At 39.9% G+C, this 144,179-nt stretch overlaps 3 protein-coding genes and 1 long non-coding RNA gene across 4 annotated transcripts in view; 1 reads left to right on the top strand and 3 right to left on the bottom strand.

The window, feature by feature from the left end:
• LOC102393117 (zinc finger protein 607) overlaps positions 1-13,529 on the bottom strand; it is a 22,230-nt gene extending 8,701 nt beyond the window's left edge. The window contains exons 1-4 of the mRNA XM_006068737.3: positions 12,833-13,529; positions 7,344-7,426; positions 3,596-3,722; positions 2,427-2,522 (exon numbers count right to left, since the gene is read on the bottom strand). Of these exons, the coding sequence (XP_006068799.3) occupies positions 2,427-2,522; positions 3,596-3,722; positions 7,344-7,352 (232 nt within the window). The 5' untranslated portion in view covers positions 7,353-7,426; positions 12,833-13,529. The remainder of the gene's footprint in view (positions 1-2,426; positions 2,523-3,595; positions 3,723-7,343; positions 7,427-12,832) is intronic.
• A 15,643-nt stretch (positions 13,530-29,172) lies between these two features.
• On the top strand, positions 29,173-136,827 carry LOC102399617 (zinc finger protein 850). Its single transcript, XM_025269894.2, is given in 12 exon segments — positions 29,173-29,314; positions 29,635-29,797; positions 35,196-35,276; positions 36,767-36,858; positions 38,685-38,811; positions 40,226-40,324; positions 53,249-54,566; positions 103,008-104,175; positions 123,939-124,582; positions 124,584-125,124; positions 125,126-127,763; positions 136,092-136,827. Coding segments are annotated over 8 exon segments (4,116 nt in total). The 5' UTR covers positions 29,173-29,314; positions 29,635-29,797; positions 35,196-35,276; positions 36,767-36,849; the 3' UTR covers positions 125,336-127,763; positions 136,092-136,827.
• On the bottom strand, positions 38,685-87,836 carry LOC102401561 (zinc finger protein 790). Its single transcript, XM_044931287.1, has 6 exons — positions 87,440-87,836; positions 87,227-87,352; positions 72,789-72,915; positions 72,451-72,537; positions 39,257-39,299; positions 38,685-38,958 (listed from the first exon to the last, which is right to left on the bottom strand). Exons 3-6 carry the CDS (start codon positions 72,907-72,909, stop codon positions 38,934-38,936), a joined length of 276 nt encoding a protein of 91 aa, XP_044787222.1. The 5' UTR covers positions 72,910-72,915; positions 87,227-87,352; positions 87,440-87,836; the 3' UTR covers positions 38,685-38,933.
• On the bottom strand, positions 89,745-111,573 carry LOC123330256. Its single transcript, XR_006546029.1, has 2 exons — positions 111,372-111,573; positions 89,745-89,905 (listed from the first exon to the last, which is right to left on the bottom strand). It is a non-coding gene; the product is annotated as an uncharacterized LOC123330256 (long non-coding RNA).
• Positions 136,828-144,179: the final 7,352 nt, after the last annotated feature.

Genomic DNA, 144,179 nt, shown 5'->3' with positions numbered 1-144,179 from the left:
ATGAAGACTCTCAAGAGTCCCTTGGACAGCAAAGAGAATTCTTAGATACACCAAAAGTCATGATTCATAAAGAATAAACAGGTAAACTCAATTTTGTGAAAGTTAAAAACTTCTGTTCTCTAAAACATACTGCTACAAGAATGAAAGGAAAAACCACAATAAAAAAGAGAATACTAAAAAAGACTATATTTTAATGTAGAATATGAAAAGTAACTTACAAATTCAACAAGAAAACAGAGAAAAGATTTTAAAAGATACTGCACCAAAGAAACAGTAAAGAAGATAATCAATATCATTAGCCATTACAGAGAATCAGATTTAAGCCACAACAAAATGCCACTATATACTTATTTGAAAGGCCAAAATTAAAAAGACTGATCATACCAATTGTTCATAAGATATGGAGGATCCACCCTTCTCTTAGAGCTGGTGGAGATGTGAAATGGTATAAAAACTCTATAAAAGTTTCTTACAAATTTAAATTTATAATCTTATTTATCTAAATTTAAAATCTTGGACTTCCTTGGTGATCCAGTGGTTAAGAATCCACCTGCCAATGCAGGGGACGCAGGTACGATCCCTGATCCAGGAAGATTCCACATGCCACCAGGCAACTAAGCCTGTGAGCCACAGCTACTGAAACCCACACCCTAGAGCCCATGCTCTGCGACAAGAGAAGCCGCTACAATGAGAAGCCACGCACTGCAACCAGAGAGTAGCCCCCACTTGCTGCAACTAGAGAAAGCCCTTGAGCCTCAACGAGGAACCAGCATGGCCAAAAATAAATGAATTTTAAGTCTTACACATTTAATCATACATGTCCCATATAATCTAGGCATTCAACTGATCAGTATTTAGCCTAAAGAAATGAAAGCATATGTCCATTCAAAAACTTGTAAACAAATATCTACAGCATCTTAATTTGTCATTGCTAAAACCCAAAAATGTCCATCAACAAATAATGAAGAAACAAACTGTGGTATAATCAAATACTGGTATAGTACTGAGCAATAAACAGTAAAATACAAATAACAACATGATGAACTTCAACGTAATTACGCTAACTAAAGGAAGATGAAAAACTTCACACTATCATGTTTATATAAAACTACAGAAAACGGAATCAACTCAATTGTGATCGAAAGTAGAAAGTAGATCAGTGCTTACCTAGGGAAGTTGGAAGGAGACAGAGGAGGAAGGATTACGAGGGGACACAAGAAATGTCAAGTTTTGAAAAAAAATTTTAATAGATAAAGCATTTGACAAAATTGAACACCCATTCATAGCAAAAACAAACAACAACAAAAAAGAAAGCAGCAAACTAGGAACAAAAGAAAACTACCTCAATTCAACAAAGGTCACAAATGAACAAATCTACCTCAAGATTCTCACTTTCTATGCCAACATGAAGAACACAATAGAGACCAGAAATAGACACACATACATATAACCCAATGGGGTGCCAAAGCAATCCAAAGGGTAAAGGAAATTCCTTTTTTAAAAAATGGTGCTAGAATAACTATCCATAGGAAAACCATTAGTCCTGAACCCTACTCACACTGTAATACAAAATTAACTCAAAATGAATACAGAACTAAATGTAAAAGCAAAACTTAAAAAAGGTCAAGAAAAAATAGGGACAAAACTTTGCCACCTTTGGGCAGACAAAGATTTCTTTTATAGTATACCCAAAAAAAAATTATAAAGGAGGAATTTGATAAATAGGAATATATAAAAATTTTAAAACTCCTTCTAAGATATTAATAAAATAGGTAAGACAAATTGTGGGGAAAATGTTTTTAATGTTCCAAAACAACTTCCTTCTGTTGCAAAATAAAGAACAGTTACCCCTCAAGTGTAAGAAAATAATGATTTCAAATGGGTAAAGATTTGAACAAATATTCCTAAAAATATGAATGATCAGTAAATGAAAGAAACTCAAGATGATTAGTCATTATGGAAATGTAAATTAAAACCACTAAGATACTACTACATACCAACTATAGTATCTAGAATTTAAGGGACTGACAAGATCAAGTGTTGAAAAGGATATGGAGTAAGTGGAATGGAGCAATGTAAACTTTCTAAGATTGTTAAACATGTAGTTACTGGGCTTCCCTGGTGGCTCAGTTGGTAAAGAATCCACCTGCAATGCAGGAGACTCAGGTTTGATTCCTGGGTCAGGAAGATCCCCTGGAGAAGGATATGGTAACCCACTCCAGTAATCTTGGCTCGGAAATGCCATGGACAGAGGATTCTGGTGAGCTACAGTTCACAGGGTCGCTAAGAGTTGGACATGACTGAAGCAACTTAGCACACATCACTGAGAAGGGAGCTTTCAACTAATGTTTCAGGGATATGTTTACCAAGTACATACCGCCTGGGCTACCACTTACACAAATGACTTCTGCCCGACTGGCTCTTACCTGTACACCAACTTCTTGTTTCTTCTCTCACAACTAGCCAGGGCTCTTTTCCTTGTTCCAGTAAGGTAATTACATTTGGCTTAGAAATGGAATGGCCTGTTTTAAAGAAAAAAGAATGCCACAGGATGGAGAAATAAATTGCGACTAGTCAAGATTAAAATTATAATTACGATTATAAAAGATCATAATGATATTGACTATTTTAGAGAAGAATGAGAGAATTAAAGAACAAGAGATCAGTTGGTAAGGTAAAGTTTTTGTTTTGCTGTGTTTAAAATTCAAACTCATATGTCTTCTAACTCTAGAGATCAAGCATAATGTGGTTAAAAAGATACTCTGAAGCCTGGAATCAATTCCTGCCTTTGGTATAACCTTGAACAAATCATTTAAACCCACTGCACCTCAGTATTTTCCTTTATAAAATGGGGATAATAGTACTGTTGGGGGAATTAAATCAGTTAATACTCAAGTTATTTTAATAAGTTAAATCACATAAGGTACCTAGAATAATGATTACTGCACAGTAATCAAAATGTTAACTATTAACTTTATTCTTATGCTCTAGTATCACTAGAGGACACAAGAAAAGACAGCTATAAGATATTCATTCCATTCTGAATGTAGTTTTCACCAATCACAACTTTCAACAACAAATCAGATGAAGACTTTTGTTTTAGGAAATGAACTGCATTTGGTACAATTTTAAATAAATTCCAATTATCCAACCCATTATCATACAAACTGTGGAGGCTCTGAGAGCAATTCAGGGCCCTGTGATAAGCTAATATCCCTAAAACTGTTTCAAATCATAAAATGAAGTATTAGAGCAATTTGGAACACAAATAAACAAAAAAACTTCAATCCTTTGACCATATTGTACAATATATGCCACAAATTTCTAATTTAGCTGCTTGGTCATTATGGAAGAGATGCAAATACAAAAACAGAACACATGGAGATATAAGTATGACTGAAGGATAGAGAAGATTAAGGTATTTAATGGTGCTGCCATTTCTAACCTGACAAAGCTCAGCCACTTTTTGGGGAAGAGGAAAAACAAATTTAGTTAGTTTCTTGAATGGCAGCCCTGCAAATCACGGTGGAAAAAATACATAGCCTATACAGCAGATTCTAAATTAACCTAAATTATTTGAGGCTGATGAACGTACCCAATGAGACCAAGTTACCATAGTTCTCCATCATCACATCCCGGTACAAAGTCTTCTGAACAGGGTCCAGGCATTCCCACTCCTGCTGAGAGAATCCTATGGCCACATCACTGAATGTCAATGATCCCTGAAACCATAAATACATGTGTCACTGAAGAAATTAAAGAAAATACATTGAAAGTAGAAGCAGAGGAATTGATGGACTTCTCTGCAAGAAAAGAGAAAATGAAAGCACATAGACTGGCAATCTAGAATGTGGAAGGAGACTGAAGCACAATGTATATGTATTTTTTAAGAAGCCTGCTGACACAGGTTGAATGTCTTCCATTCTCTGGATACTTCTAAATATCTGAACCATTTGGAAATGGACAAAATAAAAATGTTTCCCTCCTAAATTAAAAAACCTACACAAGAATAATGTTCAAATAGTATCTGCCTCAAAAATTCTCAATAAATATTTCAAATTTTTTGAAAACTGGGTAAAATTAAAGATTTCTTTCAAGCATTGTTGTTCAGTCACCCAGTCATGTCCAACTCTTTGTGATCCCAGGGACTGCAGCATGCCAGGCTTCTCTGTCCTTCACCATCTCCCAGAGTTTGCTCAAACTCCTGTCCATTGAGTCAGTGATGCCATCCAACCATCTCATCCTCTGTCACCCCCTTCTCCTTCTGCCTTCAGTCTTTCCCAGCATCAGGGTCTTTTCCAATGAGTCAGCTCTTCGCATCAGGTGGCCAAAGGATTGGAGCTTCAGCTTCAGCATCAGTCCTTTCAATGAATATTCAGGGTTGATTTCCTTTAGGATTGACTGGTTTGATCTCCTTGCAGTCCAAGGGACTCTCAAGAGTCTTCACCAGCACCACAGTTTGAAGGCTATCAATTCTTTGTCACTCAGCCTTTTTTATTGTCCAGCTCTCACATCCACACATGACTACCGGAAAAACCATAGCTTTGATTAGATGGATATTTGTCAGCAAAGTAATGTCCCTGCTTTTTAATATGCTGTGTAGGTTTGTCATTGCTTTTCTTCCAAAGAGCAAGTATCTTTTAATTTCATGACTGTTGTCACCGTCTACAGTGATTTTGCAGCCCACGAAAATAAACTCTGTCACTGCTTCCATTGTTCCTCCATCTATTTGCCATGAAGTGATGGCACTGGATGCCAAAATCTTTTTTTTTTTAATGCTGAGTTTTAAGCCAGCTTTTTCACTCTCCTCTTTCCCCTTCATCAAGAGGCTCTTTATTTCTTCTTCACTTTCTGGCATAAGGGTGGTGTCATCTGCATATCTGAAGTTACTGGTATTTCTCCTGGCAATCTTGATTCCCTCTTGTGCTTCACCTAGCCTGGCATTTCGCATGATGTACTCTGCATATAAGTTAAGTAAGCAGGGTGACAATATACAGTCTTGTCATACTCGTTTCCCAATTTTGAAGCAGTCCATTGTTCCATGTCTGGTTCTAACTGTTGTTGCTTCTTGACCTGCAAACAGGTTTTGCAGGAGGCAGGTAAGGTGGTCTGGTATTTCCATCTCTTTAAGAATTTTGCAGTTTATTGTGATTTATACAAAACCTTTAGTGTAGTCAATGAAGAAGACGTAGATGTTTTTCTAGATTCTCTAGCTTTTGCTATGATCCAATGGATGGCAATTTGATCTTTGGTTCCTCTGCATTTTCTAAATCCAGCCTGTATATCTGGAAGTTCTCAGTTCACTTATCATTGATGCCTAGCTTGGAGGATTTTGAGCATTACTTTGCTAGCATGTGAAACGAGTGCAATTTTGTGGTATTTTGAACATTCTTTGGCATTGCCCTTCTTTGGGATTGGAATGAAAACTGACCTTTTCCAGTCCTATGGCCACTGCTGAGTTTTCCAGATTTGCTGGCATATGGACTGCAGCTTTTTAACAGCATCATCTTTCAGTTGAAATAGCATTAAATACTTCATTATGTCAGATATTGCCATAAGCATTTTTGCTTTGTTCAATAAATCCATGTATTATTTTGGTATACGACATTGTATTTTATAAGTAAATCATATTTAATCATTTACACAATTAGATACACAAATTTGGAAAGTTTTCCACAATTCTAAGGTCCTGTTTTCACCAACTACATATAATGATATGCATTGTTGCTGTTATCTACCATTTCTCACTAAATGTTTTCCTTATTCTGAGTGTAGCAGGTAACTTTATTGATTACCAATAATATCCATTTCCTGGAATTTATGTCCTCATGTAATCCTCTCCCTTTGAATTGTGGGCTGAACCCAGTGAGAGAATTATTTCTGATAGAATAGAATAGAGAAAAGTGATGGAATGTCATGTTCAATGTTAGCTTATAAAAAACCATGATTTCCACACTGCTTATTCTCTCTTGCAGTCTCACTTGCTCACTCTGTGGAAGCCAGCTAAGCTGGCTTAGCTGGTTGTGAGCTACTCTAAGGAGAGGCCCACATAACAATAAACCAAGAACAGCTGCCAGTCAACAGCTACTGTGGAAGTGAGGCCCTCAATCCAACAGCCATGAGAACTGCATCAAGTCAACAACCACATCAGTGAGCCTGGATGCAGATCCACTCAAAAGTTGGGCTTTAAAATGACTGCAAACCTGACCAACACATTGATAACCCTATAAGAGACCCAGAGCAGAAGAGTCAAGCTAAGCCACATCCAAATATTTGACTGACTGAAACTGAGAGATAAATGTTTGCTGCTTTAAGATACAGAGTAATTAATTAAATTAATTAATTTCAGAGTAATTAATTATGCAGTAAAAGATAACTCATTTGACTTAAATGATACTGAAGAAGGCTGGTCAATTATACAGATATGACACAAACATAGCATGTCTCATTCAACAACAAAATAGCCTTAGTATTTACGTCTCATGGCTTTCCTAGCAAATCCATGACTGCCATCTTAAAAGCCCCAATCATAACCTAATCCACAGAAAGCAAGAATTTCATACCACATTAAGATTCAGGTCATTCAATGATAAATTCCACTGCATCTACCTGGAAATCTCACATCTGTGGAAAACATCAAAGTCTTACCATGGATAGTTAAATAGAACCACTATCTCTATCTCCTAAAGGAAATCAGTCCTGAATATTCATTGGAAGGAGTGATGCTGAAGCTGAAAGTCCAATACTTTGGCCACCTGATGTGAAGAACTGACTCATTTGAAAAGACCCTGAAGCTGGGAAAGATTGAAGGTAGGAGGAGAAGGGGCAACAGAGGATGAGATGGTTGGATGGCATCACTGACTCGATGGACATGAGTTTGAGCAGGATCCAGGAGTTGGTGATGATGATGGACAGGGAGGCCTGGTGTGCTGCAGTCCATGGAGTCGCAAAGAGTCGGACACGAGTGAGTGACTGAACTGAACTGTCTCTATCTTCAAACTACAAATCTGACCTGCACAGCATAAATCTTTACTTCAAAGAACTTTAAGCCCCATTATTCCATCACTGCCCTTAATTGAAAAATGAAAAATTAAAATATACTGAATAATCTGGGAAATAATTATATGAATGCTAGTTTCAAATGGGCCAAACAGAGACAGTGCTAAATAATCTGACCTCATATTTCTCTGGAACAATAGTTAGGAAACAGGTTATTTATTTATTTATTAGGAAACAGGTTATTTGAGCAAACTTTCTCTTAGGAAACTTCAGGAAAATTAATTAAAATGCTTACATGACCTAAAAAACGCACATATTTCAACAGAAGAGACATATTAACTTACATGGGCCATGGTTTTAGACCTGTAAGAGCTGATCAGTCCTCTGGGCTTCTCTATCAGAAAAGCCGAGTCCAGAAAACCCAGACCTGGGAGAAGAGAAAGACTTTCAGATGTGCTTTAGAGTTTCCACACTGGGCATCAGTTAATATCACCATTTATGCTCTTCTATTCCAGATTCCTAATCACTTCCCATTACACACAACTTGGGTAAGTTAGGATTCTGGACAAATGCACTCCTCACTCATTTCCCAGAGCCCTCAGCTGCAGAGTCATTTCTGCATTGAAATGCAGACCCAGATACTTCAGTAGAAAATTTTCTGACCAATGTACCATTGTGATCAGATTGATATGAACCTGAGATTGGGCAGCTGTGTCCTGCTCTAAACAGATCTTCCTCTTTCCATTGCGAACTTCAAGACAGAAAAGAGGCTATGTAATCCAAATTAAAACCTCTTTTTGTGGCCTTGAAAGTGGTTGCAGTTGATCAAAATATTAGAGATGGACAAGAAATGTTCAGCATTCTAAGTCCAGCAAAGCTTATTAGTTAAATATATGACAGACCAACAATATATTAGAATACAAAGTAGTCATTAAATGTTAAATTGGGAAGAATATTTAATGAAGTGGAAAGTGTTTCATTTACATCAATAGAAAAGTCAAGTTAACTAATATATTTCTATTTATAAAATATAGCAGCATATTAATCAATACAGAGAAAAGAATGACAGATAATCATAAAACAGAAGATAGAAATGTCTAGAAATTTGTATGTCTACATACTAAGAGCTCTTGTATTTTTGGTTGTTTTGCATTGTTTGTTTTTGTGGGGATGTCTTTAGAAATGAATCACTGTGTATTCAATTGTTTTTAGTCCATACATGAAACAATCAAATAAGACTACTGAAGACATAAAATATACCTTTGCCATGATCAGAATTTGACATGAGCAATCCCTATCTTTTTGCTTAGACCTTGTTTTTTTTAAAAGGTTACTTCATAATCATTGTAATAACTGACATAGGAATTTGAAAGATTTTTTTAACTTAAGGTGAAGACTTCCCAAAAGTTCTTTGTTCTTTAAATTCACATTATTTTACTAAATGGCTTTTGTTTCCTTTGGATCCTAGTATCTCATTTCATACTTTTTTCTCAGTTATGTTGGAATTTTGGCTACAAAAAACTTGGGAACAGTGCCTGAGTGATCTCTTTTGTAAACTGATGACAGTCTCAATGCATCTTTATTTCAGATCTTTTTGACAGAAGAATTTTTGTTTCTGAACTAGTCAGTTTTGTCATGATACCCTCCAGGAAGCTGCTGAATTATTTTACCTATAATTTTGCTATACGTCTCATACTAGAATGAAGTCTACAAGATATAAAGGTCATAGTACAAATATGCACTTGTATTGCCGTACAGATCCCATGCGCTCGGTATCACTTGTTTATATTCTTACTGCCACTACAGCCACCCAGATGTCTCCTTTAGGCAGCTCACTTAACTCTCACCAGTGGCCTTCATCACATACCACCTTATAATTATCCCTATTCAGATTTATTCAGATTGTTTTCTAATTTTTTAAAATTAATTTATTTATTTGTTTTTGGCGGTGCTGAGTCTTCGCTGTGGCACTGGCTTTTCTCTAGTTGCAGCAAGCAGGGGCTACTCTCTAGTTGCGGTGTGTGGGCTTCCATTGCAATGGCTTCTCCTGTTGTGGAGCATGGGCTCTAGGGTGCATGGACTTCAGTAGCTGTGGCTTGTGAAGCCCTAGAGCACAGGCTCAGCAGCTGTGGCACACGGGCTTAGTTGCTCCGAGGCATGTGGGAATCTTCCTGCACCAGGGATTGAACCCATGTCTCCTGCACTGCCAGGTGGATTCTTAACCACTGAATCACCAGGGAAGCCGTATTCCTATACAGATTTTAAATTCCTTCACAAATTATAAGTACTCTGAAGGAAGTAATTATGTCTTTTTAGTAACTGCATTACCTCAATTATTATACTTTCCAGGTCTGTCATATTTAAAACAATTAAAAGAAGTATGATTTTTTTTTACTACAAAATACCACTTTTCAAAAAATTTTAAAGGAAATAACTATATAAATTTACAAAGTATATACACAAGGATGTTCATCAGAGAATAATTTTTGATGGTCCAGAATTAAAAACATGAAAATCTCACTGCAAGCAAATACGTTAAATATATTATAGTCTGCTATATTGTGACATTTATGCCATGCTATTCTTAATAAGGATGATATTAAACCACATAACTGATGGAAAACAATATTAAAAGAATTGCTCAGTGAAGAAAGCATGCATAATTTAGGAGGTGGCATCCCACTGAAATTAAGAAAAACATTTCAATGCCGATTTTCTCATCAGCAAAGTAAGGATAAAAAAATCACATAAAACTATTTTGAAGACTAGGCAAAATAATCCATATACACACTAAACTGTACATCATGATGACTAATGTAAAATTTCTATCATTACTGAAGAAGAAAATCATTCCATATTCCTTAATCTTTCATTATAAAAAGTTAATTCTGATGCTTCCTGGTTTTATTAAAACTTGTGCTTCTTGAGTTTCCTCTTTCTTATAATTCTAATATTTAATAAAATTTTAGGAGTTACATATGAGAATATAGATTTCTGCTTTATAAAATCATTATTTTAAAAAAGAGAGATTATTAGACAAGAGAATAGATTTCTGCTTTATAAAATCATTATTTTAAAAAAGAGAGATTATTAGACAAGAAAAGAGAAACTATGCCCTTCCTCAGTCCCCAGCAGCTATAGAGAGTAAGAAAAACTTTTCAGAATCATAAACCAGTTCAAAGAATAGTATGATAAAATTGAGAATACAACTGGAGAATCAATTTTATTCTTCACATATTTACATAAATATTTATAAATATTATCTTTATTTTCTAGCATAACAACCATGTTTGTAAAAATTGCTTGTACTTGCAAGACACTTGGAAATTAGAGATTAGTGTTATTTTTTCAGAAAGTAAGCTCAAACTTCTAAGTTATTAACTCTGAAAAGATGTCTCCCTTAGTAATACAGTGCTCTGGTAATTGTTCCAAATAACATTTGTAATAAATAAAAGGCATAACTGTTTGTAATGCTTTTCACACAAGATTCTCTGCCCTTCCCTCTTCTCTTTACATATACAGGGTATAATGTTCATTATTGGATTAGATTAGATTTTTTTGAACTATGAGTTGGACTCTTTTGTCTCCTTTACTTGATCAATTTTATTCTGCCAAAACAAAGCCACACAAAAATGGAATTAAAAAAAATATATATATATACATCAAAATGTTAAAATGATTATCTCTAGGGAGATTATGGGTTATCCTTGCTTTCTTCTCAATAAATTCCTTAAGGAAATGAACACAGGCTTATTTTTTGGCAGTAAACCTGTATTAATTCCATTATCATAAATAAAATATAAAGATATTTCAAAGTATTAAAATATTTATAGACATGACTTTGGAAAGAGGCTATATTTTCCTTATTAAAAAGATTTGTTAATATCAGACCTACGATGAAAACCTCAACATGATTAAAATACCACTTAAGTATATTCACTTCCTGAATATCCTTTAGCTGTATTGCACTGATGATAATTAGAGACATTTCACCATAAACACTTTAACATCAACAGAAAGGGAAACTGCCTTCACAAATTAATGTGAACATGTATACCAAGTAGATAGAAAAGTTGGTACACAGAAAATGCTCAGTAAATATAGCTGAACACTTTCATTCTTCTCTGAAAAACCAATTAAACTATCATTTTGTCTACAATCCTTGCAAGTTTTTACAAAATTCTCTTTTTAAAATGAGCTGAGGCTTTCAAATTTTCTTGACTACTGTTTTATAACTACAGTATTTAAGATTGCTCAACATTAGATAATAGCCTTTTTTTTTCTTGTAATGACTAATTCTTATGAACAGGAATTTTATTATCTATATAATATTTTAACTCATGGATGTCCTGTGATTTTCTTAACCATTCCATTTGTATAATCATTAATTTTGTGAAAAATCATCTAAAAGTATAAAAATCTTTCATTGCAGATGAGTTACCCATGTCTAATCTTTTAAGGTTATGCACACCTTTGAAAAATGCATTTTTACAAATATATGCAGTAATTCTAGACAATTACAAAGACTCTGTGGTCCCTTGTAAGCCCCCAAACACAAAGGACCCCTGGATCAGAACACTCTGGAAAATTAGCTCCATCTAGCCCTTTGATCGGAGAAGGCAATGGCATCCCACTCCAGTACTCTTGCCTGTAAAATCCCATGGATGGAGGAGCCTGGTAGGCTGCAGTCCATGGGGTCGCGAAGAGTCGGACATGACTGAGCGACTTCACTTTCACTTTTCACTTTCATGCATTGGAGAAGGAAATGGCAACCCACTCCAGTGTTCTTGCCTGGAGAATCCCAGGGACGGGGGAGCCTGGTGGGCTGCCGTCTATGGGGTCGCACAGAGTCGGACACAACTGAAGCGACTTAGCAGCAGCAGCCCTTTTATATAGAAGCGCTCATCACATTAACTTCATATTTTTGTCATTGATTTATAGAAATCTGAAGGGTGAATGACACTACAATAAAGACAATGTTGAGTATTTATTGTGTTCCATCCTTCAAAGCTACTAAATTCGCCGTGATCTCATACATAAAACCAGAATTAAGTAGGACTGTGGAATCCGTATCAAAGCTCACAGCAGGTTTCTGCCATCGGAGCTCAAGAAATGCTTTCATACTCAAATGTATAAATGAGCCCCAGAGAACTTCCAGGAAGGGTAATCCGAGGAAGGATCGGGGTAGGAACCTGTCTCAGGAGTAATTCTCCCCCCCCCCCCCCCCCCACAATAACATCCTTTTGACAGCTGGACATTATTTAATTATTAATACAACTTTTGGCAGCCACATAGTGTGCTGGAGGCTATTTAAAGTTCTGGACGGCAGGAGGAGAAATGGAGGGATTTATAATTTAGGGTGGGCAGCGACCAGGACCGACTCTCAGGCCCCTTGCTACAAAGTGGCCTCTCTCAGAACCCTGGCCTCAGGGACAATTCTTGATTTTAAAATTCCGATCTCAGCAGCCGGTAGGTACTTTCTTGCTGGAAGGTGTCTTGCAGGACTCAAAAACAGATTTCCCAACAGCGTTCATATTCTTTGGGAGACATACATGTTTGAGAGAAGCCTGGAAGCAGCGGCGGGGACAAAGAGCTCTGGGTAATCCACGTTCACAGAAGGGACACTCACTCGGTGTCTCCGTCACACAAAACGAACGCACACCTCTCTCAGTCTCACAATCGCACTCACCCTAAAAGAGAGAGAAAACCAGCGCCCCGCAACCCCGCTGCTCAAGCGTCCACAGCCCCGAGGGGACGCGCGGACTCGCCCGGCGGCGTTCGGGCGGTCCACGCTTTCAGCGCCTCTCGCAACCCCACTCCCACCGCCACTCACCGTCCCTCGCGAGCTCTGGCTAAGTCTGCATAGTCGTCTCCGCGGCGACCCACGCTGGATTCCTCCTCAGACAGTGCCACTCACGCGCAGTTTGCAGCAAGAGATACGGAAAAAGAACCAGAGGCCAAAGCCACCGGGTCGTCTGTGGGAAGAGAGGCTCCACGTCTTAAAACTCCTAAAGCAAAGTAGCCGCTGGGTGGGGCCGGGAGGCTTCTGGGAGTGACCGCCGGACTGCGCCTGCGCAGCGCATACTTCTCAAAGACGAGGCGGGACGTGAGGTAGGGGGCGTGTCCAGCGGGTCCCTGGGGCGGGAGGAGGCGTATCCGAATGGGACCTGATCAGAGAACTGGGAGGAGTGGACTGAGGGATTCTTCTTTTCCCAGGCTTCAGGCCTGCTTGTGAGAGGTCTGCACAATTAAATCAGTAATATGACCCTGAGGGCCATGAGTGGAAGATCTGGAAGGTGGGTTCATAATCCAAACAAACTCTCCCTTCCCTACAAGGCTCATTCCACTCAAAATACCACAGATTCCTGTGATTTTTACAGCTGAAGCCTCTGAGGTTACAAAAGGTGTATAACATTATATTGCTGATTAGCAAAGCCGTGTTTCCAGGTGAGAAAAGCTGGATAAAGTGCGTGTGTGTGTGTTTGCTCAGTTGACTGACTCTTTGTGACTCCATGGACTTGTAGCCTGCCAGACTTCTCTGTCCATGGAATTCTCCAGGAAAGAATAATGGAGTGGGTTGCCATTTCCTCCTCCAGGGAATCTTCCTGACCCAGGGATAGAACTCGTGAATCTACTGCATTGGCCGGCAGATTCTTTACTACTGAGTCACCTGGGAAGCCCGGATAAAGTGAGACTTTGCTTTTAATATATAACATTTTCCCAGTAGAAAAAGGCAGAATGAATGTTGGTCCCTTTTTCTAGACTACTGATTGCAGGAGTTCTCTGAAAACTAGAACAAAAAGAAAAGCAATACATTATTTACATTTTACAATACTATGTCCACCTGAAATTGTTGTTACGGGGTTGTTTTCATCCCTCTCTACTCTATTATGAACTGATGGGCTTGACTGCATTTTAAAAGCCCACTAGTTAAGAAACATCTTTGTGGCGGATTCATTTTGATATTTGGCAAATCTAATACAGTTATGTTAAGTTTAAAAATAAAATAAAATTTAAAAAAAAATAAAAAAAAATAAAAAAAAAAAAACAAAAAAAAAACATCTTTTAATTCCTAATGCCTGGTCATGACATCTCATTGAAAAATATTTTGCTTCTCTATTGTTTGGACAGTGAAGATAAATCAGGCTCAGAATCTAAGAGGAAAATTCTTCTGGGCTATCAGAAGAATCAAAGTTGCATTCATATAAATTTAGATTAATGAGTAAGACTGGAAAGTGGGAAATGTAAAGTTCTCATCAAAGGATACCTATATGTCAGTTATCATCATTACAACATATTTTAAATATGCAAACCATGAATAGGTTAACATTTAAAAGGATATAAAGTTTAATTAAATATGATCAATCTCTTTTGCCATATATTTCAGACATACAGTGGCTAATATTAGCATGCACACCATTTTGATTTTAGTGTTTAACCTTACAGATTTTTTCTCTTCTCATAAAAATAATTTATCTTGACATCTTTGAAATATAGTTCATTTATAATATTAATTTCTGCTGTACAGCAAGTAATTCAGTTATACATAGATATAATTTTTCATATTCTTCTCCATTATGGTTTATCACAGGATATTGAATGTAGTTCCCTGTGATATACAATAGGACCTTGTTGTTTCAGATGTTATTTTAAAATAAAATATACAGATATTTACACATACACACATGAATACAAAATGTATATGTAATTTCAAATACTATGTGTGTTATATGCATATGAAAGTATATATTTTTCTTCACAAAAATGTGTTTCTGTATCAGTACACAGAAGTATTATCATTTTCAACAACTGCAAAGTAGGCCACAGTATGTGTAGCTGAATCCTTTTCTAAGAAATGAAACTCTACAAATAAATATTATAATTTTCCTACTTTTTCACATCAGTTCAGTTCAGTTCAGTCGCATCTGACTCTTTGCAACCCCATGAATCACAGCACACCAGGCCTCCCTGTGCATCACCAACTCCCAGAGTTCACTCAAATTCACGTCCATCGAGTCGGTGATGCCATCCAGCCATCTCATCCTCTGTCATCCCCTTCTCCTCCTGCCCCCAATCTTTCCCAGCATCAGGGTCTTTTCCAAAGAATCAACTCTTCGCATGAGGTGGCCAAAGTATTGGAGTTTCAGCTTTAGCATCAGTCCTTCCAAAGAACACCCAGGACCGATCTTTAGAATGGACTGGTTGATCTCCTTGCAGTCCAAGGGACTCTCAAGAGTCTTCTCCAACACCAAAGTTCAAAAGCATCAATTCTTTGGCGCTCAGCTTTCTTCACAGTCCAACTCTCACATCCATACATGACCACTGGAAAAACCATAGCCTCGACTAGACGGACCTTTGTTGGCAAAGTAATGTCTCTGCTTTTCAATATGCTATCTAGGTTGGTCATAACTTTCCTTCCAAGGAGTAAGCGTCTTTTAATTTCATGGCTGCAGTCACCATCTGCAGTGATTTTGGAGCCCCCCAAAAATAAAGTCTGACACTGTTTCCACTGTTTCCTCATCTATTTCCCATGAAGTGATGGGACCAGATGCCATGATCTTCGTTTTCTGAATGTTGAGCTTTAAGCCAACTTTTTCACTCTCCTCTTTCCCTTTCATCAAGAGGCTTTTGAGTTCCTCTTCACTTTCTGCCATAAGGGTGGTGTCATCTGCATATCTGAGGTTATTGATATTTCTGCCGGCAATCTTGATTCCAGCTTGTGCTTCTTCCAGCCCAGCGTTTCTCATGATGTACTCTGCATATAAGTTAAATAAGCAGGGTGACAATATACAGCCTTGACGCATACTCCTTTTCCTATTTGGAACCAATCTGTTGCTCCATGCCCAGTTCCAACTGTTGCACCCTGACCTGCATATAGGTTTTCTCAAGAGGCAGGTCAGGTAGTCTGGTATTCCCATCTCTTTCAGAATTTTCCACAGTTTATTGTGATCCACACAGTCAAAGGCTTTGGCATAGTCAAGAAAGCAGAAATAGGTGTTTTTCTGGAACTCTCTTGCTTTGTCGATGATCCAGTGGATGTTGACAATTTGATCTCTGGTTCCTCTGCCTTTTCTAAAGCCAGCTTGAACATCTGGAAGTTCACAGTTCCTGTACTGCTGAAGCCTGGCTTGGAGAATTTTGAGCATTACTTTACTAGCATGTGAGATGAGTGCAATTGTGCAGTAGTTTGAGCATTCTTTGGCATTTTCTTTCTTTGGGATTGGAATGGAAACTTACCTTTTCCAGTCATGTGGCCACTGCACAGTTTTCCAAATTTGCTGGCATATTGAGTGCAGCACTTTCACAGCATCATCTTTTAGGACTTGAAATAGCTCAACTGGAATTCCATCACCTCCACTAGCTTTGTTTGTAGTGATGCTTCCTAAGCCCCACTTGACTTCACATTCCAGGATGTCTGGCTCTAGGTGAGTGTGAGTGATCACACCATCGTGATTATCTGGGTCATGAAGATCTTTTTTCTACAGTTCTGTGTATTCTTGCCATCTCTTCTTAATATCTTCTGCTCCTGTTAGGTCCATACACTTTCTGTCCTTTATTGACCCCACTTTGTATGAAATGTCACCTTGAATCTCTAATTTTCTCGAAGAGATCACTAGTCTTTCTCATTCAATTGTTTTCCTCTATTTCTTTGCGCTGATCGCTGAAGAAGGCTTTCTTTTCTCTCCTTGCTACTGTTTGGAACTCTGCATTCAAATGGGTACATCTTTCCTTTTCTCCTTTGCTTTTCACTTCTCCTCTTTTCACAGCTATTTGTAAGGCCTCCTCAGACAGCCATTTTGCTTTTTTGCATTTCTTTTTCTTGGGGATGGTCTAGATCCCTGTCTCCCGTACAATGTCATGAACCTCCATCCATAGTTCATCAGGCACTCTGTCTATCAGATCTAGTCCCTTAAATCTATTTCTCATTTCCACTGTATAATCGTAAGGCATTTAATTTATGTCATACATAGCCTAGTGGTTTTCCCTACTTTATTCAATTTAAGTCTGAATTTGGCAATAAGGAGTTCATGATCCGAGCCACAGTGAGCTCCGTCTTGTATTTGCTGACTGTATACAGCTTCTCCATTATTGACTGCAAAGAATATAATCAATCTGATTTCGGTGTTGACCATCTGGTGATGTCCATGTGTAGAGTCTTCTCTTGTGTTGTTGGAAGAGGGTGTTTGCTATGATCAGTGTGTTCTCATTCTGCTTCATTCTGTACTCCAAGGCCAAATTTGCCTGTTACTCCAGGTGTTTCTTTACTTCCTATTTTTGCATGCCAGTCCCCTATAATGAAAAGGACATCTTTTTTTGGGTGTTAGTTCTAGAAGGTCTTGTAGGTCTTTATAGAACCATTCAACTTCAGCTTCTTCAGCATTATTGGTCAGGGCATAGACTTGGATTACAGTGATATTGAATGGTTTGCCTTGGAAATGAACAGAGATCATTCTGTTGCTTTTGAGATTGCATCCAAGTACTGCATTTCAGACTCTTTTGTTGACTATGATGGCTACTCCATTTCTTCTAAGGGATTCTTGCCCACAGTAGTAGATATAATGGTCATCTGAGTTAAATTCACCCATTCCAGTCTATTTTAGTTTGCTGATTCCTAAAATGTCTACCTTCACTCTTGCCATCTCTTGTTTGACCACTTCCAATTTGCCTTGATTCATGGACCTGACATTCCAGGTTCCTATGCAATATTGCTCTTTACAGCATCGGACCTTGTTTCCATCACCAGTCACATCCACAACTGGGTGTTGTTTTTGCTTTGGCTCCGTCTCTTCATTCTTTGTGGTTATTGCTCCACTGATCTCCAGTAACATATTGGGCACCTACCAACCTGGGGAGTTCATCTTTCAGTGTCCTATCTTTTGGCCTTTTCATAATGTTCATGGGGTTCTCAAGGCAAGAATATTGAAGTGGTTTGCAGTGTGGCTCAGATCATGAACTCCTTATTGCCAAATTCAGACTTAAATTGAAGAAACTGAGGGAAACCACTAGACCATTCAGGTATGACCTAAATCAAATGCCTTATGACTATACAGTGCAAGTGAGAAATAGATTTAAGGGACTAGATCTGATAGACGGAGTGCCTGATGAACTATGGACGGAGGCTCGTGACATTGTATGGGAGACAGGGATCAAGACCATCCCCAAGAAAAAGAAATGCAAAAAAGCAAAATGGCTGTCTGAGGAGGCCTTACAAATAGCTGTGAAAAGAAGAGAAGCGAAAAGCAAAGGAGAAAAGGAAAGATATACCCATTTGAATGCAGAGTTCCAAAGAATGGCAAGGAGAGAGAAGAAAGCCTTCCTCAGCGATCAGCGCAAAGAAATAGAGGAAAACAATTGAATGGGAAAGACTAGAGATCTCTTCGAGAAAATTAGAGACACCAAAGGACCATTTTATACAAAGATGGGGTCAATAAAGGACAGAAAGTGTATGGACCTAACAGGAGCAGAAGATATTAAGAAGAGATGGCAAGAATACACAGAAGAACTGTACAAAAAAGATCTTCATGACCCAGATAATCACGATGGTGTGATCACTCACACTCACCTAGAGCCAGACATCCTGGAATGTGAAGTCAAGTGGGCCTTAGGAAGCATCACTACAAACAAAGCTAGTGGAGGTGATGGAATTCCAGTTGAGCTATTTCAAGTCCTAAAAGATGATGCTGTGAAAGTGCTGCACTCAATATGCCAGCAAATTTGGAAAACTGTGCAGTGGCCACACGACTGGAAAAGGTCAGTTTTCATTCCAATCCCAAAGAAAGAAAATGCCAAAGAATGCTCAAACTACCGCACAATTGCACTCATCTCACATGCTAGTAAAGTAATGCTCAAAATTCTCCAAGCCAGGCTTCAGCAGTACAGGAACTGTGAACTTCCAGATGTTCAAGCTGGTTTTAGAAAAGGCAGAGGAACCAGAGATCAAATTGTCAACATCCACTGGATCATCGACAAAGCAAGAGAGTTCCAGAAAAACACCTATTTCTGCTTTCTTGACTATGCCAAAGCCTTTGACTGTGTGGATCACAATAAACTGTGGAAAATTCTGAAAGAGATGGGAATACCAGACTACCTGACCTGCCTCTTGAGAAAACCTATATGCAGGTCAGGGTGCAACAGTTGGAACTGGGCATGGAGCAACAGATTGGTTCCAAATAGGAAAAGGAGTATGCGTCAAGGCTGTATATTGTCACCCTGCTTATTTAACTTATATGCAGAGTACATCATGAGAAACGCTGGGCTGGAAGAAGCACAAGCTGGAATCAAGATTGCCGGCAGAAATATCAATAACCTCAGATATGCAGATGACACCACCCTTATGGCAGAAAGTGAAGAGGAACTCAAAAGCCTCTTGATGAAAGGGAAAGAGGAGAGTGAAAAAGTTGGCTTAAAGCTCAACATTCAGAAAACGAAGATCATGGCATCTGGTCCCATCACTTCATGGGAAATAGATGAGGAAACAGTGGAAACAGTGTCAGACTTTATTTTTGGGGGGCTCCAAAATCACTGCAGATGGTGACTGCAGCCATGAAATTAAAAGACGCTTACTCCTTGGAAGGAAAGTTATGACCAACCTAGATAGCATATTGAAAAGCAGAGACATTACTTTGCCAACAAAGGTCCGTCTAGTCAAGGCTATGGTTTTTCCAGTGGTCATGTATGGATGTGAGAGTTGGACTGTGAAGAAAGCTGAGCGCCAAAGAATTGATGCTTTTGAACTGTGGTGTTGGAGAAGACTCTTGAGAGTCCCTTGGACTGCAAGGAGATCCAACCAGTCCATCCTGAAGGAGATCAGTCCTGGGTGTTCATTGGTAGGACTGATTTTGAAGCTACATCTCCAATACTTTGGCCACCTGATGCAAAGAGGTGACTCTTGAAAAGACCCTGATGCTGGGAAAGATTGGGGGCAGGAGGAGAAGGGGACGACAGAGGATGAGATGGCTGGATGGCATCACCGACTCAATGGACATGGGTTTGGGTGGACTCCGGGTTTGGTGATGGACAGGGAGGACTGGCGTGCTGAAGTTCATGGGGTTGCAAAGAGTCGGACACGACTGAGCGACTGAACTGAACTGAACTGAGACAAGAACAAATCCATCTGGTAAACAAACTGAAGTTATTGAAGAAAGAAGAGAGATTTTATTACTTCATACCTTTGAACAACCTCTTGATAGCACTTACGGCTCTGACAGATCCCTAAAGGTATCCATTTTTTTCCTTCCAGTGCCAGAAGTGGGAAGGAAAACACTTGTAGATACTCTAATGTATATTAGTGTAATTCATTGAATAAACGTAAGTTTTAAAAAAATTTATTGCAGTATAACTGATGTAAAATATTTTATGTTACAGGTGTACAATACAGTGATTCATGAATTTTTAAGGTTATAATGCACTTATAAAATATTGGCTATATTCCCTATGTTGTATTAATACAATGTATCCTTGTAGCTTGTTTTATTCTTTTAAGATTTTTTTTAAGTTGACTGTGTTGGGTCTTAGTTTCCACGTTCAGGCTCAGTACTTACAGCACACAGGCTTCTCCTCTAGTGGCTCACAAGGCAGGAACTTTTAAAAAGTAGGGATCATGAGGGGAGAAAGAGGTTTGGATTTTCTTGGGAAAAGCAGGGTTCTTCCTGGAACTGTGGTCCCATCTTGTTTGTTTTTTTAAATTCCTTCCATATGGTCAGGTGTTTCCCGTCAGGCAAATGGAGTCCAATGAGCATAAAATGAGGCTCAGGTTCACTAGAGGCCAAGAGGATGATTTAAACTATTCCACTCTAATATTCATTTTTTGGTCTGGTTCTCTCCTTTTGAGGTTCGGTTCTGCCACTGAAGCCTGCACACTTGGCTTCCACTGGGGAAGGGCAGGGGTATGGTTCTGGGGCAACCACCTGGGGAACAGCAGGGAGGGTGAACCAGCCTTTCTTTCCTTTGGTTTCTGACCGCCCGGATTTCTAGGTCTGTGCTTGTTTACAGTTGGACGGGCCCTGGTGGCAAGATGCAGATAGATACTCTTCCTCCCCTCATGATTCCTGCCTTTAAAGTTCCTGCCTTGTGAGCCCCTAGAGGAGAAGCCTGCTGCTGCAACTGTTGAGCCTGCACACCACAACTAGCGATCCTGCATGCGGAAACTAAGACCCAACACAGTCAACTTAAAAGAAAAAGTCCACATTAAAAAAAAAAAATCTTTTAAAAAAAAAGCTGCAACTCTATATTGTATTAATACAGCACAGGGAATATAGCCAATATTTTATAATAAGTGAATTATAATCTTAAAAATTCATGAATCACTGTATTGTACACCTGTAATGTATAACATTTTACATCAATTATACTGTATCTGTGCCACCAAACCTGGTTCCTGGTTCGGGTTATGTGGAAATTATATCTAATGGGAGAGAGGGACAGAGTGGAAACATGGTAAGGCAGGTCGCGATGAAAGATCCCTGAGTCCCAGCTCCATGCAATGATCCTGTTAATCCTTTGCATTGAAAACACATATAAATCCGCTTTAATCTCTAACAGGGAAAATAGTCCTCAGAGTTTTCTGAAAGATTGTCTCTTGGGTTATAATCTTCAGGTTGGCTCAAGTACAATTCTCTATTTGTTTCTTAGACTTTTTTTGTTTTGTTTTGTTTCTTAGACTTTTAATTAAGTTTTCATTGACAAAATATACTGATCAGAAGAAATCAATAGAGAAAAAAGTGGAAATTAATGAAATAAGAAAATCGGTAGTGAAAAGAAAAAAATTGACATAAGAGAAAAACTTCTAGTACGAAAGCAAAATCTTATGATTTAGAAAGAGTAAGAGAGGCTTTCCCATAAACAGAGCCAGTGCATTTATTTTCCATTTTTCCTCTACAAAAAAAAAAAAAAGAGAGATTAAAGTGAGTATATTTAGTTGAGAAAGACAAAAAGTATTAATATGTGAGAAAAAGGTTGGCTCTAAAGTCTACCAGTTGAGAAGTTTTACCTCACAACCGGAGGCCAGAATTGCTACACATTTCAGGAAAGTATTCAATGCAAAAGGGAGAGAACAATTCAAAAAAATTTTTTAAAGTTTGATTTGGACATAGACGAAAATGGACAAGAAAACTTTAAACAAATCTAATTACTCTCTGAGAGATCAGAGATTATGCTGTCTCCATAAATAAGAATAGAAAGCAGTGAAGAAAGAGAAGTTAGACACAACTCATGAAAAATATTTGTATCAAATACAAATTCCAGGAAGAGAACAAAAAAACCTAGAGAAGACTATCAAATAACAAACATATAAGAAACATCTGCAGAACTAGATCCTACAAATTGAAAGTGCTCACCTCTACTCAGCATAAAAGTGTTTAAAAAATCCACAACATAAATCATGAAAATTTAATACATTGGAAATATAAAAAGCAGTAAGTATTAGGAGATGAGCAGGAAGGAGGCATAAGATAATATACAAAGGAACAGAAAATAATTGGCATTAGACTTGACAACAGGAGTGACCAGGAAACTTTGAAGTGATGTTTCCAAATTCTGAATACTGGCAAAGTGTGTAGAATAAAGCCATTTTCAAACATGAAAGACTCAAATATTCATCTCTAAAACATGCATATTTTTTCTCTTTTTCTCCTTTTGGCCACATGGCAACCAGGGATTGAAACCTGAGCCCTCAGAAGCACAGTCTTAACCACTGCAGCATGAGGAAATTCCTTCTTCCCTGGTGGCTCAGAGGTTAAAGCGTCTGCCTGCAATGCAGGAGATCTCGGTTCGATCCCTGGGTGGGGAAGATCCCCTGGAGAAGGAAATGACAACCCACTCCAGTATTCTTGCCTGGAGAATCCCATGGACAGAGGAGCCAGGTAGGCTACAGTCCATGGGGTCGCAAAGAGTCGGGCACGACTGAGCGACTTCACTTTCACTTTCTAACACATGTATCTTAAGGAAGCTGTTGGAAAAGGAACTTGAGCAAAAATGAAAAATTAGCAAAAATTAACTTAATTCTAGGAAACAGGAATCCAATTCAGGAAGACAATGAAAGTAAGTTTCACAGTAAGTACACAGTCTAGTTAGAGCCACAGAATGGAAACCTGAGAGATACCAACTGGATATTTGAACAACGTAAAAAAAGAAACCAATGGACACTTAATGCATGCTTTGGAACATCTCTAAAAACTAGCAACAGATACATAGAAAGCTAATTAAGTCCTTTTAAAAAGAAAAAAATATTTATTTGGCCACACCGGGTCTTAGTTTCAACATGTGGGATGTAGTTCTTTGTGCAGGGATCAAACCCAGGCCCCCTGCATTGGAAGCATGGAGTCTTTAGCCACTGGGCCACCAGGGAAGTCCCTAATTAAGTCCTTAATAGACAAAAATGTATCTAAAACTACACTTGGTTTTGAATTTTTAAAAATTTACATAATTATATTGACATAACCAATAACTGAGATTTAACCATATTTGAAGATGGTCAAAAAGAAACAAGAAGTTTTTTTTCTTTAAATGAAGTATTATTACACTGCACATTTTTATTGCTAATGTGAACAAGAAATATTGCTTGCCATTTCAGTAAACAACAAATACTGCCCATCATCAAACCATCTGCCATTGCAGTCATCCCTGAAAGTGAGCCCTTAGGAGAATTCGGGATGGAGAAAAATAGAATACTGGCCCTAGCAGTTAAAATGCATATCAAGGGAATAATTTCAATGCACCCAGACTCTTGCATCTTTCTATACATAGAAAAGCACTAAAATCATTAACTTGAGATGTCTGGTTTTTGTGATTTGCAGAAATATTTTGATGTTTGACTATAGGGTTTTTTTTTTTTTTCCCCAGCAAAAACTCTTATACATCCTGGCTCCTCCCTTACCTCTTTGGGACAATTCCTCAGAGGTATCTGAGAGGCAGTATCCTAGGCTATCAGTGTTGTTTAATCGCTCAGTCATGTCTGACTCTTTGTGACCCCATGGACTATAGCCCGCTAGGCTCCTCTTTCCATGGGATCGCCCAGATAAGAATACTGGAGTGGGTTGCCATTTCCTTCTCTAGGGGATCTTCCTGACCCAGGGATTGAACCTGGGTCTCTAGTGTCTCCTGTATTGACAGGTGGATTCTTTACCACTGAGCCACCAGAGAAGCCCCATCCTAGGCTATATTCCTCAATAATAAAATTCTCAACATTTTGGTTGTACATTTTTTTGGGGGGAGGGGCTTCCCTGATGGCTCTGTTGGTAAAGAATACGCCTGCAATGCAGGAGACCCTGGCTCAATTCCTGGATCAGGAAGATCCATTGGAGAAGGGATAGGCTACCCACTCCAGTATTCTTGGGCTTCCCTTGTGGCTCAGCTGGTAAAGAATCTGCCTGCAATGCAGGAGACCTGGGTTCAATACTTGGGTTAGGAAGATCCCCAGGAGAAGGGAAAGACTACTCACTCCAGTATTCTGGCCTGGAGAATTCCATGGACTATATCGTCCATGGAGTCGCAAAGAGGCACACACGACTGAGCAACTTTCACTTCACTTCATTTTTTTTAGTTGAAACTAAAAGATATTTTTAACTACTAAAATGAGACTGATCTTTTTGAAATGTTCAAAGAAACTTTTATTATCCAATGAAGACATTGAGTTTATCCAAGATTTCATCTAGAAGCAGGGGAAAAGACCCTCATCCATAGAGGAATACTATAAGTGTAATTATGGGAGAAAATAAAGTTCCTCTCTCTTTTGTTTTACAAAGTCCTATTAATTTCAACTTTCTGATTACACTGCCCACAAAAATAATGAATAAACAATCTATAATAGAAATCGAAAAGAATTTTGTGTGAGCCACACTGAAAACAATATCTTGGAAGACAGCTTCACAGATACCTTGGAGGAACTGCTCTAGAGAAGCATGGTTTTCAGCACAGTCTTGTATCTTGTCAGCACAAAGAACACCAAACAAGTCAGGGATACATTCCTTCAAGGCTCAACAAAACAAAACAGATGAGCATGTTCACAGTGAGTGAGTAAGGCCTTGGCACCAAGGAAGGGAGTCTTATCGAAGGAGCTGGTACATTAGCATCTCAAGAAGAGAGGCATTTAATCTTTATCTTTAAAATGGACATTCTTTACTTCTGGTCTTTGAACCTTTTCCCTTAATAACTGAAGCAGATGTGCAGTATTCATTTGATAGGCCACAGACAGCCTGTTTTAGTTAGCATAGAATTTGAGTTAAATCATGTACAAGCCAGAATGACTTCCCCATACCTCAATATGTGAAAATCTCTTTCAATATACTCCTACAATTCTGTCTCAGAAATAACGGTAACCTTGCCTCTCCCTTTCCCGTGTTGCTTGTGCCTGTAATTATTCATCCAACTAGTATAGCTCCACATTCCTGAAGGCACACACTTTAGACACTGATCATCAAAAACCTAACATCTAGTAACACAAAGACCCACAACACACTGCTCATAGAAAGCAAGAGCCAGAAGTGTGGGCTTATCAAAACCATCCCCCAAATATAATAGGGCTAGAAGAGAAGAAAAATCTTACCTCTAGCCATCTTAGGTTTACACACAGGTCTCTTTCACAAAAAAGATTAACAGGACAAAAACAATTTATTAACTTGTATGTACCTGTCATATGGGAAAACCTTAACAAGAGCAATTCAAAGTGTGGCTTAGAACTCCATATTATGTGGTATCTTCAACAAAGAACAACTTTATTGAGAAATGAGAGGATAAAGAAGAGCAGTCTTGAGCTTCCAAGGGTGGCAAACTGTGGGAGGAAACTAATGGAGTAAAATTTACTTGCACATTCCTCTGGTGCTGTCTATGGGCTAAGAGTCTAGAGTTGTCTCCTGTAAAGGAGAATTTATATCCTGCCTTTAGGCAGAAATGGGTGAGGGTGGAGAGAGTTTTTCCTGCATTTGATGGTTCTAAATTGCCCTCAACTCAAAACTGTTTTTATGTCAAAAAGGCATACGTTGGAGTGACATACTATGGTTTACCTTCAAGGCACAGTCTTCACAGATTCACACAATCTCAGGCACTTCACAAGGAAGTAGCTGTATGGGAGCAAATTTTGCCACCCAAAAGATGTCTCTTTGGCATGAGGGTTAATTTAGATTGATTATATTTAAGAAAAAGAAGACTCAGGAAGTTTTTCTTTTTACATCTACCTGCAGGAGGTGCAGAAGATGCAGGTTTGATCCCTGGGTCAGGAAGATCCCCTGGAGTAGGAAATGGCAACCCACTCCAGTATTCTTGCCTGAAAAATTCCATGAACAGAGAAGCCTGGCAGGCTACAGTTCATGGAGTTGCAAAGAGTTGGATGCCACTGAGTATGCACGCACGAGTTTAGATAAAGGGCTGTTTTCAGAATAGAGCAATCCAGAGATCTGCAAAGAACACGAGTTAAGTGAGGTGGGAAAACTCTTGGCAGGGCCTGGAGATGAGTCCACTACCTGTTCCATTGTCTCTGAGTAGCTCAGCAAACATTTGCTTACCAAAAGTTTGCTTTTCTATCTCTGGCTAAATTGCCTTCCTCCTCTTTGAATCCCCAAACCACAACTACCAACATCCTCTTTTGTCTTTAGCTATTTTGGTAAGTAACTCAGTTTTCCTAGATCTCTCCCAAGTATATACGTTATTAAAGTTTTGTCTGATTTTATTCTGCTAACCTGTCTCATGTCAACTTAATTCTTAGATTGTAAGCAGATAGGGTAGTGGGTCACCGGAGAAAGAGAACCAGGAATGCTTTTCCTGACATATATGCGTATATGTACTAAATTGCTTCAGTTGTGTCCAACTCTTTTTGACCCCATATAGACTGTAGCCCACCAGCCTCCTCTGTCCTTGGGGTTCTCCAGGAAAGAATTCAGAGAAGCCATTTTGGCCCAGCCTTTTTTTCGACTGTGTCAGGGCTTAGATGTGACACCTGGGATTTTGGCTGGGGCCTGCTTCTCTCTAGTTGTGGTATGGGAGCTCCAGTGTGCGTGCTCAGTAGTTGCTGCACATGGGTTTAGATGCTCTGTGGCATATGGGACATAAGTTCCCTGACCAGGGATGGAATTTATGTCCCCTGCATTGGAAGGTGGATTCTCAACCACTGGACCACCAGGGAAGTCCCGGCCTAAGCCATTTTGTGATTTCCTTGCCGTTAAACAGACTCAGTAACAAATGATCTTAAGGGAACAAAGGAACGTAGGAACAGAGAAGAGGCAGGCAAACAATAGTGCAGTTGATAAAACAAAGTCCTATTTCCTCTTCAAGGGATATACAGAGTAACGTATCTCTGAGTTCTACAGAAACTAAGGCCCCACCACCTGAGGTGAGGACAGAAAGATGATGTTGACTTTTTCAGACTTTAGTCAACTAAAGCTAGGATTCTAGAATTATCCCAGTTCAATGTTGAATTTTTCTCTGCTCAAGCCCCTTCATGAATATGCATGGACCCTTAACTCAAAACTTCCCCAATTTCTCTATTTGGGGAGACACTGCTTTGGGAAAGATCCCAGTGTTCTCCTTAAATGCTGCTTCTCCTTAAATGCTCCTTCTCCCAATCTTTGGCCTAGTTGTGTCTTTTGGTTCAACACCAAAAGAGGCAAACCCAGTTTTCAAGTAACAAGACCAGACAGAAGAACTTGGAAGCTTAAGAGGAAAATTCCCTCCTCTTCAACACTACCAGACACTCCTAAACCTGGTTTCACAGTGCAGCATAATAGCATGCAACCTGTTGTCAAATGCAAGCTCGTGCCCAACCCATAGTGAAGCCAAACAAATCAAGAGATTGGAATAGAGAATGGCTTACTGCAGGGTCAAGCAAGTAGCGGTTTCCCTGGTAGCTCAGCTGGTAAAGAATCTGCCTGCAATGCAGGAGACTCTGATTCAATCCCTGGGTCAGGAAGATCCCCTGGAGAAGGGAAAGGCTACCCACTCCAGTATTCTGGCCTAGAGAATTCCATAGACTGTATAGTCTCCATGGGGTTGCAGAGTTGGACATGACTGAGTGACTTCCACTTTTCAAGCAAGCAGAACAGGCCGCTGGTCCTCCAAAGCCCCAAACTCCCTAATGGTTTTCCAGGAGAAGTTTTTAAAGGCAAAATTTGGGGTGAAGGCTGTGGACTGTGTGACCTTCTTCTGATTGGTTAGTGGTGAGATTACAGGGTAGGGCTCCCGGACTTTTGTGCTCAGCCTCAAGTTGCCATCCTCCACCGGGTTGTGGGCCTTAGTTCCAGCAGAACTCAGATATATTGCTATGTATATTCCTCGAGGAAAAACTTTCACTGTTGCACTGTTTGTACTGATAACTGTTGCTTGATCCCTTCTCTTCTGTTTCTACATTTCCCCACTTTTTTTATTAGCACCTGTTTGAATCTGCCCTTTGGAACTTGGAGAAGATGCCGGAGGCTAAAACCAGACAGTTTTTGTATCAAGGAGGGCCGCAGGGGGTCCTGCTTGGTTTCCTTTCTCCCTGAGTCCATTTCACTCCAGCATCCACGGAGTGGCACACATCACATGAAACTTAATGCACGAAAACACAACTCCATCCACGATCACAAGGCAGGCACAGAGGGCACCACACCACTGTCAGTCCTTTGGCAAATGTCACAGAGACCACGCTTGGGGCACTGGATATAGCAATCAGGGTCACCCTTAAAAATCTAAAGATCTGGACACCCTAGACCAACGGGGAATCCTGGCTCCAATCTCTTCGTACCCCTCCTCCCCAGCCCTCAACGTGCGTGGCCCCAAGAGCATCGTCAGCTGCATTAAGAATTCCCGGTTGGAACACCTCCACCTCCACGAGGGACAGAGACAGAAGCTTCCAGGAGCTTGGGCGCTGGGCTCTCGCGCCAGGGGCGGAGCTCCGGGTCAGAGTTCTTTGCGGAGCCGAGAACCGAGTAAGAAAGGCTGGAATATACAGTTTCCCTGATTTGGGGACTACAATTCCAACAGGGGAGCAGGGGTGGATTCTGCTCGAGGGCACGAGTCACTTACAAGGTCACCTTTACAGGTGAGGAGTTGGCCTACGAGGGAACCCCGCTCTTCTTCCAAACCCCGCAGGCATCGTGCCCCAGCAGTCTTTCCGAGCGCTTCACGAGGAACCGGGGCACGGCCCCCCAACACCCACCCAACCCCCTTCGCGCCTGCGCAGTCGGGACCAAGAAGGCACTCTCCGGAATTCCGGCGCCGCGGTCCTGAGCGCTGGGCGGTCCCCCGAGTCTGGCGCAGCCCTAGGGCGGTAAGGCAGGCTCGGTGGTAGCCGCTGCTCTTCTGAAGAAAACAAGCGCGAGACGGGCCAGGTTCTGCGGACCAGATCGAGGTTGGATTTGGGGGCCTCAGGCCGGAGTGAGGGCTTTGCAGTTCTGAGACTGGGCGGCGCGGGGTTAAGCTCGTGCGGCAGTAACTGGGCGCCGCCCCGGCCTGTTCCCGGCGGTCCTGCCCGTCGCCTTCCTCGCCTCGACCACCGAGGCCTGGCAGTAGAGGAAAGGCCTGAGAGGGAAACGGGTGGTGGAACCTCTGAATGAAAGTCCCCTGCAAGGCGCGGTGGCCGCCCGAGCGTGGGTGGCTGTGGTGTCTGAATTACAGCCGAACCAGAGCCGCGGACCTTCTCCCGTCTTTATCTTTCCATTGTGTTTGCAGCTGGTGGGTAGCGACGGTCAAGGGGGCGTGGACGGTGGGTGTTGACCGCGTCCAGAAACGCCTGTGATGTAATCAACCCGGTTTGCTTTCCGAGCCCTGTCAGTCTCCAGAGGCCTGTGAAGTGAAGCGAATCGCTGCTGCGTCTCTAAAAGCCGCGTTCTTTGTGAGTTTCTGCTGCTTCTTTGTTTGCATGAAATGCACTTGATTTTTGTGACACGAGATTGTTAAAATTTCCTTCTCTTGAAATGTCCTGCGTAAGAATAATCTACTTACTGATTTGGACTTTAGGATTTACCTACGTCCTGGCAGGGGACCCAATTTATACATTCCCCTTTCTGTTGCCCACTTAATGCAGTTCTTCAGTTAGTTATGCTCAGACTCTGCAGGACCTCATGGACTGCAGCCTGCCAGGCTCCTCTGTCTTTGGAATTTTCCAGGCAAGAATAGTGAAGTGGGTTGCCATTTCCTACGCCAGGGGATCTTCCCGACCCAGGGATCGAACTCATGTCTCTTGCCTTAGCAGGCAGATTATTTACCACTGAGCCACCTTAGTTAACCATGTGCTATAAATCCAGTTGCTCTGTGAGGAGTTTATAATGATGGAAGTAGCCCTTTGGAAGTTACCGTTTATGTTTTCTTTTCAACTGTAATTTGTTAAGTAGTGTTGGGTTTCAGTTCAGTTCAGTCGCTCAGTCCTTTCCGACTCTTTGCAACCCCATGGACTGCAGGCCAGGCCTCCCTGTCCATCACCAACTTCCGGAGTTTACTCAAACTCATGTCCATTGAATCAGTGATGCCAACCAACCATCTCAGCCTCTGTCATCCCCTTCTCCTCCTGCCTTCAATCTTTCCCAGCATCAGGGTCTTTTCAAGTGAGTTAGCTTTTTGCATCAGTTCAGTTCAGTCTCTCAGTCGTGTCTGACTCTTTGCGACCCCATGAACCACAGCACTGCCAGGCCTCCCTGTCCATCACCAACTCCCAGAGTTCACCCAAACCCATGTCCATCCAGTCAGTGATGCCATCCTCTGTTGTCCCCTTCTCCTCCTGCCCTCAATCTTTCCCAGCATCAGGGTCTTTTCAAATGAGTCAGCTCTTCGCATCAGGTGGCCAAAGTATTGGAGTTTCAGCTTCAACATCAGTCCTTCCAATGAATATTCAGGACTGATCTCCTTTAGGATGGACTGGTTGGATCTCTTTGCAGTCCAAGGGACTCTCAAGAGTCTTCTCCAACACCACAGTTCAGAAGCATCAATTCTTTGGCACTCAGCTTTCTTTATAGTCCAACTCTCACATCCATACATGACCACTGGAAAAACCATAGCCTTGACTAGACGGACCTTTGTTGGCAAAGTAATGTCTCTCCTTTTTAATATGCTGTCTAGGTTGGTCATAACTTCTCTTCCAAGGAGTGTCTTTTAATTTCATGTCTATTAGATTGTGTTGGGTTTAGACAGCTCTAATTATTCCAGAGTAGGAGTGGGGACTTTTTTTCCCAAAGGGAATCCATGAGTGGAACTTTTTGGTACCAGCCTGATGTGGTTAGAGTTAGTTAGCATGAGTTTTATTTATTTTGGACAAATGAAAAATTGTTTAATGTATACAGCATAATGTTTTGATATATGTAAACATTATGGAACAGAATACCACACCGACTAATTAACCATTACCTCTCAAGATTAACTATTTTGTGTATGTGACAAGAGTACTTAAGATACACTCTTGGCAAACTTCCAGTATGTAATACACTATTATTAGCTATAGTAACCATGTTGTGCATTAGGTCTTCAGAGCTTATTATCTTATAACTGAAATTTTGTAGCATGAGTTTGTTTTAGGTATGTCTTGGGGAGATTCCCTGGGGAAGGGAATGGCTACCCACTGCAGTATTCTTGCCTGGAGAATTCCATGGACAGAGGAACCTGGCAGAATACAGTCGGTGGGTGGAAAAAAATCAGGACTGAGCGACTAACACTTTCACTTTTTTGGGATAGAGGAGGAGAGATGTATGCAGTGGTTAAGAATTTTGAACCTAGATTAAGAGGATTTTAATCCTGACCATCACTTAAATCTAAGTGAGTTTGGGCAGTCGAAAGAAAACTGTGTTGCAGTTTCTTCATATGTAAAATCGGAATTACAATAGTATATGCCTCACAGGGTTGTTTTGAAGGTTACCTGAATTAATATTGAAGGAGATCAGCCCTGGGATTTCTTTGGAAGGAATGATGCTAAAGCTGAAACTCCAGTACTTTGGCCACCTCATGCGAAAGGTTGACTCATTGGAAAAGACTCTTGATGCTGGGAGGGATTGGGGGCAAGAGGAGAAGGGGACAACAAAAGATGAGATGGCTGGATGGCATCACTGACTCGATGGACGTGAGTCTCAGTGAACTCCGGGAGTTGGTGATGGACAGGGAGGCCTGGCTTGCTGCGATTCATGGGGTCGCAAAGAGTTGGACACGACTGAGCGACTGATCTGATTTGATCTGATCTGAAATTAATATCTGTTGAAGCTCTTAAAACATTACCTAGCATAGTAGAATACTGCTTAATTATATTAGCGGTTACTGTTAGTGATGATTGTTAATCATTTTGTATCAACTTTCTTTATTTCCAAGAATAATGAAAATGTGAAGTTACTTACGATGAATGCAAGCAGAAAAATCAACAGCAAATGGACCAGAATAGGGATTCTTAACATGAAGTCTTTTTCTGTTTATGGGTTTTCAGGACAAGGAAAAAATCAAAGATATATATATATATAGTAAATATTTTTCAGTGGTTAATTTGGGAGGGGAATCTACTTACTTATAATTTCATGATATCAGAGTTGTATAAGACCCAACAAGATTGATTTTCACTGGTCTAGAATCAAAGTCTGGAATAAATAGGAACAATTTTGAGGATAATCTTAAAAAACTTGTGTCTAACAATGTGGAAATGTTAAGTAATTCACACTTCATCCATATGATGGAATGTTATGGGATAATAAACATTATAAAGTCATAAGAAAAAACCATATAATGTAATATTGGGAAGTATGTATTGTTCTGAATAAAAATTTTTAAGAAATTGTTGTTACCTATGTATCTTGAACACTAAGGTAAGGAATAATAAGATGTTTTGCAAAATTTAGTAATTGGTTATTCAGGAGGAGTCAACTCAAATGACTGAGCATTTGCTATGAAATAAGCATTTTTTTTCTGCCTGCTGTGCATACTATCTCTTGATTTTTGGAAATGTTGTGAATCAGCATTGTGATCCTTCACAGAAGGGTTTCTGGTTGTTAATGAAATACAGTATTCGAGAACTGGTAAGAATTATTTTTTCAGTGACATTGATTTCCCTGTTGTTACCACTTATGCAGGCCTATGTAATCACAGTTTTCTTAATGACTACCTGTCTACCCAAATCATTAAAAAATTATTTTTAATGGGAATAGCTTTTTAAACATTTCAGATAATGTACTTAATGCAAGCTTGTGAAATATTTAGTAACTAAGGAAACTTGAAGAAGAAAATAAAAATTATAGTCCTCAGCAGGGCTTCCCAGTGGTAAAGAATCCACCTGCAATTCAGGAGACTTGCAGGATACGCAGGTTCCATCCCTGGGTTGGGAAGATCCCCTGGAAGAGGAAATGGCAACCCACTCCTGTATTTTTGCCTGGAAAAAATCCCACAGACAGAGGAGCCTGGTACACTATAGTCAATAGGGTCACAAAGAATTGGACTTGACTAAGCATACACAGACATATTCCCAACATCCAGAAATAATCACTATTCATATTTAGAGCATATGTTCCCAAAAATATTTTTACAAGCATTTGTGGTTTTGTATATTTGTATACGTATTTGTATATGCTTATTCAGTTTTATTTCTGAATAAGATAACATTAATTGAAAATTTAAAGGAAAGCAAGACCTCTAATTCTTCGTTTAAGGTAGGAATTCAGGGGTCTTCCCTGGGGGCTCAGTGGTAAGGAGTCTGCCTGCCAGTGCAGGAGACATTGGTTCGATCCCTGATCCAGGAAAATCTCACATGCTGTGGGGCAACTTACCCCATATACAACTATTAAGCCTGTGCTCTAGAGCCGGGGAGCCACAACTACTGAGCCCATATGCCACAACTACTGAAGCCCGTGTTCCCTAGAGCCTGTGCTCTGCAACAAGAGAGTAGTCCCTGCTCATAGCAATGATGACCCAGCACAGCCAAAAATAAATAAATATGACCCAGCACAGCCAAAAATAAATAAATACAATTATAAAAAAAGAAACTCATTATTTAAAAAAAAAAAAGAGGAAAAAAATTAATAAAAAAGGAATTCAGTATTGTCATGGATTTTGTAACATTTTTATGGATTTTATATATATATTTTTTAAACTGGTTTTTTTTTTCTTTCAGTGTGTCTTGGATATTTTCCATTCCTTAAGTTTTTGAAAACTCAGCATTTAATGATTACTTTATTATTCTGTTTGTGGATGTTTTCTCAAGTGTTTAAGAAATAAGTTTTTGGGGAGTGATGTTCAAAACTGCCTGAACAATTCCTTCAGCAGGCTTTCTAGGTCCTATTACTTAACCAACGTTTCACTTCAAGGTCATGTGGGATTTCAGAGGTAGGAACGTTGAGGAATATAGCATTGACTTCTGCCAACTAGGGATACAAGTGATAACTCTGAAGTATTTGGCTTTATTTCTGAAGGATTGTTAGAGTATGAAGTGGACAGTTCTGTTATTTTATGCCAGATGCTTCATCCTCCTGATCCTTCATTTGAGTGAAAGTTTGAGAAATAAATTAATGATAATTACCTAGAAAATGAATCTTACAAAAAACAAAATCATTTTAAACTCAGAGAAGAAAGGCAAAATAATCTGATTATACTATATAGTTCAGTTGGTAATGGTATTTAAATGGTCATAATCATAGAAACTGGAGAAGGCAATGGCACCCCACTCCAGCACTCTTGCCTGGAAAATCCCATGGATGGAGGAGCCTGGTAGGCTGTAGTCCATAGGGTCGCGAAGAGTCGGACACGACTGAGCGACTTCCCTTTCACTTTTCACTTTCATGCATTGGAGAAGGAAATGGCAACCCACTCCAGTGTTCTTGCCTGGAGAATCCCAAGGACAGGGGAGCCTGGTGGGCTTCCGTCTCTGGGGTCGCACAGAGTCGGACACGACTGAAGCGACTTAGCAGCAGCAGCAGCAGCAGTCATAGAAACTGAATATCTGTGTACCCTTTAATAGAACAAAACTACACTGGGAAATAAGAGCATATTGGAAGGATAGGGAGATGCAATTATGCACACATGAAGTGGGAGATGGGTAGATAAAATATAGCTGAAGTAGTAATATTAGCATGTGATTTGAATATATGGTATTTATATAACAAACGAAATAGCTAAAAGAGGTGAAAATTGTTGCCTCTAGATTTGGAAGATAGGGGAAAGGGTAGCAGGGATGGAATTGTTGGGGCTTTTTGTGATATCCCTTGTAGAGCTGTTTTAAATTTATGTCCAGGTACAAGTGATACAAATTAAAGTTTTCTTTTCTTTTTTTTTTACAGATTAAAAATTTCTTGATTAAAAAATTGAGAGACTCCTGGGAAGAACAAAATAAAGATCACGTGGGATACAATCAAGGCGAGGTAACACAATAAAATCTTATTCCAAGTCCATTTTGACTTTTTTGGTCTCATTATAATCATTTTCCATGTATCATTTCATTCTTTTTACACCATAACACAAGTGTCCATTTCTCCAGTCTTAGTGATAAGTATTATCAGTTTTTAAAATCTGCTAATCCAGTTCCTTTAAATGCAACTCCTTAGTTACTACTGAGTTTTAACTAGTGGGTTATTTCATTATCCATACTCAGGTTTTACAAATTAACTTTTCCCCAGCCTGGGTACCAAGAGAGTAGGATCGGTAAATGAGATCATGTAGACAGTATTGATGATTCCTAATAGGAAGGTGGTGAACAGTGAGCTCTGAGGATTCTGGGAAAGATAGTTCAGCCTTGAAGAAGAGATCCCAGTATGCAAGTACAGTTTTGCCATTATAAAGACTGCTAGGCATGGTCTGTGCAAGTGGTTCTCAAATTGTGGCATTTGGACCAGCAGCATCAGTATCAACGTGGAAATGTTTTCAAAATGCAATTTCTCAAGCCCAACCCTAGCTCCAGTAAATGCCAAACTTGAGGAACGGGGCCCTGCAAACTGTATTTTAATAAGCCTTTCAGATGATTCTGATGCATACAAAGTTTGATTACTAAACCTGCCCATTATGATCACCCATTTTGATTCCCGAGTCACAACTCTCTCTGCTAATTGAATCAGAATGTTTGGGACATGGGAGGCATCAGTATATTTTAAAGGTCTGCTAATGGACTTCCATGGTGGTCCAGTGTGGCTAAGACTGTGGCCCCAATGTAGGGGCCCCGGGTTCAGTCCCTGATCAGGGAACTATAATAGAAGATCCCACATGCCACAACTCAGAGTTTGCATGCTGTAACTAAAGAATCCTGCATGCTTGCAATGAAGATCAAATATCCCAGATGCTACAGCTAAGACCTGGTGCAGTCAAATAAATAAAATGTTAAAAAAAAAATACACTAAGTTCTCTTAAAAAAAAAATATTTGCTGGTGATTCCAGTGTGTGGCATAGTTTGGAAAATTCTTCTCTATAATATTTTCTGTCTTCAGGGTTGGGTAGGCAAGCCAGATTCCTGAGTCTGAGAAGAATATTCTGGTTTAGATGGTGTAGCCACTTCTTAGCTGGGAAAACTGGGAATGAGGGGAGATGGATCTCTGCTCAGGACAGGTCTGGGTAGCCTATTCTTGAGTCCAGATCAGCCTCACTGAGGTGGAGGACTGCCCGGAATCTCTCCTGCCAAAACAGCTGGAAATGTCCTTCTCTTCTGGAGAATCTTCTCCATGTCTATCCTTGTGCAGTGATTTTCCTGTTGTTTTGGGGAGGGCATGTATTTGTCTAAATTAGCTCTTACCTTTCATAACTTGTCTGTGTGTTGGGTGGGGTGATGGAGGGGTGTTGCATGTAGGAATGGAGAAGTCATGTGAGTTTTTAAAAGTTGGGGGCTCTGGGATTTTGTTCTTATGGCTTCATACTCTTCCTCCAGTTTTTGGCTTCTGTCTGTGGACTCTGCTTCTTCAGTAAATGACCCTTGAGAAAAACTAACCATTTTCTTGCAACTCTGAAATCATGGCTCATGTAAGTTGGTATTTTTCTCTATTTGGAATGCTGTAATTTTTTTCAGGTTATGTGAACATTCTCATTAGTTGTCCTGAAACTTCCAAACAGATCCCCATCCAACAGCTTCTTCCTAGATGTTCCCATTCTAGTGAAGGATGGAGCCAGACAGCCTGGCCCTTCCTGTGTGCCCCTCTCTTGTCCATCCATGTCCATGTGTGAATTGACCAAATTATTCAGTCTCCTGTGTGTTCAGTCTTTGTCTAGAGCAGCAATAAAGCAGAAATGAAGTCCCTTGAGGGAGACAACTGATACGAGAAACTCAGGACTGGAGAACACTTTAGAGCTGCAGTATCCAATATTAAAAATATAAAATTAGTGCCTTCTTAGCACAGTAGGTCTCATGTCAGTCTCATAAAAAGTGTAGAATAATATGCAAGGCACATAATCTTAAACATTTTAGTGTCACATTTTAAAAAGTAAAAATGAAATGCACAAGTAATTTTAGTATTTTATTTAACCCAATATAGTAAAATATTATCATTTCAAAGTGTAACCAAAATAAGAATTATTGAGATATATTGCAATCTTTTTTTTTTTGTAAAGTCTTCACTATCTGGTGTGTATTTTATAGCACATCTAAATTTGTACTAGCTATAGTTCAAATGCTCAGTAACCACATGTGTCTAAGACAGCATGTTAGACATTTCAGCTTTAGAAATTTTGTATAACTTAAATTGTAAATATAACTTAGCATATTTAAAAGTATAGAAATATCTAAATGCAATCATTAAGGCCAACATATCTATAAAATGGACTATTTTGTAGTAAGTTTAAAATATTCAATAAAGGGTTTGTTATAATAAGGGAAAATGCTAATGATACATATAGTGATGAAATTGGATCTCTGTTTTAAAAAGTAGATTTTGCATAAAATTAAAGAATTTTTTCCAGACCCAATTTTATTTTCTCGATGTATACCCAGAAGTGGGATTACTGGATCATATGGTAGCTCTATTTTTAATTGTTTAAGGAACTTCTTTACTGTTCTCCATAGTGGCTGCACCAATTTACATTTCCACCAACAGTATAGGAAGATTCCCTTTTCTCCACACCCTCTCCACATTTATTACTTGTAGACTTTGAGTGATAACCATTGTCCCTGGTGTGAAGCAATACCTTGTGATTTTGATTTGCATTTCTCTGATAATCAGTGATGTTGAGCATCTTTTCATGTGTCTCCTGGCCATGTGAATGTCTTCTTTGGAAAATGTCTTTTTAGGTCTTCTGCTCATTTTTTTGAATTTTTTTTTTTGGTATTGAGTTGTATGAGTTCTTGGTATTTTTAGCATATTGACCCCTTGTTAGTCACATCATTTGCAAATATTTTCTCCCATTCAGTAGGCTGTCTTTTCATTTTGTTTTCTTTTGTGCCCATCAATAGAAGATTGATGGTTTCCTGTACTGTGCAAAAGCTTTCAAGTTTGATTAGGTCCCATTTGTTTATTTTTGCTTTTATTTCTTTTGCTGTGGAGACTGATCTAAGAAAATATTGCTATGATTTAGTGAAACTCTGATTAACTACCTGTGCATATCTGGAAGTAAAACTAGGTATACCACAGTATATAGGAAGCTTTGTCTATAGCAGTAGTAGGCAAAGTGCAGCTTGTGAGCCAGAGTCAACCCATGTCCTGTTTTTGCACAAGCTATGAGTTAATTACTTTCTGAAAGAATTACTTTAAAAAAGAAGGGAAAGGGAAGGATACGCAAATAGAGATAATATGTGGCTTATGGCCCTATACAGAAATAAGTAATTTTACAAATAAAGCATGGGTTTGTCATTTCAGGATTTGGTGATGTTCAGAGATGTGACTGTGGACTTTTCTCAGGAAGAGTGGGAATGCCTGAACTCAAATCAGAGGAATTTATACAGAGATGTGATTTTAGAGAATTATAGCAACTTGGTGTCACTGGGTAAGTTTCAGTTCAGTTCAGTAGCTTAGTCGTGTCCGACTCTTTGCGACCCCATGAATCGCAGCACGCCAGGCCTCCCTGTCCATCACCAACTCCTGGAGTTCACTCAAACTCACGTCCATCTAGTCGGTGATGCCATCCAGCCATCTGTGTCAAATAATGTAGAAATTCACATGACTGAATTTCAGGGCTGGCTGTCTAAAAACTAGTCAACTATCTGCTTTGTAGTTTGAGAATAGGTGTCTTCAGCTGTTAAACTATTAAATAGCACCGTTAGCTTCCCCCATAAATCATTGACCTTTACATTTTCCTTTGCCTTTTCTTTTATATAATTGCTTCTTTTTAATGACAGTTGGATATAAATTCTTAGACACTCAGAGCAAAACCATTTTCAAAGAAGTCTGTTTTCATATTGTTGTAGATGGTCTATTATCTATTAACTTACCTGCAGAGTGAGTAGGAAGACAGAGGTGTCTGGCTGTACATACCTATTGAAAAAGTTGACACAGTGTATATGATACTGGGTTAAATCAATAGTTTGTTGAAATTCAAGTGGACACATTCAATTTACTACAACAAACATATTATCTTTTTAATTGATTTAAACATTAACTTTTACGATTAATAGTTTAAAATATATGAACTTTGCATTTGACATTGGATGAATATATTGGCAAGAAACAAATTGTTTTCCTCCTAGCAAAATATTTAAATAAAAGCAAAAATAGTACCTAATGAACATGTATAGTGCTTAGTATGTACTAGGCACTCATCTAGGCACTTAAGTGACACCTCACAAAAATCTTATGGGTATACATTGCTGCCGCTAAGTTACTTCAGTTGTGTCCAACTCTGTGTGACTCCATAGACATCAGCCCACCAGGCTCCTCTGTCCCTGGGATTCTCCAGGCAAGAATACTGGAGTGGGTTGCCATTTCCTTCTCCAATGCATGCATGCATGCTAAGTTGCTTCAGTCATGTCCGACTCTGTGCGACCCTATGGACAGCAGCCCACTAGGTGCCTCTGTCCACAGGATTCTCTAGGCAATACTGGAGTGGGTTGCCATTTCCTTCTCCAGGGTATACATTATTATTTTATATATTTTAACATATTATTTAATATATTATTATTTACTTATGAGTATATATTATTACTTTTCCAACTGAAAAAACTGAGCCTGTAAGTGACTCAGGTGACAGAGGCAGGATTTGAAGCCAGTGCTCTCAATGATTACTTTTAGAGACAAAGCCTGTATCAGTTGGCAATTATAATAAGACAACATCCTACCTCTCTGTTCTTGTGATCCTCAAGTAACTCTAATATGAATGTTTTTCAGTCCAATTACTCTTCTTTGTTCTGAAGCCTTGGTCAATTTTATACTTTCTTTATTATGTTCTATTGTTTTTTTTCAAGGAGGATGTTCCATTTCTAAGCCAGATGTAATTACTCTGTTAGAGCAAGGGAAAGAACCCTGGATGGTTGTGAGGGATGAGAAAAGAAGATGGAGACTAGGTGAGTAAGTGCTTATCAGGGGAGGGTAAGCTGCTGTGGTACAGCATATCCCTGCAGGTTGGGAAGAAACACACTCCTTAGTTGTTGATTATGAAGGAGAGACCTGACACCTGAGAAGAAAACTTAGATCCCAGCATGGACAACCAAAGAAATTTCATCTCTACTTCCACTTATTTCTTCTTTTTACACTGTCCTGTTTCCTTCTCATTTCAATGGGGGAAAGCTTTCTTCCCCAGTGACCACCATTTTACTTGTATTTTGCATCTAATTTCTACTTAGATCATCTTTTGTATTTTGCCTCTTAGGTACATATATCTTCATTGCCTTCTTTTCATGGTGTTTACATGAAGTGATTAAATATTGTTAAGAAGGGTGAGGAAGTAAGAATATGGGGAATTATGATGGGTTAATTGGGTAATTTAGATAGGGTAATCAAGGAAGAGGAACCAGTTGGCAGAGGCTCTTTAACCTGTAAAAGATGGAATCATTTAAGCATCTATATACATAACTGAAATGTATTACAACCACATAAAATATACTTACTTAAGATTTATTTATTTATTTGTTTATTGGCTATGCTGGGTCTTTATTGCTGCATGCGGGTTTTCTTTAGTTGCAGTGAGTGGGAACTACTCTTCATTGCAGTGCATGGGCTTCTCATTGACCTGGCTTCTCTTGTTGCAGAGCACGGACTCTAAGCAAGCGGGCTTTAGTAGTTGTGGCTTATGGGCTCTAGAGCACAGGCTCAGTGATTGCGGCACACAGGCTTAGTTGCTCTGTGGCGTGTGGGATTTTCTGAAACCAGGGGTCAAACTCATGTCTCCTGGATTGGCAGGCAGATTCTTTACCCAGCTGAGCCACGGGGGAAGCCCATGTTTTTCTTAAAGTATTCAGTGAATAAATGAAGGATTGTAGACTTAGAATATTACCAGTTTGGAACCTCTAGTAAGCTATTGGATCTAGACACTGAACATCACTGCTGATAACATCACAGAAATAGAGACAGTCAGATTGTATTTCTTCAAATGAAAGAATACAGTATCACCTATGAAGTGGGCCTAAGTCTGATGGAGCTTCTGAATTAGCCAACCACTAATTTATTAGAGGAAGATAGAGGAACATGTTCTACTACATCTTGGGAATACAGTCAGAATATGAAAAATGCTACAGGGTCAAAGTGAAGAGGAACTAAAGAGCCTCTTGATGAAGGTAAAAGACGAGAGTGAAAAAACTGGCTTAAAACTCAATGTTTAAGAAAACTAAGATCCAATCCCATCATGTCACAGCAAATAGATGGGGAAACAATGGAAACAGTGACAGACTTTTATTTTCTTGAGCTCCAAAATCACTGATGATTGTAACTGCAGCCATGAAATTAAAAGATGCTTGCTCCTTGGAAGGAAAGCTATGACCAACTTAGACAGCATATTAGAAAATAGAGACATTACTTTGCCAACAAAGGTCTGTCTAGTCAAAGCTATTGTTTTTCCAGTAGTCATGGATGGATGTGAGAGTTGGACTATAAAGAAAGCTGAGGGCTGAAGAATTGATGCTTTTGAACTGTGGTGCTGGGGAAGACTATTGAGAGTCCCTTGGACAGCAGGGAGATCCAACCAGTCAATCCTAAAGGAAATCAACCCTGCATATTCATTGGAAGGGCTGATGCTGAAGCTCCAGTACTTTGACCACCTGAGGCGAAGACCCAGCTCATTGGAAAAGACCCTGATGCTGGGAAAGACTGGAGGCAGGAGGAGAAGGAAGCAGAAGAGCATGAGATGGTTGACATGAGTTTCAGCAAACTCCGGGAGATGGTGAAGGACAGGGAAGCCTGGTGTGCTATAGTTCATTGGGTCACAAAGAGTTGGACACAGTTTAGCAACTGAACAACAACAATGACAAAGAGTTACTGTTCATTTTTTCAGGTTTGGGTAATGGTATTACAATTATTTTTTAAATCCTTTTAGAGATAAATCCTGAAGTGATTACAAAATATATTATGGGACTTGCTTCAGACAATGTGAGGAGAGTGGATAAGGGTCTGCATAGGTCAGTATTGGGCTTGGTTGATGTTGTTGAGGCTGGTCCATAGATAACTTGTACATTTAATATTACTCTTCTACTTTTGTGTATGTTAGAAATACTCTGTAATAAAATTTTGGTTTCTTTTAAAGTTAGTGGGAGATAAAAGGAAAAGAAAGTGAGACAGTGGTGAAAATAAATGTATGTAACACTTAAGAGGAATTTTGCCATAAAAGCAGACACATGGGGTACAGGAAAAGTATCTTAAGATGTGAGGTATTAGGACCTGTGTAAAGGCTGAAGAGAATGATTTCAAAGAGGAAAACTGATGGCATCAAGAGAGAGGGTGATTTCTGTAAGCAGTGACTTTCAGCAAATGAGTAGAAGTAGGAGCCAATTTATGAAGGAAAACCAATGCATATGATAAGAATATGAACTTCAGTGGTTGGATAACATGGTAAAGGGGAGAATATCATTTTTCTTTCCATTGCTTCTGATTCTTTGATGAAATTAGCAATAAAATTAGCAGAATGTGAAAATTATTTGGAATTCAGTATGGATTATTTAGTATTTAATCAGTTTTGACTTTCAGAAGTACAGTTCTGTGGTTATAAGGTTTTAGCATTTACAGATCTCTGGATACATTAACCCTGGTGTTAATGTGACTAAAACTGCTTCTGTCACAAATATTATACATTCATATCATCTTGTATCAGCAAAGTTATTGAAGACATCATCTCAGGAAACAAATTAACTTTATGACCAGGTAATTAGCTCCTTATTTTCTTTTTAATTAAAGTTGTTATCCTGCCAATGGAAATAACATTTCTCCTTTTACATTGCTCTAAGATGGGCTAATATTTTGCTTTTGCATTAGCATCATTTACTAGAATAAAGCCCTTTGATTCAATAGACTACAAACTAGTATTTGGTTTATTTTGAGTACTTAAATATTTTGCATATGTCTTTTGATGTTTAGTTTGTCCTTTGTTTCAGTGCTGGGCCAATTTTTTCTAGATTAAATCACATGTATAGTGCATAGGCTATAATTTCCAGTTTCAATTTATTTAAAGTAGAACAAGAATCTAAAGATACTTGTAAAGCAATCTGTGTGCAGAGTCCTTCATGAATTTTTATGTTTCCCATCAATCTTTACTATTTTCTCACTGTCTACCCTGAAACAATGCAGTGTGCATCTATAGTCAGAACTAGCAAAGCACTGAACCTAGTTTTGATTGACTGAAATGGCTGTCTTTTAGTTTCTTGAAGGGGAAAGAACTGGCATAAACGAATTTGGGAAAAATAATGGCTGACTTTTTACAGAAGTTGTAAGATTACAGTTCAGTTGTTTATACAGTTGACCCTTGAACAACATGAGTTTAAACTGCATGGGTCCATTTATACATGGGTTAAACAAATAATAAATGTGTACTACAGTACTGTGGGCTTCCCAGGTGGTGCTAATGGTAAAGAGCCCACCTGCCAGTGTAGGTGTAAGAGATGTGGGTTTGATCCCTGGGTCAGAAAGATCCCCTGGAAGAGGGCATGGCAAACTACTCGAGTATTCTTGCCTGGAGAATCCAATAGACAGAAAAGCCTGGCAGGCTACAGTCCATAGGGACACAAAGAGTTGGACATGACTAAAGTGACTTAGCACACAGGCACAGTACTATATGATCTGAGGTTGGTTGAATCTGTGGATGGGGAACTGCAGGTATGGAGGGCCAACTGTAAAGTTATACACAGGTTTTCAGTAGAGGGGTGGTATTGGCCCCTGTTACCCCAATGTTCAAGGGTCAACTGTATTATAGTCTCCTAGATGTGAATATTCAGCATGCCGAAGTCTTAATGTGTCATGTCAGGCAGGGAAGCCATATAAATGTCTCAGTTATGACCCAGCAATCCCACTCTTAGACATATACCCTGAGGAAACTCACACTGAAAAAGACGCATGCACCCCAATGTTCATTGCAGCACTGTTTACAATAGCTAGAACATGGAAGCAAGCTAAATGTCCACTGACAGATGATTGGATAAAGCAGTCGTGGAACATATACACAATGGAAAATTACACTCAGCCATAAAAAGGCACATATTTGAGTCAGTTCTAATGAGGTGGATGAACCTAGAGCCTATTATACAGAGTGAAGTAAGTCAGAAAGAGAAAGATAAATATCATATACTAATGCACATATATAGAATCTAGACGGAGAAGGCAATGGCACCCCACTCCAGTACTCTTGCCTGGAAAATCCCATGGACGGAGGAGCCTGGAAGGCTGCAGTACAAGGGGGTCGCTGAGGGTCAGACACGACTGAGCGACTTCCCTTTCACTTTTCACTTTCATGCATTAGAGAAGGAAATGGCAACCCACTCCAGTGTTCTTGCCTGGAGAATCCCAGGGACGGGGGAGCCTGGTGGGCTGCCGTCTATGGGGTCGCACAGAGTCGGACACAACTGAAGTGACTTAGCATTAGCATTATAGAATCTAGAAAGATGGTACTGATGAATTTATTTGCAAGACAGCAATAGAGAAACAGACATAGAGAACAGACTTATGGACATGGGGAGAGGGGAGGAGAGGGTGAGATGTATGGAGAGAGTAACATGGAAACTTATATTACCATATGTAAAATAGGTAGCCAATGGGAATTTGCTGTGTGTCTCAGGGAACTCAAATAGGGGCTCTGTATCAACCTAGAGGGGTGGGATGGGGAGGGAGGTGGGAGGGAAGTTCAAGAGGGAGGGGACGTATATACACCTATGGGTGATTCATGTTGATGTTTGGTATAAAACAACAAAATTCTGTAGAGCAACTATTCTTCAATTTAAAAATAAATTAAGAAAAAGTCTCAGGTTCACTATATCCACACTGGGAATGTTTTGTTTCTTCTTTAAAACTTTCAAATTCTGTCAGATCAGATCAGTTGCTCAGTCGTGTCTGACTTTTTGCGAACCCATGAATTGCAGCACACCAGGCCTCCCTGTCCATCACCAACTCCTGGAGTTCACTGAGACTCACGTCCATCGAGTCAGTGATGCCATCCAGCCATCTCATCCTCTGTTGTCCCCTTCTCCTCCTGCCCCCAATGCGTCCCAGCATCAGAGTCTTTTCCAATGAGTCAACTCTTCGCATGAGGTGGCCAAAGTACTGGAGTTTCAGCTTTAGCATCATTCCCTCCAAAAAAATCCCAGGGCTGATCTCCTTCAGAATGGACTGGTTGGATCTCCTTGCAGTCCAAGGGACTCTCAAGAGTCTTCTCCAACACCCCAGTTCAAAAGCATCAATTCTTCGGCGCTCAGCCTTCTTCACAGTCCAACTCTCACATCCATACATGACCACTGGAAAAACCATAGCCTTGACTAGACGAACCTTTGTTGGCAAAGTAATGTCTCTGCTTTTGAACATGCTATCTAGGTTGGTCATAACTTTCCTTCCAAGGAGTAAGCATCTTTTAATTTCATGGCTGCAGTCACCATCTGCAGTGATTTTGGAGCCCAGAAAAATAAAGTCTGACACTGTTTCCACTGTTTCCCCATCTATTTCCCATAAAGTGATGGGACCGGATGCCATGATCTTCGTTTTCTGAATGTTGAGCCTTAAGCCAACTTTTTCACTCTCCTCTTTCACTTTCATCAAGAGGCTTTTGAGTTCCTCTTCACTTTCTGCCATAAGGGTGGCGTCATCTGCGTATCTGAGATTATTGATATTTCTCCTGGCAATCTTGATTTCAGTTTGTGTTTCTTCCAGTCCAGCGTTTCTCATGATGTACTCTGCATATAAGTTAAATAAGCAGGGTGACAATATACAGCCTTGACGAACTCCTTTGCCTATTTGGAACCAGTCTATTGTTCCATGTCCAGTTCTAACTGTTGCTTCCTGAACTGCATACAGATTTCTCAAGAGGCAGGTCAGGTGGTCTGGTATTCCCATCTCTTGAAGAATTTTCCACAGTTTATTGTGATCCACACAGTCAAAGACTTTGGCATAGTCAATAAAGCAGAAATAGATGCTTTTCTGGAACTCTCTTACTTTTTCCACAATCCAGCGGATGTTGGCAATTTGATCTCTGGTTCCTCTGACTTTTCTCAAACCAGCTTGAACATCAGGAAGTTCACGGTTCACATATTGCTGAAGCCCGGCTTGGAGAATTTTGAGCATTACTTTCCTAGCGTGTGAGATGAGTGCAATTGTGCGGTAGTTTGAGCATTCTTTGGCACTGCCTTTCTTTGGGATTGGAATGAAAACTGACCTTTTCCAGTCCTGTGGCCACTGCTGAGTTTTCCAAAGTTGCTGGCATATTGAGTGCAGCACTTTCGCAGCATCATCTTTCAGGATTTGGAATAGCTCAACTGGCATTCCATCACCTCCACTAGCTTTGTTTATAGTGATGCTTCCTAAGCCCCACTTAACTTCACATTCCAGGATGTCTGGCTCTAGGTCAGTGATCACACCATCATGATTATCTGGGTCATGAAGATCTTTTTTGTACAGTTCTTCTGTGTATTCTTGCCATCTCTTCTTAATATCTTCTGCTTCTGTTAGGTCCATACCATTTCTGTCCTTTATTGAGCTCATCTTTGCATGAAATGTTCCTTTGGTATCTCTAATTTTCTTGAAGAGATCTCTAGTCTTTCCTATTCTGTTGTTTTCCTCTATTTCTTTGCATTGATCGATGAAGAAGTGCCGGGGTCCAGCCCCGGCTGATCCAGGGTATTCGAAGCGGGGACGGCGTCGGCGAGGGTAAGGATACAATAGCTTCGATTAGATATTAATTAAAGATATAAAGAGTAATAGAATGAGGATAGCTCAGTAGGAAAATTCAGTGGAGAAAAGAGGCGGAGTAGCTTGGTTTACGCGGGAGACCAATAAAACTTCAAGACAAGAAGTTTGCACCACTTACGTAGGCCACAGGCGTCCTTCCGTTCTCCCGAAGGAGAGGAGACACTGAGGCCTCCCTGGTCGGATCTTAGAAGCCCAGGCATAATTAGCAAGCATGGTGGGTTCCGCGCTCCAGGTGGAGACTCAGCCAGAAGTTGAAAGAGAGAGCGACATGGGGAGACCAAGTTTCAGTGAACAAGGCCCACACTTTATTTTCCAAAGTAGTTTTTATACCTTAAGGTATGCATAGAGGATAATGGGGGAAGGGGTGGAGTCATGCAGGGACAGCAGTTCCTGGTTCTAATCTAAGCCAGGCTTTCAAACTTATCATATGCAAAAGTTCAGGTGATTGACATCATCTTCTGGCCTGGAGGCCTGTTAACATTTTAAGAAACTTATTTTTCTCTAAAGGTGATTATTCCAAAGCCAGGCACCAGCCTTCCAAAAAGCATTGGACAAAGCTGCATTTTACATTTCTATATACCCATTATATCAATCAATACACTGCCAAGGACACAGTAGGTAAGGAGTATGGAGACTTAGCAGCAAACATTGGCCCAACAAGTGAAAAACCCTTCACCAATACAATTTCTAATCAATCTTTTAACTACTCAAAGGAATCTGTGTTTAGGCAGTTTAGAACATCTCCTGCCTCTCACAGTTGGGAGGCTCTGAACAATCACATGTGGCCGGAAAAACCCATTCAGGCAGGCTAGAGGATTTCCAAAGGAGTTTGTAGGTTGAAACACTGTCACATCCAAGAATTATTAACTGGAGCTGTAAGCTAACTCTTTTTTCAGAGAGAGGTAGTGGGAGACAGCCCCCCGCAAAGTCAGAGGTGTAGGTGAAAGCACAAAGCAGAAAGTAGGCAGACTCTGGTTTTGGGGGTAGATGCTCGAGAATTTCCAGGGGGACTCCTGAGGCTGGTTCCCGCCTTTGCCGAGCCTCCTTCCTCATGACCTTTGTCATGGGCGGAGTGCCTCACGCTGGCTCCCGGCAGTGATAGAATTCCAGTTGAGCTATTACAGATCCTCACTCAATATGCAATATGCCGGCTCCCAGCAAAGAAGGCTTTCTTATCTCTTCTTGCTGTTCTTTGGAACTCTGCATTCAGATGTTTATATCTTTCCTTTTCTCCTTTGCTTTTCACTGCTCTTCTTTTCACAGCTATTTGTAAGGCCTCCCCAGACAGCCATTTTGCTTTTTGGCATTTTTTTCTATGGGGATGGTCTTGATCCCTGTCTCCTGTACAATGTCATGAACCTCATTCCATAGTTCATCAGGCACTCTATCTATCAGATCTAGGCCCTTAAATCTATTTCTCACTTCCACTGTATAATCATAAGGGATTTGATTTAGGTCATACCTGAATGGTCTAGTGGTTTTCCCTCCTTTCTTCAATTTAAGTCTGAATTTGGCAATAAGGAGTTCATGGTCTGAGCCACAGTCAGCTCCTGGTCTTGTTTTTGCTGACTGTATAGAGCTTCTCCATCTTTGGCTGCAAAGAATATAATCAATCTGATTTCGGTGTTGACCATCTGGTGATGTCCATGTATAGAGTCTTCTCTTGTGTTGTTGGAAGAGGGTATTTGTTATGACCAGTGCATTTTCTTGGCAAAACTCTATTAGTCTTTGCCCTGCTTTATTCTGTATTCCAAGGCCAAATTTGCCTGTTACTCCAGGTGTTTCTTGACTTCCTACTTTTGCATTCCAGTCCCCTATAATGAAAAGGACATCTTTTTTGGGTGTTAGTTCTAAAAGGTCTTGTAGGCCTTCATAGAACCGTTCAACTTCAGCTTCTTCAGTGTTACTGGTTGGGGCATAGACTTGGATTACTGTGATATTGAATGGTTTGCCTTGGAAATGAACAGAGATCATTCTGTCGTTTTTGAGATTGCATCCAAGTACTGCATTTTGGACTCTTTTGTTGACCATGATGGCCACTCCATTTCTTCTGAGGGATTCCTGCCCACAGTAGTAGATATAATGGTCATCTGAGTTAAATTCACCCATTCCAGTCCATTTCAGTTCGCTGATTCCTAGAATGTCGACATTCACTCTTGCCATCTCGTTTGACCACTTCCAATTTGCCTTGATTCATGGACCTGACATTCCAGGTTCCTATGCAATATTGCTCTTTACAGCATCGGACCTTGCTTCTATCACCAGTCACATCCACAGCTGGGTATTGTTTTTGCTTTGGCTCCATCCCTTCATTCTTTCTGGAGTTATTTCTCCACTGATCTCCAGTAGCATATTGGGCACCTACTGACCTGGGGAGTTTCTCTTTCAGTATCCTATCATTTTGCCTTTTCATACTGTTCATGGGGTTCTCAAGGCAAGAATACTGAAGTGGCTTGCCATTCCCTTCTCCAGTGGACCACATTCTTTCAAATCTCTCCACCATGACCCGCCCATCTTGGGTTGCCCCATGGGCATGGCTTAGTTTCATTGAGTTAGACAAGGCTGTGGTCCTAGTGTGATTAGATTGACTAGTTTTCTGTGAGTATGGTTTCAGTGTGTTTGCCCTCTGATGCCCTCTTGCAACACCTACCATCTTACTTGGGTTTCTCTTACCTTGGGCGTGGGGTATCTCTTCACGGCTGCTCCAGCAAAGCACAGCCATTGCTCCTTACCTTGGACGAGGGGTATCTCCTCACCGCCGCCCTTCCTGACCTTCAATGTGGGATAGCTCCTCCAGGCCCTCCTGTGCCCGCGCAGCCACGGCTCCTTGGATGTGGGGTTGCTCCTCGCCGCCACCGCCCTTGGCCTCGGGCTTTGGGGCGTGGGGTAGCTTCTCCCGCCTATTGCCCCTGGCCTCGGGCTTGGGGCGTGGGGTATCTCCTCCCGACTGACCTCAGACGCGGGGTAACTCCTCTGTCACCGCCCCTGGCCTCGGGCGTGGGTTGCTCCTCCTGGCCGTGGGGGCGTGGGGTAGCTCCTCCCGGCCGCCGCCCCTGACCTCGGACGTGGGGTGGCTCCTCTCGGCCGCGCTATGGTGCGCCTGTCACAGCCGCCTGTGCTATGGCACGCCCTATGGTGCGAGTATTGTAACTTCTACTTTTTTTTCTTTTAAATGAGTGAATATGGACATTTTGCCCTCAGTGTGTTTATATTTTTATTTTGTGCATTGTCTGCTCACTTCCTTTATTCTCTTACTTTTTCCATTGTTTAATGTTTCTTATACCAGTTTGTATGGGCTTTTGTGCTGTATATACTTTCTCATTTTTCTTACCAATGTTTGGGCCTTCAGTGTTTATTTTGACTATTATTTTCCTTTAAATCATTGATTTTTAATTTGCAAGTAAATTCTATGAGATCACCATCTTAATAACAGCTATCATGCCTTTGTAGTTACCTACTTATTTACTACTGTTATGACTAGCTAATAAGTTAATTTTTTCTATCATTTATAACTTATTTGCCTTAATGAGGTGTTAAATCTTTTTCCCAGTAATTTTTACAAAACTACATTAGTTTTACATTGCTTTCTTGAATAGGGAAGATAGAGAGGGAGAGAGAGAAGGAAAAGGAAAGAGTAAGGGAAGGAAGGGAAGATGGTGGGGAGAGAGAGAGAAAGGAAAGAAAGAGGAAGGGAAGGAGGAAGGGACAGAGGGATGAGAGACGGAAAGAGGCAGAAAGATACTCAGATTTCATCAGAGTATCTTTTGTGACATTCACTTATTTGTCTCTGCTCACAAATTATCTACAGTATTTAAATCATTGTTGCCTTTTAACATCTTTTTATTATATCCTTTTAAAGAAAACCTTTTGAAATAGATCCAAAAAACAGAAATCATAATACGCTCTCACTGAATTTTTGCAAAGTAATTATACCCAGCTAATCAGTATACTGATTCAGAAATACTTTTAGTAGGATATCAGAAGCTCTTCTTTCAGAGAAGGCAATGGCAACCCACTCCAGTACTCTCGCCTGGAAAATCCCATGGACCGAGGAGCCTGGTAGGTTGCACTCCATGGGGTCACAAAGAGTCAGCCACGACTGAGCAACTTCACTTTCACTTTTCACTTTCATGTATTGGAGAAGGAAATGGCAACCCACTCCAGTGTTCTTGCCTGGAGAATCCCAGGGACGGGGGAGCCTGGTGGGCTGCCGTCTCTGGGGTCGCACAGAGTCGGACACGACTGAAGTGACAGCAGCAGCGGCAGAGGCAGCAGAAGCTCCTCTCTAGTTTTCTCCAGTCATTCCTCCCTATCAAAATTAACTACTAGCCTGACTTTTAATAAGTCCATAGATTAATTTTAGTGTTTATGAGCTTTATAAAAATGGGATAATATAGTATATATTATTTTATGCCTGGCTTTGTTTGGTCACGCTTATGTTAGTGAGAATGATCCATATTGTTGTGTGTACTTGTAGATTATTCATTCTTATTGCTATTACAGTTTGTTCTTATTGTGTTGTATCCATATCTATATATATATAACTTTTCTCAGTCATTCTTCTGTTAATGAATACTTGGATTCTAGTTCATGCATATGAAAAATAATGTTGATTTTTTAAAAAAAATACATTTTTTGCTCAGAATTTTACTAGCATGTTACTATTTTATAAACCTGTTGCTATGACTGAAAAATCACTAATACACTTTCTAGACAGTAACTAAATGGCACTGGCTATGATGCCTTTAGGGAGAATATAGGAAAGGGTATGAAGAAACAAAATGGGCTGCATATTTGTAATATACATGTGTATAGTTAATAAACTTGAAGATAAATAAGTAGAACCTTTCATTACCTTGGTTGGAAAAGTGAGGTTCATTTACAGCTATGTAGACAGTAGCTGAAGTAGAGATATCTGCACGTGAAAGTAAAGAGGCCACTGGAGTGATGAGCAGATGTAAAGGAATTTTTCCGTTTATGTATTTGATTGAGATAGCATTGGTGTGCTTTTGTCTCCCATCTCTATGCTGCTGCTGCTGCTGCTAAGTCACTTCAGTCGTGTCCAACTCTGTGCGACCCCAGAGATGGCAGCCCACCAGGCTCCCCCATCCCTGGGATTCTCCAGGCAAGAACACTGGAATGGGTTGCCATTTCCTTCTCCAATGCATGAAAGTGAAAAGTGAAAGTGAAGTTGCTCAGTCGTGTCCGACTCTTTACGACCCAATGGAGTGCAGCCTATCAGGCTCCTCCATCCATGGGGTTTTCCAGGCAAGAGTACTGGAGTGGGGTGCCATCGCCTTCTCTGTCCTATCTGTATACAAAGTGCTAAAAAAAGGTGTAAGATTGGAGGCAAGGCAACATATATATTTTTACTATTAACTAATTATGAAAACTTAATAATAAATAGTTTCTCTGTGCTATGGATTTGTTATTCAGTGATAAGTGAAAGAGTTTTCCTTCTCTTGGGAAATTGTTAAGGTAAGAACACAGAATAAAAACTTGGAAAATTAATGAATATATCACAACAGAATTGAAAAAAAGTGCTAAGAAGCAGGGGACAAATTATTGGGATAGAAAATGAAGGATATAAATTAGATGAAGTCAGCACAGATAGCTTTTCTGATTTTTATCATGACATCTAAAGGATGCAAAGAACCCAACCATGTGGAGAACCCATCAGCATTCCTGGGAGATTTAATAGCCAGTAAAAAGCTCTAAAAAATGGAAAGATTGTGACATATTTTAGTAGCTGAAAGGAGGCAAGTGTGACAGACATAGGGAGTAAAGGGGTCTACAGCTTGAAATGACATCTTTTGGTAAACAAAGGCTGTGTTATTCATAAAGTGTTTTTACTTTATTCTTACTAAAAAATAAATCATTAAAAAGTTTAGGTAGAGATCTCAGACTTTGATTTGCTTCTGAATTATCTGGTCTTAACTCATCATTTTCTTTATTCTTCTTAGCTTTTCTCAAGTTATGTTATTTTTTTAAAGTACTTTTAAGCACATTTATTTCAACTGGACTTTATTTTCTTTTTTCCTATTTTAAAGTTTTTATTTGCTTCTTTGTTTACTTTTTCTAGAAGAAAATAACATGTGTTTTATCTTCTTTTCTTTCAGATTTGGAATCCAGATATGACACTAAAAAGTTATTTCAAGTAAAGGATATTTGTGAAATGAGTTTCTCTCAGTGGGAGATAATGGAAAGAATTAGAAGTTGTGGCCTTGAAGACTCTTTTTTCAGGAAAGATTGTGAATATAAAAAGTTTGAGGGACAAGAGGGTCCTCACGAAGCATATTTCAGGCAAGTGAAAAAAACCCCCTCTGAAAAAATGCCCAAGAACAGAAAACACACATCTCTTACTCTGTATCCAAGAATTCACAGTAGAGAGAAGCCCTATGAATGTGGGGACTGCGGGAAGGCTTTTAGAGTACGCCAACAACTTACTTTCCATCAGAGAATTCATACGGGCGAGAAACCATATGAATGTAAAGAATGTGGAAAAGCTTTTAGACAGTGTGCCCACCTTAGTCGACATCAGAGAATTCATGCTTCTGACAAACTCCTTGAATGTAAAAGATGTGGAAAGATCTTTACATGTGGTGCAGATCTTCGTTTACATCAGAGAATTCATGTTGGTGAGAAGCCCTATGACTGTAAGGAATGTGGGAAGGCCTTTAGGGTGCGAGGACAACTTAATCTCCATCAAAGGATTCATACTGGTGAGAAACCCTATGAATGTAAGGAATGTGGGAAGACCTTTAGACAATATGCACACCTTACTCGACATCAAAGACTTAATATTGCTGAGAAATGCTATGAATGCAAGGAATGTGGGCAAGCTTTTCTGTGTAGTACAGGCCTTCGAGTACATCACAAACTTCATACTGGTGAGAAACCCTATGACTGTAAGGAATGTGGGAAGGCCTTTAGAGTGCGGCAACAACTTACTCTTCATCAGAGAATTCATACTGGTGAGAAACCCTATGATTGTAAGGAATGTGGGAAGACCTTTAGTCGTGCCTATCATCTAACTCTCCATCAGAGAATTCATACTGGTGAGAAACCTTATGAATGTAAGGAATGTCAGAAGTTCTTTCGTCGTTACTCAGAACTTATTTCACATCAGGGTATTCATATTGGAGAGAAACCTTATGATTGTAAGGAATGTGGGAAGGCCTTCAGACTGTTCTCACAACTTACTCAACATCAGAGTATTCATTTTGGTGAAAAACCTTATAAGTGTAAGGAATGTGAGAAGAATTTTAGATTGCTCTCCCAACTTACTCAACATCAGAGTATTCATACTGGTGAGAAACCCTATGACTGTAAGGAATGTGGAAAGGCCTTTAGACTTCATTCATCTCTTATCCAACATCAGAGAATTCATTCAGGTGAGAAACCATACAAATGTAAGGAATGTAAGAAGGCATTTAGGCAGCATTCACATCTTACTTACCATCAGCGAGTTCATAATGTCACTAAATAGTTGTAAGAAAGCCACCCATTGTGAATTTTGTGTTAAGGAGCATTGGAAAATAAATTCTGGAGGAGAAGTGTTTGAATGTAGGAATCCCTTTTGCTTCATGCTCAAAGTTAAAACAAGAGGTTTTAAAAGAGTAGGTTAATTTAATGAATACATAGCAGTGTTTTATCACCACTCAAACCATGTTAAACTTTAGGAAATTGATAGAAATTCATAGAAAAAAACTCTCTTAAAGGAGTGAATGTGAAAAAGCTTTTGATCTTACTTATTACCACCTCTGTTCTTTCATCTGTACATACCAACCTTTGGAGGTTGCCAGGGCACCAACTCATTCTGGATATTGATAAACAGAAGGAAGGAGGAGTGATTTAGCCTGCATTTCCTGTATAAACTATAGCTCAAGGCAACTAGAGGTTGATGAGGTAAAGTTCTTTATTAGAGAATTTTCAGGACATAATGAAATAATGGATCTAAGCACAGTTCTCAGTAGAAGCGTTAAGCCCTTTAGGTGAATGGTCTATATGAACTTCCCAGTGAATAGATCAGGTTGACAACATCTGACCCACTGATCAACTTTAATCTCATCAAAAATAGGACAAAACATTTTATGCCTCCTTGTATGATACAATAAGACATACCATTGCCAAAAATATTGAACCTGAATCTAATTAAGCATCAAGACCTAACTCCCAGTTTAAAGAAAATTCTGGGAACAGAAGAACAAATTACATGATATAACAGGAAGCAGACCAATAAAATGTGGGTAATTCTATGAGAGTAATGACTCAAGCTTCTCACCCAATGAAATGGATTGAAAAAAGGGAGGTGAAACTCTGAGATGTTAACGAAGTCTTAAGAGATGTATCAATCAAATGCAATGAATGAGTGTTTTTCATTTAGATCACAGGTTGAACAAACAAAAGACATTTTTATGATAGTTGGGGAAATGGGACTATTGACAGTATTAGATAATATTAAGAAATTATGTTCTTGTTAGATGTGCTAATAGCATTGTGTTTATGTAACAGTGTCTTAGAGATAAATTAGCAAGTTTATACACATAAAACAGTATGTATAGAATTACTGTTAAAATGCTCATGCAAAAGAAAAGTGAGGATAGATAACTTGTTTAAGTCATGGTAAGATAAATCAGGTGCATGGTTTTTGCTTATTTTGTTTTTGCTATTTTCTCTATTTTTATGTATTTGAAATTTTCCATCATTTTAAAATCATAAAACATCTATGAAATTATAGCCAGCTTTAAGTGAATAGTATTTGTAAATGGCTACTTATCAGAACTTATGGATGTAGCTAAAGTTCTACACATAGGGATATTAAATGTGCTATAAGGTATTTGGGAAATTAAGAATGAGGATCCAGATTTTCTCTAGTTCGCCTAATGCTACATCTCTTGTAGTACCTGTTCCCATAGTACTTCATATATTTCAGGAGTGAGTAAAAAGAGCAGTTGCAGCTATTTGTGTAATCCGTGGACTAGAACTGTATTGTCTAATAAAGTAGATGCTAGCAGCATGTTGAGCACTTAAAACTGAGCTACTGAGAACTGGAATGGTGGTTAGTACAAATTAAAATGGTCTTAAGTGTAAAATACACATGAGGTTTTGAATACTTCATTCAAAAAACAATTAACGTCTCAATATCTCGGAGCATTTCTCTGCTGTAGTTGGGAAGCTGTGAAATTCAGTGGATTGCATTACTACATAATACAGAACCCAAATTTAAGTGTGTCTCTGCAGCCAAGTACCATGTTTGTATACTGAGGTCTTCTTGGTTCTACCCTGAGTCATGCTGGACTTTTTTTTTTTTTTTCCTCTTCATAAAATGTAGCCTGTGTTTACAGCGGAGTCATTTTCTCAGACTGCTTTTGGCCTGTAGATGTTTTGGCATCCAAAGGCCTTTTTAAATTTTTATACTGTTTTCCCATTAAGCTCAAGCTTGCAGTGCATCAAGTACAATTCTCTTTAAGATTGTATTTTCTATTATTAGGGTTCATTCAGTTAGACAAAAGATCAACAGGTTCTTCTCTGTATTGGGTTTCCTGTGAGGCTTTTGTGGGAAAATGACTTTAAAATTCTTAGAAGCCCTGCTCTTTCACAGAAAGGATGAAAGTTGACTTTATCTTTACCCTGGAGTCATATTTTTATGACAGCACCACATACTTGATCGTTCCTCCCCTCTCAAGCCCATTGTCATTTTGAGAACCCTTTGCTACCTGTAAACACTGTCATGAATCCTCTATACTTCCTTGAAATTCTACTTGAAATATGCACCAATTGATATAATGAATATAATGTTTTTTTTTTACTGTTAATATGATAGATTTTCAAATATTGATTAAACCTTGTATCACTGTAGTAAACGTCATTTGTCTGTAGTGTATACTTAAAATATATATATATATGCACACACACACACATATATATAGCTGGATTTGCTATGATTGCTATGATTTACTAATATTTTCTTGAGGATTTTTGTGTCTACATGAAGGATACTGGTCTACAATTTTGTTCTATTTTTCGTTTCATTTGGTATCAGGTTGATGGTGGCCTCACATAAGGAGTTTGGAAGTATCGCTTCCTTTTAATTTCTGGAAGAGAGAGTGTAGAGTTGGTGTTAATTAATCTTTGAATGGTATAATTTTCCAGTGAAACCATTTGGGCCTTGCAATGGACTGAAGGTGTCTCCTCAAAATGTGTTGATATCTTAAGCCCCACTGGGATGGTATTGAGATGGGGCCTCTCAAGATAATTAGGTCATGAGGATAGAGGTGGGCTGCCATCTATGGGGTCGCACAGAGTTGGACACGACTGAAGCGACTTAGCAGCAGCAGCAAATGAGATTTGTGCTCTTAAAAAAGGGGCTCCAGTGAGTTCTCTCACCCTGTCCTGTCATGTGAGGATGACAGGACAAGAAGATGACAGTTTTCAATCTGGAAATGTTCACTAAAACAAAGTCACGAGAAGACAGACACCAAAACTCTGCTAGCACGAATCTCAGACTTCGGCCTCCATGCTTGTGAGAAATAAATATGTTTATAAGCTACCCAGTCTGTGATTCTGTGTTATAGGAGCCCAAGCTAAATAGGGCAAATTTGTACCAAAAATGGATGCTAATCTAACAAATATCTAAAAACATGGAAGCTGCTTTGGAACTGAACAGTGAGTGGATAAAAGCTGAAGAGCTGAAAATCATACATTTTGATATGTATGCAAAGAATAATGAATTAATGATAAGGGTAATTCTGGTGAAACCTCAGAAAAGAGAGCTGGAATGAAAACCTGTCTTCTTGGAAAATAAATTATGAACAAAATGTTGGTGGAGATATGAATAGTAAAGACCACTCTGGTTCATTCTGAGGTGGAAATGAAGAACATATTATTGGAAATGGGAGGAAGGATCATTCTTTTTATGGTGGCAAAAAACTTGGCTAAATTGTGTTTGTGTTCTAATGTTTTGCGGAAAGTAGAACTTCTAAGCAATGAAATTGAAGATGTGGCTTTGCTCCTTCTGGCTGATGATAATGAAGCGCCAGAAAAGAGAAATGACTTAAAAGATGGAATTTCTGAAGCAGGACCTAAAGATTTAGAAAATTCTCAGCTGAATAGTGTTAAAATACTGTGAAAATGAGGGCATAGATTGGGAAAGAATAGCATCTTGTAAGTTGGTTTGGAGACATTGGCAGGACCCTGATGATGCTAGGGACATTGAACTCCTAAGTTTAGAGTCTGCTTTACCAGTGGAAGTGGCATTCCCCACCCAGAGACAACATTTCCACCTCCATTTGATGGGATAGGCATTGCATCGCCTGAAAAGCATAATGACCTCCCCTGAGGCAGAGGCCACACGGCTCTTCAGAAACTGTCCCTGCCACCCCTTTTTATTTCTGGGCCCATCACTAATAGACTCAAGTCCCAGCAGACTCCTAAAGGTGAAGTTCAAACTATGACCTGAGTGGAGGTATGCTACACTCAAAAAGAACTACTTGAGTTTTCTAATTTGTACAGACAGAAATCCAGGGAACAATATGGGAATGGATATTAAGACGTGGAATAATGGTGGAAGGAAGATGATTGGAAATCTGGTGACAGTGAAATGTGGGAAAGAGAAGTGTGGATAGGCTTCTCTGGACAAGATATTTGAAGTTATTTGTGTCCTGTGTAATTGCTCACTAAGGGGTGACCTCAGCAGAGGATTTAATAATCAAGTGGATAGGATGGTCTGTTCTGTGGATAACAGTTTCTTTTCCCCGTCACCCCCCTCATTATCATCCAATGGGCTTATGATGGCACGGGATGGACATTATGCATGGGCTCAGCAACATGGACTTCCATTCACCAGGGTCACCTGACTGGCCACTGCTGGGTGCTCATTCTGCCTGCAGACAAAAACACCGAGTCCCTAACATAGCAGCATTCCCTATTGTTGTTCAGTCACTAAACTGTGTCCGACTCTTTGTGACCCCATGAAATGCAGCACACGAGGCTTCCCTGTCCTTCACTATCTCCTGGGGTTTGCTCAAACTCATGTCCATTGTCCATTGAGTCAGTGATGCCATCCAACTGTCTCATCCTCTGTCACCACCTTCTCCCCTTGCCCTTAATCTTTGCCAGCATCACGTGGCCAAAGTATTAGAGCTTCAGCATCAGTCATTCCAATGATTATTGGAACTGGTCTGATCTCCTTGCTGTCTAAGGGACTCTCAAGTGTCTTCTCCCACACCACAGTTCAAAAGCATCAATTCTTTGGCACTCAGCCACCTTTATGGTCCATCTCATCACATCTCATACATGACTACTGTAAAAACCATAGCTTTGACCATATGGAACTTTGCTGGCAAAGTGATTCCTCTGCTTTTTAATATGCTGTCTAGGTTGTTCATCGCTTTCTTTCCAAGGAGTGAGCATCTTTTAATTTCATGGCTGCAGTCACCGTCTGCAGTAATTTTGGAGCTCAAGGAAATAAAGTCTGTCACTGTTTCCACTTTTTCCCCATCTATTTGCCATGAACTGATGGGACTGGATGCATGAGCTTAGTTTTTTGAATGTTGACTTTTAAGCCAGCTTTTTCACTCTCCTCTTTCACCCTCATCAAGAGGTTCTTTAGTTCCTCTTGAAACTATGAAAACCCATTAACAAAGGTAAATGTCATCGAGTTAAATAACATTCTACATGACTTTAGCATTTGCTTCACTTTCTTACCTACAAGTATTTAAGTTTACAGTGTCATTGTTTCTGATCTACATAAAGCTGAGTGGGAATGACCCAGAATTACCACATAACCGGCAATGTTTTCGGAGCTTTTAATATGTGCCAGGGGCTATTCTAAGGACTTTACACTATTAACTCATTAACCCTCATAACAATGCTATGAACTAGGTATTTTCCAGTTAAGAAACTGGCACAGCCACCTTGGAAGACAGGTTGGTGGTGGTTTTACAAAAGAAAACAGACTTTTTTTTTTTGGACTATGCTGTGCAGCATGCAGGATCTTAGTTCCCTGACCAGGGACCAAACCCAGGCCCCTGCAGTGGAAGCATGGAGTCGTAACCACTGGATGGCCAGGGAAGTCTAAAATACTCTTTCTTATCATACAACCCAGCAATTAAGATCCTTAAGTAGATGAAAATTTATGTTTACACAAAAACCTGTACACAGATACAGAAGCTTTATTCAAAACTGTCAAAACTTAGAAGCAACCAAGATGGCTTTCACTAGGTGAATGGATAAAGTGTGATACCTCCAGACAACTGACTATTCAGTTCAGTCGCTCAGTCATGTCCGGCTCTTTGTGACCCCATGGACTGCAGCATGCCAGGCCTCCCTGTCCATCACCAACTCCTGGAGTTTACCCAAACTCATATCCATTGAGTCAGTGATGCCATCTAACCATCTCATGCTCTTTCGTCCCCTTCTCATGCCCTCAATCTTTCCCAGCATCAGGGTCTTTTCAAATGAGTCAGCTCTCTGCATCAGGTGGCCAAAGTATTGGAGTTTCAGCTTCAACATCAGTCCTTCCAATGAACACTCAGGACTGATCTCCTTCAGGATGGACTGGTTGGATCTCCTTGCAGTCCAAGGGACTCTCAAGAGTCTCCTCCAACACCACAGTTCAAAAGCATCAATTCTTCAGCGCTCAGCTTTCTTTACAGTCCAACTCTCACATCCATACATGACTACTGGAAAAACCATAGCCTTGACTAGACAGACCTTTGTTGGCAAAGTAATGTCTCTGCTTTTTAATATGTTGTCTAGGTTGGTCATAACTTTCCTCCCAAGGAGCAAGCATCTTTTAATTTCATGGCTGCAGTCACCATCTGCAGTGATTTTGGAGCCCCAAAAAATAAAGTCAGCCACTGTTTCCACTGTTTCCCCATCTATTTGCTATGAAGTGATGGGACCAGATGCCATGATCTTAGTTTTCTGAATTTTGAGCTTTTCAGCTCAGTTTAGTTCAGTCACTCAGTCATGTCCAACTCTTTGTGACCCCATGAATCACAGCATGCCAGGCCTCCCTGTCCATCACCAACTCCCGGAGTTCACTCAGACTCACGTCCATCGAGTCAGTGATGCCATCCAGCCATCTCATCCTCTGTCATCCCCTTCTCCTGCCCCCAATCTCTCCCAGCATTAGAGTCTTTTCCAATGAGTCAACTCTTCCCATGAGGTGGCCAAAGTACTGGAGTTTCAGCTTTAGCATCATTCCTTCCAAAGAAATCCCAGGGCTGATCTCCTTCAGAATGGACTGGTTGGATCTCCTTGCAGTCCAAGGGACTCTCAAGAGTCTTCTCCAACACCACAGTTCAAAAGCATCAATTCTTCGGTTCTCAGCCTTCTTCACAGTCCAACTCTCACATCCATACATGACCACAGGAAAAACCATAGCCTTGACTAGACAGACCTTTGTTGGCAAAGTAATGTCTCTGCTTTTGAATATGCTATCTAGGTTGGTCATAACTTTCCTTCCAAGGAGTAAGCGTCTTTTAATTTCATGGCTGCAGTCACCATCTGCAGTGATTTTGGATCCCCCAAAAATAAAGTCTGACACTGTTTCCACTGTTTCCCCATCTATTTCCCATGAAGTGATGGGACCGGATGCCATGATCTTTGTTTTCTGAATGTTGAGCTTTAAGCCCACTTTTTCACTCTCCACTTTCACTTTCATCAAGAGGCTTTTGAGTTCCTCTTCACCCTCTGCCATAAGGGTGGTGCCATCTGCATATCTGAGGTTATTGATATTTCTCCCGGCAATCTTGATTTCAGCTTATGTTTCTTACAGTCCAGTGTTTCTTATGATGTACTCTGCATATAAGTTAAATAAGCAGGGTGACAATATACAGCCTTGATGTACTCCTTTTCCTATTTGGAACCAGTCTGTTGTTCCATGTCCAGTTCTAACTGTTGCTTCCTGACCTGCATATTCAGTGCTAAAAAGAAATAAGCTATCAAGCCATGATATCACGTGCTGCTGCTGCTGCTGCTAAGTTGCTTCAGTCATGTCCGACTCTGCGCGACCCCATGGACTGCAGCCTACCAGCTCCTCCGTCCATGGGATTTGCCAGGCAAGAGTACTGGAGTGGGTTGCCATTGCCTTCTCCGATAACACATGAAGGAGACTTAAATGCCTAATACCAAGTGGAAGAAGTAATCCGTAAAGATTACATAGTGTCTGATTATAACTATAGGACATTCTGCAGAAAAGCAAATCTATAGACAGCAGAAAGATCTGTGGTTGTTAGGGGTGTGTGGAGATGAATAAGCAGAGCATAGAGAATTCTTCGGGTAATGAAAGTACTCTATGGGGACTTCCCTGGCAGTCCAGTGGTTGGGACTCCACACTGCCACTCCTTGGTTGGGGAATGAAGATCCTGCATGCAGTATGGTGTGGCCAAAAAATAATTAAAATTTTGAAAAAAAAATACTCTATGAGGTTGGAATGATGGATATATGTCACTATACATTTGTCCCAAACCACAGAATGTACAGCAAGGTAAATTATGGCCTTTGGGTGAATCCTTGGTTTAAAAAACAATGTAGCGCTCTGGTGGAGGTTTTTAATAATGAGGGAAGCTGTGTATGTACTGGGGTGGGCAGTATATGGGAAATCTCAGGATCTTCTTCTCAGTTTTATTGTAAACCTAAAACTTCTCTTAAAGCAGCTCACACACCTAGCAAGTGTTAGTGCTAGAATTTTAATCCAGGTATTAGATCTATACTCTTACACATTATACCATCCTGCTCACACAGCACACAAAAAGAAAGTCTGAAACAAAGTTATGCAGACAAACCAGAAATTAGACCTGGTCAGTACTACAAAACTCCTGTTAGGTGTTCTGATCTAGAGGTGTGGTGGTTTCCCCACCCTAGTTGAAACAGACCTCTCAAACAACTGACTGCATTCCTACTCTTTAACAGTTTCACAAAGCAAAGTCCGTGTCACTGATTGAAATGAGTCAAACCATCTCCTACCATATTTGCTTTTGATCACAAGCCTTTGTAGAAGATTAAGAATATCCAGTGTGTGATTCCAAGCAGGTATATTCTCTTAATAAGAGATTGTCTGAAATAATAGTCTGTAATCCTCCAGATTTGCTTTTCTACACCCAAAGAATGTTTAACAAAAAGCCAACAGGAAGAATTATTTACACAATGTAAATAATTAATTAGAAGGATTAATTAATTATTAGGGTGCATTGGGGAATGGGATCTGTGCCTAGAACCTCTGACTTTCTCTGTGGAAGGAAGACTTAGGGGTAAATCAGTGAAAATGTTTCAAGGGGACACCAGCTGTTTCCATATACTGAAAAACGAAATGCATTTCATGGAACAAAGAGGAAGTACAAATTCACCTTCAATTTGATTTTTTCATGTACAGCAGCAATTCTCTCCTTCTCACATGCCTTCTGTGGGGAATGGCAGTCGCCAGGGAAAGAGGTGCATGAGACATCTAGTGTTTTTGAAGATGGGTCAAAATCCAGTCTCCACTACCATCCTGGTCCCTTAACCTTCAAAGACATACAAAGAAAGTAGAATACAAGATGTCTGGGTTCACAGCTCTGGATATGCAGTAGTTCTAACACTGCCGCTGGTCACCACTGAGGCTGTCCATTGCCTCAGTTTCTCCAGAAGGTAGGCTGGGACCTGGATCCCTCTACCAGAGTGCTTGCACCAGGACAAACATCTCCTTGAGCAACAGAATAACAAACTATAAGGGACTAAAAATAATTGCACATGTGCACAGTTGAGGCAATTACGAACAATAGGATACGAAACCAACTGCCATTTCTGAGGTGCTGGGAGTAAAAGCACAGTCATGTCCATGAGCCCTGCACAGAGCACCACCAAGGGGCTGGAAAGCTAAGTTAGGCCTCCTGCCCACTAGTTGTGCCATGTCACTAATCATATAAACTTTGTACCTGTTTTTACAGTTTTTGCCTCCTTGAGAAATTCATTTTTCAACCCAGGCAAGAGACAGCCCAATTTTGCTTCTAGCCTCTAGCCCATGGTGGTCTAATGGCTAGAACTCCTGGTTTTCAGCCAGGCTATGCAGATCCAATTCCTGGGTAGGGAACTAAGATGTTGCTTCAAGCCACAGCGCACAGCTCTTTCTCGGAGATCAAGAACACAGTGGCGCCACTATGCTAGTTGATCACCATGCTGTCGATGGTTGTTTATCAAAGGGTCAGCAAGGGACGTGCTCCTCTAATGGTTTCCCTGGAAACTGATAAGCCCACCAACATCCATTCCTCCTCTAATAGGTAACTTCTCCTTCCCCCCGAGTGAACACTGCTCTGTAAGTCCTGCCTGCTGTCTGCCATACACAGCGGGGTATCAACCCAGGAACTTTGCCTCAGACTTGAAAGATTCCCTGTTCAATAAACCCTTGATGTTTCTACCGCTGTCTCCAGACTCATTCTTACAACGCACTGCTGGGCAACTACAAATCTTGCAGACCTGGGCGGGGTCCAGCCTAACACGAGGCCAACCCAGCACCAACCCTGGGGGAAAAACACTGAGCAACGGAAGACTCTGATCCAAAACGTCCTAAACCCTCCGCTTCGCAGGCGCAGTTGAGTCTCCAGGGCGCCGCCTACCTTCTTCTGAACACAGTTCTCGGGGAAAAGGTGCAGCCGCGCGAGTTCCCATCTTAGCACATTCCAACAGAACAAGCCGAGGAGAACCGCTCTTTCCCAGGGCTGTGACGCTGGGGCTCTAGGAAGCACCTGTTTCTGTCAGACGACAGTCCCAAAGCGCGTAAGAGACCCACGAGATATAAGGAAATCGCAAAACACTGGAGAGGAACTCTTGAGTAACAGATCAGATCAGATCAGATCAGTCGCTCAGTCGTGTCCGACTCTTTGCGACCCCATGAATCGCAGCACGCCAGATCTCCCTGTCCATCACCAACTCGCGGAGTTCACCGAGACTCACGTCCATCGAGTCAGTGATGCCATCCAGCCATCTCATCCTCTGTCGTCCCCTTCTCCTGTTGCCCCCAATCCCTCCCAGCATCAGAGTCTTTTCCAATGAGTCAACTCTTCGCATGAGGTGGCCAAAGTACTGGAGTTTCAGCTTTAGCATCATTCCTTCCAAAGAAATCCCAGGGCTGATCTCCTTCAGAATGGACTGGTTGGATCTCCTTGCAGTCCGAGGGACTCTCAAGAGTCTTCTCCAACACCACAGTTCAAAAGCATCAATTCTTCGGCGCTCAGCCTTCTTCACAGTCCAACTCTCACATCCACACATGGCCACAGGAAAAACCATAGCCTTGACTAGACAGACCTTTGTTGGCAAAGTAATGTCTCTGCTTTTGAATATGCTATCTAGGTTGGTCATAACTTTCCTTCCAAGGAGTAAGCATCTTTTAATTTCATGGCTGCAGTCACCATCTGCAGTGATTTTGGAGCCCAGAAAAATAAAGTCTGACACTGTTTCCACTGTTTCCCCATCTATTTCCCATGAAGTGATGAGACTGGATGCCATGATCTTCGTTTTCTGAATGTTGAGCTTTAAGCCCACTTTTTCACTCTCCACTTTCACTTTCATCAAGAGGCTTTTGAGTTCCTCTTCACTTTCTGCCATAAGTGTGGTGTCATCTGAAATTTCTCTCAGCAATCTTGATTCCAGCTTGTATTTCTTACAGTCCAGCGTTTCTCATGATGTACTCTGCATATAAGTTAAGTAAGCAGGGTGACAATATACAGCCTTGACATACTCCTTTTCCTATTTGGAACCAGTCTGTTGTTCCATGTCCAGTTCTAACTGTTGCTTCCTGACCTGCATACAAATTTCTCAAGAGGCAGATCAGGTGGTCTGGTATTCCCATCTCTTGAATTTTCCACAGTTTATTGTGATCCACACAGTCAAAGGCTTTGGCATAGTCAATAAAGCAGAAATAGATGCTTTTCTGGAACTCTCTTGCTTTTTCCATGATCCAGCGGATGTTGGCAATTTGATCTCTGGTTCCTCTGACTTTTCTCAAACCAGCTTGAACATCAGGAAGTTCACGGTTCACATATTGCTGAAGCCTGGCTTGGACAATTTTGAGCATTACTTTACTAGCGTGTGAGATGAGTGCAATTGTGCGGTAGTTTGAGCATTCTTTGGCACTGCCTTTCTTTGGGATTGGAATGAAAACTGACCTTTTCCAGTCCTGTGGCCACTGCTGAGTTTTCCAAATTTGCTGGCATATTGAGTGCAGCACTATCACAGCATCATCTTTTAGGATTTGGAATAGCTCAACTGGAATTCCACCACCTCCACTAGCTTTGTTTGTAGTGATGGTTTCTAAGGCCCACTTGACATCACATTCCAGGATGTCTGGCTCTAGGTCAGTGATCACACCATCATGATTATCTGGGTCATGAAGATCTTTTTTGTACAGTTCTTCTGTGTATTCTTGCCATCTCTTCTTAATATCTTCTGCTTCTGTTAGGTCCATACCATTTCTGTCCTTTATCGAGCCCATCTTTGCATGAAATGTTCCTTTAGTTGTGACTAATTCCCCTCTGGGACCCTACAGGAAGTGTCCGTAGACTCTGGCTTTTTTTCATTGGTTCTGCAACCCGCCCCTTCCAGAGACTGCAGGGAATGCTAAACTAGCAGGCGCATAGAGGAGTCCATGTTCTCGATGGATTCTTCAGGAGCAAGCGGTTGGGTTTGGAACTGGGTGGTAAAACTGTCAGGGGCAGGATCCCTGAGCGAGCTGGATGTCATTGTGCCTGAATGAGTACCTTATGTAGATGGGGTTGTTTCTGCACGTGAGATTAATATAATTAGCCAACTTAACATATATAGACATTATATTAGGAACAACATGTTGTCCTTATGCTTTCCATAGTCTGGGAAGACCCACATGCCATCCATGGAGCAGCTAAGCCCTTGACCTAGAGCCCATTCTCCGCAACATAAGCCACCACAGTGCACCTCAACGAGACAGTAGCTCCTGTTCTCTGCAACTAGAGAAAGCCTACATGCAGCAAGGAAGACCCAGTGCAGCCAAAAATAACTAAATAAATCATTTAAAAAAAACAAAAGCACCTACCATAGCAAACAACACAAAATTCCTCAACAAAATACTAACAAACTGAATCCAGTAACTTTTAAATTTTATACACCATGACCAAATGTGATTTATGCCAGGAATGTAAGGTTGGTTTAACATGCAAAAATGAATCAATATAATACATCATGGTAATAGAATGAAGGACAGAAAGCACATGGCACAAGAAAAATATTTAACAATATGCTTTATCCTTTCATGATAAAAACACTTAACAAACTCAGAATAGAGAAAAAACTTCTTCAAATAGGGGCATCTATGAAAAATCATGGCTGCTGTTGCGGCTAAGTCACTTCATAATAAATGGAGAAAGACTGAATGTTTTCTCCTAAGTTATGTAGCATAGATATGTATAACTAAATGTGTGTGCTAAGTTGTCTTAGTCGTGTCCAACTCTTTGCAATCCCATGGACTCTAGCCCATCAGGCTTTCTGTACATGGGATTCTCCAGGCAAGAATATAGGCAAGAATACAGGAGTAGGTTGCCATTTCCTCCTCCAGAGGATTTTCCCGACCCCAGAATCACCTGCATTGGAGAAAATGCCATCTCAAAATCTTTATGATCACAGTATTTCTCAAAAGTGTAAATATTCTGGTGTTGAGCTAAGTCACAGTCATGACTAGTGGTGTTCCCATAATCTTTCCACTGATAGAGATTCTCATCATTGTGAATTTTCTGTTCAGAAAAAAATGAATGGTGACTAAAGATCTGGCCACTTTCCTTACATTTATAGGGTTCTGCATCATTATGAATCTTGCTATGTCATGTTAGCTGTGAACCCAAGATTTCCCACAGACTTTACATACATAAGGTTCCTCACCAGTATGTATTCTCTGATGTCATGTAAGTTGTGAACTCCAGAGAAAGGCTTTTCCACACTCTTCACATTCATATGATCTCTTTCCAGTATGGATTTTCTGATGTCGATTAAGTTCTAAACCACAAAAAAAGGCTTTCCACATTCCTTACATTCATAGTTTCTCTCACTGGTATGAATTTTCTGATGTCAATTAAACTCTGAACCATGAAGAAAGGTCTTTCCACATTCCCTACATTCATAGGGTTTCCTTCCGTTATGAATTTTCTCATGTTGAGCAAGGTATGAGGCCCATATAAAAGTCTTCCCACATTGCTTACATTCATGAGGCTTCCTACCAGTATGAATTTGCTGGTGTGAACTCCAGATATAGGCTTTCCCACATTTCTCACATTCAAAGGTTTCCTACCAACATGAATGTTCTGATGTTGAGCAAGATTTGAACCATGAATAAAGGCCTTTCCACATTCTTTACATTCATGAGATTTCTCACTGGTATGAATTCTCTGATGTTGAATTAAGTGTGAGCCAAAAGCAATAGCTTTCCCATACTCCTCACATTCATAAGGTTTTTCACCAGAGTGAATTCTCTGATGTTTAGTAAGATGTGATTGCTGACTAAAGGCCTTTCCACATTCATTACATTCATAGAGGTTTTCACCAGTATGAATTCTCTGATGTCTAGTAAGGTCTGAGCCACAACTAAAGGCCTTCCCACATTTCTTACATTCATAATATTTCTCACCAGTATGAATACACTTATGGACACTAAACTGTGAATGAAATCTAAAGGTCTTCCCACATTCTTTACATTTAAAAGGTTTTTCACCAGTATGAATTCGCCTATGACTGGTAAGACTTGAACACAAACTGAAAGCCTTCCCACATTCTTTACAGTCATATGTTTTCTTAGCAGTATAAACTGATATTGAGTAAGTTCTGAATCAAGATAAAAGGTCTTCTCACATTTCTTATCTTCACAAAATTTTTCACCAGTGTGAATTAACTGATGTTGAATACAGTCTGAGTCAGAACAAAAGGCTTTCCTACACTCTTTAAATTCATTCAGTTTCTTTCTTGTATTAAATCTCTGATGAAGATTAAAAGCTGTGTTCTGGTTAAAAGTGGGACTTTTTTTTACAATTGAGTATAACTTGCTTCAAACATTCTTCCTGATTTTCCTGTTGTCTTTCAAACTGACCTTTGCTTTGCCAATCACCTCTAAAGCATAAACATTCAGGGCTATGTTTTTTTTACAAATTTCCATTATTTCCCATTGAGGTATTTCTCTGTCAAAAATGCCATTTTTTGGTGATAACTTCTTGGTCTGACACCTGGATTGCATGTCTGAAAGATAAGAAGATAAATTCATGCTGTTTTTCTGTTCAGAAAGAATTAAGGTTTTCAATGTAGATATAGGAATAAATCCTAAAATAAATACAGCATATGAAATGTGAATGGCTTAACAAATTCATAAATTTTGGACAATTTGAAAAAAGGGAAAGAAATAAATAGAAATTTAAAAGAACTAAAAAAGCCAAGGCAGGTGATTAGATATACAAATTTTGTTCAGATCAAATTCATCTGAGGAGCTCAACAATAAAAATAGATTGTTCAGGTACTACACCAATCATGGGATATCAATTTAAAGACGTAAGAGTACTTTACCCAGTATGGTATAATCAACATTTAGCACATTAGGCACTAAAAAAATAATTCTGTTAAAAAAATATATACTACAGGTCAAAGAAGGGCAAAGGGAGCCAAAGGATGGAGTAAAGGATAATACCAAAAAAATCAGGAACCAGGAAGCACAATTGGGATGATGTGATAACAACATACTGATAATATACCTCATTGTCTAATCCCTTTCATCTCTACTGAAATGAGTACACCTAATTCTATATCACTTTCTGTACAGGTAAGAGCAAACAAAAGCATATCTATGCTAGTTCAGAGAAATGGAAAATCACACCTACCTACTCATTTGTCTTTGCACATTTAAATACTTTGCCTTGCTCATTTTCTCCACTGGGCTTAGCCAAGTCATATTTTGTCAGATGATCCCAACCAAGGTGTTTTTGTTTATTTCCTGAGTTTATAGCACTGCTCTTCCATTTGATTTTATGCCTCAAGCATAAAATGCTTAATGACCTTTACCAAACCTCCATAGGATATCAAACTTACTGGTAAAATATTTTAGAAGAACAAAGCAAGAAAATACTACAACTACTACTAGGTGAATATGCTGAAGGGCTTATCCAATTTCTATTATTGAAATTGTACTGGTATTAGCATTTGGCTTTGTTGTTGTTCAGTATCACAGTCATATTGGACTCTTTGCAATTCCATGTCTTAGTCACTCAGTTGTGTCCGACTCCCTGAGACCCCATGGACTGTAGCAATCCAGGCTCCTCTGTCCTCCACTATCTCCTGGAATTTGCTCAAACTTATGTCCATTAAGTTGATGATGCTATCCAACCATCTCATCCTCTGCTGCCCCTTCTTCTTTTGCTTTCAATCTCTGCCAGCATCAGGGTCACTGACTTAGAGACTGATAGAACATACAACATCTCTCAAGACTAAAGTAATAGAGATTGGTATCTAGGGTTGGTCTACAGTGGGTGTCCTAAACATCTCTCATGCTGACTTATAACTCAAGGATCATAACCTAGGAATGTGGGTAAGAGAGAGGCAGACCTACACAGGAACTACAGATCAGTTTCAAATTATCCCAGTGACCAAGGAGGGCAATCGATTGACATAACAACAAAAATGTTTCAGAACTTTGCAGCATACAAAGTTCTCTGTAAAGGAAGATAACCTAGTCATTAGTTTTGCATTTTGCAGATAAGTGTGGCACAAAATTAAAATAACCATACTACATGAATGCAGAAACTACAGAAACAACAGAGAGCAGAAACAGATCTATAGGGATTCTAAATATTGGAGTTATGAGACAGAGTTTAAAAATAACTACGTTCAAGCTTCCTTGGTGGTCCAGGAGTTAAGAAACCGCCTGCCAATGTAGGAGACACAGGTTCAATCCCTGATCCAGGAAGATCCCACATGCTGCAGAGCAACTAAGTCCATGCACCACAACTACTGAGCCTGTGCTGTAGAGCCCGGGAATCACAACTATTAGCCCACAAGCCACAACTACTGAAACCTGCACCCTAGAACCTGTGACCCACAATAAGAGAAGCCACCGCAATGAGGAGCCTGTGCACTGCAACGAAGAGTAGACCCTGCTCACTGCAACTAGTGAAAAGGCCATGCAGCAATGAAGATTCAGCACAGCCAAAAATAAATAAATTAATTAAATTTAAAGAAACACATCAATATAGGTTCAGAAATTTAGAAGAGTTAGTCACTCAGGCATGTCCAACTCTTTGTGACCCCATGGACTGTAGCCCACCAGCTCCTCTGTCCATGGAATTCTCCAGGCAAGAATACTGGAGTGGGCTGCTATTCCCTTCTACAGGGTACCTTCCTGACCCACAGATTGAACCTGGGTCTTCTGCATTGCAGGCAGATTCTTTACCAACCGAGCCACTACATGACTCCAATAAGGAATTAAATTTCCTTCCTTGATATTTCAAATAAAAAAGAAGCTTCAAGAGTAAATTATTTCAATTTGATGCTTGCCTATAATAGAAAATTCACCAATTACCATCCTCTTGCCAAATATACCTCTTGCTTCCTTTTGACAGGCAGGACTGGCTTTTTATGACACTGTATTCTCTGCTTATTGTCTTTCATTAGCCCTAACCTCTCTCTTGCCATTTCCTCTTCACTGTAACCAGAAATCATAACAAAGCAGCCTATGAGGCCTTAATATAGAGACTGCTTTGCAGAAGTTAATGAAATTGTTCCAGTCACAGAAAAGAATACCACATTTCTTAATTGATTACAGATTCTTTGTTAACCCTTCTTAACCTAAAATGAAATTAGAAAAATTAACAAATGTTGCTTAAAAGAAAGATTAATGAAGGAAATGTAGCAGTAAGCAAAAACTATGCAAAATAAGAGAAATTCAAGAGGTAACAGGTAAAATGAAAAATAGAGTCAAAAATTTTTTTTTTAGTGAGTGAAGAAATTTACAAATATCTAAATGAGGGGGGGGGGCAGAGAAATGGGAAGAAACTGACCCTAAACCATTGACCACTGGAGAAAAACAATGGCACCTACCTTTCTGTAACATGAAGGAAAAATGAGAGCACTGAAATGGAGTGGTATTTGGAGGTGAAGAGAAGATTCATTTAGAACTTCACATGGAAAAGGTTACTTTTATTTCTAGGTTTCAGGCCTTTATCCACAGGCTTTTGGCCTCTGAGAAGGAAACTCTAGACCAATATTATAGAGATGTTGCTGCCTCACTAAACATCTGGGCTGTTATCTGCAGTGATGGCCTCCTTGTTCAGTCCTCACTCACCTGGGCAAGTCTCATCCTTCAAAGCCATCCAGGGCTCTCTTCCCTTCTCCAATAAAGAGAATACTTCTGGCTGATAAATGCAAAGTCCTGGTCAAAAAATAAGAAATAGGAAATTACCACCTGGTAAGGGTTTCCTAAGTTCCTTAGTTACTAGGATGGGCAAGAAAAAGGCATAAAGGATGGGGAAGATGGAGGTTCCCAAAGATGATGACTTACTGCGAAATGTACAAAGCACACACCATTTCCCCAGAAATATCTCCCCTGAGATACTTGAAAGACAATCCAAAAATTCACAATGTAGAAATCAGGGATTTCTGGGGTGAAATTCTGAAGCTTACCCAGCGAGACCAGGTTGCTGTAGTTCTCCAGCATCACATCTCTGTACAGATGTCTCTGTTCTAAGTCCAGGCACTCGCATTCCTCTTGAGAGAAGTCTACAGCTACATCCCTGAACATCATCAGCTGCTGAAATGACAAACCCAAACATCAATGGTGAAGTAAATCTTTTAGATAGGCAGGGAAAAGATGGAAAAGGGCACTGCAGGAAGAGGTATACACATTCAGCAAAAACTGGAGTTGGCTGCCTCTAGGGTAGAGGGGGAAACAACAGGGAAATTAGTGTCCCTGAAGCCAAGTGCCTATATGCGCTTAAAATCTCCTGTTGTCAGTCACAACAATGTTCTGACCTTCCTGTAACAAACAGCAAGACAACTGGATGGTGGCCCAGAAAAACAGGTATCATATGAGTTCTTGTTGATACCACCAAGAGGCTACACCAGCCTGGAATAATTAACTTCAGATTTATTGTATGAGAGAAGTGATACAGGGTAAATAAACGCTTTCATATAGTGTGTCCTTGGTAGTCACTCAATCCCACTTTGATGAACCACAGTTGTTGTCTTTTAACATTTTATTTTACACTGGAGTACAGTCAATTAACAATGCTGTGATAGTTTCAGGTACACAGCAGAATGACTCAGGAGCCACAGTTTGATCTTTAAAAGTCTCTACTATTTCCTTTAAGGGAATATATTTCTCCTCCCTCAGTGCTCTGTCAAAATATTAGGATACAAGAGGTACTGAATGCCATGTTCGAGAGAAGAGGGACATACAGAGAAGGCACTAAACTGTTTCACAAATATCACTTACCATGTTGAATAGTGAGTCAGGTAAGCAGTTTAAGGATAAGGAATAAAAATATTCGCATGATGTAGTATAAATGGTTATCCTATTATAACTGTGCATGCGTGCTAAGTCACGTCTGTCGTGTCTGACCCCGTGGACTTTAGTTTGCCAGGCTCCTCTGTCTGTGGAAGTCTCCAGGCAAGGATACTGGAGTGGGTAGCTATTCCCATCTCCAGGGGATCTTCCTGACCCAGGGATCGAACCTAGGTCTCCTGCATTGCAGGCAGATTCTTTACCATCTGAGCTAGCAGGGAAACTCTATATTATTACTATAAATAGTTATATTTTTGGAGAGAAGCAATTCCAACTCACATGGGCCATAACTTAAAATTCCAAGAGTCACTCAGTCTTCTGGATTTCTCATGTAGTTGAAGCAGTTTTGAAAAAGTGGAGCTAGAGGGAAGGAATCCTAAGAGGTCAGGCTTTCCTCAGAGCTTTCAAATGGACTAAGAATACCATTTTATTCCCTGAAGGAAGGTCAGAGGGAATCTGCAGAAATTCTGGCCCTATCCAAAACCCAAGACACTAAACTATATCAGGATGAAGTTTCAGTCCAATCAGTTATGATAAATCATGACAAGGATCAGAATATTCAGAATATGAGATAAGGACATTCTGACTTGCTCTGAATAGCCCCTTTAACAAAAAGGACCCCAAGTTAGACATCCCCCAGGGGGAATTTTCCAATCTGGGAGCCCCGTGAGTTTGCCCAGGGCCTTCCTGTGTATCCCTGTAGGACAGTGGCCTTTTATCTCCCCCATGTCCAACCAAAGTATATAAAGCTTACTGACTCATTTTCATCTAAAGCACTCTCATGACAAAACTAAGGGCAATGATAAATAAAATGAAAAGACAACCTACAGAATGGGAAAAAATATTTGCAAACAATGCAATCAACATGGGATTGATCTCCAAAATATATAAACAGCTCAATATAAAAAACCCAGTCAAAAAATGGGTAGAGGATCTAAAGAGACATTTTCTCAAAGAAGACTTAAGAAATATTCATTCTTATGAGGAGTAGACCACGCTGAATTAGAGTTTCTGTAAGCAGAAATGCTATGAAAAGGAGGTGACTGATGGTGCAGGTAGTAAAAAGAGGCATGGAGATGACACAGGGATTCAAGGTGGAAAAATTCAAAATACATAGGCTGTATTCTTTTATTTTTTAAGCAGCTTGCTGCTGCTGCTGCTGCTAAGTCACTTCAGTCATGTCCGACTCTGTGCGACCCCAGAGACGGCAGCCCACCAGGCTCCCCTGTCCCTGGGATTCTCCAAGCAAGAACACTGGAGTGGGTTGCCATTTCCTTCTCCAGTGCACGAAAATGAAAAGTGAAAGTGAAGTCGCTCAGTCATGTCTGACTCTTCACAACCCCATGGACTGCAGCCTACCAGGCTCTTCCGTCCATGGGATTTTCCAGGCTAGAGTACTGGAGTGGGTTGCCCGCTTAACTGATATAAAATCCATATACCCTACAATTAACACATTTAAAGTAAGCAGTTCAGTGTTTTGTTTTTTGTTTTTTTTTTTTTTTAGCAAATTAACATATGGGCAACCACCGCAAGTCAATTTCAGAATATTTTCATCACCTCAAAAAGAAATCCTGTGTCCTTCAGCTGTTACATTAATTTATTTTTGGATGTTCAGATAACCTTGCATATGTGGGATATATTCCACTCAATCATGTTGTATAATTCATTTTATACATTGCTGAATTTGGTTTATTAGTATTTCATTGAGGATTTTTGTATCATATTTATATGAGATAGGCTTTGCTTGGTTTTGGAATCAGGGTAATGCTAGCTTCATTGAACTGGGAGCTTGATGATATTTTTTAATTTCAGCAAAGAAGACACTGTGGAACTCAGAGCTGATAGTAGGAATCTTCCTGAACCAGGTTAGGTCGTAAACAGCAAAGAAGGCCTGACTATTCAGAGGGGCTAGCTTTTAAAGAAACTATCTCCTACTGCAGAAACAGAGGAAGGAACTCTTGAGCAGAACCTCTGCCCCATTCATCTTTTCATAGGAAAGTGCCAGTGACAAATATACCAAAAAAAAAAAAAAAATCACATTCCAAAAACAAAATTAGAAACACTGTGTCCAAAAATATAGTTAGATAAAAGTTTGAAGAGTGCTCCAATTCCCTATGTATAAAGAAAACTCACTAAAAATTTCAGAGAAGATTAAAATTATTACCCAACATTTCAATATGAATTTTAAGAATATATGGTACAATCACAGCTCAGAAGCAAGACTACATGCACTAATGGTACAATGGTTTCAGGAAAGAGGAGGAAGTGATAGGCAGACCACATATGAAAGCTAGTAGAATTCAAGAATGAAAGAGAATATTAGGCAAAACCACTTCAGACTTGAAAAATAAACTACAAAGAGCAAAAGGTATGACAAATACTACAGAAAGTGCAGCATGGAACAAGAGATAGAAACATTAGCAAATGGAACAAAATGAAACAGAAACAACTATAGAAAGAAAAAAATAAAAGTCAGAGTGGTTCAACTTGCAGAGCCACATGTAAATCAACACAGTTAGAACACACCCCTACACCACACACAAAATAAATCGAAAATGGCTTAAAGACTTAAATATAAGACAAGACAACATAAAACTCCTAGAAGAGAACATAGGCAAAACATGCTCTGACATAAAGCATACCAATGTTTTCTTAGGTCAGTCCCCCAAGACAATAGAAACAAAAGCAAAAATAAACAAATGAGACCTAATCAAACTTATATGTGCAAAAGCACAGCAAGGAAACCATAAACAAAAAAAAAGACAACCTACAGACTGGGAGAAAGTATTTGCAAATGATGCAACCAACAAAGGCTTAATTTCCAAAATATACAAACAGCTAATACAATTCAATAACAACAACAAAGACAACCAATCTAATCGAAAAATGGGCAGATGATCTAAATGACATTTCTTCAAAGAAGACACAGGCACATGAATAGATGCTCATCATCACTAATTAATTAGAGATGCAAATCAAAACTATAATGAGGTATCACCTCACATTTGCCAGGATGCACGTGCGCATGCTCAGTCGCTTCGGACTCTTTGTGACCCCATGGACTATAGCCCACCAGGCTCCCCTGTCCTTGGGATTTTCCAAGCAAGAACATTAGAGTGGCTTGCCATTTCCTTCTTCAGGGCATCTTCCTGATGCTGGGATTGAACTTACGTCTCCAGTGTCTCCTGCACTGGCAGGCAGATTCTTTACCACTGAGCCACCTGGGAAGCCCCCTAGTTGGAATAGCCACAAATAATAAATCCTGGAGAGGGTGTGGAGAAAGAAAGTCCCTTTTACACTCTTGGTGGGAATGTAAACTGGTGCAGCCACTATGGAAAACAGAATGGAAATTCCTCAAAGAACTAAAAATAGAGTTGCCATATGATCCTGCAATCCCAATCCAGGGCATATATCCAAACAGAATTATAATTTGAAAAGATACATATCCCTGCCCCCCATTCATAGCTGCACTATTTACAATTGCCAAGACATGGGAAAAAATGCAAGTGTCCATCAACAGATGAATAGATAAAGAAGATGTGGTACATATATATATACAATGAAATACTACCCAGCCATTTCAAGAATGAAAAAATGCCATTTGCAAAGACATGGATGGACCTAGACATTATCATACTAAGTGAAGTAAGTCAGAAATAGAAAGACAAATACTATGTGGTATCACGTATATGTGGAATCTAAAATATGACACAAAAGAATGTATCTAACAAAATAGAAACAGACTCACAGACATAAAGAATAGACTTGTAGTTGCCAAGGCGGGGGCGAGGAGGGGTGGTGTGTGTGGGGGAGGGTAGGAGAGAATTGGGAGTTTGGGATTAGCAGATGTAAACTATTATATATATAGGATGGATGAACAAGGACCTACTGCATAGCAGAGGGAACTATATTCAATATCCGATGATATGCCATGATGGGAAAGAATGTAAAAAAGAATATATGTATAACTGAGTCACTTTGCTGTACAGCAGAAATTAACACAGCACTGGAAATCATCTACACTTTAATCAAATTAATTAAAAAAAAGAGAAGTGATCCAACTTGCAACTAAGCAGAGCCTCTAGAGATGGAATACAAATCAAAGGAGAGAATTAAGATTTCTTAACATGGTACAGCGAGCACAAACCACAAAGGGAAAAAATAATTCAGATTATATATTTTTCAGACTATATTTTAAAAAGTAATTTCTCAGAAAAGGAGTGAAAATGGACTGGGGGATATTATTTGCAATACACACAGCTGATGAGGATTCATATCCGAACTACAGAACCCCAAATAAAGAACTCCTAGGATTCATTATGATATTTGGCATAACTAATACAATTTTGTAAAGTTTAAAAATAAAATAAAATTAAAAAAAAATAACAATAAAAATATATAAATTACCTATTAAAAAAAAAAAAGAATTAACAGTAAAAAGGCAGACAAGTTCCCCAAAACTTGAACAGACACTCCACAAAGGAAGGCCAAAGGACTTAAACAGGCATTTGCCAAACGAAGATATCCTTTGGGAAGGATATGGTCAAGAGACATTAAAACAAAAGCACTCAACTTCATGAGTCATAAGTTAAGAAAACCACAACGCAATACCACTCTGCATATATATCCACCATATTGGCAAAAATTTTACAGTCTGACAATACCACGTGTTAATGAGAGAGTGAAGCAACTGAAACTTGCATAAACTGTTGATTGGAGTACTGATTTTGTGCATTTTGGAAAACGGACTGTATCTGCTTAAGCAGATTCACGTACCCTATGATCCAGCAAGTTTCTCTAGAAATAGACCTAAGAAACAAATACATATGAACAGAGAATGACAAGTGGAAGAATGCTTCTAGCATCATTATTCATGAAAGTCCAAATCTGGAAACAGGCCAAATGTCAACCAACTGTATAACAACTGTTGAATGGACAAATATAGTTGGTATATTCATGCACTGGAATACCAGTGCATTTAGCAAGGCAAACAGTAAGCTAAATTTACATGAAACAATATGAATGAATCTCACAAACATAATGTTGAACAAAGAAGTCAACACAAAAGGCTCTATACTGTATGACTCCATGTATATATATGTTCAAAAACAGACAAAACTGATGTATGGTGGTTACTTTCGGGAATCTACTGACTGAACAGGAGCACAACAGGGGCTTCTGGAATGCCGGCAATGGTTTATTTCTTGATCTGCATGCTTATTACATGGGTGTTCCCTTTGTGGTGATTCAAGGCATACCATTTTGGTTTTATTGGTTGTTTGCATCACTGTGTATACACTTGTCTATATATATGATAAACTTCAATAAAAGATTTACTTTATAAATTATGATGAAATATATACAAGGCAAATGCAAACAAACAAAATAACCAAGGGCTATGATCTTGAGGATGCTAAAATATTAAAGTTTACAATTCACAATAAACATATAATAATTATGAATATATATCAACTAATAGTGGAACTTTCATAAAGCAGAAGTTACAGGTTGATGCAAGATAAAATTTCACTGATAATTAATTTCATTGATAATTCATATTAAAATTAATTTTAATATATTTTTCTCAATTTAAGATAAATCAAGTGCAAAACAAATACCTACAGACTGATCATATATTAGATCACAAAGACAAATTCATTAAATTTCAATATCATAATGCAGCAAAACAGTACATTACAAGAGTGGGCCTATGTGCTTTACCTAAAGTCCTAAATTTTATCAATAAGAGTTGAGTTCCTCTCTTGACACATGGCTCAAACCCTTCCATGACGCTGAGTCTAAGAAACTATACCACTATATTAGTTTTCTACTGCTGCTGCTGCTGCTGCTGCTAAGTCGCTTCAGTCGTGTCCGACTCTGTGCGACCGCATAGACGGGAGCCCACCAGGCTCCACCGTCCCTGGGATTCTCCAGGCAAGAGCACTGGAGTGGGTTGCCATTCACTTTAGTTTTCTACTACTGAGTAACAAACAATCATAAATGCAGCGGCTTAAAACAATCAAACTTAATCACCCTACAGTTAGATAGAAGTCTGCCATGGTTCTCACTCGGCTAAGTAAGAAGAGCAAGGTGTTGGCAAGGCTGTGTTCCTTTCTGTAGGCTCTAGGGGAGAATTAATTTCCTTAGGTTTTCCAGTTCCAGAAGGCAATGGCACCCCACTCCAGTACTCTTGCCTGGTAAATTCCATGGACAGAGGGGCCTGGTGGGCTGCAGTCCATGGGGTCGCTAGGAGTCGGACATGACTGAGTGACTTCACTTTCACTTTTCACTTTCATGCATTGGAGAAGGAAATGGCAACCCACTCCAGTGTCCAAATGCAACCCACTCCCCCGTTCCTGGAGAATCCCAGGGACGGGGGAGCCTGGTGGGCTGCCGTCTATGGGGTTGCACAGAGTCGGACATGACTGAAGCGACTTAGCAGCAGCAGCAGCAGAGGCCACCAACACTCCTGGGCTTGAGGCTAACTTCCTTGATCTAACCAGCAACTTTGTATCTCTCTAAGCATTCTTCTGTGATCACATCTCCCTGCAACTCTAAATTCAGCTGGAAAAAGTCCACTGACTTTAAGGATCCAAGTGATTAGTTTGGGCCCAAAGGGATAGTCTAGGATAATCTCCCCACTTCAAAATCCTTAATTTAATCCCACTTGCAAAGTTCCTTTTGCCTTGTAATTAACATATTCATAGGTGCCCAGGGTCTGGACAGGGACATTACAGGGACATCTTTGCAGGGACATTATTCTGCCTACTCCAACCATTCTTAAATGTTCCATCCTTGACTTTCCTCTTTTCAAGGGAATACTCAAAAGTCCACCTCATTCTACCCCAATACTACCTCTCCAACACAGCTGTGAATCCAATCAGAATAAGCATCAGTATTCCCTGTACCCATGTTTATGCCCATCATATTGTAATAAGCCCTAGGCTCCTTGGTGATCTCTCTTTACAGATATTATATTCCCCATCAGTTGGACGTCCCATTTTCTCATCCCTCAATTCCTGAGACTTTCCAGTATGCCCTCTGGAATTCAGAGTAACAAACCCCTCTTTTATCTTCAACCACTTCCCTGAACAATCCTTTCACCTTTCTGGGTCTAAGAGAAACATGGCTTTCTCCAGAGGACTCCTGTAGCCCTCTCAATGTTTTCCACCCCCAACAGCCTCTTGCCACTGGGACCTGAAGTGGGGCAGGTGTTCTCCTTGCTCTTATTACTTTCAGACTTTCTCCTCCACAAACGCTCTACCTTTGAATTTCATGCCAAGAGACCATACATAACTCCCATAACAGCCATACTGTTGTTGACATCTACCAAGTACAGGGTATTTCTTTCCCTTTGTTTTTTCAAAACTTGAGCTCATGGCTTACCCTGTACAATGCTATTTGTTCAGTTGCTAATTGTGATTTGTTGTTCAGTGGACTCTTTTGCCACCCCAGGGCCTGCAGCCCGCCAGGCTCTTCTGTCCACGGGATTTTTCAGGCTAGAATACTGAAGTGGGTTACCATTTTCTTCTCCAGGGGATCTTCCCAACCCAGGGATCCAACTCGTGTCTCTTGCATTGGCAAGAGGATTGTTTACCACTGAGCTACCCAGGGGAGCCCATAGGCTACTACCCTTCTTTTATTCTTGCAATTTCAGAACACCTACAGATGAGCCTGGCTTACTCCTTACCAGTACAACCACTTTTCCTTCTCTCATGGCTCATTCCCGCTACCATACTGATAGGTTGTTATTTCTCCCTCCTCAGCAGCTGTTCCATTTCTTTACTCATATTTACAGAAAAACTCTTCGAATACGTGGTCTACAGTCTCCCATTCCTCTCGCCTCATTTTACCGTATCCTACTCCAATCCAAGCAGCCCCCACAGAAACTACTCCCCACACCTTCACGAAAGACTGTGAAGGTGACTAAACGCAATGCTGAATTCCTTGTCTCTGGCCCCACAGCTGCTGCCACATTTACCACCTTTACACACACGTTCACGACTTGGTGATACAGTCACAATCATACATGTGCACAATCACATCTAAAAGGTCCATTACAATCACATACAGCTCTCGTCCCCATGGCACTATACACACACATCCCTCCACGGTACCCATACCTTGCTCCTGCACCAATTTCACACAAGCACCCAAGGTTCGCTGCCAGGATCCCTCGCGCGCACGGATACACACACGCAACTTCCCACCATCGTCCCTCCCACATCCCATTGCTGGTAAAGCCTCAAACTCTGAAAACTTTAGCCCCTCACTGCCCTCCCCCGCGGCCTGGGCCTCTCAGGGTTCACTCCGCTCCCAGGTCTTAGACTCACCCGACTTTAAGGTTCCCTCAAGCTGTGGATATTCCTCAGAGACTCGCGGGCTATCCCTCCTATGGTCCTGAACCGGCGAGTGTGCGGACAGAATGTTGCCTCCGGTATGGTGGACACTGGGAAATGTAGTCCGGAGCCTGGACAAACTTTTAAAAGCCCAGAGGTCTCAAATCACAGACCTTGGTCTTGGACCTTATCCCTTTGCTCGGCAGAGACCATCGGCCTCACATTGCCTCATATCTGTGGCAAAGCGTCAACCAGTTCCAGGCCGCGTCTAGAACCCAAGTTTCAACTTAGGACTCCACGCAGCTCTTCCTCCACAAACTGGTACCCCTCTGTGGGAACTAGGACAAGCCCAAGCGATCTTTCGACAGAAAGTAGCCGTGAACGCGATGCCCCCTGGGAAATGTAGTCCAGAGCTGTGGAAATACGTTTGGAAGGAGGGTATAATTCTCATCACAAGCTCGCCTCCTGGGCATCTGACACATCGGTTGGCAGAAAGGTCCTGAGTCTCGGCCTGGATGGGAGGACACTTCTTATCCCACAATCCCTGGCTTGAGGGTTGGATGAAGGGGAGGATTTATGGGGCACCACTGGAAAAGGTCAGTTTTCATTCCAATCCCAAAGAAAAGTGAAAGTGAAGTTGCTCAGTCATGTCCAACTCTTGTGACCCTATGGCCTGTAGCATACCAGGCTTCTCAGTCCACGGGATTTTCCAGGCAAGAATACTGGAGTGGGTTACCATTTCCTTCTCCAGGAGATCTTCCCAACCCAGGGATTGAACCCGGGTCGCCCACATTGTAGGAATGCGCTTTACTGTCTGAGCCACCAGGGAAGGCAATGGCAGAGAGTGCTCAAACTACCACACAATTGCACTCATCTCACACGCTAGTAAAGTAATGCTCAAAACTCTCCAAGCCAGGCTTCAGCAGTTTGTGAACTGTGAACTTCCAGATGTTCAAGCTGGTTTTAGAAAAGGCAGAGGAACCAGGAGATCAAATTGCCAACATCTGCTGGATCATGGAAAAAGCAAGAGAGTTCCAGAAAAACATCTATTTCTGCTTTATTGACTATGCCAAAGCCTTTGACTGTGTGAATCACAATAAACTGGAAAATTCTTCAAGAGATGGGAATACCAGACCACCTGATCTGCTTCTTGAGAAACCTATATGCAGGTCAGGAAGCAACAGTTAGAACTAGACATGGAACAACAGACTGGTTCCAAATAGGAAAAGGAGTACGTCAAGGCTGTATATTGCCACCCTACTTATTTAACTTCTATGCAGAGTACATCATGAGAAACCCTGGGCTGGATGAAGCACAAGCTGGAATCAAGATTGCCGGGAGAAATATCAATAACCTCAGATATGCAGATGACACCACCCTTATGGCAGAAAGTGAAGAGGAACTAAAAAGCCTCTTGATGAAAGTGAAAGAGGAGAGTGAAAAAGTTGGCTTAAAGCTCAACATTCAGAAAACTAAGATCATGGCATCTGGTCTCATCACTTCATGGGAAATAGATGGGGAAACAGTAGAAACAGTGGCTGACTTTATTTTGGGGGGCTCCAAAATCACTGCAGATGGTGACTGCAGCCATGAAATTAAAAAACGCTTACTCCTTGGAAGGAAAGTTATGACCAACCTAGATAGCATATTAAAAAGCAGAGATATTACTTTGCCAACAAAGGTTCAGCTAGTCAAGGCTATGGTTTTTCAAGTGGTCATGTATGGATGTGAGAGTTGGACTGTGAAGAAAGCTGAACACCAAAGAATTGATGCTTTTGAACTGTGGTGTTGGAGAAGACTCTTGAGAGGCCCTTGGACTGCAAGGAGAGCCAACCAGTCCATCCTAAAGGAGACCAGTCCTGGGTGTTCATTGGAAGGACTGATGCTGAGGCTGAAATGCCAATACTTTGGCCACCTCATGAGAAGAGTTGACTCGTTGGAAAAGACCCTGATGTTGGGAGGGATTGGGGGCAGGAGGAGAAGGGGACGACAGAGGATGAGATGGCTGGATGGCATCACTGACTCGATGCACATGAGTTTGGGTGAACTCCAGGAGTTGGTGATGGACAGACAGGGAGGCCTGGCATGCTGCAATTCATGGGGTCGCAAATAGTCGGACAGGACTGAGTGACTGAACTGAATTGAACTGGGGCGAGGGGGGAGGAGTGTCCCCTGTCTGAGAAGACATGGGAGCACCTCCTCCAGTATCCTTTACAACAGCAAACACTTAACCTTGTTCCAATTACACTTAAAGTGGTTTAAATTAATTTTCATGGTTACATTAGTATTTTGTAAATATTATTCATGTCTGAGCTATTATTTTTGCTGAAAATAATACTTGCCAGCTGTTTTTCACTTGCATCCTTTTTTATTAGATTATCATTTTTTTTTTAATTTTTAATTTGAGGTTAATGCCTTCACAATGTTGTTGGTTTGTGCTGTACAACATGAATCAGCCATAAGTATGCATGTGTCCCCTCCCTCTTGAACTGTGCTTATCATTTAGATGTATGTCTAAACTTTCTGATAGAGGAGTAATTCTTTCAATATTTTCAAAATCATCAGGTAATCTTTAAATATTTTAATTGTGAAATCGAAAATACCTGAAGAAAAGTACATAGAATGTGTAAGTTCAGGGTAACGTCATACAAGTGGAGAATCTTGGTATGTTGGTAACCTTGTTGGTACCTCAAGGAGAAATGCCCACCCCCTGTGATCATTTCTGACCCCAAGACACCAACTGACCACTGTCTTGTTAATATAATAATACCTTGATTTGTCACTTATCTATCTTTGAAATTTACATAAATACAATGAAATTGTATGAATTTGCTTAGTTGTTAAAACTCCTAACCAGATTAACTCAAAACTCCACACTAAAGGCTTTACAGAAGGAAATATATGCCAATTCAGGTATAAAAATTATTTTCCTCAGTTTCTATGGCGTTGCCAGACTCCAAGATTAACCCTCCCTCCAAGGTTCAAGGATTCACTGGGAGAACTCCAGCAAAACAATACAAAGCAAAATCAGCAAAAAGAAAAGATGCACTGGGCAAACCAGGAAAAACCAGCCCCATGTTTCCAAGGATCCTTTCCCAGTGGAGTCACAAAGGCCATTCATTCCCCAGGAACGAGTTGTGACAGTACATGTGAAATGGTAACAACCAGGGGAGCTCGTTAGAAACTCAGTATCTAGTATTTTCATTGGGGCCTGGCTGCATAGGCAGGCTCTGCCTGGCACATACCAGAATTTCAGACTCTCAGAAGGAAAGCAAGTATTTAGCATAAACTATATTGTTTGAACAAACATTGTAGACATACTGAGCCATTCCTATCAATTAGGATAATGGTAATCTTCTCAAAATCTTAAGTTCTAGCTGTAAATCAAGAGCCAAACTTCAATCAGGCCTTTAAAGGATAAGTTTTCTCAACTCTGCTATGTTAACCTTTTCCTGCATACTACTGTCCTAAACAAATGGCTTTCAACAGCATCAAAAAACTACAAAGTATGTAAAAAGCCAAGAAAAATCAAGGCATTCCCAAAACACAAGGCAAAAATCAGGAATACTTCAGGTGTTCTTAGGTTGTTGCTGCTTAACTTCAGTCTCTGCCTCTTTCCTCATAATGGCCTTTTTCTATGTCTTCTCATCTTCTGTTTATTGTAAGTGGATTTAAGTCACATCCAGATAATCCAGGATAATCTCACCTAGATATCCTTATCTTAATTACATCTGTAAAGACCCCCCCCCCCCCCTTTTTTTTTCCCAAATAAGGTCACATTCACAGGTCTTGGGAGTTAGGATGTGGACATATCTCTAGCATGCCACCACTTAATCCCAAAACACCTGTTACTATATTTAGTTTTATCTTAATAGATTTCCATAGAATTCTCATCTTGCCTTACTGATCTCAGAGGTTTAGCAGAGCAAAGACCAATGACCTACCCACTAAAACTTGTTCATTCTAGTTTTATCTCAGTAAATGACAATTCTGGCTTCTTGATCTAAACATATGTGGATTGGCCTAGGTTCATCTTTTTCTCTCATTTCCCGCATCAAATCTATTACCCAATCCATTTAGCTCTATCTTCAAAATGTATCTAGAATCCAACTAGTTCTCATAACTACCACTGCTATCACCCTAGACTGAGTCACCATTATCTCTTATCTGGATTATTCCACCAGCCCATTGGCTAGTTTCCCTGCTTCTTTTTTTTGTCCCCCTACACCCTCCTCTCTACTCAGCACTCCAAATGATTTCTTTTAAATATAAGATCATGTCACTCTTCTGTTCAAAACCCACTATTGCTTTTACATCTCACTAAGACTAACCAAACTTCATAAAATATTCTCCATAATCAGTCTTCTCATTAGCTGTTTCACCTCATTTACTATCTCCACTTTGTCACACTGTCCTAGTTGCTGCTCACTAATATACCAGGCTTATGGCTTGTTGTTGTTCTTCATCACTCAGTCGTGTCCGACTCTTTGCAACCCCATGAACAGCAGCAGCCTGTCAGGCTTCCCTGTCCTTCACTATCTCCCAAAGTTTACTCAAATGTCCATTGAGAGGCTTATGTTTAACCCACAGCATTTATGTTTAGTTGTTTTCTCTGCTTAGTGCTCTTTATCCAAATATCTTCAAATGTCACTACTTCTGTTTTTGATCAAATATCTCCATTTGAAGAGGAAATGAGGCTGAGAGGATTCAAATTTTTCCACTATCTCAGCCACCCATACAGTGACCCACAATCATGAGATCTCTCTCTCTCTCACACACACACACATACACACACACACTTACTCCCAACCACACAAGCCCACAATATGACCCTCTATCTTCACAAAACCACTCATAATCTTGATGCTACCTCTCCCTCACCGCATGCAGTCTCTCTTTCATTCAACTAACCCCTAAATGTAGTTACACTCGCAATCTCATCATGGTCTTACACTGGGACCCTCCTTTGCCCACTCTCTCATGTGTCTGGACTTGTGAATTTCTCCCCTTTAAACTCCCGAGGCTGCTTTGGTCCCAGACACTCATGTTGCACATTGTGGAACCCGCATTGTGGGTTCTCTCTTCTGGCTCCCTAACACGTTCCTCAGCAGCTTGTCTCAAGGGCATCTGAGCGCTCCCAGATCAAAGCGTAACCCTGAGCAGCCTCCTGTGCATTTAGCTGAGGCCAGGCCCCACAGAGCCTAGGGAACGCAGTTTACCTTGGCCGAGTCCGTCCCGCCGTTGGCGAAGTCCTGGACTACATTTCCCGGGACGCCGTGGGGCTCACTATGTTGCAGGGTGAGTGCCAAAACCTGCGAGAGCCGCAACAGAAACTTGAGGCTGGGCTGTGTCGAAGAAAAGTTGCACCAAACAAGTTAAACACATAAGGAAAACGTTATTAAAGACTATTGCAATAAGGAAGAGAGATTTACCTCAACTTGGTATATAACAGTCGCTCGGGTTTTATAGCCAGTGGGCAGGGTGATGGAGTCAGCTTGACTAAAGTGTGCTTATGGAATCCTTGTCAGCTGAGACTCGCGGAAGCCTCAGGTGCGCTGTCAGGTCCAGGTTCCTCGCCACGGGGAACTCAGGATGAATTGGAGATAGCTTTTAGCAGCCTCTCTCTCGCTCTCCCTCTGTCTGGACTACATCTCCCAGAGGCCTCTAGGCTTGGTGCTCCCTCCCGCGAGAAGCCGACCTTCTCCTGAGGAGTGGGCGGGTTTTTCTGGCGGGTAGGGGCAAACAGCCTCTGGGTGCTGTGGGAGCTGCTGGGCTCTTCTATTTGTTTCAAGTACAGTGGAGCGGTGCTGACCAGACAGACCTGAGGAATCGTAGGTGAGATGGGTTGGAGCTGGGCGTGTCTGGAACCTCCGGCCTCTACGGGAGCCAGCCAGCTGGGAAGGGGAGATTGTGAGGGGTGTGTGTCTTATTGTGATTGTGTCTCTGTGTCTGTGTGACCCTGTACCAAACTGTAAAGGCGGGGAGGCGGGCTTGATTTGCAGTTATAATGGTGCATGTGTGATGGAGTTTAACTTTGTGACCGGGTGTGGCACTTTTTGTGAGTGTGAAGTTCTTTGACTGCGTTTGCAAAGCTGTGTATCCACTTTGTGTGTGTGTGTTTCTGAACATTTGCTGAGCGGTGGGCGTTGGGTGGCTTAACTGAGATTTCTATTTCCCCTTGGGGGTGTGTTTGTGATATTGTTGGTGGGTAGGGTGCGTCTGAATTTGTTGTCACTGTGTCCCCATGATGGGTGTCAATGGGAATGCGAGTACCTGGGGGTGCCTTTGATTGCGATCGTGACTGACTGTCCCCAGAGTGTATATGATTGAGTGGCCCTCTGGGGTGCCTGAGTGCCCCGTGGTATGAGTGAGTTTCTATGATTATGTATCCATATAGCACTGTTGGTGTGGGGCGCCTTTGTCTGTGTCTTTGTGACTCCAGGGCTCTGTTCCCAGGAGTTGGAGGCCAGGGGCAGAGTCTGCCCAGAACTGCAAATGACCCTGCGCTTCTGTCATGCTGGTATTGAGCAGGACGCTAATATCTGTAGATGGTAGATTGACTTGGACTCACAGAAGAACCTAATTTTTCCTGACTCCTTTCTCCCTTCCCAGCTCTGCTCTACTTGCACAGTCTTCCAGAATGAAGTAAAGAATGCCTGTTGACCATCCACAAGGCACCTCCAAGGTAGCTTATCATTTCCCCTTGTTTCCCGAAATTCTCTTTTCTTTTTTTTTTCTCGAAATTCTCTTTTCTTTGTCAAGATATGACTTGCTTTCCTTCTCTTGAAAATTTCTTGCCTGTCAGGTGACCTGATCCATGGAATTTTTTTCCTTTGAGAAATGTGATTTGCTCTAAACCCCAATCCACACACATGACTTTCTCTTCCTAATTTGTCAAATGATTTAATTTTTCTTTAAGCTGTCTTAAAAAACCTTTTTTATTATAAAAGTGAAATTATCTTTAATTACAAACATACAGCTATCCTCAATGAAGAAAATTAAATTTCCAGTTAAAACCAATGCTACCTTTTTGATAGTTTCTCCCTAGTATGTTTTATGTACACATATAAAATGTGGTTTTAAAAATTGAATTTATTCAGTATTTACCATTTGTAGTATACATTTTAACATAAAATTATATTTAAGTATTGAGAGGGTAACAGGCAGGAAGGCTAGGATCCCCCAAGCGGAGGAAATAGACTGCAAATGTCAGACCTTTTTTTTCCTTCTCTATACAAAATTAAAAGGATGTTTCTTTTAAAATTCTGTGTTGCCATGACACCTGTTTCCACCTGAACTTAACTTTTCTCAAACCTTGAGCTAACCAATGTGTTTTTATTATGGAAATGTTTTTCTTAAGCTATATTAATGAACTATGTATTTACCGTAGACTCTGTCTTTTTTCAAGCTGGTTCCACCTAAGACTCAGAACCGATGGTGGCTCAACAAACCAGTATGTTTTACTCATGGACATGTTCTCTTAAGCTATGTTAATGAGACTATGTATTTGCTTGGAAACCTGCCTTTCTTCAAGATTCATGTCAATCATTTTATGGCCCGGGATGACTCACCCTGTGCCAATACTGTCTCAAAAATTCATGTGGTGTGTGAATGGTCTGGTGCACTCTCAGAGTTTTGAGATTTCCTTTCTCTAAAGAGCAGCTTGCTAATAGGTATATAAGGGGGGCACTCTCTCTGCCCCCTTCTGATGTCTATGTCAAAAGCTTTCTCTATCTGTTTTATACTTTAATGAAACTTTATTACACAAAAGCTCTGAGCGATCAAGCCTTGTCACTGGTCCCAGATCGAATTCCTGTCCTCTGGAGACCAAGAATCCCGGCATCATTCACGGCTTATAGCAACAACCTTCCATCTTCGGGTCTCTTCACGTGTGGGACCTATGGAACAGTACACAGTAACAGCATAGATCACAAATCTCTTGAACCTATGATCCAACAGATTAGGTTAGTAGTTCTAATTCTCAGGAATTTATGAAATGGTCAAAGAGACTGGAAAGTTTGACTGAGAAAGGAGAGTTTGGTCTACACGCTTCATCCATCTCTGGCTGCTCCCCCAGAGGAGACGTTGGGTGCCTCTTGACATTAGCAGGTCGGTATAATCCCCCAACAGGGTTTCTGCCATAAGCCGTGTGAGGTCACTGTGGAACTGCAGATTAGGACACAGCTCTTGGTTACATGTGTGTCTCTTTCAATCAGTCACACACACAAGCATACCATAGAGTTAGTAAAGTACAGCAGAAAACGTGTTTGCTAGGAGGACAAAGATCTAGAGCTCCAAGCACCCTTACCTTGTCCTGAAGAATCCCGGACGAGCCCCCAAGATGTCAAACATTTGACATGAATCTTGAAAAAAGGCAGGTTTCCAAGCAAATACAGTCTCATTAACATAGCTTAAGAGAACTTTTCCATAAGTAAAACATACTGGTTTGTTGAGCCATTATAGGTTCTGAGTCTTACGTGGAAACGACTTGAAGACAGACAGAGTCTAATGTAAATACATAGTTCATTAAACATAGCTTAAGAAAAACATTTCCATAATAAAAACACATTGGTTAGCTCAAGGTTTGAGAAAAGTTAAGTTCATGTGGAACCAGGTGTCATCATGGCAACACAAAATTTTAAAAGAAACCTCCCTTTAATTTTGTATAAAGAAGGAAAAAAATATCTGACACTTGCAGTCTGTATCCTCCACTTGGGGGTCCCTAGCCTTCCTGCCTGTTACCCTCTCAGTATCTTCCCACATAATTTAATATTTGAAACGTTTTTAGAGATGCATATTTATTTGAATGCCTATGTCTTCATTCTTTCAAATTAAATATAGAAATGGCATTTAACACCCATTTGTGCAAATAATTATAAAGACCCATGTAAGGAATCAAGAAAAAGAATACAGCCATCTGTAAAGCAGCCTCTTATGTACTCCTCCGCAGTCATAAACAATTATGCTCTTCTGGTGATAACCACTGCGATCATTTCTTTGTCTTTCACTTAGAGCTTTGATATGAATTCCAGAATCACATAAGTTAGTTTTTGTCCATTTTCTATCTTTGTATGAACAGACATTCTTTTATTTCTTTTTTCATTAAAAATATTTGTGAGCTTCATTCATATTTCCCATAACTATAGTTCATTTTTTCCATTGCTCTATACATACTGTCTCATTGTATAATAGTATCGATTTACTAATCTGTTTTTATTCTTCATGGACAATTGACTTGCTTACAGTTTTTGAGTGTTATAAGCAATGTGACTGTGAATATTTTGTGCAGATATTTTGGTACATGTGTGCTTGTATTTCTTTAATATGTAATAAAATTGTAATTCAGTTGTTGAGGGCTAGGGTTTGTACATCTTCAGTTTTACTGGACAATGCCAAACTGGTCTCTAATGATACTGTGCAAGTTTTTTACTTGTATCAGCAGTACAAAGATTCCTTTTGTTTATAGTCATGCCAGCTCTTGGCATTGTCACACTTTAAAACTTTTGCCAATTAAATATCTAGTATTACCACATTTCATTGATATGCCTGTATTATCAGTGAAATTGAAAATCAATTCTTGCCCACCTGTGTGCTTAGTCGCTCAGTCATGTCCAACTCTTTGCAAGCCCATAGCCTGTAGCCCACCAGGCTCCTCTGTCCATGGGATTCTCCAGGCAAGAATACTGGAGTGGGATGCCATTCCCTTCTCTAAAGGATCTTCCTGACCCAGGGATTAACACAGGTCTCCTGCACTGCAGACAGGTTCTTTATTGTATGAGCTACAGGAGATACCCCTTTTGCAAAATATTTGTTCAGATATTTTGCCAATTTTTAATTGGGTTGTTTTTCTCTGACTGATTTATAGCATTTGAATATATGTGTGTGTGTGTGTGTGTGTGTATGTGTGTGTAATCTATATACATAATACATATATTATGTATCATCTGTATTTATTTTAGTTTGGGCTTCCCTTGTGGCTCAGTGGTAAAGAATTCATCTTCCGATGCAGGAGATGTGGGTTCGATCTCTGATTTGGGAAGATCCCCTGAAGGAGGAAATGGCAGCCCACTCCAATATTTTTTCTGGGATAAACCCATGGACAGAGGAGCCTGACAGGCTGCAGTCCATGAGGCTGCAAAAGAGTTGGACATGACTGAAGTCACTGGGCGCACATGTGTGCGTGCATATTTTAATTTACTGGCAGTTGCATATGTGACAAAAATTATCTTCTGCTCTGGCTTGGTTTTTCACTCTAATGCCTTCTGGTGAGTAGAGGTTTTGGATTTCAATGTGATGAAATCTTTTTCGGTAGTTAGTGCTTTTTAAAGAAATTTTGTGCTACCTTGAGGTAATGAAGATTTTCTTGTGTTTGCTTCTAAAAGTTCCCTAGATTTTTGCCTTAACATTTCTCTCTTTACACTAACTGGAATTGATTAGTGTAGGGTAGGGATTCAATTTCATTTTATCCCCCAAGTGGGTATCCAGTTGCTCCAATATCATTTGTTGAAAAGTTCATCTTTTTTACACTGAGCTGCAGTACCATTCTAGTTACAGAGGTGGTGCTAGAGGTAAGGAACCTGCCTGCCAATGCAGGAGACATAAGAGATGTGGGTTCTATCCTTGGGTTGGGAAGACCCTCTGGAAGAGGGTATGGGAACTCACTCCAGTACTCTTTGCCTGGAGAATCCCATGGACAAAGGAGCCTGGTGGGCTACAGTCCATAGGGTCGCAAAGAGTAGGACACGACTGAAGCGACTTAGCACACATTATGGCTACGTCTTGTTTCTGGACTTTATATTTTGTTCTATTGCTCTGTTTGTCTCCCCTCACAACAATACTATGCTATTAAGATAGAATATTAAGTCATATTCACTGTGACTTTGGAATAATATTTGGAGCAAATCCTCTTATCTTCTTGTTTCTTAAGACTATCTTGGCTGTTTGTGTTCTTTTCATATCCATATAAATTTTTGAAATAGCTTGGTTCCACTCAAACATCTTTTGGGATTTGATTGGATTGCATTGTATCTATAATCATGTGAGTATAAATTTGAGAAATCTTCTAATAATAACATTAACCTTTCAATTGATATTATGTCTTCTACATGTTTTTCAGCAAGGTCTTGCTTATCTCCTAAAATAGTACTTGGCAAAGAGGAAGAATTTAATCCATTGTATATAGTATTTTCCTTCTGCATTGACTGCCAGGAATTTGAGCTCTTCACACGTGATCAATTATAGCACATCTTAGCCTGAGATTTGATATTGAGTACCTATGATATATGACCTTTGTGTATGATTTATTTTTTTCTCTTATTATTAGCCTCCTCAAATACATTTTTGAAGTGAGGGATATAAAAAGGAGATATAGACTTAGAATCAGATATGTATTGTTTAATATTTTTATTTTAATAACATTCAGGTCCAATCAAGTCTGTTGTGCATGGTTCCTTTTACTGTTCTCCCTATGTTATATTTCTTTTTTAAATACCCTTTCCACTTTTCTTTCCCAATCTCCTCAAAACCTTCCCCCCCACACAACTATCCTCCATCAGTTAATTTCTGCCTTTGCCTCTTTGCCATCTATTCTCAATATCACTTTAGTTTAAATATAGACTATGTCAGAAAAAAAGAAACAAACCATCCCTAGGGTTTTTTTTTTTACTTACACTAATCTCTGTAACATGGTGTAAAAATTATGGGCTCTAGTGTCAAATGTGGTCTCTGATCTCAGCTACACCACCTGTGAGCTGTTTAACCTGTGAATGAGAGGTTCTCATTCTCAAGGTTGAGAATGAAAGATGTGTAAAACACTTGGTTGTCGTTCAGTTGCTAAGTCGTATCTGACTTTTTGCGACCCCATGGACTGCAGCATGCCAGGCTTCCCTGTCTTCACCATCTCCCAGAGTTTGCTCACACTCATGTCCATTGAGTCAGTGATGCCACTGGTACACTTGGTACACATCAGAAATTCAGTAAATATTAGCTTCCCTTTCCTTTATTTCCCATTCTTGGGATCTCTAAATCAATTATGGTATAAAGTGGTTGCCTAAAAGTCTTTGGGTAGGTCTTGAAGGATTTTTTTTTTTATTGTTGAGGTTTAATCAACATATAACATTATATTTGTTTCCGGTGTACAACATAATGATTCAATATTTGTATATACAGTTGATCCTTAATGTGGGGGTTAGGAGCACTGACTCTGCATTAAAAAATCTTCATATAACTTATAGTTGGTCCTCCATATCCATGGTTCCTTTGTATCTGCATTCTCAGATTTAATCCACCACAGGTCCTGTTCAGTTCAGTTCCGTTGCTCAGTCGTGTCTGACTCTTTGCAACACCACGGACTGCAGCACGCCAGGCCTCCCTGTCCTTCACCAACTCCCAGGGTTTACTCAAACTCATGTCCATCGAGTCGGTGATGCCATCCAGCCATCTCATCCTCTGTTGTCTCCTCCTACCGCCTTCAATCTTTCCCAGTATCAGGGTCTTTTCCAATGAGTCAGTTCTTCGCATCAGGTGGCCAAAGTATTGGAGTTTCAGCTTCAGCATCAGTCCTTCCAATGAATATTCAGGACTGATTTCCTTTAGGATGGACTGGTTGGCTTTCCTTGCAGTCCAAGGGACTCTGATCCTGTAGCACTGTAGTATTTACTACTGAAAAAAACACCACATATAAGTGGAACTAGTCAGTTCAGACCCATGCTATTCAAGGGTCAACTGTATTATAAAGTCATCATCACAGTGAGTCTAATATCCATCAGTATACATAGTAAAAAAATTGTGTTTTCTTATGACTTTTAAGATTTTCTCTCAGCAATTTTCAAATATGCAATACAGTATTATTAACTATATACCATGCTATACATTGTATCACCAAGACTTATTTCATAACTGGAAGTTTGTACTTTTTGACTTCCTTTACCCATTCCACTCCCGACCCCGTCTCTGGCAACCAACAGTGTGTTCTCTATATCTATGAACTTGGTTTTTGTTTATTTGTTTAAATTCTACATATAAGTGAGCTCATACAGTATTTTTCTTTCTCTGTCCTCCTTACTTCACTTAGCATAATAGTGGTACATTACATTGTGCATTGCCTACTTGTTGTTAAACTATTTAAATAGTTTGTATTATCAATTTGAATTTTTTTTTAATGTATTTATCTGGCTACGTTGGGTCTCAGTTGCAGCATGCAGGATCTTCACTGCATTGTGCAGGATCTTTCCTTGCAGCACACAGACTCTCCAGTTACAGCTCGTGGTGTCCGGTTGTGGTGTGTGGGCTCAGTTGTCCAGCAGTTGCAGCACATGGGCTCTTTAGTTGTGGCGTATGGGCTCCAGAGCACTTGGTAGTTGCGGCATGTGACATCTTAGTTCCCCGACCAGGGATTGAATCCAAGTCCCCTGCACTACAAGGTGGAATCATAACCACTGGACCACCAGGGAAGTCCCTGTCTATTTGAATTTTTTAAATTTATGTCTTTGTGCTTTACTTGTGCCATGTTTTGATCACTTCTTTTCTTTTAAATCTTTGAATACCTGCTAAAATATATCAGTGTTCTGAAGATAGCTGTATTCGCTATTCCTTTCATTACAAAAAAATATTACAACAAATTTGAAAACTACAGAGAAGCACAAACAAGTAACAGAAGTTATCTGTAATCCTGTCAATTAAAGACAACTGCTGTCAACACTTAGAATTGTTTTCTAAATGTGATCATATTCTGGCTACTGACTTGTAACCCATCTTTATCATGCCAAAATACAATGTGAACAACTGTCCATGTTGTTATACGTTTATCTTTACCATGAGTTGTAATGGCTTCATCATGTTACCATTTTACCCAGCTCCCTTTTTTAAACATGGTTTGCTTACAAATTATTGCCATTATAAACAATGAGCAGCTCTTAGGCTGAATGCTAGTGTTTTCCTTTTTAAATTTTATTTTTAGTTAAATTATAATTATATATATAACTAATAATTTTGTTATAAAAATTTTTGTGTTATGAAGGGGTTCATACCCATGTAACTACAATCCCCAATCCTAGGAACCTACCCAGGCTCATCACTGCAAATGGTGACTGCAGCCATGAAATTAAAAGATGCTTGCTCCTTGGAAGAAAAGCTATGACCAACCTATACAATGTATTAAAAAGCAGAGACATTAGCCAACAAAAGTCCGTCTAGTCAAAGCTTTGGTTTTTTCAGTAGTCATGTATGGATGTGAGAGTTGGACTATAAAGAAAGCTGAGCGCCGAAGCATCGATGCTTTTGAACTGTGGGTGTTGGAGAAGATGCTTGAGAGTCCCTTGGACTGCAAGGAGATCCAACCAGTCAATCTTAAAGGAAATCAGTCCTGAATATTCATTTGAAGGACTGATGCTGAAGCTGAAACTCCCAATACTTTGGCCACTTGATGCGAAGAGCTGACTCATTGGAAAAGACCCTGATGCTGGGAAAGATTGAGGAGAAGGGGACAACGAGGATGAAATGGTTGGATGGCATCACCAACTCGATGCACATGAGTTTGAGTAAACTCTGGGAGTTGGTGATGGACAGGGAAGCCTGGTGTGCTGCAGCCCATGGGGTCACAAAGAGTCAGACAATGACTGAGAGACTTTACTGAGGTATCTACCCGAAGTACCCAAAGGTAGTCACTGTTATCGATTAATTATTTATCCTATTAAAAAATGCATATACATGGGTAATTCCTTTGTGGTCCAGTCATTAGGACTCTAAACTTCCTAATCACTGCAGGGCATCTAGGTTGATCCCTGGTTGAGGAACTAAGATCCCACATGCCTTGAGGCATGTCCCCCCCAAAAATGCATACACATGTAAATGTGTATGTGGTACTATTTTTCATTGAAAAATATTTCTGTATAAAAAGAATTGTAAGTACATCCTGCAAAATGTGGAAAGTAACTGCATTATAAGATTGGTCCAAGGATTGAGTTGGTTCATGTAAAACCCTTAAAAACAGGGCCTAACCACTTACTTAGTGTCATTTAGTAGTTAGGAAACCTATGAAAAACCTAGACAGCATATTAAAAAGAGACATCACTTTGCCAACAAAGGTCCATAAAGTCAAAGCTATGGTTTTTCCAGTAGTCATGTACAGATATGAGAGTTGGACCATAAAGTAGGCTGAGTGTCAAAGAACTGATGCTTTCAAACTGTGGTGCTAAAGAAGACTCATGAGAGTTCCTTGGATTGGACTGCAAGTAGATCAAACCAGTCAATCCTTAAGGACATCAACCCTGAATATTCATTGAAAGGACAGACGCTGAAGCTGAAACTCCAATACTCTGGCCACCTGATGTGAAGAGCTGACTCATTGGTAAAGACCCTGATGTTGGAAAAGAGTGAAGGCAACAGGAGAAGGGGGCAGCGGAGGATGAGATGGCTAGATAACATCATCAACTCAATGGACATGAATCTGAGCAAACTCCAGGAGGTAGTGGAGGGCAGAGGAGCCTGGATTGCTACAGTCCATGGGGTCACAAAGAGTCAGACAAAACTTAGCGACTAAACAACAACAGTTATTGTTACTGTACTGAAGCTTACTTTTTTATTCTTTGTGGAGAATTGTTCATTTAAGTATAGAGCTCACTTAAATTACTTCATGTAAGGCCAAATTTTATAATACTGTGGTATGTTTAATGATTTTATGGTTTTTATTTTATTTTATTTTTGATTTTATGGTTTTTAGAGATTTAGATTTTACATAGTTAAATCACTGCGGCAAACAGTGCTCCAGTGAACATCTATGTACATGTGTTCTCTAAGGTATATACTAATAGTGAAATTCTGGAGATAAAAAGTACACATACTTTGTGTGTGCTCCGTGTGCTCAGTTGTGTCCGACTCTTTGCGACCCTGTGGACTGCAGCCCTCCAGGTTCCTCTGTCCATGGGGATTCTCCAGGCAAGAATACTGGAGTGGGTTGCCATGCCCTTCTCCAGGGGATCTTCCCAACCCAGGGATCAAACCCAGGTCTCCCACATTGCAGGCAGATTCTTTACCGACTGAACCACCAGGGAAGCCCATACTTTAGCCCAGGAAACACATACTTTAGACTTCAGTAAACATTTCTAAGTTAAACTTCACAGTGGCTTATTCACTTCACAGTATACCCAACTCTCTTTGTCAGCCCTGTTTTTCTACTGCCATTTAGGTTACTTTTGGCTCCATAAGGCAGAAAGACACAATTGCAACAAAGAGAATAGAGGGTTAATTATTTCATTTAACTTAAGCTGGTTATTAACTTTTGTTACTCCTGTCTGGGTCCCACCTCTAGCAATTCTGATTAAACTGGTTTGGGATAGAGCTTGGAAATCATCAATTTTAAAAGATCACCAGGTGGAGAAGGAAATAGCAACTCACTCCAGTGTTCTTGCCTGGGAAATCCCACAGACAGAGGAGCCTGGCAGGCTATGGTCCATGGAGTTGCAAGAGTCAGACACGACTTAGAGACTAAACCACCACCACAGTAGAAACCAGCAAACCCACACACTGTAAAGCAATTATCCTCCAATTATCCAATAAAAAAATAAAGATCACCAGGGACTTCCATGGTGGTCCAGTGGTTAAGAATCCACCTTCCAGTGCAGGAGACAGGTTCGATCCCTGGTCTGGGAAGATCCTATATGCCATGGAGCAACTAAGCCTGTGCCCACAACTACCGAGCCTACACTCTAGGACCCACAAGCTGCAGCTACTGAGCTGTTGTGCTGCAGCTACTAAAGCCCACTTGACTAGAGCCTCTGCTGCACAACGAGGGAAGCCACTGCAGTGAGAAGCCTATGCATTGCAACTAGAGAGTAGCCCTTGCTCAGCACAACTACGGAAAGCTGGCACACAGCAACAAAGACCCAGTGCAGCCAAAAAATAAATTAAAAAGATTTTTTAAATAAAAGATCATCAGATAATTCTAGTGTGCTGTCACAGTTGACAATGACTCAAGCTCATACAAGATGACTAGACAAACATTAAGATTTAATTGGTCTGGAGTGGGGTTCAAGTTTTAGAACATTTTCTTTAAAGCTATCCAGTTGATTCTAATAGCAATCAGAAGTCATAACCACTGGCTTAGACAAGGCATGATTCATTTTCTGGAACTGATGGAAAAAAATTCTTGTAGCAAAGTAGGACAGGGATGATGTTGAAGGAGGCAATCAGTAATATCTGTCATACCTGTACTCTTGCCAGCAGTTAACTTTATGAAACTATCATTGTTTGGTCCTTTTAATGGTGTTTTGGGACAATATCTAAAGGAAATGACATACATATATGTTTAATCAGCAGTCTTCATATTCTTTTCAAAAGCAAGGTTTGAGTTTTCTGAATCTTACGTATTTTAACATTTTTATATTGTTTTAATCTTCATTAATTTTTTCCTGCCTTTTTTTTGAGTTTCTTGCAGTGTTGAATTCAAATCAGTTTTTTTTAAAGGAGTTTAATGTTATTAAATTTTCTTTTGAGGGGGGTAGTTTTCCTGTGTCCAGGTTTTTTATATGTATTACTCTCCTTTTCACTTTATTTCTAGGTATTCTATATTTCTATTTAGGCTCACATTTAACATGAGAATTACTTAGGACTGTGTCTTACTTTGTTTTGGGTAACTTAATTGCAGAAAAGTTACAAGAATAATACAAAGTATTCTTGGGTACTCTTTGCTCAGAATCACCAGTAGTTTACATTTTATTCCATTTGTATTATCATTCCTGTGTGCATTTGCAGGTGTTCTCTGTCTCTATATATGCATGCATGCACACTCACAAATACACAATACACACATTTTATCTGAACTATTTAAGAATAAGTTGTAGAATTTGCCCCTTTACCCTTAAACACTTCACTGTGTTGTTTCCTAGGGACAAGAGTATTCTTTTACATAACCACAATATAGTCACTAAAATCAGAGATTTTAACAGTGCATTATAGTCAATATACAAATTTTTTTGGTAGTCCCAATAATATTCTTTGTAGCAGTTCATCCTACCCTCATCCCTCACCCTTTCTCCCTGATTCACTGACCAGGATCACACATTGAATTTACTTAACATGTCTCTCTCTAATCTTTAACCTGGAAGATTAAAGATGACTGCATTTCATGATGTTGACGTTTTTGAAGAGGATAGGCCATTTATTTTGTAAAATGTCACTTAGTTAGGATTTGTCTTATGGCTCCTCATAATTAACTTTCAGGTTATGAATTTTGTGGCAGGAATACCACAAAAGTGATTGTATCCATCTCAGGACATCATAGAAGGGAGTATGTGATATTGACTTGTCCCATATTAACTTTGATGGCTGGTTATGGTGGTATCTACTATGTGTCTTCACTGTAAAGGCAGTAGTTGTCTCTTTGTAATTAACAGCTAATTAATTTATAATTAATAGCAGAGAGATATGTTGAAACTATGTAAATACCTCATCACCAAACTTTTACCCACAGCTTTTAGCATCCATTGATGTGTGGGATCCTTTATCCATTATTGTCTGGATAGAATTTTAAAATCTCCATGATTTTGTCTGTATTAATTAGTTGGTATTCGACTGTGAAGGAGAGCATTCCCTTATCACTCACTTATTTGTTCATTTGTTATATCAGTATGTATTTGTAGATTTTCATTTATTCAGTGTGTTATATGATGCGTTACCATTTATTTTGATACTCAAGTTGTCCCAGATTTGGCCAATTCAGGCTGGCTTCTGTGTACTTTTGATTTTCCCCATGATTCTTTGAGCATTTCCTCTCTTTCTGGCCCAAGATGTTACAGGCTTATTTCTAATTATTCTCCTGGCTCAAGCCTGAAGTAAATAATTTCTCTAAACAGCCTGATTTCTTGCTGTAAAGAATATTTAGAAACCAAGATCTGGGTGATAGGACTACAGTATTCAGTCTGGTCTTAATCCTGTTCCAGATTTGTATCTCCCTTCACCAGTCGTTAAAAACCTGACTCTCATTATATTTACTAATTTTGTTCAATTCTATAATATAACAAAAATAGTTTAAGATTTCCTAACGTATACTATAGTAACTATCAAACCTACTAAGTGGAGCTCAGTATTTGTTTATAGTTCTCTTTGTCTTCAGAATAAAGGTACATAGTTAAAATACTGTGTTCAAATTTATTTGAATTCATTTCTTAATCCCCTCCTTCAGTGTGGCTGTGTTATTCATTTGAAATACTTTTAGGTTCATTTGTTGCTGTTTGTAATCTGTTTGATTGTTAAAATTAATTTTAACCCATTCTTGTTGATTTGATTATATGAACATGATTCCAGTTAGAGCAGTATCACTCTGCTTCTATGACCCTTGCTTTAGTGAATATTATGTGCTGAATTGTGTCCCCTCTTCCCTAATTCACATGTTGAAGCTCTAACTCCCCAGTGAGGACTGCATGCGTGTATGCTAAGTCACTAAAGTTGTGTCTGACCTTTCGCAACCCTATGGACTGTAGCCCACCAGGCTCCTCTGTACATGGGATTTTCCAGGCAAGAATGCTGGAGTACGTTGCCGTGCCCTCCTCCAGGGGATCTTCCCAACCTAGGAATCAAACCCATGTCTCTTACATCTCCTGCATTGGCAGCCTGGTTGTTTACCACTGTGCCACCTGAGAAGCCCCAAGACATATTTAGACCTAGCCTAAACAAGCTTGTTGTTTGAGTAATGCAGAAAAAGACTGAAGCTGAAATATTTTTACCTCTGGGAACTTGAGTTATTTGTTCAAGGTCTTAATTGATGTCTCTGAATCCTTTTCCAGTCACTTTTAGGTCTTCCAAAATGATAGCTACCAAACACGGTAGCATTATTTTATACAACTGTGTAAATATATTATATGTGATTTCAGAATCATTTCAATAACCATTGATGTTCAGAGAACTCATCTATCTGCATCCTTCTTGTAATTTTCCACAAGTATCCCATTACTTCCTATCTTATCATTCCTTTTCTGTGACTTTAGAACTAAACTCTCAATTACTCTGCTGTGGCCTTTGCAAGTCCCCTTTTTTGTTCTCCCAAGATTAACCTCATAGACTTCCTAAGTAAACATGGATTTTATCAAATGGCATAAACAAACTATATTCTAACCACAAAAGAATCTTCCCTCTTTATTGCTAATTCCAGACTTATTCAGTTCATTAATCTTTCATCAAGATGCTGCTATATCTAGAGTAACTTTCTCTTCTTTTTTTTTTTTTGTTTTTTTCTTCTTGGAGTAACTTTCTCTTCTATCTCCTTCAGGGATGCAATTTATGACCATCTATCCTAGAATTTTCATTCCTAGTATAGTTACTTAAAGCTCTAAACAACCCTAAGAAATGAGTTAAATGACAATTATGCTCATTTTTAAATGTATATGACACTAGTTTTATCCTATAATAAAATTGGGATGGGACCTGGACATATTTATAATTATTGAGCTTCCTACTTCTTTAGAATGTTTTTATCTAAATCACTATTTAGAAATGATTGACTTAATCTGTATTCCTAAATAAGTCTTTCACCTTCTAGTGTTTCTTCTCATTCTGTTTCCTTATCTGTTTGTCAATATGTCCAATCATAAATGAGAACTGTATAAGCCACTTACTTTTTATGAAAATGAGTTTAAGTCTTTTCATATCTATCATAAAAGTTTAATTCTCCCAGAACACACACAAAAAGAGTGAATGTTTTTATATTTTCTTTCAGACTGTGAATCAAAGTTGAGACCAAGAATTATTTCTGAAAAAGGATATTTATGGAATAGAATCATCCTGGTGGGAGATAATGGAAAGACTTATAAAAAACAGCATTGCGTACTCACGTTTCAGAGGTGATTGGGAATGTAAAAGCCAGTTTGAGAGAAAACAGGAATCTCAGGAAGGACATTTAAGTCAAATGATATTTACTCCTGAAGACATGCCCACTTTCAATACCCAGCATCAGAGAATTCATACTGATGAGAAACTCCTTGAATGTAAGGAATGTGGGAAGGATTTTAGTTTTGTATCAGTCCTTATTCGACATCAGCGAATTCATACTGGTGAGAAACCTTATGAATGTAAAGAATGTGGCAAGGCCTTTGGTAGTGGTGCAAATCTTGCTTACCATCAAAGAATTCATACTGGTGAAAAACCTTATGAATGTAACGAATGTGGGAAGGCCTTTGGTAGTGGCTCAAACCTTACTCACCATCAGCGAATTCACACTGGAGAGAAACCATATGAATGTAAGGAATGTGGGAAAGCCTTTAGTTTTGGATCAGGCCTTATTCGACATCAGATAATTCACAGTGGTGAAAAGCCTTATGAGTGTAAGGTATGTGGGAAGTCCTTTAGTTTTGAATCAGCCCTTACTCGGCATCACAGAATCCACACAGGTGAGAAACCTTATGAATGTAAGGATTGTGGAAAAGCCTTTGGCAGTGGCTCCAACCTTACTCAGCATCGAAGAGTTCACACTGGTGAGAAACCTTATGAATGTAAAGGATGTGGAATGGCCTTTAGTAGTGGTTCAGCCCTTACTCGGCATCAGAGAATTCATACGGGTGAGAAACCATATATATGTAATGAATGTGGGAAAGCATTTAGTTTTGGATCAGCCCTTACTCGACATCAAAGAATTCACACTGGTGAGAAACCTTATGTGTGTAAGGAATGTGGGAAGGCTTTCAATAGTGGCTCAGATCTCACGCAACATCAGAGAATTCACACTGGTGAGAAACCTTATGAGTGTAAGGAATGTGAGAAAGCCTTTAGAAGTGGTTCAAAACTTATTCAGCATCAAAGAATGCACACTGGTGAGAAACCCTACGAGTGTAAGGAATGTGGGAAGGCCTTTAGTAGTGGTTCAGACCTCACTCAACATCAGAGAATTCATACTGGTGAGAAACCTTATGAATGTAAGGAATGTGGGAAGGCTTTCGCTAGTGGCTCAAAACTTATCCAACACCAGCTAATTCACACTGGTGAAAAACCCTATGAATGTAGAGAATGTAGAAAGTCCTTTAGTAGTGGCTCAGCTCTTAATCGGCACCAGAGAATACACACTGGTCAGAAACCCTATGAATGTAAGGAATGTGGGAAGACTTTTGGTACTGGCTCAACCCTTACTCAGCACCAGAGAATGCATACTGCTGAGAAGCTTTATGAATGTAAGGCATGTGGGAAAGCTTTGGGGAGGGGTTCAGAAATTCAGCAACATAAGAAAAATCATGCTGGTGAGAAGCTCTGTGAATTGGAAACTCCATAACGTTGGAATTATATAGTTAAGCATACAAGAAAAAAATTCATACTAGTGAGAATCCCCACAAATGTAATTAAAGTACATATACCTTACTTTACCAGTTAGTCAGTCTAAGAAAATTCATACATAAAATTTTTTTTTAAACCAATCTGAATAAAATAGAAGATTTTTATCTAAATTCATTCCTTCACTATTTTCAGAAAATTCACACTTGTTAATATTAAAAATGGAAAAATCTTTTATTGTACATTGCCTTTATTTTAAACATTGAAATTTATTCAGGGGCTAACCTTGCTACTTTCTTTTTAATGTTCTTATTTTTTTGTGTATTATACAGAATTACTGATCCATTTCAAAATTATTTTAAATTATTACTGAGGGTCTAAATTTACCCTTTTTCTCTCCCATTTCTCATACTAATATCATTTATCCAATAACCATATCTATTTTTATATTTTTGTTGTTTGATAGTATATTTTTATACATATAAAGCTTAAATATCACTTCAGTATTTGTTTTCAAATTTGCATATCTGTGTTTATATCTGTTTTTCACCCTGTTTGTGTTAAGTTATGGTTACTTTTACATATCCTTTAATGTCTTATGGATGTGTACTTTTTGTTTTGGAAGGTTGTTTTATTTTTCTTTATAAACTTTATACTGTTCTTTTTGCAGAACAATTTTCCTACATAAAAATGTAAATATGAGTTAAAGATAGATATAGTTATCTGTAATCTTACCAGTCATAGATAATCACTGTCAAATTTTTGGAACAAATCCTTTAAGATTATATCTGGCATTGCTTTTGGAAGAAATGTGATCATGCTATAACCAGCTTTTAATATTCTTTCTCTGTAAATATATTATTACAATTCCACTGGCATTAAAGTATTTACCTGTTTTTATCAAACCCTTATTTTTGTCAAATACAGAAAAAATTTTTAATCATAAAGAGTTACTTTGTTGGCCCCTTTTGAATGTGTCTGCTTTATTTGTTGTTCATTTTAAAAGATAATGTGTGGATCTCCTCTGCTTTACATGATTTATACATCATCCGTAAAATCTTACTTCCCTTTGGCTAACATCCCTGAACTTAGTTACTTCCCCAGCATTAACTAACTTGCTTATTCTTCCAGATCCTTTTATGTGCATATGTGATGTGTTTATGGTACTGTGGGCATAATTAGTGTGGTTCTGAAGCAAATTATGGGGATTCTACAATGTGCCTATCACATAATAAACACTTGGTTAATTTAGCCATCATCATTGTTATCTTCTCAGTCTTTGTTATTTATGGCAAAAGTTTTAACTGTGATCTCTACCTTACTCAACATCAAAGACATTATGAGGAAAAGACATTTATGTAAGTGAACATAGGAAAAGTTTGACCAACATGTATCCCTTATTGAACAAGAATAATCTATCTTAATGAAGAATAAAGAATGTAAATTTAAGAAGGCAAAAATAAATCATAAAACTTTAAAAAATAGGATAGCTCTTTCATAAAAATCTGAACACTGAAAAATAACAGCCTCATAGTGGCATAAGATGCCCACAAGTAAACCTGGCATATATCCACAAACAAATTGCCTCTGAGGTTGCTGTGGGATCCAGCACTATAGGCCAGTGGACTTGAGAGGAGTCTCACCCACCTGTGTATATCATGTAATAGGCAGATAGTTCTTGGTATATGGGCTGTTGAACCAGCAGGAGTCTATAAACTGGCCCCAGTCCTTCTTGGCTGCACTTAAGGTAAACCTGGAGAGTGCTGACTTCAGCAGACACCCACAGGTGAGAGACACTTTGTAGATGTTCAGATTTCCTGAGGAGAGATTACAGCACTCTGTTGAAGAAATAGGGAAGGGGAAAAGGAAAAAAAAAAAATCCCAAAAACCTTTGACTGCATTGGAAAGACTAAGATGAACTTTGCCAGCCCTCAGGACTTTATCTAAACAGAGCAAGAGAAGCAATTGCTGGTGTGTGCATGGGCGGCACATTGGAGACAGCTCAGACCTCTGTAGCTGACATGGGCCCCCTTGCAGGGCCCCCTTGCTCCAGGGCCCCCAGCCTGAAGCGAGGGGCATGGTTCATAAAACAGAACTAGCTTGGGTCTGACCCTCAGGACTTCTGCTCCAACAACCTGGGATCAAATTCTGCCCTGAGTAGGGCAGTGACAGCTCTTGAGCAAAGGACACCTCACTCCCGACCCCAGCTCTAGCCCCTCCATCTCTAACCCCACCTCCTACCAAAGTGATAACTGTCAGCACACCCTAAAGAAAAATATTACTTGTGTCCATGATAAATCCAACTCTCCAAACAAAGGCATTGGGTACCTGCAGAGTCTCTAGGGGTACTCACGTAAGAACATCCCTTCAAGGCTGCAATAGGTAACTTTTATCTATATTTATAGAGGCAGAGAAAGTTAAGCAAAATGAAGTCAGAGGGACTGATTTCAATTGAAAAAGCAAGAGATGTATTCCTATACACTAACAACAAAAGATCAGAGAGATTAAGGGAACAGTCCCGTTTACCGTCACATCGAAAAGAATAAAATAATGTAGGAGGAAACCTACCTAAGGAGGTAAAAGACCTATACTCAGAAAACTAAGATATTGACGAAAGAAGTCAAAGATGACAAGAATAGATAGAGAGACATACCATGTTCTTGGATTGAAAGAATGACTATTATGAAAATGACTCTGCTATCCAAAGCAATCTACAGATTCAATGCAGTCCCCAACAAATTACCAAGGGCATTCTTCACAGAATTAAAAGAAATTTAACATTTTACATGGAAACACAAAAGACCCCAAATAGTGAAAGCAGTCTTAAGAATAACAGCGCTGGAGGAAGCAGGCTCCTTGGCTTCAGACTATACTGCAAAGCTACGGTGATCAAACAGTATAGTACTGGCACGAAAACAAAAATATAGATCAATGGAACTGGATAGCAAGCCTGGAGATAAAGCTACACATCTGTGGCCACCTAATCTATGACAATGAAGGCAAGAATATATAATGGAGGAAAGTTGTTGTTTAGTCACTAAGTTGTGTTGAACTCTTTGAGATCCCATGGACTGTGGCACTCGAGGCTCCTCTGTTTTCCACTATCTCCTAGAGTTTGCTCAAATTCACGTCCATTGAATCAGAGATGCTATCTAACCATCTCATCCTCTGACACCCCCTTCTCCTTTTGCCTTCAATCCTTCCCAGCATCAGGCAGTCTCTTCTATAAGTGGTGCTGGGGAAACTGGACAGCTACATGTAAAAGAATGAAATGAGAACACTCCCTAAAACATGAGAGAGTAACAGGCAGGAAAGGTAGGGGTCTCCAACCGGAGGAAATAGGCTGCAAGTGTCAGACATTTTTTATCTCTCTCTTAAGCAGCAGGAGGAAACAAACTACAAGTGTCAGATCATTTCCCTTCTCTATACAAATGTAAAAGGAGGTTTCTTTTAAAATTCTTTGTTGCCATGATGACACCTGGTTCCACCTGAACTTAACTTTTCTCAAACCTTGATCTAACCAACGTGTTTTTCTTATGGGAAAGTTTTTCTTAAGCTTTGTTAATGAACTATGTATTTACCCTAAACTCTATCTTTCTTCAAGTCCGTTCACCTAAGTCTCAGAACGTACTTGACAAACCAGTATGTTTTACTCATGGAAATGTTCTCTTAAGCTATGTTAATGAGACTGTGTATTTGCTTGGAAACCTGCCTTTCTTCAAGATTCATGCCAATCATTTTATGGCCCGGGATGACTCACCTTGTGCCAATGTTATCTCAAAATGTATGTTGTGGGTGAGGGACATGGTGCCGCTCTCTGAGTTTTGAGACATTTCTTTTCTCTAATTAGCAGCCTGCTACTGGCTATATAACTTCCTGCCAAAGACTAGCAGGGGGGCAATCTTCCTGCCCCCTTCTGATGTCTACAACAGAAGCTTTCTCCCTCTCTTTTATACTTTAATAAAACTTCGTCACTCAAAAGCTCTGAGCCATCAAGCCTCATGACTGGCCCCGGATTGAATTCCTCTCCTCCAGAGGCCAAGAATCTGAAATGAAGGCAACAGCTCAGCAACAACCTTTCATCTTGGGAGCTTGTCCAAGTAGGATGTCCAAAGATACCTGGAGTAACAGGCAAGTTTGGCCTTGGAGTAAAAAATGAAGCAGGGCAAAGGCTAACAGAGTTTTGCCAAGAGAACGCACTAGTCATACAAACCAGCGCAAGCACCCTTTTCCAACAATACAAGAGATAACCCTACACATTCATGTCACCAAATGGTCAATACCAAAATCAGATTGATTACATTCTTTGCAACTGAAGATGGAAGGCTCTATCGTATCAGTTCAGTTCAGTCGCTCAGTCATGTCTGACTCTTTGCAACCCCATGGACTGCAGCACACCAGGCCTCCCGGTCCATCACCAACTCCCAGAGTTTACTCTAACTCATGTCCATTGAGTCAATGATGCCATCCAACCATCTCATCCTCTGTCATCCCCTTCTTCTCCTGCCTTCAATCTCTCCCAACATCAGGGTCTTTGCAAATGAGTCAGCTCTTCACATCAGGTGGCCAAAGTATTGGAGTTTCAGCTTCAACATCAGTCCTTCCAATGAATATTCAGGACTGATTTCCTTTAGGATGGACTGGTTGGATCTCCTTGCAGTCCAAGACTCTCGAGAGTCTTCTCCAACAGCACAGTTCAAAAGCATCCATTCTTTGGCACTCGGCTTTCTTTATAGTCCAACTCTCACATCCATACATGACTACTGGAAAAACGACAGCCTTGAGTAGACGGACCTTTGTTGGCAAAGTAATGTCTCTGCTTTTTTATATACTCTCTATGTTGGTCATAACTTTCTTTCCAAGAAGTAAGCGTCTTTTAATTTCATGACTGGAGTCACCATCTGCAGTGATTTTGGAGCCCCCAAAAATAAAGTCTGACACTGTTTCCACTGTTTCCCCATCTATTTCCCATGAAGTGATGGGACCACATGCCATGATCTTCGTTTTCTGAATGTTGAGCTTTAAGCCAACTTTTTCACTCTCCTCTTTCACTTTCATCAAGAGGCTTTTTAGTTCTTCTTTACTTTCTGCCATAAGGGTGGTGTCATCTGCATATCTGAGGTTGTTGCTATTTCTTCTGGAAATCTTGATTCCAGCTTGTGCTTCATCCAGCCCAGCATTTTGCATGATGTACTCTGCATGTAAGCTAAATAAGCAGGGTGACAATATACAACCTTGACATACTCCTTTCCTGATTTGGAACCAGTCTGTTGTTTCATGTCCAGTTCTAACTGTTGCTTCCTGACCTGCACATAGGTTTCTCAAGAGGCAGATCAGGTGGTCTGGTATTTCTGTCTCTTTCAGAATTGTCCACGGTTTGTTGTGATCCACACAGTCAAAGGCTTTGGCATTGTCAATAAAGAAGAAGTAGATGTTTTTCTGGAACTCTCTTGGCAATTTGATCTCTGGTTCCTCTGCCCTTTCTAAAACCAGCTTGAACATCTGGAAGTTCACGATTCACATATTGCTGAAGCCTGGCTTGGAAAATTTTGAGCATTACTTTGCTAGCATGTGAGATGAGTGTGATTGTGCAGTAGTTTGAACATTCTGCTGCCAAATGTTTGAACATTTGGCACTGCCTTTCCTTGGGATTGGAATGAAAACTGACCTTTTCCAGTCCTGGGGCCACTGTTGAGTTTTCCAGATTTGCTGGCATATTGAGTGCAGCACTTTCACAGCATCATCTTTTAGGATTTGAAATAGCTCAACTGGAATTCCATCACCTCCACTAGCTTTGTTCATAGTGATGCTTCCTAATGCCCACTTGACTTTGCATTCCAGGATGTTTGGCTCTAGGTGAGTGATCACCTAGAGCATTGTAGTTATCTGGGTCATGAAGATCTTTTTTGTATCATCGTTCCATGTATTCTTGCCACCTCTTCTTAATATCTTCTGCTTCTGTTAGGTCCATAGAATTTCTATCCTTTATTGTGCTCATCTTTGCATGAAATGTTCCCTTGGTATCTCTACTTTTCTTGAAGAGATCTCTAGTCTTTCCCATTCTGTTGTCTTCCTCTATTTCTTTGCATTGATCTCTGAGGAAGGCTTTCTTATCTCTCCTTGCTAGTCTTTGGAATTCTGCATCCAAGTGGGTATATCTTTCCTTTTCTCCTTTGCCTTTAGCTTCTTTTTTCTCAGCTATTTTTAAGGCCTTGTCAGACAACCATTTTGCCTTTTTGCATTTCTTTTTCTTGAGGATGGTCTTGATCAATGCCTCCTGTACATTGTCATGAACCTCCAACCATAGTTATTCAGGCACTCTGTCTATCAGATCTAATCCCTTGAATCTATTTGTCACTTCCACTGTATAATCATAAGGGATTTGATTTAAGCAAAAACAAGACCTGGAGCTGGCTGTGGCTTAGATCATCAGTTTCTTATAGCAAAATTCAGTCTTAAACTAAAGTAAGTGGGGAAAATCACTAGGCCATTCAGCTATGACCTAAATCAAATCCCTTATGATTATACAGTGAGGTGACAGATTCAAGGGATTAGATCTGGTAGTTAGAGTCCCTGAAAACTATGGACAGAGGTTCATAACAGTCTACAGGAGGCAGTGAACAAAACCATCCAAAAAGGAAAAGAAATGCAAGAAAATTCACCCAGCTCTACTCTAATGATTTGGGCACTTTTTTTGCATATTATGTTCAAAAAGTATTTAAACACTTAAAAAAAAATCATAAAAACTTTCTCAGGCAGGGGAAGGAGAAGGTGGGATGAATTGAGAGAGTAGCATTGAAACATACACATTACCCATATGTAAAATTAGATAACCAGTGAAATTTGCTTAGGATGGCAGGGAGCTCAACCTGGTGCTCTGTGACAACCCAAACAGGTAGGATGGGGAGGGGGTGGGGTAAGGAGAGTTAAGAAGAAGGGGACATATATATACTTAGGGTTGATTTGTGTTGATGTATGGAAGAAACCCACACAATATTATAAAGCAATTATCCTCCAATTAAAAAAAAAAAAAAAAAAAAAAACTGTCTCAGGAACAGCTACACAACCACCAACCCCCCTCCACCGAAGGTCACAAACTGAAGCAAATGCACTCACACCAGCAGTGAAGGGTCTCTCTTCTCATGCCCTCCGACAACAGGCCACGCTGCGGTTAGTGCCTGGGGATTCCTCTCCTTCAGTTTCCTCAGAATCTGCTCTATCTTCCCCTCCACCTGCCAGGACCTTCGGACTCTAGTTCTCCTCGGCGGCATCCATCGCAGCCCCGCCCAAGCTGGGACTGAGAACTGGACGATGCCACTGTGCCCTCTGGGGCTCTTAGTTCTAGGGCTCAGTCTCTCAGTCAAGTCCGACTCTTTGTGACCCCATGGACTGTCGCACGCCAGGCTTCCCTGTCCATCACCAACTCCCGGAGCTGGGGCTCTTAAACACACTACAAGTCCCAGAAGTCCCCATGGCGGAAATAATCTTCCCTCCAGAATGCCCGTGGAGGGTCCTCTTCACAGTCTGAGCTACAGTCTAGCGGAGTGATTCTCCCCCACCCTCCTCCACCCCGGGAGTCAACGGAGGGCCTGATACCCTCGCAGGATTACGGTACGGAGGAGGGCTCGAAGAGGGCTCAGGCTCTCTCGGGTCTCTCGGTGTTGGACTACATTTTCCAGAAACCTGCGGATGTTACGTCACTTCCTACCACGTTTTCAGCGCTGCTGTATTTAAACCAGTTGAGCGGCCCTGCGGCGTGAGGAGGGTGGAGTGTGAAACTACCTTGTCCGCTAGGACCCTGCAGGACTCCGGGGAAGCTGAAGGTTTGGTGCTGTCTGAGCCGCGGTGCAGAGACAGGCCGTGTCTAGAGTCTCAGGCCTTAGCGCGCCACTGTGTGTGTGTGTGTGTGTGTGTGTGTGTGTGTGTGTGTGTGTGTGTGTGTAACGTGATGAGCCTAGGAGACTGCATGATTTTGTGTGTGAACACTTGCGAGAGTGGTAATTGTGTCTTCAGCCATCAGTGCGGTTGTGTGACGTTGCGCGAATGACCAGGTAAAGAAATTGTCTTCAAGTCAGAGATTTTGGGGGGCTCCAAAATCAATGCAGATGGTGACTGCAGCCATGAAATTAAAAGACGCTTACTTCTTAGAAGGAAAGTTAGGACCAATCTAGATAGTATATAAAAAAGCAGAGACATTACTTTGCCAACAAAGGTCTGTCTAGTCAAGGCTGTGGTTTTTCCAGTAGTCATGTATGGATGTGAGAGTTGAACTGTAAAGAAAGCTGAGTGCCAAAGAATGGATGCTTTTGAACTGTGCTGTTTGAGAAGACTCTTGAGAGTCCCTTGGACTGCAAAGAGATCCAACCAGTCCATCCTAAAGGAGATCAGTCCTGAATATTCATTGGAAGGACTGATGTTGAAGCTGAAACTCCAATACTTTGGCCACCTGCTGTGAAGAGCTGACTCATTTGCAAAGACCCTGATGTTGGGAAAGATTGAAGGCAGGAGGAGAAGGGAATGACAGAGGATGAGATGGTTGGATGGCATCACCGACTCAATGGACATGGGTTTGAGTAAACTCTGGGAGTAGGTGATGGACAGGGAGGCCTGGTGTGCTGCAGTCCATGGGGTTGCAAAGAGTCAGACATGACTGAGTGACTGAACTGAACTGAACAGTGCAAATAACTTTAAAAAATTTTGAGGTTTCTTTGAATCTGGGTTCAGATAAGACCCATGTTTTGTGAATCATTTATAACTCTCCTAATAAAGTCTTTTTTAGAAACCATGATTTCTTGTTCTCATTCTTTGTCTCTCTCTACTTGCAATGTATTTGTTGAAGAAACTGGATAATTTGTTCCATATAGTTTCCCACTGTATCATTAACATGTTTTTCTGTATTTCCTGTAGATTAAGAGGCTTAACCTAGCAGCACTAATTTGAATTTCCTGGAAGGGATCAGAAAGAGAGCTCAGATTAATTTTCAACCCCTTATAATCCAAATATTGGGGAAGGTTTCCTGGGGAGGGAAAGTTAGGCTCAAATGGATCACATACTAGGTGGACAGATGCTTCTCCCATGGGACAGTTAACAAGTCTGAAGAGAGTATGTGCCCTCTATCTGACTTCCAGCCCTGATGAAATGACAGCAGTATTGAAAAATCCATAAAGATAGAGGGAGACTTTATTATTAAAAGAGCTCATATGTGATATCTTCATGTGTGTGGACGGTGAGACATATTCCCCTCTATATATAGAAAATAGTGATAAGGAAGTTTCCTAAAGTTTCTTTGAGATGTGAGTGAGCCAATGGGCCTTAAATTAGAGAGATTAAGGCTTGGGGTAAGAGAGAGACACATGTAGGTGGTCCTTTTACACACTGCCATTTAAAAGGGAGCTGTTTAAAGAGACCATTAGGTCTCTTAATTAAACCAGCTGCCTGGGACCTATTGGGAAATGAAAGTTCCATTGAATGCCTTTCCCAGGGGCCCAGCATTGTGTATTATGAGAAGTTAAATGTGTGCCTTGGTCACTGTCAGTAATGTCTGGAACTCAGAAGGGAATCAGGATTGTCCGGCATTGTATATCCAGAGATGTGTGACTTTGATTTATGTTTCAGTATCTGTAAGATAAGAGATTCCCAGATTTCTGTACACTTAAAGGGGAAACTCTAAAGCAGTGTCCCAAGAGTTTGTAAAAATATGCAGATAGAACCATTTGTTGGTCAGGACATTTGTGCAAAGATGACTTCCTAAAGTTTGACCACTTGTTCTGCCCCTTGGGTCCTGTCCTTTATGGGGAACATCCTAGTTAAGGGATGGAAAGCAGCAACATTCCACTGACCTCCATCACTTTTGATGGTGGTGGTGCTGTCCAGAAAGTCTGTGAACTCCCATTGTTGTCTACTCAGTTAATCCCAGGCGGATTCCTAGTCAAGGACTCTGGGGGAGGGGTGACTTCCTCTAGCACCATTACATCCAGCAAGGGACTAGGGATAGGGAAGACCAGTCCCTCCTGTAAATGGAATATTCTAGAGGGCCAGAATTTGGCTACACCTACAGGATGTATCAAGGAGGCCTCAGTACTTGCGCTGAGCTTGTGAGAGTGCTGCTTCCACGATCCAAGGCATAATGGGCATCTCGGTTCAGAGATTCCCAGGCTTAGGGTCTTTGAAAGCCTTTATTTCCAAGAGATCTTAGCATCTAGCCAGCACTAGTCACTTAATGATGTACACTTAGTCACTCTAATGAAGGGGGCAGTTTCTTGCATCATTAGCTTGTAGGTGGACACCATAGTTGGTTCAGAGGCATGAGAGGTTGCTGTGGCCTCTACAAAGAGCCCATCTCTGAGGCCACTAACAGGAAGTGACTGCTGATTTTAATTTGAAGAAATTGTGGAGCCTTTTGTTGGATGAATTCCTTTTCACGGTGGGATGGTTTGTAAGTAACAGCATCAGTGAGATTAAAATTTTGTCAGTAAGGAGATATGTTGCTTCCAGAATAAGACTTGACTTTATGGGCCCTGAGAGATTCCACAGCAGTTTATGGACAGTGTCTGGGATAGAGCTGTCCAGTTTTACCAATACTTGTCAGGAATTTCACCACAGTGTCAGGGCTTTACATTACGCATGAGGCAATAGCCTATGACTCTTTTTGTAAGCTCTTTTGTGAGTATTTTTGTGTCCTTAATGAGCATGTTAAATGAATCTCCATTTATGGAGGAGGAGGTCATCCATATAATGTCATACCTGTGCTTGTGGAAGAAGGTGGATGTAGTTAAGATTACAATGGCAAGGCTACTGAGGTATCCGTGGGTAGCCCAGCAAAGCTATATTGTGTTAGACCTTGATAAGAGAAGCATATAAGGAACGTGTTTAGCCAACTTCCTGTGAAGAGGAATTGAGAGTTTTTAGCCATAACATCAGTGTTGAGTCAAGATAGCACAGGCTCATTGTACCTCATGCCACACACAAAAATTTATTCAAAATGCACCATCAGCCTAAATGTAAGAGTATAAGCAGCCAAAGGGAAAAAAATACATAAATTGGACTTCCTCAAAATTAAAAACTTACCAGCTTCAAAGGAAACAAAGTGAAAATGTAGCCCACAATGCATGTACCCTAGGCACTACAGTTGTATCTGACTCTTTGCAACCCTGCTAGGCTGCTCTGTTCAAGGGATTCTCCAGGCAACAATACTAGAGTGGGTTGCTATTCCCTTCTCCAGGAGATCTTCCTGACCCAGGGATCCAACCCCCGTCTCTTATGTCTCCTGCATTGGCAGGCAGGTTCTTTACCATTAGTGCCACCTGGGAAGCTCCAGGTGTATAGCCTACAATTGCTATTGCTAAGTCGCTTCAGTCATGTCTGACTCTGTGTGACCCCATAGACGGCAGCCCACCAGGCTTCCCCATCCCTGGGATTCTCCAGGCAAGAACACTGGAGTGGGTTGCCATTTCCTTCTCCAATGCATAAAAGTGAAAAGTGAAGTCGCTCAGTCATGTTCGACCCTCAGCGACCCCATGGACTGCAGCCTTCCAGGCTCCTCCATCCATGGGATTTTCCAGGCAAGAGAACTGGAGTGGGGTGCCATTGCCTTCTCTGATAGCCTACAAAGTAGGATCCAAAATTTGAAAATTACATGTTCAAGAAGGAATTGGATTTTTTAGAGTGTGTGAGGAATTATTACAACTCAACAATAAAAAGACAAATATCCAGTTTGTTTTTTTTTCTTTGGCCGAGTCATGCCGGATGCCTGATCTTGGCTCCCTCACCAGGGATTGAATCTGTTCCTCCTATGGTGAAAGCACAAAGTCTTAACCACTGCATCACTAGGGAAGTCCCCAGGCAGTTTTCTGTTAAAGGCTGTTCCCCACTTCCACACCCAAGGGCCCGGGTTTCAGTCCCTGGTTGGGGACCTAAGATCCTACAAGCCACATGACCAAAATAAATAAGTACAATTAAAAATAAAGGTCAAGATGGAGGGGATATATGTATACTTATGGTTGACTCACATTGTTGTATGGCAGAAACCAACACAACATTGTAAAGCAATTATCCTCCAATTAAAAAAAAAAAAAGAATGCTTTGGGTTTGTTCCTTGGTTAGTGGATGAGTCTAGTGTGACTTCATGTGGCCTGGATGAAACTTTGGACTCAAAATACTTCTTGCACCTGGAACATGAGAACAAGTCAGGGAGGCACTCTCTGGTATGTAGTGTGTTGGAACTGGGGAAAAAACACAGATCTTAGTTGTTTGAAGTGTTTGTTCCAGGATTTGGCCTACATGGATATAGTGCACTTCTAGGCCTGAGGGCCCCATCAGTACCCTTGAAGCAGGCATGACTTGGGTATGTTTTGGATCAGGGCCCCCTAGTCTGAAAAGGTGAACCACTCAGGACAGGTCAGAGAACCCTAAGAACATCATAGGAATTGGGTACTGCTTTAGCATAAATTAATTTGATATCTGTGTTTTTTGGTGTTGAAGAAGGCATTTGATTTTTTAGATTTCTGCAAATCTCGGTATGTGTATTGGGGCATGGAAGGGACCAGGTGCCATGAAAAGGGAAGGAAATATTTATCTTAACTTAGTCATTTAAAAGCAAGCCTGTTCTCATGGTTCCTTTTACTTCCTTGACTCTCTCTTCTCAGGACTCTGCACTTTTCCACAAGAAGAAGCCAGAGGAGAACTAATAATTTGCCATTCTAAGCCATGCCCCATGTGAGTTGATGTTTTTTCTTCCCTTTATCAAATAGTCTTGTTTTCTAGGATATGAATGCTCAATATTCTTACCTCCAGATTTTCTGCCTTACTAAGCCCCAGCCCTCTCTTCTCTAGCCATATTTGGGGTCCATTCTGCAAATCAGGAAACGTATTAAGGAAAAAGTAGAACCTCTCCTGTCATTGTGGTTTGAGATGGGACTACATATGCAAAATTCAGTCTGTGTCATTGACTCTATTTTCTGGATGATTAGGATAGAAATTGCTGTTTATCTCAGAATGTGGTGAGATCTTTGGTCTGTGAGGCTTTTAAGATTGAAATGTGATCAAATGCAGGACTGAGAACAAAGAGAGTATCATGTCGGTGAATATCTCAGAGGTGAATACCAGTGACAAGGTCTGTTTTGAATCTGAATAACATGTATAAGTCAAGGACCACGTCTATGTGAGTTTAGGTCATCTTTCATTGGCTTTCTTTCTGTTGCTCAGAATAAGTGATGTGTACAGTGAGCAATGATGAATGGTAACAGACCCAGAAATTTAGGTTGTTGAGAATTTTAGAAACAGAGCTGACATTAGAAAAGGAATACAAGCTAAATACCAAAAAATACGAAAATGATTGCAGGAAATTCCCTGGTTGTCCAGTGGTTAGAACTCTGCACTTTCACTGCTGAGGGCTGGGGTTCAGTCTCTGGTAGGGCACTTAAGATCCCATTAGCTGTACATTGCATGGGGTGGGAGGAGGGAAAGGAAGGAAAAGAAAATGATTACAGGGCTTCCATTGTGGTCCAGTGGTTGGGAAGCCACCTTACAATACAGGGAACACTGGTTCATGCCCTGGTCTGGGAAGATTCCCACATACCACAGGGCAATTAAGCCCATGCACCGCAACTTCTGAGCTTGAGCTCTGGAACCCGCGAGCCACAACTACTGAGCCCATGTTTGAGAACTACTGAAGCCCACCTGACTAGAGCCTGTACTCTGCAACAAGAGAAGCCACCACAATGAGAAGCCCACACACCACAAGGGAGAGTAGCTCCCATTCTCCACAACTAGAGAAAGCCTGAGTGCAGCAACAAAAGTCCAGTGTAGCCAAAAATAAAGTGTTTTTTAAAAAGGAAAGACAATGATTACAATCATAATATGATATATTATATCATATGCTGCTGCTGCTCAGTCACTTTAGTCGTGTCCGACTCTGTGTGACCCCATAGACGGCAGCCCACCAGGCTCCCCTGTCCCTGAGATGCTCCAGGCAAGAACACTGGAGTGGGTTGCCATATCCTTCTCCAGTGCATAAAAGTGAAAAGTGAAAGTGAAGTTACTCAGTCATGTCCGACCCTCAGCGACCCCGTGGACTGCAGCCTACCAGGCTCCTCCGTCCATGGGATTTTCCAGGCAGGAGTACATATACCTTGTAAAAATGATGACTATGAAAGGATTTGCCAGGACAAGGGAGAAAATTATTGCTAAGTTATTCTGAGACTTAAGTTGGAAATAAACCCTTAAATTATATAGAAATCTTATTTTCTAAGATAAATATTTTAAAAGATATTTGGATGGGCCTATCAGGTTTGTTTTTCTTTTTTCTCCCTTCCTTCTTTCTTCCATCCTCTCCTTCTTCCATCCCTTCCATTCTTTCTCTTACTTATTTTCAATTCTTTAAAGGGTAGAGGGGAGGAAGGAACTTGCAACTTATTTGGGAATTTGCATGTGTTACGTGCTTACATAGGCTTTTCAGGTAGTGCTTGTGGTAAAGAACCCACCTAACAAATGCAGGAGACGTAAGAGATGCGGGTTCGAGCCCTGGGTTGGTAAAACCCCCGGAGGAGAGCATGGCAACCCACTCCAGTATTCTTGCCTGGAGAATCCCATGGATAGAGGAGCCCAGTGGGCTACAGTACATAGGGTTGTAGTGAATCAGATATGACTGAAGTGACTGAGCACTCATGCATGGGCTCGCACAGAGTATTTCATTTAATCAGAGAACTCTACTCACCTGGCTTTTGTTCATTCCTATAACTGTTCATGAGAAGCTGTAACAGAGTAATAGGAATGTTTAGAAACTATGTAGGTGCTCTACATTTATCACATAATTTCCTTTCCATTACTTAACCTTATTGCAAACTTTTTTCTCTTTTGGCCACTTTATGTAATACTTTTCTTCTCTCATTACTTCTAGAAAATATTTTTTTGTTTTACCATTAACACTGGGTTTGTCATCTTAGAGGTTAGTATTGTTCAAGGATGTGGCCATAGACTTCTCACAGTAGAAATGGGCATACCTGGACTTGGAACAGAAGGATCTGTACAGAGATGTGATGCTGGAGAACTACAGCAACCTGGTCTCACTGGGTAAGCTTGTCTGCTCCTAATAATTCAACCTGTCTTTGTAAAATTTAGAAAAGTTTCCAAGTGCCTAGCTGCATTTCAGACCTCTAGTCCCAAATAAATTTTTTTGTGCTTTATAGACTTAGAAATGGACAGCTCCATTGGGCATCTGTATCTTTTGTATTCTTCATAGGTCCTTCGTCTTAATCTTTCTACAATTGACCTTGTTACTTGCTGAACAACGTGCTCCATTTTAAGCAGAGTGTAACCATATCCGTTTCTGCTTATAAACAGGAGTTTCCATTTCTAAGCCAGATGTGCTCTTCTTATTGGAGCAAGGAAAAGAGCCTTGGAAGGTTGTACAGGATGTGACAAGATATCTCAGCCCAGGTGAGTAGTTGATGATATGCCAAAGGGAGGCCATTGTTAAAATTGCTTAATTTTAACTATTTTTGGCCAGTTTAACTATTAATTGGCCACATCTTTGAGTTATTAGCTTAAAAGTTCTCAAAGACCCAACTAATGCCTTTTCCTCTAGGCCTGTGAAGTAAAAATCCTGAGCCCAGGAGGACAAAACTGTTTACCTAAGGAATCAGTTCAGTTCAGTCCAGTCGCTCAGTTGTGTCCGACTCTTTGCGACCCCTTGAATCGCAGCATGCCAGGCCCCCCTGTCCATCATCAACTCCCGGAGTTCACTCAGACTCACGTCCATCGAGTCAGTGATGCCATCCAGCCATCTCATCCTCTGTCGTCCCCTTCTCCTCCTGCCCCCAACCCCTCCCAGCATCAGAGTGTTTTCCAATGAGTCAACTCTTCTCATGAGGTGGCCAAAGTACTGGAGTTTCAGCTTTAGCATCAGTCCTTCCAAAGAAATCCCAGGGCTGATCTCCTTCAGAATGGACTGGTTGGATCTCCTTGTAGTCCGAGGGACTCTCAAGAGTCTTCTCCAACACCACAGTTCAAAAGCATCAATTCTTCGGTGCTCAGCCTTCTTCACAGTCCAACTCTCACATCCATACATGACCACTGGAAAAACTATAGCCTTGACTAGACAAACCTTTGTTGGCAAAGTAATGTGTCTGCTTTTCAATATGCTATCTAGGTTGGTCATAACTTTCCTTCCAAGAAGTAAGCGTCTTTTAATTTCATGGCTGCAGTCACCATCTGCATTGATTTTGGAGCCGCAAAAAATAAAGTCTGACACTGTTTCCACTGTTCCCATCTATTTCCCATGAAGTGATGGGACCGGATGCCATGATCTTCGTTTTCTGAATGTTGAGTTTTAAGCCAACTTTTTCACTCTCCTCTTTCACCTTCATCAAGAGGCTTTTTAGTTCCTCTTCACTTTCTGCCATAAGGGTGGTGTCATCTGCATATCTGAGGTTATTGATATTTCTCCCAGCAATCTTGATTCCAGCTTGTGCTTCTTCCAGCCCAGAATTTCTCATGATGTACTCTGCATATAAGTTAAATGAGCAGAGTGATACCCTAAGGTAATTTTAGGCTTACAGAAAAACTGAACAAAGCCCAGAGAGTTCCCACATGCCCCCTTTCCAGTTTTGTTCCATTTACCACTTTCCTGATTTTCTTTCATTTTCTCCTGTATTTTCAAACAAGAGATTGCCTTCCTTTTCCAATAGTAATCATTTTACTATTTTATATTTCTGATCCAGTGACACCTGTATGAGAGTCTATCCTGCAAATATTTTTAAATACCCTCTGTATTTTAAGTATTGAGAGTGTAGCAGTAAACAAGAAAAATTCTCTATCCCCATTGATATAGCAGAAGAAATATAATAGTAGCAAATAAAAACATACAAAGAATGATGATTTTTATGAAGCAAAACAAAAAGCAGAGAAAAATCACAAAGTAATGGGGTGGGTGTTCTTTTAGAGAGAGTGGTTAAGGATGACTCTCTGAGATGCTCACATTTGAGGGGAGATATGAATAAAGTACATTCAGAAAACAAAGATCATGGCATCTGGTCCCATCACCTCATGGGAAATAGATGGGGAAATGTGGAAACAGTGTCAGACTTTATTTTTTGGGTTCCAAAATCACTACAGATGGTGACTGCAGCCATGAAATTAAAAGACGCTTACTCCTTGGAAGAAAAGTTATGACCAACCTAGATAACATATTGAAAAGCAGACACATTACTTTGCCAACAAAGGTTCATCTAGTCAAGGCTATGGTTTTTCCAATGGTCATGTATGGATGTGAGAGTTGGACTGTGAAGAAGGCTGAGTGCCGAAGAATTGATGCTTTTGAACTGTGGTGTTGGAGAAGACTCTTGAGAGTCCCTCGGACTACAAGGAGATCCAACCAGTCCATTCTGAAGGAGATCAGCCCTGGGATTTCTTTGGAAGGAATTATGCTAAAGCTGAAACTCCAGTACTTTGGCCACCTCATGCGAAGAGTTGACTCATTGGAAAAAACTCTGATGCTGGGAGGGATTGGGGGCAGGAGGAGAAGGGGACAACAGAGGATGAGATGGCTGGATGGCATCACTGACTCGATGGACGTGAGTTTGAGTGAACTCCAGGAGTTGGTGATGGACAGGGAGGCCTGGCATGCTGTGATTCATGGAGTCGCAAAGAGTTGGACACAACTGAGGGACTGAACTGAACTGAAAGTAAGCCATGCAAATTCTAGGAAAGGAGCAGTTTTTTATTTTGTTTAGTTTTCTGGGTTTTGTTTGTTTTCTGGCCATACCTTGAGACTTGTGGGATCTTGGTTCCCCAGGGTCTGAACACAGGCCCATGGCAGTGAAAGTGCAGAGTCCTAACCCCAGGACTGCCATGAAATTCCCATGAAGACTAGTTTAAGGCAGAGAGACTAGCAATAGTAGAGGAAGTCAGAGGTAGGAATGAGTTTGATGCTTTTGAGGATCAACAGATAAGCAAGTGTGGCTAAGGTGAGTTAGCGAGAACAGAAATAAAGTAATGTATCAATATAGATTCATCAGTTTTAACTAACATACTGAACCAATACAAAATATTAAGTTATTACTAATAAGGGAAACTGGAGGGGCAAAGAAAGAGGGTATGTGGGAACTCTCCGGGCTTTGTTCGGTTTTTCTGTAAGCTTAAAACTACTCTAAGAAATAAAGTCTTAATTTAAAAACAAAAGATAAACTATAGCATGAGTTCATACCAATTCAATTCTAATCTAAATTATAGGCTTTTTATTTAACCCTTTTTAAAATCTTAACAGCTGCATCTATTTTCTTTCATGCCAAGAGTCCCAGTTACCATGGACACTAAGAATAGTGGGATTTAGAATATCACATGATTACCCACTCTATCCCACATTATACAGGAAGCCTCTAAAATAAAATCTACACTACCAGTAATAATATGATTACTCAAAACAATTTGAGATAATTGTTTTGCCCGTTTTCTATTCCCTTCATAGGGTATATCTCACAGTCAAATAGCTATGTTTTAAAGTTATGTGAAGTAGTTTCCTTGTATGGTTATGCTACCAATTGTAAATATGGGTTTTATTTTTTTGTTGCTGTTTTGAATTTTTAAGCTATGCTTTCTTGTAATTTAATTTTGTTTTATAATTATGCAATATAATTATGTACTATCAAAGTCTAATGTCCAAAACAGGTTATATTCAAAGAAATCTGACTTCTATCCTTGGCTTCTTCACATTTCCCACCCTGTAACTATGGGGTTTACTCCTCCCCCCTTTTTAAAATAAGTAAATGTGTATTTTACATTTATACTTCTTCCACTTTCTCTCCTTCCTAAGATAAAAAGACCATAGCTAAAAAAAAACAAACAAAGAGCATAACTATACATACTTTTTTTGACATTTCTTTTACAATTAACAGTGTATTTCAATCACCACTCCATATTAATATGAAGAGATATTCCTTTTTAACTGCTTCATAGTATTCCATGATGTGGCTATACCATGAATTATTTCAATCAGTCACCTAGTGATCGACAGCTGGGCTATTTTACTCTTTTTATGTAACAAATTATGCTTCAATAAAGACTTTATGCATCAGAGTTCTTTTGTTAGTGCAATAAAAAAATTTTTTTTAAATTATTTTTTGGTTTTTGGCCATGCTATGCAGCATGCAGGATCTTGGTCCCCTGACCAGCATTTGAACCTGTGCCCCCTCAAGTGAAAGTGCAGTCATAATCACTGGGCTGCCAAGGAAGTCCTGCTGGTGCAATTTTGAGATAGATTTAACATAAGTATAGATATCTTTACTTATCTATTTTTTCCCGGCTTGTCATTTTATTTTCCTTAATGTATTTTTGACATGCTAGCTTTTTTTTTTTTTTAACTCTAATGTGGTCTTTTTTTTTTTTTTTTATCAAGTTATGGTTTGGAAAAATTTCCCCATTCCTTTGAATGTAAAGAATGTGGAAAGACTTTTATTTGTGACTCAGAACTTACTCAGCATGAGAGAATTCACACTGGTAAGAAACACTATGAGTGTAAGGAATGTGGAAAGTCCTTTATTCGTGGTTCACAGCTTACTCACCATCAGAGAATTCATACTGGTGAAAAGCTGTATGTGTGTAAAGAATGTAGAATGGCCTTCACATCTTTCGCAACAGCAGAGATGTCACACTGGTGAGAAACCCTGCATATGTAGTGAATGTGGAAAGTCCTTTATTCATGGCTTTCAACTTACCAGACATCAGAGAATTCATACTGGTGAGAAACCCTATGTATGCAATGAATGTGGGAAAACCTTTCATTATAGTTCACAGCTTTCTCCACATTATAGATTTCATACTGGTGAAAAGCCTTATAAATGTAAAGATTGTGAGATGTCCTTTATCCTTGGCTCACAACTTACTGAACATCAGAGGATCCATACAGGTAAGAAGCCACATGAATGTAAGCGGTGTGGAAAAGCCTTTAACTATGGCTCACAGCTTATTTGACATCAGAGGACTCATACTGGTGAGAAACCATATGAATGTGAAGAATGTGGGAAATCATTTATTTGTGGTTCACACCTTACTGAACATCTAAGAATTCACACTGGTGAAAAACCCTTTGAATGTAAGAAATATGGGAAAGCCTTTATTCGTGGCTCACATCTTACTCAGCATCAGAGAATTCATACTGGCGAAAAGCCGTATGTATGTAAAGAATGTAGAATGGCCTTTACACAGAGTTCACATCTTTCTCAACATCAGAGACTTCATACTGGTGAGAAACCCTACATATGTAATGAATGTGCAAAGTCCTTTATTTATGGCTTTCAACTTACTGAACATCAGAGAATTCATACTGGTGAGAAACTATGTGTGTAATAAATGTGGGAGAGCCTTTTGTTATGGTTCACAGCTTTCTCCACATTATAGATTTCATACTGGTGAAAAGCCTTATAAATGTAAAGATTGTGAGATATTTTTTATCCTTGGCTCACAACTTACTGAACATCAAAGGATCCATACAGGTAAGAAGCCACATGAATGTAAGCGGTGTGGAAAGGCCTTTAACTATGACTCACAGCTTATTCGACATCAGAGGACTCATACTGGTGAGAAACTGTATGAATGTGAAAAATGTGGGAAATCATTTATTTGTGGTTCACACCTTACTGAACATCAAAGAACTCACACTGGTGAAAAACCCTTCGAATGTAAGGAATGTGGGAAAACCTTTATTCGTGGCTCACATCTTACTCAGCATCAGAGAATTCATACTGGTGAAAAACCCTATGAATGTAAAGAATGTGGAAAGGTCTTTGCTTATGGCTCACAACTGTCTCAACATCAGAAAATTCATACAGGTGAGAATCCCTAGGAATGTAAGCTGTGTGGGAAGATCTTTATTTTGTGCCTCGCAACTTAAGCTACATCAGATTTTTCATACTGGACCATATGAATGTAAGGAATGTGGTAAGACTTTTATTTATAGCTCACAGCTAACTTACTATCAGAGAGTTCATACTGCTGAGAAACATACAAATGTAACTAATGTGGGAAGGCCTTTAATTGTGTATCACAACTTAACATCAGAGAATTCATTCTGGTGGGAAGCCTTATAAATGTAATGCATATGGTAAGAACTTTAGATGTCATTCATACCTTACTCAACATCAGAAATCTCATAATGGAGAAAGACTGTGTGAAAAATTAATTTAGTAAATCCTTTCCATGCTTATCCATAACATTTGACTTGGGAATATCAGAAAATTCAAATCATGAATATGAGTATCCTTTTTTATATAAACTCATGAGTAAATCACCTTCAGAGAATTCATAGTTTAAAAAGGCTAAAAAAAATAAAAAGGCTAGATTAATATAAGTGCAGAATTACTTTCCATCATATTTCAATCTTTGCTAGACAATGATTCATATGAGAGCTCAATCCTAAAAGGTAGGGTTCTCTCGTTCAGCATCATTCTCTTGTTCAGCATCATTTGAGCTCCACCTGTCTGGGTGTTTCTTTGGGAAAGTTACTTAACCCCTGTTTGTTTTAGTTTCCTCCTTACTAATACATTGATATCACAAATTTCATCATGGTTTTCTGCAGTTTAAAGGAGTAAATACATATAGAGCCTATAGAAATGTGTACTACATAGTTAATGCTTAGTAAATGTTACCTTTTATTGTAAAGATTACTTTTATTTTGTGTTTTAATCATATTACAGAATTCAAAAGAGAAGGAGACTTTACAAATACAGTGAGAGTGAAGTGTTAGTTATTCAGTAGTGTATGACTCTTTGCAACCCCATGGACGATAGCTTTCCAGGCTCCTCAGTCCATGGAATTCTCCAGGCATGAATACTGGAGTGGGTTGCCATTCCCTTCTCTGGGGGATCTTCCCAACCCAGGGACCAAACCCAGATCTCCCACATTGCAGGCAGATTCTTTACCATCAGGGCCACCAGAGACAAATACAATACACAAGGTAAATCTTTCATCACTTTTATTAAGTGTCAGATAATCATTTTGGAACAAAACATTCTAGTATAATTAATGTGCAATTATACTTCGTTCTGAATCAAAATTCTTACTAAAAGGGAACCCTAAGGGGAGAAAAATATTTTGCTCTTAAAAATAAAGCTGCTTTTGAACATTTTTGTATAAGTTTTTGCATGAACTTAAATTTCCATTTCTCTGGTATAAACATTTAAGAGAGTAGGTTTAAATGAATGCTTCTCTTACAAGAAATGGACAAATCATTTTCCAAAGTGGCTTTTCCATTTTATATTTCCATCAGGAACATGAGTGACCCAGTTTTTCTCTGTAGCTCTACCAGCATTTGACTTTTTCACTTTTTATCTTAGTCATTCTGATAGGTGTATAGTGATAATCTCTTTGTGGTTGTAATTTCCATTTCCCTAGTGGTTCATGATGATGTGCTTTTTTGCCATCTCTACCCATTGTGGTGATATGACTTTGTCTTTTACTCCTTCATTTTTTAGTTGAATATTTAAAAAAAAAACAACTGTTGGGATTGTGAGTGTGCTTTCTTTATTCTAGATGATACTAGTCCTTTGTTAAATATGTAGTTTGCAAAAAATTTTCCCAGTGCATACCTTATCTTTTCATCCTTTTAGCAAGGTCTTTTGAAGAGCAAAAGTTTTTAATTTTGAAAGGTCTGGGCTTATTACTTTTTACTTTTAGGGATCTTGGTTTTGGTGTCAAATCTAAGGACTCCTTGTCTAGCTCCAGATTTCAGAGATCTTCTTTTATGTTTTCCTAAAGTTTTCATGGTTTTATGTTTTGCAGTTAAGTGATCCATTTTGAGTTAATATTTGCATATATTATAAGCTTTAGCTTCATGTTCTTGTTTGTTTTGGCTTATGGGTGTCCAGTTGTGTAGTGGGAATTCCTAATAATATACTTTCAAAGCCTTGAGAAATTTGAGAAATCACAGAAACAGCACCTGGAAACACAGCATATATTAAGAAACTGTGTTAATGATTATCTTTCATGTTTTTCTTAAGAATAATCCCCTTGTTACAAACCCCAAGGTCAGACCCAGAAGGGAGTATGACTGGGATCATGAAAGCATGGACCTTGCAACACTGGGTTGGCATCAGGCATGATTGCTGCTTAAGCACTTGCCAATTGTTCCCAAGACTAGCCCAGAAGGGAATGGCCTGGAGTAAAAACAAGGAGATCTGTACTATGTCAGTGTAGTCCATGACATTTAGAAGTATGTGATTAACACAGTGTTTGTCTTGAGAAAGATAAGATCTGAGAAAGTCTTGTAGTCTGCAATTAGGAATAAAAGCTGGATTCAGAGTGGACTCTGCACCACCTCAGCCCAATAGAGGCTGCAGGGACCCCCGACCCATTGCACCAGATTTCATGTTCTGTCTGCATTCTCATCACTCGCTCCCAGACCATTAGGACAACAATTGGCACCCAACATGGGGCTGGAGCGAAAGACTGCTACCAGAGAAAGAAACTACAGTGATGCAGAACCTGGGACTGTTGAGAGGCCTCTGAAAATTCCCGCTGGTAAGTCCTTCAGGCATTTAATCAGGGTTAAAATGGGAAATGTTTAGAGTGCAGAACACTGTCACCTGTATATTTGTTTATTAAGACAGCTCTTAAAGGTGGGAGGAGCTTCTGTTAGTGAAGGGCAATTATTAGAATTGTTGTAAGCAGTGGATAAATATTGCTGCTGGCTCCCATCAATAGGGACCTTAGATTTGAAAGTCTGGGAAAAGTTTGGAGCCAAGTTAAAGAACATGCAAAAGGAACTCTGCTGCTTGTTTCTATTTGGAGTATGTGGGTGTTAATTAAGTCAGTACTGGAACCTATGCAGACTTCTGATTCTTTTGATGAAGGTGATGATGACTCTTGAAAAACCTCAAAGTCCAGAATATGTGGAGTCTGAGGGAAATGGCAAGTCATCTGCAAAAGCTTGTTCCTTCAGCTCCCAAGGAGGATGATGAAGGATTTTTTTCCTCTGCCTCCTTCCCCTTGTCCTCCACCACCCACCTGCTTTTGCAGGGAACATCTTCAGTCCAGAGTCTATGCCCACTCCTCATCTTTCATCCATACAGAAAGGAATTTTGCCAGTACAACGGGAAGGAGATTTGAAGGCTTTTCGTATTGCCATTCCCGTGACTATTATGGGAGCTCCTGGTGTTGATCCTAACAACCCTAATGGAGTCTACGAGGTTATTTATGAACCTTTTCCTTTTAAAATCCTAAAGGAATTAAAACAAGCAGTGCAAAATTATGGTGTAAATCCTCCATTCACGGTGGGAATAGTTAAGGGTGTGGCAGAGGGCAATTGCCTCATTCCAGCAGATTGGTTGACATTAGCAAAAACACTGTTAGCCCCAGGGGAATTTCTTCAATTTAGAACTTGGTGGCAGGATCATGCTGAGACTCTGGCTACACATAATCAGACTCATAGTATGCCTATTTCGTTGTAACAACTTATGGGGATAGGTCCACAGGGGAGAGTGCAAGATCAAATACTTATGAATGATCAAGCCATAGAACAATTGTGAAGGTGTTGCTTGAGGGCCTGGGAAAAAATAGAGTCAAAAAGCCAGACTTCTGTTTCCTTTCAAAAAATTCTCCAGGGGCCTAAGGAGCCCTATACTGAATTTATTGCCTGATTACATGAGGCAATCCAATGGCAAGTTACAAATGCAAGGTGGCAGATGTCATATTATGGCTTATGATAATGCTAACACTGAACCCTTTTAAAGGAATTGCTAGTTTGAATGATTATGTTAAGCTATGCCAGGGAGTGGGAACTGAATCCTTTAAAGCTGATTTATTAGCTCAGGCTATCACTGGATTATGGCTTTCTAAATTCCCCCAGCACTGGCTTTAATTGTGGGAAACCTGGACATACAAGAGTTGAATGTAAGTTCAAAAAGGGAACTTTCAAAAAGGCAATTAACAAAAGGGGAATGTCCCTGGCCTCTGCCCAGAATGTAAAAAAGGAAATCACTGGGCAAATCAATGGCATTCTAAATTTCATAAGGATGGCTCCCCACTTTTGGGAAACGGACTCTGGGGCAAGCTCCCAGCCCTGACAAACAAGGGAGCCTATTCTGTTCAGGCTCCGCAAATGTCTCCCAACTACTCCCACCAGCAACAATAGTCAGAATTACCATGCCATGTCATGGAATTATCCTCAGCAACCCAAGGAAACAGCCCTTGATATAAGTAGTAGTCAGGATTTTATTGTTACTCCTGGAGAGACACCAACTATTATTTCAACAGGAATATTTGGACCACTTCCACAGGGGACAGTTGGATTATTGTTAGGAAGATCGGCACTGATTTCCCAGGGAGTTCAAATTCATCCTGGAGTTATAGACAATGATTATGAAGGAAAATTGAAGGTTATGGTCTCTATCATTCTTCCCTGGAAGGTTTCTAAAGGGGATAGGATTGCTCAGCTTTTAATTCTACCTTATGTGGGTATAGGACATTCAAACAAAAAGTGGGGCTCCGAGGGATTTGGAAGCATAGGCCAGGCTGTTATTTTTCTCACTGAAAAGATTTTGGAATCAGACCCACTTGTCAAGTCAATGTAAGTGACAAAAACTTTCAAGGTTTAATAGATACTGGAACCAATGTTTCTATCATCTGCTCTCAACATTGGGCTAAAGCATGGCCAACTAGGCCTGCTCCAATATCTATTGTAGGTCTGGGACAGGCACAAGGACTAAAAGCGCTATGGTATTGTCTTGTTCAGGGCCTGATAAACAACCAGCTACTATCTAACCTTATATTGCTGATATACCTATCAATATATGGGGTTGTGATCTTTTGGAACAATGGCATGCTGAGATACATATTCCTCCAAATCAATATAGCGAGGTCAGTGGCCAAATTATGTTCAATCAAGGTTATATACCAGGATTGGGACTGGGCAAAAATCAATAAGGAAGAGTTTATCCTTTGGCTGCTCAAGATTTTAAGCTTCCCCATTTTCACTAGTGGCCACTGCTCATATTAATCTTCCTTCACCTACACCCTCACCTATACCTCTTAATTGGAAAACTGATCAACCTGTGTGGATAGAGCAGTGACCCCTAAAACAAGAAAAATTGGAAGATTTACATGAATTAATTAATGAACAACTTAACAAGGGACATATTATTGAATCCTTTATCCTTTGGAATTCTCCAGTGTTCATTATACAAAAGAAATCTGGTAAATGAAGAATGCTTACTGATCTGAGAACTGTTAATGCTGTTATTGTTCTAATGGGTGCTTTACAGCCTGGCCTACCTAATCCTAGTATGATTCCAAAAAATTGGCATTTGTTTGTTATTGACCTCAAAGATTGTTTTTTCACTATTGCTTTATACCCTGATGATCAATCTAGATTTGCCTTTTTAGTTCCTTCCATTAATTTAAAAGAGCCACATAAAAGATTTCAATGGAGTGTATTACCTCAAGGTATGCTTAACAGTCCCACTATTTGTCAAAATTTTGTAGCCAAGGCTTTACATCCAGCGCCACAGCAATTCCCTCATGCATATGTCATTCATTATATGGATGATATACTATGTGCCTTACCTGAAATTGATAACCTGCAGGAATATTTTTTAAAGCTAAAGGAATGCTTGGAATGTGCTGGCTTGTATATAGCTCCTGATAAATTTCAATACACTGAACCTTTTCAGTACTTAGGAAATATAGTCACCTGTACTACAATCAAACCACGAAAGGTGCAAGTATGCAGAGACTCAATTAAAACTCTAAATGACTTAAAAAAATTACTAAGAGATATTAACTGGATTTGACCTAACTTAGGATTCCAACCTATTCTTTATCCCATTTATTCTATTAAGAGGAAATCCAGAGCTTAATAGCTCCTGACAGCTAACTCCTGAGGCTGAGAAAGAACTAACAATTATAGAACAAACGGTACAAAAATGCCAAATAGACAGAATAGACCCTTTAGAGCCTTTCCAGTTGTTTCTTTCCTACCCCTCATTCCCCTACTGGGTTGATTATGCAAACTCCTTTAATACGTGAATGGATATTCTTAGGTAATTCACAAACAAAATCTGTTACCCCTTATTTAGATGTGATAGCCACTATAATTCTAAAAGGAAGAAAGTGTGTTCAACAGCTTACTGGACAGGATCCCTGCCTTATTTGCACTACACTAACCTCCAAAGAATTAAAACATTCTCTTCAAAATTCATTATCTTGGCAACTAGCTTTAGCTGACTATGTTGGACAAATTGACAACCACTATCCTGATTTGCTTATCTTGCAGTTTTTAAAACAAACAAGATGGATTTTGCCTAGAATTACTAGTATCAACCCTGTTCCGTCCACTCCTCTCATTTTTACAGATGGCGCCAGCCGAGGAAAAGCAGGATATACAGGCGCATTTATGCTAGTTATTGAAACACCTGAATATTCTGCACAACAAGCAGAAATTCTGGCTGTTACGCACGCATTACAAAATATTCCCCTAGCAGTTAATATGGAGAAGGCAATGGCACCCCACTCCAGTACTCTTGCCTGGAAAATCCCATGGATGGAGGAGCCTGGTAGGCTGCAGTCCATGGGGTCGCTAAGAGTCGGGAACGACTGAGCGACTTCACTTTCACTTTTCGCTTTCATGCATTGGAGAAGGAAATGGCAACCCACTTCATTCTTGCCTGGAGAGTCCCAGGCAAGAGTCCCAGAGGAGCCTAGTGGGCTGCCGTCTTGGGGTTGCACAGAGTCAGACATGACTGAAGTGACCTAGCAGCAGCAGCAGTTAATATCTTATCTGATTTTCAATACTCTGTACATGTCACTAAACATACAGAAACAGCAACTATTAAGGATACTATCCCATCCACATTGTATACACTTTTTACAAATTTACAACAGATGATTAGACACTGACAGTTTCCATTCTACATTACTCATATTTGGGCTAGTACTAATTTACCAGGGCCTTTAACAGAAAGAAATACTCAAGCCTATGCCCTTTTACTTCCAATCTTTACAGAGGCATCAGCCTTTTATGACCTGACACATCGTAATTCAAAATGTTTAAAAACCAAGTTTCTTATCACTTTGGCTCAAACTTAACATTGTGCAGACTTGTCCTAAGTGTCAGATGGTTGTGATAATCACCTCTCCAACAGAAGCCGGGGGAGTTAATCCCTGTGGCCTGAAGCCACATCAGATCTGGCAGAGGAACGTAACTCACATTCCATCCTCTGGAAAGCTTGCTTATGTGTATGTCATGGTTGATACTAACTCGAAATTTATCTGGGCAACTGTTTGCTCTGGAGAATCTACAAGACATGTTATTTCACATTTGTGTAGCTACTTTGCTACTATGGGCCTGTCACAAAATATAAAAACAAACAATGGCCTGGCTTAGACTAGTTCTGCTTTTAGGGATTTTTTAAGGCTTGGTCTATAAAATATCATACAAGAATCTCCTATAATCTCCAAGGACAAGCTATTGTAGAATGAGCTATAATATATCTTAAAGAAATGTTACAAAAACAAAAAGGGAGAGATGGAATGTCACTTCCCCCACAGCAAAAGTTATATAAAGCATTATTCACTCTAAATTTTTTGCTTCAAGATAATGATTTCACTGCAGAAGAATGACATTTTACGAAGGAACAAAAAGAAATTCGCCCCAAACCACCTGTTTGGTGGTATGATCCAGTAACACACACATGGCATAGGGGAATCTGATAACCTGGGGAAGGGGTTTCACTTGTGTTTCGCCAGGGATTCAGAAACACCTGTTTGGATTCCCTCGTGTCATCTGAAACCATATCATGAGTGAACTCCCACAGAAGGATGCTTCGCATAGGACGTAGAGCCCCCCAGTAATGAGTTTCAAGGATCTGAGTCTGAAACAAACATAACGATTCCCCTCCCGTCGACAAATTGGAACAAGATCCCCACTTGGGGACAGATTAAAAGATTAACACAGAATTCAGAGGAGATCTTAGAAAATCAAGGGAAAGCGGTCACTCCTAACAATCTGGCTGTTGCCATGTTTGCTCTTAGCACCACCACAGTGAGTATACCCTTAGCAACAGCTGAATCTAAAAATTATACTTATTGGGCATACACACCTAACCCCCCATTACTAAAACCCATTGGTTGGGGGGATTCTATGATCCCCATTTATATTAATGATTCTTCCTGGATACCAGGACCTGAAGATACACACCTTGCTCTTTTTAAACAAGAGGAAGGGGCTCCCTTCAATGTTACTTATAGGTATGAATCCTGGCCAATTTGTGTAGGCTACAGGATGTCTTAAATTATCTATGCAAGCCTGGCTGTCCACTAATTCTTTAAATAGCAACTATACTAAGGTTCAGTTACATCTTCTCTCTGGTCTGAGTTTTGCTTATAACAACTCAGAACCCAATAATGACACCAAATCAGACAGACCTTTATGCAAGCATCACAAGCTGTGGACTGAAAAACAAGATTATATTAGTGGGATAATTGCCACAGGACTGAGGGAGTAATTTTGATTAAGGGTTCCTATGGAATTATATGGGACTGGTCCTCTAAGGAGTCAGTGAGTCAGTTGGTTCAGTCGCTCAGTTGTGTCAGACTCTTTGCGACCGCAGCACACCAGGCCTCCCTGTCCATCATCAACTCCCAGAGTTTACCTAAGCTCATGTCCATTGAGTCAGTGATGCCATCCAATCATCTCATCCTCTGTTGTCCCCTTCTCCTCCTGCCTTCAGTCTTTCCCAGCATCAGGGTCTTTTCAAATGAGTCAGTTCTTCACATCAGGTGGCCAAAGCATTGGAGTTTCAGCTTCAACATCAGTCCTTCCAGTGAACACTCAGGACTGATCTCCTTTAGGATGGACTGGTTGGATCTCCTTGCAGTCCAAGGGACTCTCAAGAGTCTTCTCCAACAGCACAGTTCAAAAGCATTAGTTCTTCAGTGCTCAGCTTTCTTTCTTTCTTTCTTTTTTAATATTAGAAACACTCTTTATTTGGGTCTGCCAAAAAACAGGGACATCTGCTATCACAAAAATAATTCACATTATTTTGCAGTTCTTGCAACATGCAATAAATCAAGAGGGAAAAAAGGTGTTAAAATCAGAAAGATAGAAAAATTGCCATATTTTATGTCCATCAGCAGATGAATGGATAAGAAAGCTGTGGTACATATACACAATGGAGTATTACTCAGCCATTAAAAAGAATACATTTGAATCAGTTCTAATGAGGTGGATGAAACTGGAGCCGATTATACAGAGTGAAGTAAGCCAGAAAGAAAAACACCAATACAGTATACTAACGCATATATATGGAATTTAGAAAGATGGTAACAATAACCCTGTATACGAGACAGCAAAAGAGACACTGATGTATAGAACAGTCTTTTGGACTCTGTGGGAGAGGGAGAGGGTGGGATGATTTGGGAGTATGGCATTGAAACATGTATAACATCATATATGAAACGAGTCGCCAGTCCAGGTTCGATGCACAATACTGGATGCTTGGGGCTGGTGCACTTGGACGACCCAGAGGGATGGTATGGGGAGGGAGGAGGGAGGAGGGTTCAGGATGGGGAACACATGTATACTTGTGGTGGATTCATTTTGATATATGGCAAAATCAGCTTTCTTTATAGTCCAACTCTCACATCCACACATGACTACTGGAAAAACCATAGCCTTGACTAGACAGACCTTTGTTGGTAAAGTAATGTCTCTGCTTTTTAATACCCCTAAGGGGTATGCAGTCTCTAACTGCTCTCATCAAAAGCAGTTCTGCAGTCCTCACAAAAGGCTGCGTTGGCAGGTGCATAGAGTCTTTGACCATACTAATATTACCACTGATTCAGATCATCCAATTATATGGCATGGTAATGGAACATCACCTCCCTTCCCACAGTTGGATCAAGGAAGAGGGCAAGGAGAAACTTGGAAATTGGCTTTAAGTCTTAAAAAATTCCAAATCTGGGATGGACATTATTCCAATAAAACTATTCATTGACATTTAATACCAGTACAAACTAGACATTTTATATTCAGGTTTTCATGAGAGATCCTTATGTACTCTTGAAAGAAACAATTTCTATCAATGAAGGTGTACAAGAACTTTCTTGCCAGGATTGCAAATTATATACTTGCTTAAATTCTTCACTTTATAACTCTAATCATGCATTTGTTATATTAAAAAGGAGATTGGGAATATGGCTTCCAGTAAATCAAACCAGACCTTGGGAAGACTCCCATGAAACACATGCTCTTTTAAAGGTTATAAAGAAAGTACTACAATGTTCCAAAAGGCTTATTGAACTCTTTATAGCAGCTGTTGTGGGAATTATTGCTCTATGCACAGCAGTAGCTAGGATGGCACTGCATGAAACTAGACAACCAGCTACATTTGTACAGCAGTGGCACCAAATGCAAGTTCTGCCTGGGGAAATCAAACCCACATAGACCAAGAAATTAATGAACGATTGATTGATTTAGAAAATGCAGTTCTCCTACTAGAGGACGAAGTACAAAATTTAAAACTACAAATTCATCTCAAGTGTGATTGGAATATCTCTTCATTTTGTGTCACACCTCATAAATATAATCAAAGTGCATATACTTGGTATCAATTACCTAAACATTCGAGAGGACCTGTTCGTAATAGTCCATCCTTATATATTTCCCAATTACAGGCTACTATTTCTAATGTGCAGAATGCTCACTTATAATTACTCCCAGAAACTGACTTATTTGAAGAAATTGAGGAAAGCTTACATAACTTAACCCCATGATGTGGATTAAAACTTTAGGAGGAGGATTGCTTGGTACTATAATATCAGGATGTATATTTTTAACTGTTTTGTGTCTAGTCCTCAGATGCATGAGAGAAACCATCCAAGAACTGATGAAGAAAGACGTTGCTTGGATGGCATATCTACTCCTGCAGAAACAAAAAGGGGAAGATGTAGTGGGAATTCCTAATAATGTACTTTCACAGCCTTGAGAAATTTCACAGAAACAGCACCTGGAAACACAGCGTGTTAGAAACTGTGTTAATGATTATCTTTCATGTTTTAAGAATAATCACCTTGTTATAAACCCCAAGGCCAGACCCAGAAGGGAGTATGACTGGGTTCATGAAAGCGTGGACCTTGGAACATCAGCTCGGCACCAGGCATGAACGATAATTGTTCCTAAGACTAGCCCAGAAGGGAACGGCCTGGGGTAAACACAAGGAGATCTGGACTATGTCAGTGTGGTCCGTGACATTTAGGAGTACGTGATTAACACAGCACGTGTCTTGAGAAAGATAAGATCTGAGAAAGTCTTGTAGTCTGCAATTAGAAATAAAAGCTGGACTCAGAGTGGACTCTGCACCTCAGTCTAATAGAGGCTGCAGGTCCCCTCACCCCATTGCACCAGATTTCGTGTTCTGTCTTCATTCTTATCGCTTGCCCCCAGACCATTAGGACTACACAGTTGTTCTAGCACTATTTGTTATATAAAGGCTATCTTTATTGAATTGATTTTGTGCCTTTATGTTTGTTTTATGTCTACTTCTGGATTGTCTATTCCTTTCTCTTGATCTATATGCCAATCCCTCTGCCAATACCACCCTGTCTTGTTTATTGTCATTCTATAGGATAACAATATTGGGTAGAGTGGCTCATCCTCATCCCACTTTACCTTTTTTAAATTGACTTAACTATTCTAGGTCTTTTCATATAAATTCTAGAATAAACTAACCTATATCTACCAAAAAAAAAAAAGCTTGCTGACTTTTAATAGAATTTCAATTTGGGGATAATTGATGTCATTCACTATCTGAGTCTTCCAATCCATGAACATGTCTCTCCATTTTTAGGTCTTTATTGTGGGTTTAATTGTGTTCCCCAAAATATTCAAATCTTAACTCTCAGTACCAGTGAATGCAACCTTATTTGAAAATAGAGACTTTGCAGATACAATCAAATTAAGGTGCGATTGTATTGGATTAGAGTAGGCACAATTCTAATGACCAGTATTCTTATAAAAGGGAAGTGTGACCACAAACACATAGGGAAAGCCATGTGGAATGAAAGGCAAGGTTGGAATGATGCATCTATAAGCCAAGGAACACCTTGGATTACTAATACCAGCAGAAGCTGGAAGGGGCAAGAAAGAATTATCCCCCAGGGTTTTTAGAGAAAGCATGGCCCTGCCAATACCTTGATTTTAGACTGTGCGAAAATAAAGTTTAGTTGTTTTAAGCTAAATTTGTGGTAATTTGTTATGGAGCCTTAGGAAACTAATATAGTCATTGATTTCTCTTATTAGGATTTGCAATTTTGGGCATACACATCTCATACATGATTTATCAGTGTATAAGTGTTTCATTTTCTTTGGAAAAGTTATCAATGGTGTTTTTGTTTTTACCTATTCATCACTAGTACTTACAAATTGTGTGTGTACATATACATATATACAAATCAATATACAAATTATTAATATAATTAGTTCTACAGCAAAGTCATAGATTATAATTTCAATATAATTTGTATATGGATTACAAATAATTTGTATATTGATCTTGTAATCTATGATCTTGCTGCAGAACTCATTAATTAGTTCTTAAAAGCTTGTTTTAAAAAAAAAAAAAAGCTTGTTTTTTTAGTACATTCCTTGGAATTTTCTACATAGACAAATCATGTCGGCTATAAGTGGGGACAGTTTTTTTTCTTCTAGTCTATATGCCTTTTTTCTTTTCTTGCCTTATTTTGGTGGCTATTACTTCCAGTGCTATGTTGAGTAAAAAGTGGTGTAAGCATAGGAGGAAACATTCAGTCTTTCACCATTAAGTATTATGTTAGCTATAGGTTTTGTGTAAGTGCTCTTTTTTAAATAGAAGGAATTCCCCTCTGTTCCTAACTTCCTGAGGTATTATGTTTTTTTTTAATCACGATTGGATGTTGGATATTATCAAATGCTTTTTCTGCAGCAATTGAACTTTTTCTGAGGCAGTTAATCATAGTATTTTTCCTCTTCAACCTGTTAATATGGTGGATTACATTTATTACTTAAAATGCCAAACCTGTCTTGTATACCTATAGTAAATCCCACTCAGTCATGTTATATAACTTCCTTGCTGTATTTGATTTGCTAACATTTTGTTGATGATTTTTGTGTCAAAAATTATGAGTTTTTCCCCCTAGTCTTTGTTTCATTTGGGAATCAGTATAATAATGGCCTCGAAAAATGAGTCGGGAAGTGTTATATTTTCTGGAAGAAGTCGTGTAAAATTTGTGTTCTTTCTTCAAATGTTTTTGAAAAACTTCCAGTGGAGACACCTGGGCCCAAGGATTTCTTTTGGGGGAGCTTTATGATACAAATTCAATTTCTTTAATGGTTATTTGGGATAAGTTTCATTTTAGTTGAGATTTAGTAGCCTGTGGGTTTTTGTCTTTGTTTTGGGGAGTTTTTGTTTGTTTTGTTTTTTCCCTGCCACAAGGTTTGCAGGGTCTGTTTCCTAACCAGCAATTGAATCTAGGCCATGGCAGCGAAAGCACCAAATCCTAGCCAGTAGACCTCTTTCTTAGTAGTTTGTGTGTTTTGAGAAATTTAGTACAATTAGTTCTACACTTGAAATTTTTCAACACCATTCCCCTAATAAAAATTTTGAAGTTCATTCTGTGAGGCTGGTAGCATAGCCGTAGTTTCAAAGTCAAACAGGAGCAGATAATAATAGATTTTTGCTGTAAATGATAATAAATACTCTAGGTTAAAATATAAATAACATCTAACATACAATTAAAAGAATACAAAGGAATACCACTTTCCAGAATGTCTTAAGATTTAACTTTTCTAGATTAATTCCAGAGTTTAGGAATTATCTTTCCAAGAAATGTTTATGATGGCAAATTGACTTGACACAGCCTCAAGTCATTTTCTTTATCTTAATGTGTGGTTTTGGAATTTGATATGTTTTTCAAGCTTCTTTGAGGGTGACCCAAATAAAGAAATACATTTTACATGTTATTTCCAGTATGAAAAAAATTTTAATTAATATTTCAAATAATACTGTTTCTTGGAGAAGTTCATTGAAACCACATTTGACTGAATGCTTAATACTTGGCTTAAGACAAATGCACACAAAAACAATTCTGGTATACAAAAAATCTGAGAAATTTTTTCTTTTTTTGATAGATTTTGTTAAATGCAAAGTTTTTTTCATCATTAAATTTGAGGGTTTTTTCCTTGAGGTAGGAACTCTTTATTTTCTTTTTAGATATAATTGACATAAGTGCTATTTTAGTTTCAGGTGTATGACATGTTTATTCAATACTTGCATATATTTCAAAATGATCACCAAAGTAAGTCTAGTTAACATCTGTCACTAGATGGAGAAATTGTGGGAAAAGGGAACCCTCCTATATTGGTGGGATGTAAATTGGTGCAGCCACTAGAGAGAACAGTATGGTGGTTTGTTAAAAAGAACTAAAAACAGAGCTACCATATGATCCAGCAATCCCATTCCTGGGCACATATCCCAAGAAAGCTCTAATTCAAAAGGATACATGCACCCCAATGTTCATAGCAGAAATGTTTACAATAACCAAGACATGAAAGCAACCTAAATGTTCACTGACAGATGAATACATAAAGAAGAGGTGGTACATGTATACAATGGAATACAACTCAGCCATAAAGAGAGATGACAATGCCATTTGCAGCAACATTGATGGACCCAAAAATTATCATAATAAGTAGGTCAGAAAGAGAAAGACAAATACTATGTGATATCTCTTATACATGGAATCTAAAATATGATACAAATGATATACAAACCAAACAGACTCAGAGAGAACAGATTTGTGGTTACCAAGGGGGAGGGGGATAGAGGAAGATGGAGTGGGAGTTTGGGATTAGCAGATGCAAACTATTATATATAGAGTGGATAAACAAAATGGTCCTTCTGTATAGCAAAGAGAACTGTATTAAATATCCTGTAAAAGGGAATTATCCAGCACTCCAGTGGTTAGGATTCCATGCTTCTGCTGCAGGGGCACAGGTTTGAGTCCTGGTCGTGGAACCAAGATACGGCAAGCTGCACGGTGCTGCCAAAAAATTAACAATATCCAGTAATAAGCCATAATGGAAAAGAATATGAGAAAGAATATATGGAGACATATAATTAGGGCTTCCCTGGTGGTTCAGATGGTAAAGAATCTGCCTGCGATGCAGGAGACCCGGGTTCGATCCCTGGGTCAGGAGTATTCCCTGGAGAAGGGAATGGCTACCCACTCCAGTATTCTTGTCTGGGAAATCCCATGGATAGAGGATCCCAGCAGGCTATTGGAGAAGGCAATGGCACCCCATTCCAGTACTCTTGCCTGGAAAATCCCATGGACGGAGGAGCCTAGTAGGCTGCAGTCCATGGGGTCACTGAGGGTCGGACACGACTGAGCGGCTTCACTTTCACTTTTCACTTTCACGCACTGGAGAAGGAAATGGCAACCCACTCCAGTGTTCTTGCCTGAAGAATCCCAGGGACGGGGGGGCCTGGTGGGCTGCCATCTATGGGGTCGCACAGAGTCGGACACGACTGAAGTGACTTAGCAGCAGCAGCAGCAGGCTATAGTCCATGGGGTCACACAGAGTTGGGCATGATTGAGCAACTAACAAGAAAGAAAGAAGATACATATAACTGAATCACTATTGTACAGCAGAAATCAACACAATATTTTAAATCAACTATACTTAAAACTTTTTTAAAAAAGCATAAAAATTAATTGCCTAATTATCCAACTTAAAATGTGGGGAAGAAAATGGCAATAAACCAAAAGAAAGTACAAACAAGGGAATAATAAAGATAAGACTAAAAAATAAACCTATATACTGGAGAAGATTAACAAGGTCCCAAATAGGTCTTTGTGTTATCATATACCAAAAACTATGTTAATCAAGAAATCAATCCTGAATATTCATTAGAAGGACTGATGCTGAAGCTGAAGCTCCAATACTTTAGCCACCTGATGTGAAGAGCTGACTCATTAGAAAAGACCCTGATGCTGGGAAAGATTGAAGGCAGGAGGAGAAGGGGACGACAGAGGATGAGATGGTTGGATGGCATCATTGACTCAATGGACATGAGTTTGAGCAAACTCCAGGAGATGCTGAAGGACAGGTAAGCCTGGTATATTGCAGTCCATGGGGGTCACAAAGAGTTGGACACGACTGAGTGACTGAACTACAACAGTCAAGATCATGTACATATTACAGGAAATAATAAATTAATCAACAGATTGAATAAAGACCCTCCCCCATCAGTTCCATACATATGCGTTAATCTAATTTATGACTGTCAATAAGAAGGGAAATGATGGCCTTTTCATGTTCTGGAACAATTGGTGTACACACACATAAATTGTACTCTTTTATCTTTCAGAAACAGATTGATTCCAAAAGATTTTATAACAACCAAAAATGTAGAAGGCAAAACAATAAACCTTTAAGAAGATAATGTAGGAGACTAAATTTAAGACCTTGGTGTAATATATTGATTTCTTAAAACACAAAAAAAGAACAAGTCTTAAATTTTTTTTTAATAAATCTGACATTAGAGAACTTCTACTTATTGAAAGATTCCCTAGAGAATGAAAAGACAAGCTTTCAACACATATGACTAACACAAGATAAACATCCAGAATATTTTTAATAAAATTCTGTAAGACAATTTAAGAAAAAAATGAGCACATAACTTTAATATGCATTTCATATTAGACAAATGGCCAGTAAATATTTCCAGATAAAACCTTAACCTTAATTAGAGAAATGCAAAGTAAAACCAAAATGAGATTTCGTCTCATATCCATCTACCAGATTGATCTAAACTTAAAATTCTGACAATTTAAAATGTTAGTAAGGAATAAAAGTTGAAAAATCTCCTTTGGAAAATACTGCATTGTCTAGTAAAGGTGATAATATTTGCATGTTCCAAATACCCTATGTTCAGTGATACAACATTCATAATATACATCCTAGAACAAAGGCTGGCAAACTATAGCCACCCCCCTCCCCAGCTAAATCCTGCCACTGCCTGTTTCTGTAAATAAAGTTTGATTGGAACACAGTTACACTCATTCATTTTATACATATAATTTTTATTTATTTTTTTTTGGATGTGCTGGGTCTTCATTGCTGTGCAGGCTTTTCTCTAGCTGTGGTGGGCAGGGGCTGCTCTTTAGCTGTGGTGCACAGGCTTCTCATGGAGTGGCTTCTCTTGTGGAGCACAGGCTATAGGGTGCACAGGCTTCATTAACTGCTGCACATGGGCTCAGTAGTTGTCCTTTATTGTGCTCATCTTTGCATGAAATGTTCCCTTGGTATCTCTAATTTTCTTGAAGAGATCTCTAGTCTTTCCCATTCTATTCTTTGCCTCTATTTCTTTGCACTGATCACTGAGGTAGGCTTACTTATCTCTCTTTGCTATTCTTTGGAACTCTGCATTCAAGTGGGTTTATCTTTCCTTTTCTCCTTTGCTTTTCCCTTCTCTTCTTTTCTCAGATATTTGTAAGGCCTCCTCAGACAACCATTTTGCCTTTTTGCATTTCTTTTTCTTGGGGATGGTCTTGATCCCTGCCTCCTGTACGATGTCACAAACCTCCGTCCTTAGTTCTCAGGCACTCTATCAGATCTACTCCCTTGAATCTATTTGTCACTTCCATTGTATAATTGTAAGGGATTTGATTTAGGTCATACCTGGATGGTCCAGTGGTTTTCCCTACTTTCTTCAATTTAAGTCTGAATTCGACAATAAGGAGTTCATGGTCTGTGCCACAATCAGCTCCCAGTCTTGTTTTTGCTGACTGTATAGAACTTCTCCATCTTTGGCTGCAAAGAATATAATCAATCTGATTTTGGTGTTGACCATCTGGTGATGTCCATGTATAGAGTCTTCTCTTGTGTTGTTGGAAGAGGGTGTTTGGTATGACCAGTGCATTCTCTTGGCAAAACTCTATTAGCCTTTGCCCCACTTCATTCTGTACTCCAAGGCCAAATTTGCCTTGGAGTCTACCACACAACTGCACTCATCTCACATGCCAGTTAAAGTAATGCTCAAAATTCTCCAAGCCAGGCTTTAACAGTACGTGAACTGAGAACTTCCAGATGTTCAAGCTGGATTTAGAAAAGGCAGAGGAACCAGAGAGAGATCAAATTGCCAACATCCATTGGATCATCGAAAAAGCAAGAGTTCTAGAAAAACATCTACTTCTGTTTTATTGACTATGCCAAAGCCTTTGACTGTGTGGATCACAACAAACTGGAAAATTCTGAAAGAGATGGAAATACCAGACCACCTGACCTGCCTCTTGAGAAATCTGTATGCAGGTCAGGAAACAACAGTTAGAACTGGACATGGAACAACAGACTGGTTCCAAATCAGGAAAGGAGTACGTCAAGGCTGTATATTGTCACCCTGCTTGTTTAACTTATATGCAGAGTACATCATGCAAAATGCCAGGCTGGATGAAGCACAAGCTGGAATCAAGATTGCCGGGAGAAATATCAATAACATCAGATATGCAGATGACACCACGCTTATGGCAGGAAGTGAAGAAGAACTAAAGAGCCTCTTGATGAAAGTGAAAGAGGAGAGTGAAAAAGTTGGCTTAAAACTCAACACTCAGAAAACTAAGATCACAGCATCTGGTCCCATCACTTCATGGGAAATAGATGGGGAAACAGTGGAAACTGTGACAGACTTTATTGTTTGGGGCTCCAAAATCACTGCAGATGATGACTGCAGCCATGAAATTAAAAGATGCTTGCTTCTTGGAAGAAAGCTATGACCAACCTAGATAGCATATTAAAAAGCAGAGACATTACTTTGCCAACAAAGGTCCATTTAGTCAAAGCTACGGTTTTTCCAGTAGTCATGTATAGATGTGAGAGTTGGACTATAAAGAAAGCTAAGCGTT

This window comes from Bubalus bubalis, chromosome 18 (assembly GCF_019923935.1).
Source record: "Bubalus bubalis isolate 160015118507 breed Murrah chromosome 18, NDDB_SH_1, whole genome shotgun sequence".
In the NCBI taxonomy this organism is placed as follows: Eukaryota; Metazoa; Chordata; class Mammalia; order Artiodactyla; family Bovidae; genus Bubalus; species Bubalus bubalis.
This window is presented reverse-complemented; position numbering and strand designations above follow the sequence as displayed.

Excerpts from the sequence above, each read along its gene's own strand:
- LOC102401561 (XM_044931287.1), bottom strand. The coding sequence starts at position 72,909 with ATGATGTTCAGGGATGTAGCTGTAGACTTCTCTCAAGAGGAATGCGAG. Across the intron at positions 72,538-72,788 it reads CAGCAACCTGGTCTCGCTGG|GACTTTGCATTTATCAGCCA; the intron begins GTAAGCTTCAGA and ends TTTTTTGACCAG. Across the intron at positions 38,959-39,256 it reads TCTTCCTACTCACTCTGCAG|ATGGCTGGATGGCATCACCG; the intron begins GTAAGTTAATAG and ends TATTTGACACAG.